The sequence below is a fragment of the Theropithecus gelada genome, chromosome 3 (genome assembly GCF_003255815.1).
Source record: "Theropithecus gelada isolate Dixy chromosome 3, Tgel_1.0, whole genome shotgun sequence".
Taxonomy (NCBI): Eukaryota; Metazoa; Chordata; class Mammalia; order Primates; family Cercopithecidae; genus Theropithecus; species Theropithecus gelada.
The window spans coordinates 23,269,135-23,409,212 of record NC_037670.1 but is presented as its reverse complement, the minus strand read 5'-3'; the positions used below and the strand labels follow the sequence as shown (position 1 = coordinate 23,409,212).

General features: G+C 44.0%; 1 protein-coding gene across 7 annotated transcripts; it reads left to right on the top strand.

The window, feature by feature from the left end:
* Positions 1–18,737: 18,737 nt before the first annotated feature.
* B3GALT5 (beta-1,3-galactosyltransferase 5) lies at positions 18,738–114,420 on the top strand. Of its 7 annotated transcripts, XM_025380168.1 has the most exons (5): positions 18,738–18,806; positions 62,300–62,431; positions 103,941–104,171; positions 111,296–111,455; positions 112,085–114,420. In XM_025380168.1, the coding sequence occupies exon 5, from the start codon at positions 112,085–112,087 to the stop codon at positions 113,018–113,020; it is 936 nt and encodes a 311-aa protein (XP_025235953.1). In that variant the 5' UTR covers positions 18,738–18,806; positions 62,300–62,431; positions 103,941–104,171; positions 111,296–111,455; the 3' UTR covers positions 113,021–114,420. The 7 variants fall into 7 exon arrangements, with proteins under 7 accessions (XP_025235953.1, XP_025235955.1, XP_025235952.1 ...); XM_025380170.1 differs by lacking the exons at positions 18,738–18,806; positions 62,300–62,431 and adding an exon at positions 70,154–70,281; XM_025380166.1 differs by lacking the exons at positions 18,738–18,806; positions 62,300–62,431 and adding an exon at positions 99,800–99,891.
* The last annotated feature ends 25,658 nt before the right edge of the window (positions 114,421–140,078 follow it).

Sequence of the window (140,078 nt, the reverse complement as noted above, 5' to 3'; positions counted from 1 at the left end):
AAAAAAAAAAAAAAAAAAAAAAAAAAAGGAGGCATTTTTATAGAAATAAAAGAAAAGAAAAACAAAGATTAATGGTTAGAGCAAACTATAAACTCAGTTTTTTGAGTCCAGAGAGCAGCCAGTTGAAAAGAATTGTAGGAGCAAGATGGCCGAATAGGAACAGCTCCAGTCTCCAACTCCCAGCGCGAGCGACACAGAAGACCGGTGATTTCTGCATTTTCAACTGAGGTACTGGGTTCATCTCACTGGGGAGTGCCGGACGATCGCCGCTGGTCAGCTGCTGCAGCCCGACCAGCGAGAGCTGAAGCAGGGCGAGGCATCGCCTCACCTGGGAAGCGCAAGGGGGAAGGGAATCCCTTTTCCTAGCCAGGGGAACTGAGACACACAACACCTGGAAAATCGGGTAACTCCCACCCCAATATTGCGCTTTAAGCAAACAGGCACACCAGGAGATCATATCCCACACCTGGCCGGGAGGGTCCCACGCCCACGGAGCCTCCCTCATTGCTAGCACAGCAGTCTGTGATTACCGGCAAGGCAGCAGCGAGGCTGGGGGAGGGGCGCCCGCCATTGCTGAGGCTTAAGTAGGTAAACAAAGCTGCTGGGAAGCTCGAACTGGGTGGAGCTCACAGCAGCTCAAGGAAACCTGCCTGTCTCTGTAGACTCCACCTCTGGGGACAGGGCACAGCTACACAACAACAACAACAACAACAACAACAAAAAAGCAGCAGAAACCTCTGCAGACGCAAACGACTCTGTCTGACAGCTTTGAAGAGAGCAGTGGATCTCCCAACACGGAGGTTGAGATCTGAGAAGGGACAGACTGCCTGCTCAAGCGGGTCCCTGACCCCTGAGTAGCCTAACTGGGAGACATCCCCCACTAGGGGCAGTCTGACACCCCACACCTCACAGGGTGGAGTACACCCCTGAGAGGAAGCTTCCAAAGCAAGAATCAGACAGGTACACTCGCTGTTCAGAAATATTCTATCTTCTGCAGCCTCTGCTGCTGATACCCAGGCAAACAGGGTCTGGAGTGGACCTCAAGCAATCTCCAACAGACCTACAGCTGAGGGTCCTGACAGTTAGAAGGAAAACTATCAAACAGGAAGGACACCTACACCAAAACCCCATCAGTACATCACCAACATCAAAGACCAGAGGCAGATAAAACCACAAAGATGGGGAAAAAGCAGGGCAGAAAAGCTGGAAATTCAAAAAATAAGAGCGCATCTCCCCCGGCAAAGGAGCGCAGCTCATCGCCAGCAACGGATCAAAGCTGGACGGAGAATGACTTTGACGAGATGAGAGAAGAAGGCTTCAGTCCATCAAATTTCGCAGAGCTAAAGGAGGAATTACGTACCCAGCGCAAAGAAACTAAAAATCTTGAAAAAAAAGTGGAAGAATTGATGGCTAGAGTAATTAATGCAGAGAAGATCATAAACGAAATGAAAGAGATGAAAACCATGACACGAGAAATACGTGACAAATGCACAAGCTTCAGTAACCGACTCGATCAACTGGAAGAAAGAGTATCAGCGATTGAGGATCAAATGAATGAAATGAAGCGAGAAGAGAAACCAAAAGAAAAAAGAAGAAAAAGAAATGAACAAAGCCTGCAAGAAGTATGGGATTGTGTAAAAAGACCAAATCTACATCTGATTGGGGTGCCTGAAAGTGAGGGGGAAAATGGAACCAAGTTGGAAAACACTCTTCAGGATATCATCCAGGAGAACTTCCCCAACCTGGTAGGGCAGGCCAACATTCAAATCCAGGAAATACAGAGAACGCCACAAAGATACTCCTCGAGAAGAGCAACTCCAAGACACATAATTGCCAGATTCACCAAAGTTGAAATGAAGGAAAAAATCTTAAGGGCAGCCAGAGAGAAAGGTCGGGTTACCCACAAAGGGAAGCCCATCAGACTCACAGCAGATCTCTCGGCAGAAACTCTCCAAGCCAGAAGAGAGTGGGGGCCAATATTCAACATTCTTAAAGAAAAGAATTTTAAACCCAGAATTTCATATCCAGCCAAACTAAGTTTCATAAGTGAAGGAGAAATAAAATCCTTTACAGATAAGCAAATGCTTAGAGATTTTGTCACCACTAGGCCTGCCTTACAAGAGACCCTGAAGGAAGCACTAAACATGGAAAGGAACAACCGGTACCAGCCATTGCAAAAACACGCCAAAATGTAAAGACCATCGAGGCTAGGAAGAAACTGCATCAACTAACGAGCAAAATAACCAGTTAATATCATAATGGCAGGATCAAGTTCACACATAACAATCTTAACCTTAAATGTAAATGGACTAAATGCTCCAATGAAAAGACACAGACTGGCAAACTGGATAAAGAGTCAAGACCCATCGGTCTGCTGTATTCAGGAGACCCATCTCACACGCAGAGACATACATAGGCTCAAAATAAAGGGATGGAGGAAGATTTACCAAGCAAATGGAGAACAAAAAAAAGCAGGGGTTGCAATCCTAGTCTCTGATAAAACAGACTTTAAACCATCAAAGATCAAAAGAGACAAAGAAGGCCATTACATAATGGTAAAGGGATCAATTCAACAGGAAGAGCTAACTATCCTAAATATATATGCACCCAATACAGGAGCACCCAGATTCATAAAGCAAGTCCTTAGAGACTTACAAAGAGACTTAGACTCCCATACAATAATAATGGGAGACTTCAACACTCCACTGTCAACATTAGACAGATCAACAAGACAGAAAGTTAACAAGGATATCCAGGAATTGAACTCATCTCTGCAGCAAGCAGACCTAATAGACATCTATAGAACTCTCCACCCCAAATCAACAGAATATACATTCTTCTCAGCACCACATCGTACTTACTCCAAAATTGACCATATAATTGGAAGTAAAGCACTCCTCAGCAAATGTACAAGAACAGAAATTATAACAAACTGTCTCTCAGACCACAGTGCAATCAAACTAGAACTCAGGACTAAGAAACTCAATCAAAACCGCTCCACTACATGGAAACTGAACAACCTGCTCCTGAATGACTACTGGGTACATAACGAAATGAAGGCAGAAATCAAGATGTTCTTTGAAACCAATGAGAACAAAGATACAACATACCAGAATCTCTGGGACACATTTAAAGCAGTGTGTAGAGGGAAATTTATAGCACTAAATGCCCACAAGAGAAAGCAGGAAAGATCAAAAATTGACACTCTAACATCGCAATTAAAAGAACTAGAGAAGCAAGAGCAAACACATTCGAAAGCTAGCAGAAGGCAAGAAATAACTAAGATCAGAGCAGAACTGAAGGAGATAGAGACACAAAAAACCCTCCAAAAAATCAATGAATCCAGGAGTTGGTTTTTTGAAAAGATCAACAAAATTGACAGACCACTAGCAAGACTAATAAAGAAGAAAAGAGAGAAGAATCAAATCGACGCAATTAAAAATGATAAAGGGGATATCACCACCGACCCCACAGAAATACAAACTACCATCAGAGAATACTATAAACACCTCTACGCAAATAAACTGGAAAACCTAGAAGAAATGGATAATTTCCTGGACACTTACACTCTTCCAAGACTAAACCAGGAAGAAGTTGAATCCCTGAATAGACCAATAGTAGGCTCTGAAATTGAGGCAATAATTAATAGCCTACCAACCAAAAAAAGTCCAGGACCAGATGGATTCACAGCTGAATTCTACCAGAGGTATAAGGAGGAGTTGGTACCATTCCTTCTGAAACTATTCCAATCAATAGAAAAAGAGGGAATCCTCCCTAACTCATTTTATGAGGCCAACATCATCCTGATACCAAAGCCTGGCAGAGACACAACAAAAAAAGAGAATTTTAGACCAATATCCCTGATGAACATCGATGCAAAAATCCTCAATAAAATACTGGCAAACCGGATTCAACAACACATCAAAAAGCTTATCCACCATGATCAAGTGGGCTTCATCCCTGGGATGCAAGGCTGGTTCAACATTCGCAAATCAATAAACATAATCCAGCATATAAACAGAACCAAAGACAAGAACCACATGATTATCTCAATAGATGCAGAAAAGGCTTTTGACAAAATTCAACAGCCCTTCATGCTAAAAACGCTCAATAAATTCGGTATTGATGGAACGTACCTCAAAATCATAAGAGCTATTTATGACAAACCCACAGCCAATATCATACTGAATGGGCAAAAACTGGAAAAATTCCCTTTGAAAACTGGCACAAGACAGGGATGCCCTCTCTCACCACTCCTATTCAACATAGTGTTGGAAGTTCTGGCTAGGGCAATTAGGCAAGAGAAAGAAATCAGGGGTATTCAGTTAGGAAAAGAAGAAGTCAAATTGTCCCTGTTTGCAGATGACATGATTGTATATTTAGAAAACCCCATTGTCTCAGCCCAAAATCTCCTTAAGCTGATAAGCAACTTCAGCAAAGTCTCAGGATACAAAATTAATGTGCAAAAATCACAAGCATTCTTATACACCAATAACAGACAAACAGAGAGCCAAATCATGAATGAACTTCCATTCACAATTGCTACAAAGAGAATAAAATACCTAGGAATCCAACTTACAAGGGATGTAAAGGACCTCTTCAAGGAGAACTACAAACCACTGCTCAGTGAAATAAAAGAGGACACAAACAAATGGAAGAACATACCATGCTCATGGATAGGAAGAATCAATATCGTGAAAATGGCCATACTGCCCAAGGTTATTTATAGATTCAATGCCATCCCCATCAAGCTACCAATGAGTTTCTTCACAGAATTGGAAAAAACTGCTTTAAAGTTCATATGGAACCAAAAAAGAGCCCGCATCTCCAAGACAATCCTAAGTCAAAAGAACAAAGCTGGAGGCATCACGCTACCTGACTTCAAACTATACTACAAGGCTACAGTAACCAAAACAGCATGGTACTGGTACCAAAACAGAGATATAGACCAATGGAACAGAACAGAGTCCTCAGAAATAATACCACACATCTACAGCCATCTGATCTTTGACAAACCTGAGAGAAACAAGAAATGGGGAAAGGAGTCCCTATTTAATAAATGGTGCTGGGAAAATTGGCTAGCCATAAGTAGAAAGCTGAAACTGGATCCTTTCCTTACTCCTTATACGAAAATTAATTCAAGATGGATTAGAGACTTAAATGTTAGACCTAATACCATAAAAATCCTAGAGGAAAACCTAGGTAGTACCATTCAGGACATAGGCATGGGCAAAGACTTCATGTCTAAAACACCAAAAGCAACGGCAGCAAAAGCTAAAATTGACAAATGGGATCTAATTAAACTAAAGAGCTTCTGCACAGCAAAAGAAACTACCATCAGAGTGAACAGGCAACCTACAGAATGGGAGAAAATTTTTGCAATCTACTCATCTGACAAAGGGCTAATATCCAGAACCTACAAAGAACTCCAACAAATTTACAAGAAAAAAACAAACAACCCCATCAAAAAGTGGGCAAAGGATATGAACAGACATTTCTCAAAAGAAGACATTCATACAGCCAACAGACATATGAAGAAATGCTCATCATCACTGGCCATCAGAGAAATGCAAATCAAAACCACAATGAGATACCATCTCACACCAGTTAGAATGGCGATCATTCAAAAGTCAGGAAACAACAGGTGCTGGAGAGGATGTGGAGAAATAGGAACACTTTTACACTGTTGGTGGGATTGTAAACTAGTTCAACCATTATGGAAAACAGTATGGCGATTCCTCAAGGATCTAGAACTAGATGTACCATATGACCCAGCCATCCCATTACTGGGGATATACCCAAAGGATTATAAATTATGCTGCTATAAAGACACATGCACACGTATGTTTATTGCAGCACTATTCACAATAGCAAAGACTTGGAATCAACCCAAGTGTCCATCAGTGACAGATTGGATTAAGAAAATGTGGCACATATACACCATGGAATACTATGCAGCCATAAAAAAGGATGAGTTTGCGTCCTTTGTAGGGACATGGATGCAGCTGGAAACCATCATTCTTAGCAAACTATCACAAGAACAGAAAACCAAACACCGCATGTTCTCACTCATAGGTGGGAACTGAACAATGAGATCACTTGGACTTAGGAAGGGGAACATCACACACCGGGGCCTATCATGGGGAGGGGGGAGGGGGGAGGGATTGCATTGGGAGTTATACCTGATGCAAATGACGAGTTGATGGGTGCAGCAGACCAACATGGCACAAGTATACATATGTAACAAACCTGCACGTTATGCACATGTACCCTACAACTTAAAGTGTAATAATAAAAAAAAAAAAAAAGAAAAAAGAAAAGAATTGTAGATGCTGGGCTCAAAGCTCCTGCAGATAAAGTGAGAACAGACAGTGAGAATCTGACAGTTTTCCTGGTTTGCAGTTTGCTTCAGGCATTCCAGTGAACTTTCTGAGTAATCTATACATCAACAGGCATGAAGGCTGTTTATCTATTAAGTTGTTGTAGTGCTTTATCCCAAAATTTACATCAAATTGTCTAGTTTCAGCTTGCAGGACTTTAAAAAAAGTGCAGTTTTAATTTCTAGTGATTCCAAGTCAGTAAAATGGGAGGAAAACTTGGAAGGAAATGTTAGTTTGGAGACTTGTTGTAAGGAAAGAATTCAGGATTCAGTCCGAATTGTAGGAAAATAGGCCAGGCATGGTGGCTTATGCCTGTAATCCCAGCACTTTGGAGGCTGAGGTGGGTGAATCACCTGAGGTCAGGAGTTCGAGACCAGCCTGGGCAACATGGTGAAACTGTCTCTACAAAAAATACAAAAATTAGCTGGGCGTGGTTGCAGAAGCCTGTAATCCCAGCTATTCAGGAGGTTGAGGCAGGAGAATCGCTTGAACCCAGGAGGTGGAAGTTGCAGTGGGTTGAGACTGCACCACTGCACTCCAGCCCAGGTGAGAGAGTGAGTCTTCATCTCAAAAAACAAAACAAAACAAAAAACCACCCCAATGGTCAGGGCTAAAATCTAATAACAGGTATACTATAGCTTTCTTCTGAAGCATAATTTTTCTCTCTCTAATCCCCCATTTCCACCAAAAATAAATCATAGTAGGACCAATTTATTTGCAAAATAAGTTTTAGTCTTATTATCCTTGGCCTAATTCTTTGCATGAAGTGCAGTAAGAATAGTGATTGGCGTATAAGCTCTTTGAAAATTTGCTTTGCTGGACCATTTTCATGAGGAATCTCAGATTAGACTTTCAAAAGTCTTTTGAGGGTAGGAAGCCAAACCAAGGATTCACCCTCTGATTGTGCTTGTAACACCTGTATGAATTGGGTGATTGCTGTCTTCTTAAGGTCCTCCAAATATCTTGAGGCTCCTAGGCCTGTCAGAAAGTGACATTCTTTACTTACCACAAGGTCAGAAATACTGTAAGGGAACTGTGTAGACAAGGTACCAGGCCAGTCTTTTTCCAAGGTTATTGGCTTATAAAGTCGACCTCAATCCCTCAAAGCAATCTGGTCACCTTTGAAAATATGATATTCTGGCCGGGTGCGGTGGCTCACGCCTATAATCCCAGCACTTTGGGAGGCTGAGGCAGGCAGATCACGAGGTCAGGAGATGGAGACCATCCTGGCTAACATGGTGAAACCCCGTCTCTACTGAAAATACAAAAAATTATCTGGGCGTAGTGGTGGGCGCCTGTAGTCCCAGCTACTCGGGAGGCTGAGGCAGGAGAATGGCGTGAACTTGGGAGGCGGAGCTTGCAGTGAGCCAAGATGGCACCACTGCACTCCAGCCTGGGCGACAGAGCGAGACTGCGTCTCAAAAAAAAAAAAAAAAAAAAAAAAAAAATGACATTCTGTCAAAGCCTTGATAAAATAACCAGTGTTTCCAATGTTTCCTGTTACAAAAAGAAAAGAGATTCTTATAAAACTTATACAAAAAAGCGTATTGCCATAAAATGAGAATACTAATGAATAGTTTTGAAATTTCGGAGAATTCAAGTAGACAGAAAATATTTCGATTTTGCTTACAAAAGTATACTTTACCAAATTGCTGTAAACCACAAATAGCTCCAAAAACGTTTTCTTGACTCTGGAAAGCAAAATATAAAAAGAATCAACAATGTTTCTGATATGGCTTGGCTATGTCCCCATTCAAATCTCAGCTTGAATTGTAGCTCCCAGAATTCCCACCTGTTGTGGGAGGGACCCAGGGGGAGGTAATTGAATCATAGGGGCTGATCTTTCTCGTGCTATTCTCCTGATAGTGAATAAGTCTCATGAGATCTGATGGGTTTATCAGGGGTTTCCGCTTTTACTTCTTCCTCATTTTCTCTTGTGCTGCCATGTAAGACGTGCCTTTCATCTCCCGCCATGATTCTGAGGTCTCCCCAGCCATGTGGAATTTAAGTCCAATTAAACCTCTTTTTCTTCCCAGTCTCGGGTATGTCTTTATCAGCAGCGTGAAAACAAACGAATACAGTTTCAAACAGAAAGTCATAAAAAATCGTTTCAGTCCTCTATCAGTTCAGTCCCATGTAATAATTCTTGTTCTGCTTGATGTTGGGTTAGCAATCTTCATGAACTCATCAGTTTTAAAATTAGAGTTCTGAAGGTTTTTACCTAGTCCAGTGGTGTGCTCTACAAAGTTATCAGAAACCTGGATTCAAGAGTATTTGTCAGCGTCCTGGGTCCTCTCCATAAATTTCCGTGAAGGCACAACACTTTAGGATTCGCAAAAAGCTTTTAGAGTAAAATCATCAGAATAAAGCAATTTACTGCATACACTAAGATCTGTCAGAGTTTAGGAATCTCATACAATGTTGGAACACATTTGAATAACATATCCATACAAATACAACTCAAAGAATGTTAACTCAAAATCATTTCTTCTTTGCCAATGTTTCTCGTGTGATTTTAACATACCAAAGTTGGGTTTCTTTACTTAATTTATGAGCACTCATTTATTTATAAATCCATTTGGTACCATGTAGTAAAACTTTAGTAAAAATGTAAAGTTTTACTGTAAAGGTTTTACTAGTAAAGTTTTACTAGTCTAGTAAAACTCACTAGTTTAGAAGGACAGTTGGATTAAATTGTACCTCTGTAAATGGAACAAGTTATGGCCAAAGGCTTTACCAAGTTTTAGATAAAATGGTTGCATATTTGCACCTCAAAGCACAGAGCAAGAATCTGAACGTTTAAAAAGGAGTTTGGGTGTTTTAGAGGGAGATTAGAAATGGATGCCAATGTAACACAAAATCATGGGAATTTGCTCTAGGATTTTATAAAGAGACCAATTTCACTTGGATAGGTAGCTTCTAATTTAATCTCCATTTTCCAACTAGACCACTGAGCTTGGGGTGAAGCCCACTAACAAATAGTGCCAACAAAACATTTGTAATTTGCAGGGAATAATGCTTATGTATGTGAAAAGCAGGTGCCGCTGGAAGGCAGAACACCTAGATCCCCCAAAATTAAGGATCTTAGTTTCACATTGAATTCCAGCTTCCAACAAAAGGGAAACACCACTGAACCAGGCTGTGCAACAGTTCCACAGCCCTTTTCTTAGTTCACAGATGGCTGGCTTCTAACTGTGTCCTCATGTTAGGGGTGGGAGGGGTGAGGGAGCTCTCTGGGATCTTTTATAAGGGCACTAATCCCATTCATGAGGGCTTCACCCTCATGACCTAATTATCTCCCAAAGGCCTCACCTCCCAATATCCTACATTGAGTATAGGTTTCAACCTATTTTGGGGGGACACAAGCATTCAGATGATAGTGACATAGAACATACGTGTATATACATGTATTTGTTATAGTTGCTTTCCTCATGGGGCAAGTGGCATAATTGTATTCATTAGATTGAAATAGTTTTTAAATAAAAAAGGAATGATTTAATGAGGCCAATAAAATTTTAAGCAATTTTAAAAATATGAGTTCATTTTGAAATAATTACAGGGCTAAATTTGGACTGGTCTGACTTTGAGTGTCATGTTTGGCTCACTATAGTGTATTTGTTGTCTCAATGAATGTGTATTTTTCATATTAAATAGAGTTGGTGGCAGAGCTGGGACTCCAATATGGATATTATGGCACTCAATGGTCACACTTAGGTGAGGGTGAATGCTCCATCCCATGTTGTGGAGAGAACTGGGAATTTTATCTGGTGCTGTTTCTCCAGTCTTGCCCATGTTCACTCCACTGCCATCAGACACATCAACCTTATCATGTCACTCCATTGCTTGAAATACTTTTGTCTCCTGCCTAGGGCTTTCAGCATAAAACACAGACTCCTTTATATGGCTAATATATTAGTTCGTTCTCATGCTGTTCTAAAGAAGTACCCGAGACTGGGTAATTTATAAAGAAAAGAGGTTTAACTGACTCACAGTTCTGCAGGCTGTACAGGAAGCATGCTGGGAAGCCTCAGGAAATTTACAATCATGGTGGGAGGTGAAGGGGAAGCAAGCACGGTCTTCCCATAGTGGAGCAGGAGAAAGCGAGGTTCGGGGAAGGTGCTATACACTTGTAAACAACCAGATCTCGTGAGAACTCTGTTAGGAGACACTACTAAGGGGATGGTACTAAACCACTGCAAACCACCCCATGATCCAATCACCTCCCTCCATGCCCCACTCCAACACTCAGGATCACAATTCAACATGACATTGTGGTGGGGACACAGAGCCAAACCACATCAGCCGAGAAGGCTCTACCCGCTGAGACCCTGCTTTCCAACACTACTTATCTCTCTCCATTTCTGCACTATACTCTATGCTGCTGTCATAGGTAATGGCTTTTTTGTTTTAAAATGTCCCATGTTCTGTCTTGCCTCTGAGCCTTTGTCCCTGCTGTGCACTCTCCTGGAATACTCTTACTCATCTTCAAAACCAGAAGTCCCCCATCCTTCATGTTGTAGCTGAGATATCAGTTCTGTGGTGAAGCCTTCCCTGACCTCTTCCAACTCCCTTCTGTACCCAGTTAGCTTCCCTTAGCAGTTCACACACTGTGTTTGTTTATAATTCTCATTGCCTTCTTAAACTGTAAACCTGAGGCCATCCTGGAAAAATGAAGGAGTTAGCCACAGCAATCAAGACTTCCAGGAGATGCAAATAGCCAAGCCTGTTTGCTCCCTTTTAGGTGATCCAGAGACTGTGGAAACACCACTGTTTTGGCCTATTGGTGCCTGTGATTGTGTAGCTTTTTCTGAATACTTTGTTAGAGCTGACAAATGGGCAGTAACAGAACTTGATGATGGGCATTTCTTAATCTGAGTATACATGCACAGAATAGCAGAAGCAGTTTACCTTCCTTTATCGGGCAGGGGCAGCAATGTACTATGCTACCCTGAACACAAAAATCACCTCTACAATTTAGTCTTTGTTATACAATCATTGTGCACTTCTATTATGTTTCTTCCTTATTAAAACATGTCTGGAGAGGGCAGAATCCTGGATGCAACTGAAATCCTGGATGAAATCAGAATCAATCAGTTATTAAAATTGTTATGAATAAATTGAGTTAAAAAGTTAAGTTCAGGAGGCTGGAATATGTAGCTCCATTTGCTCAAAAAACATGCTAACAGATTGCCATTTAAATGTGGTGTTTCCAAATCACATTTAGGTTAGCATTGTGGGCGGACATGTGGCATCTTCCTTTTTCCTGCTACTCTAGCCACTTTGCTGTTCCTCAGACAACCTGGGTACACTCTTGCCTCTGGATCTTGCTGTTCTCTGCCTGGCATGCTCTCCCTCCCTCCACACATAGGTTTTATTTAGATCATCTCCTTCGGGGGTCTGCTCAATGTCATCTGATCAACAAGGCCTCCCCTGACTGCTTGATTTAAAATGAAACTCTTCCTCAAAAAGGTAAACATGGATACAGTGAGCTGTGACTGCATCACTGTACTCTGGTCTAGGTGACACAGAGAGACTCTTTCTCTAAAAAAAACCCATGAAACAAGAAAACAAACAAAAAACACATGGAGTTACCTGTGACTCAATAATACCCTTGTATGTCTATGCCCAAGAAAAATGAAAACCTGTCCTCACAAAAGCTCATGCTGAATGTTCATGGCAGCTTTATTCATAACAGCCAAAAGGCAAAAACAGCATAAATGCTCATTAGATGAATGGATAAATAAAAGTTCGTACATAAAATGGAATATTATTCAGCCACAAAAAGAATAAAGTACCAAAGTACCAATACATGCTACAACATGGATGGATCCTGAAAACATTACGCTAACTGAAAAAGGATAGACATAAAAGGCCACATGTTGTATAATTCCATTTATATGAAATGTCCAGAATAGGCAAATCAATAAAGATATAAAGGAAATTATTAGTAGCCAGGGGCTGGGGAGAGGGGGTAATGAGGAGTGACTGCTAATGGGTGTATATATACGTATATATACACCCATACATGTACACCCATTACATATATATGTGTAATGTATATAATATACATTATTATGTATATATATGTATATGTACACATATATATGTATATTTATACACACTGGCTTGAACAGTTTAAAAGGACAAATTTTACGGTATCTGAAATATATCTCAACAAAGCTATTACGGAAAAGTTTGAACTCCCTGTCTTTCTGGAGCTCATTATTCTTCATTCCTGCTTTATTTCCTTGTTATTCCTACCTAACATAATATTATATAGTTTGCTGTATGCCTCACTGTACTCACAAACTCTGTGTGATCAGACATTTTTCCCTGTGTTGTTCACTGTTGTGTTCCTTTGCCCTAGAACAGTGCATACAGTAAATCAATAAATCTCTGTTGAATAACTGACTAAATAAATATGACTATATATACACTGAAGCTAGGGCAAGGATGTCATTTGAAAAAGATAAAAAGATAATTGCTCAGATAAGGAAAAGAAAATAAAAGCAGAGACACTTTCTTTTTTTTAAAATTGTATTTTAAGTTCTGGGATACATGTGCAGAAAGTGCAGGTTTTTACCTAGGTATACATGTGCCATGGTGATTTGCTGCACCCATCAACATGTCATCTGGGTTTTAAGCCCCGCATGCATTAGGTATTTGTCCTAATGCTCTCCCTCCCCTTGCCCCCTACCACCTGACAGGCCCCAGTGTGTGATGTTCCCCTCTCTGTGTCCATGTGTTTTCATTGTTCAGCTCCCACTTGCAAGTGAGAACATGTGATGTTTGGATTTCTGTGCCTGTGTTAGTTTGCTGAGAAGGATGGCTTTCAGCTTCATACATGTCCCTGCAAAGGACATGAACTTATTCTTTTTTATGGCTGCATAGTATTCCATGGTGTATATGTGTCAAATTTTCTTTATCCAGTCTATCATTGATGAGCATTTGGGTTGGTTCCAAGTCTTTGCTCTTGTAAATAGTGTTGCAATAAAGATATGTGTGGCTGTGTCTTTATAGCAGAATGATTTATAATCCTTTAGGTGTATACCCAGTAATGAGATTGCTGAGTCAAGTGGTATTTCTGGTTCCAGATCCTTGAGGAATTGCCACAGTGTCTTCCACAATGGTTGAACTAATTTACACTCCCATCCATAGTGTAAAAGTGTTCCTGTTTCTCCACAGCCTCGCCAGCATGTGTTGTTTGCTGACTTTTTAATAATCGCTATTCTAACTGGTGTGAGACGGTATCTCATTGTGGTTTTGATTTGCATTTCTCTAATGACCAGTGATGATGACCTTTTTTTCATATGATTGTTGGCCACATAAATGTCTTCTTTTGAGAAGTGCCTGTTCATATCCTTTGCCCACTTTTTGATAAGGTTTTTTTTTTTTTTCTTGTAAATTTGTTTAAGTTCCTTATAGATCCTAGATATTAGACCTTTGTCAGATGTGTAGCTTACAAAACTTTTCTCCCATTCTCTAGGTTGCCTGTTCACTCTGATGATAGTTTCTTTTGCTGTGCAGAAGCTCTTTAGTTTGATTAGATTCTATTTGTCAATTTTGGCTTTTGTTGCAATTGTTTTCGGTGTTTTAGTCAAGAAGTCTCTGTCCATGCCTATGTCCTGAATGGTGTTGCCTAGGTTTTCTTCTAGGGTTTTTATGGTTTTGAGTTTTACATAAAAACAGAGACACTTTCATATTAGATTAATATAGGAAAAACAACTCAGTGAAACTAGATTTTGATGGAAAATTTTAGCACAGATTATGACTTTGTAAGATGTAAGATTCTGTCAGTGAATAACTGAAGGCTCTTTTCTGGGATCACTTTGCTCACAATTGTGTAGGCCCAGAAACAAATGTTTGGCCCTTTACTCTTTGCTTCCTTCAAGAAAAATTTGCTTTCCTGCAGTATATTAACAGAAAATTTGAGGTCCACTAAGGCCAACAGATCAGATGGTGACTGCCATTGAAAAGATAGTTTGTTATTTGCAGGTCCCAACAGAAAGGACCATGTCACACCATGGGGACCACCTGGGGAAGCACCAGAGTTGGTCATCTGGCAGAGGGAGGGGGTATCTATGGGAATAAATGGATGATACAGGGCAGGAGGGGAGTCTGAGAGCCCAGAAAAGGAGGCGGTTGTGGGAATGGGTTATGAATTGGTTAGTTTACGTTTGAAAAGCTTGCTCTCAGGCAAGCTGTTTGCTACTGTTACCGAAACACCAGGGGTTTGGTCTGGGTCCTGCTGCTCATCACACGGAAAGCGATGACCAAGAAGATGATTGTTTCCAAGGAAAAAGGCTTTAATACGGTGCTGCAGCCCAGGAGATGGGAGCTTAGTCTCAAATCCATCTCCCTGACTGACTAAAACCAGGGGTTTATGTGGCAGGGAAGAAATGTAATAACGTGTAAGAAAACGTGAACTAGGGAGGGGCAAGGAAGTAATCATGATGAATAAGAGGTCTGGTATCTGGAGCAGTGATCCGGTGAGTTTTAGTTCTTTGATACTTTTTTGAGAGGGCTGAAAGTCCTTTCATAAGAAAAGAACTCAGATAAAACAAATACAAGTTTCAAGTTTTAAGATCCAGAAAGGTCAATTTCTATGTTTATCCAAAAGAACAGTCTATGGGACTATTGGGATGGTTTCACTATCTCTAGGAAATGGGTAACCCTGGAATGGGCAGGAGACCATTTATGAAGATGTTCCAAACTCTTGGAATGTCTAAGCATTGAGGAGTTGGATCTGAAAAGCAGTGAATATAGCAAGAAAGGACAAGCCAAGTCTGTAAGAAACTTGGGTCCATGAAGATATGGAATAGAAACTTAAAGATACTCATATGACTTGTGCCTATGGTGAAAATAGTGTCACAAGGAATTAAATGTTATTTGTTTAAAACATACTATAAAATGATTAAACTACACTACAAGTGCCTTGCCAACACCCAGATGTTATTACTCCAAAACTATAGATCTCTACTATATGCCAATTTTGTCCAACACCCAGATGTTATTACTCTATAACTTTAGATCTCTGCAGATTGTCATGCTGGAGGCTGTGAATGCATGAAATATTTTATTATTCGGGTCAAGGGGTATCTATTGAATAAACTATATGATCTGCATGAATAGCGAGAGTTGGTCTCTAGCAATCTGTAAATTGTACTTCAAATGCTTAGCTTACACACTCTCTCTCTCACACACACACACACACACACACGTTTGGACCTGCCTTTTCAAATTCCTAAAATGGCACAGCTACCCTGCTTATGCAGTCAGGAAAATAACCTTGGTTCCTAGTTGGAAATATTTTGGGGAATAGTCTCAGCAAAAGATTAAAAATATCAGGGCAGCATTGTTTCCCTAAGCCTTGTTTCTTTGGTAATCTTTACTCTCTGTCTCCCAGGCCCAGTGCTGCAGCCAACAAATGTTGGGAATGGCAGCCGATGACCTGAAGTATTTCCTGCAGCTTGAAGTGCAGCCAGTGCTTGATTTTATTGCGTTCTGTTGCTTGGTGACACTTGGAGGGGCCATCAATTATAAGGAGGATGGTTAAGTGGCCCTGAGAAATTCTGAACCTCAATGCAGCCTCAGAGGCCCTCTTCTGAGCTATGCTCTGGAGAATGGACTCTAGACTGAATGACTTTTTCTGCAGAGAAAAGAAGAAAAGGTGGGAAGGTGAGACAGAGTTTCCAAAGCCACCTCAAACTACAGTTTAGTTTGGTCTCCTACATAATATTCCTGTTTAAGTGGGAGGTGGCTGGTGTGGATTCTTTCCTTTATTGAAATTATAATAGAAAATGTAAATTTGGTCTGAAGAGAAGGCCAAGTGGTAAATTCTGGCACTCATGGAGATCTTTCAGAGGTCATGAATGTCTGGATGTTGGAGTCAGTATTAGAACCCAGGTCACTCCATATCCACAGCCCTGGAGTCATTTTCTCTATCACTGTACACAGCAGGCAATGATAAATATTGTGAATACTCTCCTGCTGGTCTTCCTCTTCCCCTCCTCCTCTTCCTTCTGCTCAGGGCTCCTGATTCTTCTCCTCCTGCCTTCCTCCCTCCATTTCCTCCTCCTCCTCCTTCCTCCTAGTCATTCTTCGCCCCCTCCTCCTCTCTTCCTCCTTCCTCTTCCTCTTCCTCCGTCCCTTCTTCCTTCTCCTCCACCGCCTTCTCTCTTCTCATCATCATTATAACCACCATGTAGGGCGTGTCTATATTGTCCCACTGTTGTGCCAAGCACTTGACCTGCAATAGCTCATTAAGTCATACAATCGGTATTAGTAATATCATCCCCATTTTACCACGAGGAAATGAACACCTGGAAACACTTGTGGCCCACCTAAGTACTCACAGTTAGCAAAGGGCTGACATTGACCCCAGAGTTTCCTGACTTCAAGCCAGTGCTCTTAACTCCTTGAGGTCTACTTATCTGTAAGTGAATCACGCAGAAGAAAGCACATGGTTTTCTCCCCGGGCGTGGGTTAGCTGTCCTCAGGCCTTGTGGGTTTTGCAAAATTCCAAGGTCAATAATAAGTGCTCTGGTATCACTTCATATGTATGTGGATTGAGTCGGCCTTACTTCTAAAATTGCAGGCAACGTTCTGGTTCCCACACTGAGCTGGTCATTCTTACTGCCAGCGTTGTACTCAGCACTGCCGGTGCAGGCGGCCAGGCTCTGCAGATTCTTGGAAGCTACTTCTTATGAAGCTGCTTAAGTGATGCCACTAGTGCCCAAGACATTTGCTTGCCCCGAGGGCCCAAGATGTGCTTCATCTAGAGTAATTCTGATTGCTGGAAAAGAATTGAGACCAGCGTGGGCAAAAGGGTGAAACTCTGTCTCTACAAAAAAAAAAAAAAAAAAAAAAAAATTATATATATATATACACACACACATTATATATGTGTGTGTGTGTGTGTGTGTGTGTGTGTATATATATAAGTTAGCCAGGCATGCTGGCACACACCTGAGGTTTTATGTCCATAAAACATAAATTAAGGCTTTTAATTTGAAACTATTATTTTTACTTCATTATATCAGTAAAACCTGCTTGAAAAAGATTTTTCTTTTTTTTGTTTTGAGACGGAGTCTTGCTCTGTCACCTAGGCTGGAGTGCAGTGGCGAGATCTTGGCTCACTGCAAGCTCCTCCTCCCGGGTCCACGCCATTCTCCTGCCTCAGCCTACCAAATAGCTGGGACTACTGGCACCTGTCACCACGCCTGGCTAATTTTTTTTTTTTTTTGTATTTTTTATTAGAGACGGGGTTTCACCATGTTAGCCAGGATGGTCTCGATCTCCTGACCTCATGATCCACCTGCCTTGGCCTCCCAAAGTGCTGGGATTACAGGTATGAGCCACCATGCCTGGCCTCTTTCTTTTTCTTTTCTTTTTGAGGCAGGATCTCACTCTGTTGCCCAGGCTGGGGTGCAATGGTGCAGTCATGGCACACTGCAGCCTCGACCTTCTGGGCTCAAGTGATCCTCCCATCCCAGCCTCCTGAGTAGCTGAGACCTCAGGTGTGTGTCAGCATGCCTGGCTAACTTTTATACACACACACACACACACACACACACACACACACACATATATATATTTTTTGTAGAGACAGAATTTCATCCTTTTGCCCAGGCTGGTCTCAAACTCCTGAGCTCAAATGATCCTCCCGCCTTAGCCTCCCGAAGTGTTGGGATTACAGGCATGAGCCACTACACCTGGCCAGATTTTTATTTTTCTTATTGAAGTAACTTGTCATAAAATTTCCTGGTGAGAAGTCCCATCAAGACGTGAAATAGACACATTGTAAAGACATTTATGGAAAAGCAAAAATTCCATTTCCCGAAGCCATGCTCTATGCGTGATGGTTGGGAGGCTCTGAAATACTGGGACTGAGATGAATTATTCTCTGATGTCTGACTGTCACAATGGTTTTAATCCAAGAATAAAACCAACACAAACAGTGTGGCTCTAAACAAAGAAAAAAGTCCATTTTAAAGCAATGTCTGTAAGCTTGGAAAGCACCTATTTTCTCTGGTGAGCTGTTAAAAATCCAAATAGTTGAGAAATTACAGATGGCTTTCCAAAGACCTGTTTTCTATTTTTTTCTCCTCCAAAATGATTTTTTAAATATTTAACATTAACAAGTAACAGTATTGGCTCATGTATTAGCCTACGGCTCAACTTTAAGTTTTATTTTCTTCCAAAGCTTTTGTGGTGAGGTGAAGAGGCAAACTGTGGAGGGTGAGCCTGGTAACTATGGCAACAGCATTGCCATCAATGAAGTGGCTCTGAGAGCCCAAGGCCCTCAGGCTGGGAGGCTAATTCCTACAACAAAGACTTTTCTGTGTTCAACTGGGCACAGGAAAGCTGCTGGTTGTGATGGTGGCAAAGACAAGCCTTCAGCCCGAAGACCCAGGAGGGAAAAATGTGAGTCTTACCCTTCATGCGTTAATTATTTTATGAACAGATGAATGCAATGTGCTAGCAAACCTGCTGAATGTAATTCAGGCCTGCTCTCCAAAACCGTACCGTTGCTTCATTTGACATGCTCCTGCAGAAACACATTTAATGCTCGTCGTGTAAATCATTTGAACATGGTCTTTAAACATTTCTCATTCTGTGACGGTACCAAAGCTGTCTCGAGCATCTAAAAGGGATTATGAAAGCCATCCTTTCTACAGAGTTTGTTTTAAAATAACCCAACTATTAGAATATTATACTTCCATTAGTTGCTGGCTTAGTGGGATTTCCCACTCAGGAATGAAGTGGGATTTAAACTGGCTTGTCGTTCATAAGGCATGATTTCTAAAGTTGTCTACTGTGGTCATATTAGGAAGGGTATTTATTGCCAACTGAAAAATAATCAGTGTGTTATAAATTCAAGAGAAAATATACTCCAAATTAATAAAATGGGACTAGAAGTATTTAACCTGAAAAAAGGTATAATTTTGAATTCTAGAAAAAGAGGAGTGTTTGATTTGCAAATTTTAGTGACAGTGAAAATGTGCCTGAATTCCAGTTCATTTTGATTTACAACAACATCTGCATTGGAGGTGACAGTGGTAGAATTCTAGGCTTTTCAGTTAGATCTTGGTTTTCTTATTTTCCAGATATGTAATTGATATGGTTTGGCTGTGTGTCCCCACCCAAATCTCATTTTAAATTGTGCTCCCATAATTCCCACGTGTTGTGGGAGGGACCCGGTGGGAGATAATTGAATCATGGGGGTGGTTTGCCCCATAATGTTCTCGTGGTAGTGAATAAGTCTCACGAGAGCTGATGGTTTTATAAGGGGTTCCCGCTTTCGCTTCTCTCTCATTTTCTCTTGCTGCTGCCATGTAAGATGTGCCTTTTGCCTTCCACCATGTTTGTGAGGCGTCCCCAGCCACGTGGAACTGTGAGTCCATTAAACCTCTTTCTTTAGTAAATTGCTCGGTCTTGGTATGTGTTAGCAGCGTGAAAATGGACTAATACAGTAATTCTGGTTGAAGGATTCAACCTCTTTTTGGGTGACTCTTCAGTTCTAAAATTGGGATAAAAATAGTACCTTAGAATGTTGTGAGAATTGGATGAGAAAATGTATGCAGTGTACTTAGCACTGTGACCAGTTAGGGTTCAACCCTGTTTTATATTCCTAGGTCTACCCTTGATGGCTCAACTATGGCTAAGCTAATCAGGCCGTGTGCCTATGTTTTGGAAAGTATTACTACAGTATAGAATGTGTCTATGGAAGTGTACAGTGAGAGTTAGCCTAACTCTTGACTTGGGTTTGAAGTTACTCAAGATGTTAGTTTAACTTCTGGACTGTAGCTGAAGCGGCTACGTTGTCTGGGGTATATACCCTGGGGTTCGTTGTCGTGTGCCAGGAAAATTTAGGACATAGACACACACGAGGAGTTTAGGAGCCAAGGTTTAACAGGCAGAAGAGAAGAGAAAGAGAAACAGCTCTCTCCATAGAAAAAGGGGTCTCCAAGCAGAAAGGACTGGCTGTTGGTGAATGCACCAGGTTTTATAGTCCAGTTTGAGGAGGCGGTGTCTGATTAATATAGGGCTCAGAGAATTGGTTCCATCACGTATGATGTTTACATAGCATGCGGGGATGGCTGGTTGCCCCACCCTCATCTTATGCAAATGAGCTTTCCAGGTGATTGGTGCCATCTTGTCTGCTCCTTACATTACATGTGGCTGACAAAGAGAAGGGAAGATGGAGCCGCCATCTTGAACATGATTGGCACAATGCAGGTATCTATGTCTGCAGCTTGATTTTACAGGATGCTCTTCGTTAGAAAGGAAAGTAATTCGGGGCTGCTTTTCATTAAAAAGAAAAACCTTACCAAGGCAGATACCCTTGCTATCTGCCTAAGTGATTTCTTCTTAACTCCTATTATCATAATGGTCACCATAGGACTCACTGTGGGTGGGATTGGCCAGCCATCCTGCTTCGTATAGAACCTCCTACTCTGGGGATGGACACTTATGCTTTTTCCTACAGCTGAGGATTAGGAATGCATGTGGAGGTGCTGTACTCTGGCAGTCCTTGCTGGAGGTGAGTAGTGTTCCTTAGCAGCTGCCTGCTGGGGGTCTGGGAAGGGAAAAGGGATAGGCAAGGCGAATCAGCCACAGGCAAAGAATTTCTTCCCCTCCTGGGCCCTGAAGCCTCTGGGATTCTTTGCCAGCAGGGCACCCTGAAGTTCCCCAAGTTAAGAATGAAAACGGTTGAAGGTCTCACTGCATCTTCTAGTGGATGGCTTGTCTTTTGTTTCCTGAAGTCACAAGGGTGAGACTGGCCAGGGCCTTGTGTGGTTTCATGCCTCAGGCTCCAGTGCACAGGAGAAAGGGCAGGGTTCACCTCCCAGCTCTTCTGCTTAATGGCTGCATTACCTTGGGCAAGACTTGGTGATATGGTTTGAGTCTGTGGCCCTGCCCAAATCTCATGTCAAATTGTAATCCCCAGTGTTGAAGGTGGGGCCTGGTGGGAGGTGATTGGATCATAGGGGCAGTCACTCATGAATGGTTTAGCACCATCCCCGTAGTGCTGTTTTCGGGATTTAGTTCTTATGAGATCTGGTTGTTTTAAAGTGTGTGGCACCTGCCCCCTTGCTCTCTCTTCCTCCTGCTCTGGCCATGTTAGAAGTGCCTTCTTCCCCCTTGCCTTCCACCATGATTGTAAGTTTCCTGAGGCCTCCCCAGAGGCTGAGCAGATGCAGCCGTGTTTCCTGTATGCTGCAGAATAGTAAGCCAATAAAACCTCCTTTCTTTATCAATTCCCTAATCTCAGGTGTTTCTTTATAGCAGTGTGAAAATGGACTAATACACTTGGTGTCATCAAGAGAGCTGTGGAGAATATTAGTACTGAACCCAAGGGGGTGATATGAGGATTCTATGAAGAGACACCCAAAGTGTCTCGCACAGCTTATGGTGCCTAGAAAGTCTTCAGTTCAAACTGGGTATAAGTGGTTCCTAGTGGGATTTGGGAGCCTCTAATTGCCTTAAGGCAAGTGCTGCCCCTACATCGCCCACTCCTGCCTGTAGCTCTGAATTACATGAGTTCCCTATGGGCTGGCATGGGTAGAGCTGTGAGATTCTAGGCTGTAGGCATCCTGTCCCCCATCCTAAAGGCCACATCAATTGAAGATTTGCCCTGGGCAACATGCTTGGGGAAAACAACCAGCTGTACTGAGGGTCATTAGGTTCCTGACGACTTCAGAGGTCCTAGTGATAGGACCGTGGCACCTGTACAAAGCTGGCTGGGGCTAGAGAGGCATCTGCCAATTCATTCTGCTCTGTCTCTCTTTTCCTGCCCTTCTCTGTGTCTCTGACTCTCTCTCTCTCTCAGTCATGCAGCAACAAAAGCTACAGGGCAGAAGCAAGTCACACCACACTCAGAAAACACCAGTTAACTGGAGACACATGTGACAACAAGCCAAACAAGGTTAAGAGCTTTGTTGAAGGGGTGAAGACCCCAAAGTGGGGCATGGACTATATTGGGATATCAATCAACAGGGACTTAAGGAACAACACCTGCATGTTTGCATCAAATGCCCCCTGACCTACCAGGTAAGGCCTCCCCACCCCAAACCCCTTTAATGTCAGCATCATCTTTTTAAAAAGTTATAAATGTAGTATTTGTTCATGGTAAAAAAAAAAAAAAAAATCTAAATGGCACAAACAATAAAAATCCCCTTTCTCCTCTCATTTTTTCCCCAGTCTTTAGAAGTAATAATTTAACACACCGTATGCATTTGCTAGATAATTGCCGATGTTTTCTTTATCTTGTATTATTCTTTTGCATTGACTGTTTGCTTTAGGTGATAAAGTGTTTCTATGATGGTTCAAATAAGGTTCCTGTCGCCAGGTTGTTTAATCCAACTGTATTAGTTTCCTAGGTAACAAACTACCATAAACTTGGTGACTTAAAACAGCGAAAATGTGTTCTCTCACAATTCTGGAGGGCAGAAATCTGCCACTGAGGTATTGGCAGAGCTGCAACTCACTGAAGGTTCTAGGGAGGATCCTCCCTGGCCTCTTCCAGCTTCTGTGACCCCAGTTACTCCTCAGCTTGTGGCAGCCTCACTCTAGCCTGTGCCTCCAGTCCCACACGGCCTTCTCCTCTGGTCTTTGTGTCTCCTCATCTCCTCTTACAAGGACACCAGCCATAGGGTTGGTGTCCACCAGCCCACCCTAAAACTTGGACATCTCATCTCAAGATCTTTAACTTAATTACATCTGCAGCGACCTTGTTTCCCCAGTAAGGTCACGTTCTGATTCCAGGTGGACTTGAATTTTGGGGAGACATTACTCAATCACTACAAAGTTCACTCTGTCTCCGGCTCTCTTTTCTTGCCCCTCTTGGCTAAGGGAAATGATCTTAAAACTTTAAGTAGATGTTGGCCGGGCGTGATGGCTCATGCCTGTAATCCCAGCACTTTGGGAGGCCAAGGCTGGCGGATCCCGAGGTCAGGAGATCAAGATCATCCTGGGTAACATGGTGAAATCCTGTCTCTACTAAAAATACAAAAAATTAGCTGGGCATGGTGGTGGGTGCCTGTAGTCTCAGCTACTCGGGAGGCTGAGGCAGGAGAATGGCATGAACCTGGGAGGCAGAGCTTGCAGTGAGTGGAGATTGCACCACTGCACTCCAGCCTGGGTAACAGAGTGAGACTCTGTCTCAAAAAAAAAAAGAAAGAAAGAAAGAAAAAAAAACCTTTAAGTAGATGTTGACTCATTTTCAATACTCTGACAATCTGAGAGCGGCCAGCAGCCAGTGCAGAGTCCCCATCATTGAGAATTAGTGCTATTTGAAATAGTGCTACAAACTCTTTGAGCCACTTTGAGAAGAAACTTACCACCAACAGAACGTCCCCCAAAATGATGATGCAAAATCAATAAAGATCTTGATCAAAGATTCTTGATAACTTCCCAAAGATAAGCAGATCCTTAACTGGCTGTGATATTTTAGCCAAAAGTCTCAAAGTCTTCATCTATAAAATGATAGTGGCAACGTCATCTATTATTGGTGTTGTGTGAATTAAATTAGGAAATGCCTTTGGAGTGTTTGGTGCAGTACTTGGAAAGTCAAGGATGACTTTGAAAATCTTAAGAACTGAGAACAGACTTCAGCACAGCATATATAATGAACATGACTGGGGATGTAAGTGGCTCTTTAAAAAGATGGCATGAAATAAGCCTGTATCAGGGCCCAGGAATAGAAGCAGATGTAATTGGATCTTATAATAATGACAGGGCACCAGAATCAGTGTCCCGGCAGGCAGGAAAAGCACACTCAAATTAGGGAAACCAAGAAAGGCTTAATAAAGGCACCAGGTACAAAGGTGTAGGGAAACCACCAGGGTTGTGTGGTAATAGGGAAAGGGAGGGTGGTGGAACAGCTGTTACCATCCCTAAAACCAAAGGGATGGGAGGGAGGAAGTGAGCAAAGGGACAGGGAAGGCGAGAGTCTCTAGAGAAGGTGCCTCAGTGGGGCAGTGACCACAGCCACCCTGCAGGAGATGGTCAAGGGAATAAGGCAGAGATTTTACTGTTCTGCCTCCCAGTCCCCTGCTGGGGCTCCCCTTTGCTGAGTTAATTTTGAAATCATAGAGCAAGGGATCCTCTGGATCCCTAGGGATATGAGTGTGGCCAACCCAGACCCCAAGAAAGCAAGCTTCCTAGGGCGGAAAACAAGGTGCAGATGCTGGGGGAGTCTTGGGGAGGAACCTGGAAAGATACTGCCTCCGGCTCTTTGTCATTTGAGTGTCAGATTGTGGAACATTCTCTTCTGTAGGTGGCACTGCTCTTGCAAGACAAGGAACCCGTGGCTCAGCACCACCTGCCATGACTGCACATTGGCACAGCTTCTAGCAATACCCACCAAGCTTCCACTGAGGAACTTACGGTATTTGCCAACTTTGGCAAGGGATAAGAGGATGTTGTGGAAATACCATACTCTGTGGCAGTTTTAGGTAGGTCTGCAGACACTGCCACATCCCGAGACAGATCGCCCTGAGCTCTTCCAATAAGGGACAACTGCTGGGCTACTGTCTGGTGAATAATCAAAATTGCCTGTTGCCAGGGCATGTGACCCATTGTGACGCTTCCTGGAGAGCAGCAATCAAGACTAAAGTATTAGTTCCTGAAGCTGCAGAGTGGTATCCTCTTCTCCACCCCCATTGAAGACCTCCTCCTCCCTCTCCACTTCCTCCCTCTCCCTCTTTACCTTCCCCTTTCCCTCCGTCCTTTTTCTCTTCCCTTCTTCTCTCTCCCTCTTTCTCTGCCTCCCTCTCTCCTTCCCTCTCCCTCCTTCCTTCTCTCCCTCTCCCTCCTTCCTCCTCCCTTCCTCCCTCTCTCCCTCCTCCCTCCCTCTCCCTCCTTCCTTCTCTCTCTCTTCTCCCTCTTTCCCCTCTCCCTCCTTCCTCCTCCCTTCCTCCCTCTCTCCCTCCTCCCTCCCTCTCCATCTCTCTCTCATTCCTGCTTGGACATCAGGTTCAGAGGGCTGAGCTGTTCACAGTGCTCGCTTCTTGGCACATTTTCAGTGTGGCTTCATGCAAGGACTCTCACTTGTTTGGTTCTTTAATTTCCTTTTATAACAGCAACAACAATGACCCAACCCTTCCAGTGTCGCTTTCAGACCAGATGCTGTTCTAAGGGCTTTCTGCACACTCACTGTTTGTTCCCCACTTACAAGTGTTGAGATGGATTCCACCGTGGCCTCCAGCTGGAGGAGCTTGCTGAGCTGCGTGTGGTGTCAGGGCCAAGCCCGGGCAGTCCGTCTCTTTGACCTGGGCTCTGCACTGTCCCCCTTCCCCTCCCCTTGGGTTTAATGGATAGCATTTTGTTATGTGTTCCTACAAACAGATATCATTGTTTTGTAGTCATTTAAAAAACACTCACGAAATTATTGTTGTGAATCTCTCTGTCTCTTATTTTCTCTAAGCCATCACTTCTCTTAGCGGCCGGGTACTTGGCGGTTCTGCCGGAGGAAATCATTTCACCCTCCTTTCTTCAAGTGGTGGATGCCGAGTGCTTCCAGCTCTCTGTCCTCCAAATAAAGCTGTGACAAGTATTCTCAAACATGTCTCCACAAGGGGCCATGTGGACATTTCTATGCCTGGAATCAGAAATGCCAGGCCCTGGGGTGCTGAGGCCTAATTGGTGAGCTGGGCCCGACTGTGCCCAGCCTCCCCTCCCACCAGTGGGCACAGTTCCAGTGTCCTTCCATCTCTGCCAGCGCTTGGCATCAGCTGCTGAGTTTGTGCCAGGCTAATAAGTGGAAAGTGATTTTCCAGGGTATTAATTTGCATTTCTCTACCTATTGATGACGGCCATCATCTCCCCCAGTGCAGGCGACCTTTCATCTGGCTGCATTTCAGTAAACTGCTGGTACTCATTTGACTATTAGAGCTGCTGGGATTTTCTTGTTGGTTTGTGGCATTTTTTGGTTCTACATTTCTGGTTTTTGTCTGGTAGATTTTATCTGTTGCAAAATCTTCTCCCTGTCTGTCCTGTATTTATTTTTGTCTCTGGGGTGACCATTTGGAACAAAACTCCTTCATTTTCGTACAAATTTATTAATATTTCTGTACATTGGAAGTTTTAGGAAGTCCTACCCTATCTGCAAATCATAAAGATATTCTCTTATATGTCTTTCTGTTATCCTCACCCTTTTACCTTCCTCAGGCAGGTGTTGCATTCATCTGCAGCGCACGATGATTTTTCTGTGTTAGGTAGAGATTCAGTCATGTTTTGATTGATACAGTCATGGTGTCTCCAGCACTATCTACTAACCATTGTCCTCTTTTCCTTATTGAGTTTTGTTTCCCTTTACTATACATTAAATCCTTTTCGGACACAGGTTTCCCTCGGTACTCTCTACTCTGTCTCCTGGATATAGTTTCTACTTTGTGCAGCTTGCATGCTGTCTTTTCATTACCATCACTTTGAGATGTGTTCTAATGCCTAGCAGAACAAGCCTGCTTTACTTTACTTTGCTTTTTTTTTTTCTTTTTCTTTTTGAGACAGGGCCTTGCTCTGTGTCCAAGATTGGAGCACAGTGGTCCCGGAGCTCAAGGGATCTTTCTCACCTCAGCCTCCCAAGTAGCTGGGACCACAGGTGTGCACCACCACGCCCAGCCAATTTTTGTATACGTGTGTGTGTGTGTGTGTGTGTATATATATATATATATATATTTTTTTTTTTTTTTTTTTTGAGACAGGGTTTCGCCATGTTGTCCAGGCTGGTCTCTAACTCCTGGGCTCAAGTCATCCATCAGGCTGGGCCTCCCAAAGTGCTGGGATTATAGACGTGAACCACCTGTGCCCAGTCTCACTTGGCTCTTGGCTTTTTAAAAGTTGACCTAGTTTTTTTTTGTTTTTTTTTTTTGAGACAGGATCTTGCTCTGTTGCCCAGGCTGGAGTGCAGTGGTATGATCTCAGCTCACTGCAGCCTCCACCTCCTGAGTTCAAGTGATTCTCCTGGCTCAGCCTCCTGAGTAGCTGGGATTACAGGCACACGCCACCATATTGGGCTGACTTTTATATTTTTAGTCGAGACAGTGTTTCACCATGTTGGCCAGGTTGGCCTTGAACTCCTGATCTCAGGTGATCTGCCTGCCTTGGCCTCCCAAAGTGCTGGGGTTACAGGCATGAGCCACCACACTCGGTCTAACCTAGCTCTTCATAGACCTTTCTTCTTCCATGGTAAAATTAAAATAAGTTTACTGAATTTCTCAAAACACTCGCCTGTAATTTTATTGCAACTGGATTGCATTTATATCTTAATGCAGGGAGAATGACATCTTTATTCTGGTTTTCACCCATCTAAGTGGCATCTTCCGTGGATTCATGACATCTTTGCACCTATTAACAAGGATCTAGAATATACCCTGAGTGCTTGAAGTAAAGCATTCCTATGCCTAGCGGGGAATGCACCTCTCCCGGTCTCCTACCCTCCACCAAGAAGGATTTCAGTGAGACTCTGGAGAGAGGCGTGGCAGCTGTGGGGAAGGCCTCCCTTGGCAGGCGTTTGAGGGAATCCAGATCCCCTCCTGGGTCCCAGCAACCAGTGTCAACACACGCACTAGCCCTGTGTCCATCACAGCTCGCCTCTGCGTGCCTCTCACTTACATGCGTGTCAGTCACCACGGATGCCATGGAATTCTAGGTGGTTCCTCATCGGCTCCTTCCAGATCCCCACAGTGTCTGAGTATCCGCAATATTCACTGCATTTCTCCTTCCTGCCCAAACCCTTGGGCCTTTCCACTGTTCCTTCTAGAATACACTCTGCTGGACCTGGAGGTGGGGCAGGGGTCCCTCCTGCTTCTTCTCATCCCTTCTGGACCTCTCTAAATGCCTCAGCTTTGTCTCATCTCATCAGATCGCATCCCTCTCTCCCCCTGGCTGCAGCCATCTGCTGACTGCTCACTTCTCAGTGATTGGGGCTCCTGGTTCCCTGTCACTCTCTCCATCACCATCCAGCCTTAGTTCTGCATGATTTTAGTCCATGTGGTTGATTCTTCCAACAAGGAACTTTCCAGTTCCCTGAATCTCTCTCTCCCAATGATTTTGTCCTATACACATCTTCTCCTGCCTGCAACCCAAGTGCCTCACTCTTACGGTTTATTATACCTTAGACCTGTGCTGTCCAATATGGTAGCCGCTAACCACTAGTGGCTATATACATTTAAATTAGTCACAATCAAGAATAAGTAAACATTTGATTTCTTAGTTGCATTAGCCACATTTCAAGTGTCTGTGGCTAGCAGCTGCCGTGTTGGCTAATGCAGATATTGGACACTTTCATCATCACAGATAGTTCTATTGGAACTTTCTAGCATTGCCCTGGGCTTTGTCATTACCGGTTAGTATAATGTCTCTGTAATCCTAGCTGGACATCTCCACTCCCTGTCCACCACCTCCTGGCCTTGCCACTCTGCTCTGTCTACTGCCTGAACTCTGCCAATCCACGGACCCTTCAGCAACCTGCACACAACTCATGGACCCCTTTCCCCTGTCCTTTCCCTGTGGGCCCTGCAGCCTGTCCTCATTCCTGCTCACTTAGTTGAATGTCCTGGTCACACACGATAGTCACTTGCTGCCACGTTTCCAGCTCCCTGTTGCTGCTCGCTTCATTGCACATGTTATTTTATTGCTCTTGCTTGCTCAGGTCGTGGTGCTGATGCACTGCAATTTGCCTACTGCAATTTGCCATGTCCACTCCTCGTTCATGCCGATTTAACAGAATGGGGCTAGAGAAAAACAAAACCGCACCCACTGGTCCCACTTACACGAATGACCGACATCATCAAGTGGGCACCCGCACTCCCCTGCAAGCCCGCAGTGCTGTGTATTCCCGACGCACTGGCTTTTTCCACTCTCCTAGGTGAAGATGCCAAGAGGTTCCCTTCTTCTCAGCTTCCCACCATCCTCTCCTTCTTCCCCTCTCAGCTGGTGATCTTGCTTCCTTCTTCACTAAAGACATGAAAGAGAACGTTTCCAAACTCCCACTGCACCTATCCACCCACCTGTGTCTGCATTTATATCCTCCACGTTCCCTTCTGCTGCCATAGAGATGAACTGCCCAAGCTCCTAGAGTGGGGAAGTTCTCCTGCTTGCGTCTAGGACCTGTCCCCCATTGCCTGTTGAAAGGTGTGCTGCTGCGTAAGCCTCCCCTCCCTCTCCTACATCATCATTTCTATCTCTTTCCTGGCTCATAAGTGCACAAACATGTTTTTATTTCTTCCACCTTAAAAAAAATCTTCTGTTGATCCCACTCTCCTCCTTAGCTATTGCCTATTTCTCTGCTCCCTTTTACAGAATACCTCTGAGAATTGTCCCTACTTCCTGTTCCTAGTTCCTCTCCTCTTGTTCTATTTTATTAAGGAAAATGTTTGTTTCAGAATAATCTTAGATTTATGGAAATGTTGCAAAGGTGATATTCTAGTTTGAAATTATTGTAGTCGGGTTTTCTCACCCCTCTCCCCAAACTGCTCTTGTCGCTGTCATCGATAAGCTCCCCTTCACCAAGCGGCAGCCATGGAACTTCAGCCTTCGGCTTCCCGGAGCCATCAGCAGCGCCTGGCGCGGCTCACTCTCCTTCCTCCGCCTGCTTCCCGGCCTTCTGTGGTCTCCCGCTCCAGGTTTGCCTCCTGCCTCTCCAGCTGCTTTCTGCTTTTTTTTTTTTCTCTCCTTTGCTCTCCTGCCTGGGTCCCTGTCCTGGGACCTCTTCTCTTCTCTGTCTACACCTGCTCCCTCTCTTCCAAGCTCATGGCTGTGGATACAAATTACACGCACATGACTCACACATTTGCATGTCCACTTCTCTTCCCGCCTGGACTCTGGACGCCTTGATCCAGCTTGCGGCCTGACCTCTCTGCTGGGATGGCTGGTACACAAACCGAACGCGTCCAGGACAGAACCTGTGGTCTCCCTCCAACCTGCTCTCTCCACTTCAGTGGGGGCTCTACTCCTGTAACCGCTCAGGCCAAAAACACTGAAAGTCCCCCGGACGCCTCTCTTTTTCTCACACCTCATAGCGAATCAATGAGGAAATGCTGTTGAGTGGCTCTCCAAAATACTTCCGAATCTGACTACCTCTTCCTGTCTTCCCTGCTGCTTCTGTGGTCCAAGCCTCTCTGCTTTTCCTAGATATTTTCAGTACCTTCTCATTGCTTTCCCATCTTCCCTTACACTCTATCTGGAATGATTTTTTTTTTTTTTTAGGTGGATCTCCCTCTTTTGCCCAGGCTGGAGTGCAATGGTGCGATTTTGGCTCACTGCAACCTCTGCCTCCCTGGTTCAAGCGATTCTCGTGCCTCAGCCTCCCAAGTAGGTGGGATTACAGGCTTGTGCCACTGTGCCCAGCTAATTTTTGTATTTTTAGTAGAGATAGGGGTTCACCATGTTGGCCAGACTGGTCTCGAACTCCTGGCCTCAAGTGATCTGCCCACCTTGGCCTCCCAAAGTGCTGGGATTACAAGTGTGAGCCACTGTGCCTGGGCCGGAATGATTTTTTTAAATGTCAGTCAGAATGCGTCATTCCTTTTTCCAGTGGCCCTGGAACACGTCTCCTACAGCTCCTGCTCATTCACCCTGCTCCACCCACACAGGCCTTCACTTTGGTCCTTGAATATGTCAGGCACATTTGCACCCCGGACCTCTTGCACTGGCTGCTTCCTCTGCCTAGAACACTCTTCCCCGATGTATCGCCATGCCTCACTCTGTTTCTTATTCAAGTCTTTGCTCAATTATCAACCTCTCTACGAGGCCTACTTTGGCAACCCCCTTCAATCTGAGATCCCCTCTCCAGCATCCCTAAACCCATTCTATTGCACCCAGGAAACTTACATTCTTATACTACCCTACAGAATGTATTTCTTATATTGACTTTTTATTTTCTCCCTTCCACTAGCATTTAAACTTCTGCTCATTCTAATAAGGAAGGAAAAAGCAATCAGAGATGTAAGAATTGGGAAGGAAGCGACAAATCTGTCATTTTCTGTACCTTTTAAGAAATACAGACAGAATCAAGGGACAAAACTCTTGAACTAGTGAGTGGGTTCAGAAAGAGTGCCAGAAACGAGCTTACCCAGGCCGGACTCAGTGGCTCACGTCTGTAATCCAAGCACTTGGGGAGGCCAAGGCAGGAGAATTGCTTATGCCCAGGGGTTCAAGACCAGCCTGGACAACATGGTGAAACCCTGTCTCTACTAAAAATACAAAAAATTAGCTGGGCATGGTGGCATGCATCTGTGGTCCCAGCTATACAGGAGACTGAGGTAGGAGGATCACCTGAGCCTGGGAGGTCGAGGCTGCAGTAAGCTCTGACCTTATACTACATTCTTATACTACCTTATATAATTTATTTCTTATATTTACTTTTTATTTTCTCTCTCCCACTAGCATTTGAACTTCATGAGAGCAGGTATTGGTTTGTTATTTTGCTCTACCTTTAGACTGCAGTACAGCGCATAGCACCAAGCAACCATTTTTGTTGCGTGAGCGAATGTGTCCTGTACAGAGTTTTAACTTTTTTTTTTTTTTTTCCCACAGAGAGTCTGTAAATTCTTGGCTATATTAATATCTTGATAGTTAGAGTTTTAGTTCTTCTTTAGCGGCATCTTATTTTCGACAACGTGTTCTAGTTGCAATGTCATCGCATTTTTGCAGGGTAAACTGATTTCTTTGTTGTTGTTGTTGTTGTTGTTGTTTTTGTTGAGACGGTCTCGCTTTGTTGCCCAGGCTGGAGTGCAGTGGCGTGATCATGGCTCGCTGCAGCCTCGATCTCCCAGGCTTAGGTGACCCTCCTACCTCAGTCTCCTGTGTAGCTGGGATCACAGATGCACGCCACCATACCTGGCCAATTTTTTGTATTTTTAGTAGAGACGGGGTTTCATCATGTTTTCCAGGCTGGTCTCAAACCCCTGGGCATAAGCAATTCTCCTGCCTTGGCCTCCCCAAGTGCTTGGATTGCAGATGTGAGCCACTGAGTCCAGCCTGGGTAAGCTCATTTCTGGCACTCTTTCTGAACCCACTCACTAGTTCAAGAGCTTTGTCCCCTGATTCTGTCTGTATTTCTTAGAAGGTACAGAAAATGACAGATTTGTCGCTTCCTTCCCAATTCTTACATCTCTGGTTGCTGTTTCCTTCCTTATTAGAATGAGCAGAAGTGGTATCACGGACATGCTTGTCTTATCCTAAGTTTAAAGTGCTTCTAGCATCTCTCCCTTGACATTTGCTGTAAGATTTTGGTATATAAGCTTTATGAAGTTTAAGAAACTGATTTTTATTGCAGAGACCTTTTTAATCATAAAATATACACTGAAACCTGTCAAATACTTTTTCATTCCTGATCGAAATGGTCATGGGATTGTACATACCTTTTGTCTATGAATGTTGTAAATTACATCGACAGATTTTTCTTTGCTTTCCTAGAATAAACTCTATTTGGTCACATTGAATTTTTTAAAAAATACATACAGTTAGATTTAGCTAGCTAATGTTTTATTTAGAATTTTTGCTGAACAAATGACTTAGTAAAATAAAGAACAAAATGAGTTTGCAAATATAGATATGTGTATGTGTGTGTGTGCGCGTGCACGTGTGTGTGTGTAATTTGCATTGTCGTTTTCTGGTTTTAGAATTAAGATTACATTGGTCTCTTAAAGTGAGTGTGTCCGATTTATTTTGCTCTTTTTAATATTTTGTGAACATTTTAGATTAAGATAACTTAGGAATTAATGGTTTCTTGAATGTTTGGGAGATCTAACAAAGGAAATTATCAGCGAATGAAGGTCTTTTGGTAGCAGAGATCTTTGACCACTACTTCAGTTTCTTTAACATTTACTCTCTATTTTAGTCTTTTTCTCCTGGTACCAGTTTTGGTATTTGAGTATCTTTCTCCCCTACTGCACCCCAAGTGAACCTTCCCCATCCTGGGCAGGCACAGCTCCCTACTGTACCCCAAGTGTCTTCAAAAACAATTGCAACAAATTGAAAATAGACATGTGGGACTTGATTATACTAAGGAGCTTCTGTAAAGCAAAATAAACTATCAGCAGAGTAAACAGCCAATTTTCCTAGAAATAGATCCTTTCTAACCTAGGTCCCAAGATTATTACGATATGGGTGTTCTTACACTATTTCAAATCTCATTTTGCCTATAGTTATGTCCCCTTTTTATTTTATATTATATTTATTTATATATTTTCTCTCTCACTCTCTTGGTCTTTCTCTTCTTCACTATTTTGATGATTCTTGCCAAAAATGTGTCTTCTGAATTTTTGTAGGTCTGGGAACCAGATTCTGAGCCTCTGAGATTTGCATGCTGGAGACATCTTGAAGAATATTTTCTTTTGAGGGGTGAGAGGAATATGATTGGATGGAGGGGGACGGTGAACTGTGATTGAGTTGCCCTTGGTTGAATGCAGGTCATCAGTGGATCCTGCTGGGAGCCCTGGAGTTAGGATGGCCCTTGAAAGCTGTCCCACTGAGGCAAGAGGGCTGAGCCTTTGTCCCCCGCCGCCCCCCTCATCAGATGCAGGTGATCCCAGCAAAACCTTAGGAAAGGCAGCTTCCTTTGCCAAGGGCAATTCCTGGACGACTCAGTGCTGAAAAGGGTAGGGTGGCAGACCTGGGAAGTATGCGACAGCATCTACTATCTCACATTCCTGGAGCATCTACTCCAGATCAACTCAGATCTACTCCCTTCACAGAGCAATGTGCTTTCAAAGGTGTGCTGAAACCAGCTTGTAACAGATTGTGACAGCAGATTGTTAGACTTTTCAGGAATTTTGCAGGACAGTTGTTAAGCCTTCGGTAGCTTGAAATAGGCTATGGAGGAAATTTTTACACCACGGTAATCGGCAAATGCTGCAAGTTAGTGTCTTTTTCCCCTTTTTTCTAACAGATGATGTAGCAGCGCATAATCATGCTTCATTAAACAGCTGCACCAGCATTCTGGCTGATCTCCTTTCCTGGGGAAACTCAGGAGAGCCCTGTAGTCCTGTAGTCTTTATTGCTCAAGCTCATCTCAAAGCCACAGCGGTTACTCATCTTCTCCCTCCACCCTTACACATTATGTATTCCCCTGCTCTTGGCTGAGTAGCACTTCTGGTCTAAGTGGCTGACCTCATGGGGGTGACCTGCACCCTCATCCTAAGGAGTCTGAACACCTGGCTACCATGTTGACATAGAACTACACTTGGACATTTGTTGTCAAGATTGGGCAGGGGTGTAATAAAAGACACGCAGTGGATCACACCTGGGTACCAGTGTGATCTTTCCTACCGCCACTCATGACAGTAGCCTTACCCACCCCAATGAGCAGGGTCAATGGCCCCTGCTGGGAGGGAAATACTTTTCTGTCTGGTTGGTCTCTTGGCACAAGAAGCTTAAAGAGAGTGGGCCAGAACCACAATAGGATTCTTACTGTGTGCCCTGGAAGAAGCATTCCCTCTCTGTCAACTAGGACCTTATATCCACAGCACCTGGAGTGTGGGCACGAGAAGCACAAATTTCCCAAGCAGATCACTGAGAGTAATGGGGAGCAGGGCCACTCCGTCGCCCCCTTTTGTTCTTGTGACCATTTATCGGAGACAAACCACCATATGAGGACCTTCTTGAAGGGTTTAGGCTGCCTCCTGGAGGATGGTGGTTCATCTTTGCAGGTTATCGCCTCCAAGCTGATGCCTCAGTTGCGTCTTCAAAAGATGATTCCAAGCCTTCACTAAATTAGCAGCTTCCGTGTGTTGTATTATATGATAGGACTAAGGGATTGCATGCTCTGGTATACACTGCTACACTTCTTTTCTTGTAAAGTGGGTCTCTTGACCCAGTGCAATGTTATATAGGCTGTTTAGTTGGTGGATAAAAAAGTATGTGTGCGTGTATATATACATATAGTTTTAAAAATTTTATCAGATTGTGCTGCCGGCTGAGCCTTCTAGGAAAGAAAGGCAAAACCATACCCAGAAAATGTGTTGGTTCCCATTGAGAGGCATTGCTGCATCAGAAAGGGGTCTGATGTAAGTAACTTGCAAAGACATGTCTTGCTAGTCTTCTCCAGGGATGATGGTGTCTTGGAGGCTCAGAGGTAGTCTCTGTCGCTTGCAAATTGGACATTGGGTCGTAGCAGTAGTGAGATCAGCTGGTGAATAGGAGCCCATGCTTTTGGACTCGTGCGTAACCTTCACCCTTGCCATTATGGCTTCTTCGTTCAGGAGCCTGCTAGTGTGGCTGGTGACAGAGGCTGGCTACAGTAACCTGGCCAGGTCATTCTGCCCACTTGCTTGTTTAGTGCCCTTTTCATGGTGAATTGTCTCCCTGGGGCATTGGCATGTGATTGGAAGATCTCTCTTATGTCCATTCAGTTGGTTCTTCCAAATTCTCTTTTCCAGGCCCTGAATCAAGCAGCTAAGATATTTGGTATTGAGTCAAGGTCTAGGTTTATTTTGGGTCATTCATCTCTGTCATTTGCTTGGAATGTAGTATTATTTTCAATTGATCTAAATATTAAAACATTGACCAAAAATCGTTTTAAAATTTAAAAAGAGTAAATGCAAATTTCTGCATTGAGTTTTCTTTCCCTGACTGCGTGTGCCATGCTTTTGAGAAAGAACTGGAGACTTAACTGACAATAAGTTAAAAATGGGACAAAACATAAGGCAATGGAAATGCTCAGGCCACATTCATAGAAAAACTGTGTCACATCATTTCCTTCGTTGCCTGTGGTGGGCTGACAGCATTTAGAGTGTGTATCCATTTATGGGGGTGACGTATTTTCTGAAGGGATGCCCAGATTAAACCAAGCCCAGGACTGGTTACAGGAATGAGAAACATTTAACTGAGGAGGAGAGAAATTTGGGGTGAACTTGTTGCCAGAATATAGTGATGCATCAGTGCTGGCCCATGAACCAACTGTATCCAAATCTGTGGAGGAAATTCTTAAAAGATCCCAATTTCTAGGATGAAACCTAAGATCGTGCCCCGCTCTAAGAATCTATTATAAGATAAGGGAGTTGTGTTTTTACAGGCTACCATGAAGAATCAGGTACCATCCCGGGGAGCATGTCGTAGTCCATTTGGGCTGCTATAACAAGAACAGAATACCATAACCGGATGGCTTGTACACAACAGACATTTATTTCTCACAGTTCTACAGGCTGAGAAATCCAAGATCAAGGCGCCAGCAGCCCTGGTGTCTGGTGTAGGCTTGCTTCCTGTTCATAAAGGGCACCTTCTCCCCTGTGTCCTCACATTGTGGAAGGAGCAAGGCAGCTTTCTGGGACCTCTTTAATAAGGACACTAATCTCATTCATGAGAGCTCCCTCCCCATGACCCTAATGACCTCCCAATGGTCCCACCTCCTAATACCATCACACTGGCAGTTAGGATTTCAACACATGAACTTTGGGGGAGGGACCTAAACATTCACACCATAGTGGAACATTACCAGGGAAGAATAAACTGGGACCCACATAGAACAGGTGTAGGTGTAGAGTGATTCAAGTGAAAAAACCCAAACCAAGCAAATAACCAGGTATAGCCATGAGTGGAACAGGCTTCCTCCTGCTGTGGAAAGCTCTGTGTCATTAGAAATATTTAGGCAAAGTTTGGGTTGTGGGGATTCTATCAAAAAGAATTCCAGCTTTGGGAGGGAAGTTAGTTTAGAAAAGCTCAAAGGTTCTTTCATTTATTCAACATATATTTGCTGAGCACAAACGATATGGCAAAGGTTCTAGGGCTGAAGAAGACAAGTCCCTGCCCTCTGGGAGCTCACATTCTGATAGAATGACTTCAACGAAGTCCAGATTTAAAAAGGGTCAAAATAGAAGAAGGAGAATCCTAAGGCCTGATTAGGGAAAAATTTGACTTAGAAATAAATGTATTCCTATGTTCCTAGCAAAGAGTTAACTGGAAAAAAAGAAATAGGAAAAATTGATTTTAAGTGTGAATTTAGGCATTGGAAAATTGGCAGTATATGAAGTGTTATCAAGTATTCTGAATACACACACACACACATATATATATATAATAAATTTAGCATTGTTATATTTAATAGAATGAAATCATGCTGCTTAATTAGCCCACAAATGGAAGAGAATAACAGTTTGGCAGGTTGGCAGTCCTAGAAGGGAAACACACGGGCGTATTTCCTCTTACTCACTGGCCTTGGTAAGGTGTTGGTGCAGGCAGTTAAGCTTTTGAGAAAAGGATGCTGACTCAGGAAGGTTTTTGAGCTTTCCTTGAGCTTTAGTAAGAGGAAATTTAAATCTGAACATTCCCTTTCTTCCATGATTAGCTTAGACGTCATAATAAGAATAATGTCATTGTATTAAAGGTATTCAAACTCTATGGTTTAGAAAAGTAGCTTAGGGTTCTAAAGAGTTCTTTGGTATTCTTTTTGAGTTTAATGTTAAATTTTAAAAACTTTAAAAATACACAGATTAGGACTTCTATTTTTATCAATGATGTAATCCACATATCCCAAAACTGTTGTTTTTTATAGCAAAACAATAGTTTTGTCATAGAAAACAAAACAAAACAACTAGAAATAACGGATAAAATACAACCAAGATTCTTCTAAATTCAAGGTTTCACTTGTAAGAAAGTGAGGGACACCTTTAGGCCACAACAGAGCAGAACCTAAGAAGCAGAGCAGTCAGAGAGGAATGATGCTGCTACTGCCTTGGGAGATTGGCTCATCTTCCTAACCAAGGGGTTTAGATTTTAATACCCATGCTGGGAAAGGAGCATCGTGTTGGGCCAACTTATGGTAGAAACCTGGAACTGAGAACATTTATATGAGGTCAGGACCTACAGACTGTTGCATCTTCTATAAAAGGGCAGATTAGAAGAATCATCTCCTCACCAGGGCAGGTGACAAGGAAGCATGTCTGCTGTGGCTCAGACTTTGGGTGGAAACAAAGGAATCTGTTCACCTGCCCTCAGGTAGGGGTGGGGCTTGCATTTGCTCTACCTGCAGAGTCTGACAGCCACCAACCCATCCAACTGAGCAACGAACCAAGGTGGTCTAGGCTGATAATTTCCCTGGGTGTCTAGCAGAAACAAACAGCTTGTGGGGCCACACTCTTAAATTAGACCATAATCTAGTTATTTTATCCATAATTACAGAGAGAGCTCCACTGAGATGAGCTCACAATTAGAAATGACAAAATCAACTCGCCATGCAGGAATGTCAGTAGGCACGTCAGCACAGGACAGGACCTTTAAGATCCTCAGGTGAAAGAATACTTGTTACACACTATGAAATACTTATTTAAAAATAATTAAGGACATTAGAAAGAACGAAAAAAGAAAAAAGACACAAAAAGACCAGAAGAATTGCAAAGGAATCAATAGAACTTCTATAAATGAAGAAAGCTATTGAAATTAAAACCTAAATGGGGCAAGGAGCTAAATAAATGAAATAAAAATCAGACATGAAGAAATTATCTAGAAGATGAGAGAGAGGGAGAGAATATAAAGGCAAGGTCAGTAGAATGGAAGATAGAATGAGAGATCCCAACAGTTGTGTAATAGAATTTCCAGAGAGAGAGAATAGAAGAAATAGAGGCAATATTCAAAGAAATAATGGCTGAGCATTTTCTAATTTCCATGAAGGAAATGAAACCTTAGATTCAGGAAGCACAATGAGACCTAAGCAGCATAAATTAAAAAAAAAAAAAAAGAAATCAGTATCTAGACACATAGCAATGAAACCACAAAACCCTGGAAACAAAGGTCCTACCTAAAAGTAACCAGGAGCAAAGTCAGGTTAAATGCAAGAGACACAGGACATTGGACACCATCAGACTTCCCAACAGAAGCAATAAAAGTCAGAAGACAATAAAATAATAATAAAAATAATAGCCAGCCTTATTTAGGGAATTGTTGTGTTCTAAGTGTTTTACATTTATTATCTCATTTAATTTTTGCAGTAACCCTATAAGATGTGAGCTGATATTATTCTTATGTTTCCAATGAGAAAACTGAGGCAGAGAGACTGAGTCATTTGCTAAGGTCAGATAGTTCCTAACTGGCAAAGTCAGGATGGGATCCCAGGGATTCTGAGGATGGAGCCTGTGTTTAATAACTATTATGCCAAACAAGAGCATTTTCAAATATCTGACAGAAATTACTATCAATCTAGAATTCTAGAGCCAGGTAGCAATCATTGAAGAGTGAATGCAACATAAATGGAAAGTAGTAAACTTTCAATGAAAAAGACTACTAAAAAACAAAAGCACAGATTATAGAAAATAAAAATAATGAAGACTAGTTTTGGGCTATAAATGAGGTAAGATGCAATGCAGGACAATGCCATGTAACCTGGGGAAGGGTGACTGGAGTCCACATTGTGATGTTTTTGCATTGCACAGGAGGATGAGAGAGATTGGACTAACTTTGGACTTTGTAAGTCACATATGCCTAGTCTAATTTTAAAGGTTACTAGCAAAGGGATATGTAGGAAACAAGTGCTCAGTGTAGGCAAAAGAAACCCGCACTTAGAACATTTCTCAGCAAGGTAACTTTACTTCTGCAGAAGGGTGCTGCTTGCGCCTGTTACAGTTGCAAAAGCACACTGAACAAAGGAGGAAAGGAGTTTTTAATCCTAATGCAGTTACTGTTTCTGTGTCCTTCTCCTATTGGCTGGGGTTGGACTGCACAATCCAAGCTAATCTCGCTTGGCTAAGACTTAAACTTTTTCCAAAAAGGGGAAACGCGCGATTTGCATTTGAAGAAGAAGGGGGCTAGGATTGATTTACAACTTCTACAACTTACGACCAGAAAGTTGAGTCTTTGAAGAGGAACTTAGTTGCCCCAACAGATAGAAAGGGAAAATAATTTCCAAACAAATCTAGGGAAAAGTAGGAATAGAGGAAAGTTGATTTATCTGATACTTATTTTGATATAAGTTTTCAGAGTTGTATTGATTTTCTTTTCCTGGGTTTTTATTTTTGGGTGTGAATTTACATGTGACCTTCATGTTGAGAGGAAGGACGCTAACTTTCATTGAGCACCTACTCTGTGCCTGGTGTTCTGCATATGTTATTGGAGTCAATCTTCACAGTAAACCTGTAAGGGAATTAGTATTATTCCCTGTTTACAGATAAAGAAACTAAGGCTCAGAGAGTTTACATAACCTGCTCACAATCATAGAGCTTTTGTGAGCCAGAACATAACTTCAAAGTCAACAGTCTGACTCAGAGTCCAGGATAGTTCTCCACTTTACTAGAATTTCCAGACCCCTGAGGAGCAGAGAGCTCTGAAAAGGGGCTCTGGAATCCCAGTGTGCCCTCAACCGTGGGAGTATCCTGGATAAAGAATCTCTGTGCAAAGATGTGGAAAGATCCTTGTGAAATAGAAGGTGCAAATGCATTTAAAATCTAGGTGGCCTTTTGTCAGTGTTTATCTTCTCAGGCAGCAGATGTTATTATGTGAAGGGATCCAGGACCTATTTTTTTAGGTAAAGAAAAAAAAAAAAAGCAAGTAGTCTTCTTACTAAATACATGAGCATCCCTGAACTTGGCTTTTCACCCAAGACCCACAAAAACCCCAGTGCATTTGCACTGTTGGGGTGCTTTCCGCATGGCTGTGACTCCACTGTCAGAAGGGCACGTCTCCACTTCCGCTGCCTTCCTAAAAGATGACAAATCCTCTATCTGATGTGGCTTGGATTTGTGTCCCCACCCCAATCTCATGTTCAGTTGTAATCCCCAGCGTTGGAGATGGGTCCTGATGGGAGGTGACTGGAACATGGGGGCATTTTGAAACTGCCTTTGCAAAATTATAACTGAGGAAATCATGACAGTGAAAGGGATCAGACCTAACTGACTCTACCTTGCTTCTAACCCTTAAGCTGTCCTTGTTCATTCCTGGGTATAGGCCGAACTAACTTTGGGACGGAATTCAATTCATCGTTTGACTCTAAAACAAAATTGATAACAGCCCTTTCCCTTTTTGCCTGGGAACCAGTCTGCCTTTGCAGGACTAACAAATTAGCTACAAGATTAGAAATTATAATTTAAGGGTTATGCAGCTTCTGGCTCCAAGAGTTTGCACCTCACCAAATTGCTCCTGGGGATCTCATCACTATTGTGAAACCTAAGCTCAGTGCTTGAGGATATTTTGCAGACCCTGCACTTGATGGGTCAGCTGACACCACCCAGACCAGTAATCTGGCCCAACCAGTTCTGCCATCACACCCAGGAACAGAAGACATTCAGAAAACCTAACTTCAGCCCCCTATGATTCCATCTCCAGCCTGACCAATCAGCACTCCCCACTTCCCAAGCCCCTACCTGCCAAATTGTCTTTAAAAACTCTGAACCCCCAATGCTCAGGGAGACAGATTTAAGTAATAATAAAACTCTGGTCTCCCACACAGCTGGCTCTGAGTGAATTACTCTTTGCCACTGCAATTCCCCTGTCTTGATAAATTGGCTCTTGTCTAGGCAGCGGGCAAGGTGAACCTATTGGGTGGTTAACACTTTTCTCATGAATGGTTTAGTGCCATCGCACTTGGTTGTGACAATGAGTGAGTTATTGTAAGGTCTGATTATTTAAAAGTGTGCAGTCGCTCTCCCTTCTCTCTCTTCCACCTGCTCTGCTCATGTAAAACGTGTGCCTGCTTCTCACTCTCCTTCTGCCATGACCGAAAGTTTCCTGAGGCCTCCCCAGAAGCCTGTCAAGCTTCCTGTACGGACAGGGAGCTGTGAGCCAATTAAACCTCTTTTCTTGAGCCAATTAAACCTCTTTTCTTTATAAATTACCCAGTCTCAGGATTTCTTTATAGCAACATGAGAAGGGACTAATACACTGCCCTTTTTGGTTTAACCCTATATGCCGTGACTGATCTTAAGATTTTAGTTACCAATTAGGTAGGATTCAAATAAATCTCTACATACGGCTTCCCTTCTTCCGCTCTGGATTTCAGCCTACCCTGCACGTATTCATTCAGCCATCACTTGTTGAGGGCCACTGTGTGTCAGGCCTGTTTCTCAGTGAACCCGCAGACAACCCTTTGGTCCAAGGCTGTTGGAGAGGCTCGCCCAAGGTTATGAGCTTGTAAACAGAAGGGCCTTATCTTTAGATTCATTGTGTAGGGCTCCTCCCACTTTACTAGTATTCACTATTATTATCTCCTCTCTGTCCTTGACAAATCTACATGTTCTCTAAATTGATATGGTGCAATACTTCCTGCATTTTATCAAGGGAGGGGTGCAGTTTGCTTTGCTGTAACTTTTTTTTTTTTTTTTTTCCCTTGAGGCGTTTGACCTGCGGTGTGTCTGGCCAAGCACTGCCATGGATTAAGTCAGTCCTGGGACCAAGCAGGTAGGATTCTCAGACATTGCTGAGGGGAAGGACAGCTCAGGCTGGTTTCTTGCCTTGTCAGGGCCATAGCTGTGGGGACATTGGTGAGGGTACAGACTCTGGAACTCGCTCTTGGGGGATCTGGAAGGACAGCAGGCTCAGCTGAGTGCAGCCTGAAGGCCCGTGTCCTAGGGAAGCAGGTTGGATGAATGGATTTGAGTCAAAACAGAGCCATGTCATCTTTAGACTTGAAGACTGTCCAGGGAGCGAGGCGATCTGAGCAGAAATAGGCTCTACTTGGCCTGGTTTTGCCAGTCCAGGCCTAGCTGCTGCCTGCTGCCTCTGTGTCCTGCCTCACTGAGTGTCTGTGCTTTCTTTAACACGGAGTTGATTTTGAAAGACGACTTAGCAATAAGCTGTTCCTTTTTTTTTTTCTGGTGATTTTTAAATGACAACATAAATGCAAGGTGGGTAGGTGGGCTAGGGACAGTTACCTACCTCTTGAGAGGAGGTGGCAGAGGTATTTGATGCTACTGCCCCTGCTGGCCACTTACTGTCCTGGCCAGTGCGGCAAGGTCTAGGCCAAGAGCGGTGAACAGATCCCTACACCACTAACAGGTGGGAGTCCCTGGAAATGGGGATATTGAGAGTTAAGTCTATGAGAAATGTGTGTGGGTAGATATGAGGCCGTCCTGCCAAGGGGCTTGTAGAGAGCAGTCAGGATGCCCTGGCTACTCTCGTTTTATTTATTATATGACATTGGCAACGCAGGTGGTAACCTTTGATATGGTCACTTAGTAAAGCCAAACTTCACAGAAATGGCAAATTCTCCATCTGTAGGTAACTTTCTAACTAATCGCAGGGCAGCTAAAAGTGTTCTGAAATGAGATGGTCTATCACATAAGTGTGCTAGCAAAATAATGGCCCTGCAAAGAGATCCACGTCTTCATCCCCGGAACCTGTGACTATGTTCAGTCACATGGAAAGGCAGATTGAAATTGCAGATGAAATTAGGTTTGGTAATCAACTAACGTGAAATTCGGGATGTTACCTTGGATTACCCAGGTAGGCCAACTAGAATCATGAGGGTTCTTAAAAGTGGAGGAGGGAGGCAGAAGGACCTGAAGGACGACAGTGTAGGGAGGACTCAACTGCCTGTTGCTGGCTTTGAAGATGGAGGACAGGGTCAAAAACCAAGGCATGAGGGTGGTCTCCAGAAGTCAGACACGGCAAGAAAATGAATTCTCCCCTAATGCGTCCAAAAAGGTAGGTAGCCCAGCTGCTGTCTTGATTTTAGCCCCATGAGATCATGAGAGACTTCTGCCCTCCAGAACTGTAGAATAAATTTGTGTTGTTTTAAGCCACTGAGTTTGTGGTTATTTGTTACCACAGCCACAGAACACTAATACATTAATACAGTAGACAAGAGCATGAGCGCAGAAATCAGACAAGCCTGGGTTTACATCTTGGTTTTGTCTTAACCACTGCTTATTCTTGGGTAAAAAAAAACAGAACCTCTCTCAAGTTCCAATGAACATAATATTTTCCCTATTTTACTACTTTTGTAACAGTTAAATGGGAAAATGTACATGTCAGAGAACAAATAATTACAAAAGTTACCATCATGTGCCACATTAACATTTCTGTCAATGACAGAATGTACGTACAATAGTGGACCCATCAAATTATAATATAGTTGTATGTGCCTTTTGTGAGTGATGACACGTTTAAATACCATTGCGTTACAACTGCATACAGTATTCAGTAGTGTAACATGCTGTACATGTTTGTGGCCCAGCTGTGTAGTCAGTTGTGTCATCGGGTAGCCTGTAGTGTGTCCGGAATTGGCTCCTTCTGGTGGGTTCTTGGTCTTGCTGACTTCAAGAATGAAACCGTGGACTCTGGCGGTGAGTGTTACAGTTCTTAAAGATGGTGTGTCCAGAATTTGTTCCTTCAGATGTTCAGACGTGTAGGGCGTTTCTTCCTTAGGGGGGGTGTTTGGTCTCACTTGACTTAAAGAATGAAGCCACAGACCTTCACAGTGAGTGTTACAGCTCTTAAAGGTGGCGTGTCCAGAGTTGTTTCTGCCTCCCAGTGGGTCGGTGGTCTTCCTGACTTCAGAAGTGAAGCTTTGGACCTTTGTGGTGTTAGTTACAGCTCTTAAAGATAGTGCGGACCCAAAGAGTTAGCAACAATAAGACTTACTGCAAAGAGTCAAACAACAAAACCTCCACACTCTGCAAGGGGACCCCAGCGGGTTACCAAGGTTAACCTGCATGGCCTGCTTTTATTCCCTTATTTGGCCCCACCCATATCCTGTTGATTGGTCCATTTTACAGAGAGCTGATTGGTCCATCTTACAGAGTGCTGATTGGTCCATTTTACAGAATGCTGATTGGTCTGTTTTGACAGAGTGCTGATTGGTGTGTTTACAAACCTTTGGCTAGATACAGAGTGCTGATTGGTGTATTTACAATCCTTTAGCTAGACAGAAAAGTTCTCCAAGTCCCCTACCCCATCCAGAAGCTCAGCCAGCTTCACCTCTCAATAGCAATAGGCTGTACCATCTACTCCAGGTGTGTAGTACCCTATGCAGTAGGCTATGTCGCTTATGATGTTCACACAATGATGAAATTGCCTAAGGATGCATTTCTCAGAATGTACCCCCTTTGGTAAGCGACGCATGACTGTATTTGCTAGTGGGAAACGTCAGGGTTTTTTAACTGCTAGAAATGAGGAGTTCATGGTGATTACGATAGTTAAGCCTTAAAAACTGCCCTCTAGACAGGATGGGATGAGTCCATAAACGTACCCATTCTGTCAAAAGAAGACTAGTTGTTCGCGGTCAGGAAACGACAAGCAGTTTTCATAATTCAAATGATGCTATAAATGGAAATTCAACTCTTTTCCAATCCCTCCTTTTGGGAAGGCAAATTATCACATTTTCAGGTTGGCACTATCATCTTGGTTTCAGTTTATCATGGAATTAGAATAATCAGTAAGAAATAGAAGCCTCATGACTAACCAATGGTAAGCAAATTAAATGTAAACCATATTACTATTTAGAGTTATTGTAATAATAAATAGTATCAGAATAAAGGAAATATCCTCCTTTAAGGTATAATATATGCAAATGTATAGGGATATCATAAATAATCACTTTGGAGTAGGAACTTATTATAGAAAGAGCATTGACAGACCTCCAGTGCTCTATTTTAAAACATAAAGTGAATTATAATTATCCTCAAAAAAGAAGGATACTTAAATGTAGAACAAAATATCTCTTACAACAAATGAATTGGTAGACTATTAACATACCAGCTTTTGTGCATGAACATATGTATCCTTCTTCTTAACCTGAAAAGTGTGTATTCACAAAGACATAGCTATGTTAACAATATATTGCTTCTAAATAATTAAGCTGGGAAGATTAAATTTCCTTTTTAATTAGTTAGGATTTTCTTTCTTTTTCTTTTTCTTTTTTTTTTGGAGACGGAGTCTTGCTCTGTCACCAGGCTGGAGTACAATGGCGAGATCTGAGCTCACCGCAACCTCCGCCTCCCAGGTTCAAGCCATTCTCCTGCTTCAGCCTCCTGAGTACCTGGGACTACAGACATGTGCCACCACTCCCAGCTAATTTTTTGTATTTTTAGTAGAGATGGGGTTTCACCATGTTGGCCAGGATAGTCTTGATCTCTTGACCTTGTGATCCACACACCTCGGCCTCCCAAAGTGCTGAGATTACAGGCGTGAGCCACCGCGCTCATCCAGGGTATTCTTATATCCTGAGTTTGATAAGCAGAAGAGCGCTCAAGATAGTTTTGCCTAATCAAAATCTGGAGAATGCCAAACAAACTCAATTATTTTTGTTATTTTCCCTTTTATACAGTGAAGTAGCCAATATTCACGTGTATTAGTAGCTACTCAGGAAACCCCAAAGACATTTTAGGTGTAAAAGACATCTTAGTTTATTATTCTAAATTTGGAGACTAAATTTGGGCAAAACAATATTAAAATGATTATTCAGGATAGATCGATTACAGAATAAGAAATAGTTGTTATATTGGTATCCACATTAGCAAGAGTGAAAATACACATTTAAAAATGAGCATGATGAAAGTTAACATAATAATAAGTAAGAATTATAATTCTTTCTAAAGATGAATCTGTATTGCCTCATCTAATATAACCGAAGACACCTACTTCTGGTGCTGGCCAATGTGAATTGAGCCCAGTATAGCTTATTTTTACCACAGATTACAACTAAAAACTCCAGTCAAACACAGAAGGCAAATACCTGATGCTAGCCAAAGCAATCTACAGATTCAATTCAATCACTGTCAATATACTAACGACATTCTTCACAGAAATAGAAAAAACAACCCTAAAATTTGTCTGGGACCACAAAAGACCCCAAATAGCTAAAGTAACATTGAGCCAAAGGAATAAAGCTGGAGGCATCACACTACCTGACTTCATAATATATTACAAAGCAGTAGTAATAAAAACAGCATGGTATTGGTATAAAAACAGACACATTGACCAATGGAACAGAATAGAGGACCCAGAAATAAATCCACGTGTCTATAGCCAACTGATTTTTGACAAAGACATCAAGAACATACGTTGGGGAAAGGACGTATTCTTCAATAAATGGTGCTGGGAAAGCTGAATAGCCATATGAAAAAGAATGAAACTAGACCCCTATCTCTCACCATATAAAAAACCAACTCAAAATAGATGAAAGATTTAAACATAAAACCAGAAATGATAAAACTACTAGAAGAAAACAGCAGAAATACTTCAGGACATTAGCATAGGTAATGATTTTATGGGTAAGACTTCAAAAGCACAGGCAACAAAACCAAAAATAGACAAATGGGACTATATCAAACCAAAAAGCTTCTGCACAGCAAAGAAAACAATCAATAGAGTGACAAGATGACCTGTTGAATGGGGGAAAATATTTGTAAACTATTCATCTGGCAAGGAACTAATTTCCAGAATATACAAGAAACTCAAACAACTCAACAGCAGAAAAACAAATAATCTGATTAAAAAATGGGCAAAAGATCTGAATAAGCATTTCTCAAAAGAAGATGTAGAAATGCCAACAAGATATGAAAACATGCTCAACATTAGTAATCATTAGGGAAATGCAAATAAAAATCATAATGAGCTATCATCTCACCCCAGTTAGAATAGCTGTCATCAAAAAGACAAAAAATAGTAGATGCTGGTAAGGGTCAGGAGAAAAGGGAACTCATATACTACTGGTGGGATGCAAATTAGTATAGTCACTATGGAAAACAGTATAAAGATATCCCAAAAAACTAGAAACAGAACTGCCGTATGATCCAGCAATCCTACTACTGGATATTTACCCAAAGGAAAAGGTATCAGTATATCAAAGGGATACCTCCATTTATTGCAATACTCTTTACAATAGCAAAGATATGAAATCAACCTAAGGCTCCACCAATGGAAGAATGGATAAAGGAAATTTGGTGTATATATATGGTATATGGTATATATATAAATATATATAGTGTGTATATATACATATACACACACACACTATTCCTCAACTAAAAAGAATGAAATCACATCATTTGCAGCAACATGGATGGAACTGGAGGTCATTATATGAAGTGAAATAAGCCAGGCACAGAAAGACAACCTTTGCATGTTCTCACTCATTTGTGGGAACTAGAAAAAATTGAGCTCATAAAAGCAGAGAGTAGAATTTTAGTTATTAGAGGATAAGAAGGGTAGGAGGGAAGGGATGATAGGGAGAGGCTGGCTAATGATATAAAGTTACAGCTACGTGGGAAGAATAAGTTCTAGTTTTCTGCAGCACTGTAGGATGAACATGGTTAACAGTAAGTTTTGTCCAAAAAGCTAGAAGCGAGGGTTTTGAATGTTCACAACACAAATACATGATAAATGTTTGAGGTGATTGATATGTAAATGATCCTGATTTGATCATTACACATTGCATACATGTATCAAAATATCACTCTATATCCTATAAATATGTACAATTACTACATGTCAACTACAAAGAAAAAGAAAAAAAAAAGCAATTACCTGATGACTCTGAAAAGTAAAAATAAAAGGCAAATTCAGGAGAGGAATCAAAGCCCGAAGAAGTGACCCATATGAGGTAAGCTCTCTATTGTCTTTCTTCTTTTCACCTTTTTTTTTTTTTTTTAAAGACAGAGTCTCACTCTGTCCCCCAGGCTAGAGTGCAGTGGCACGCTTGGCTCACTGCAACCTCTGCCTCCCGGGTTCAAGCGATTCTTCTGCCTCAGCCTACTGAGTAGGTGGGATTACAGGCACCTGCCACCATGCCCAGCTAATTTTTGTATTTTTAGTAGAGACGGAGTTTCACCATATTGGTCAGGCTGGTCTTGAACTCCTGATCTCGTGATCCGCCTGCCTTGGCTTCCCAAAGTGCTGGGATTACAGGCGTGAGCCACCGCGCCTGCCCTCTTTCACCTTTTATCTTTGACCTGTGGGTGGTCCTAGTCATGGAACTATGCTTTAGCTGTGGACAACAAGAATCTGATGAAAAACCCCATTTTTCTCGTCACTGTCTGCTATTGAGCCCATCCAGTAATTTCTCTTTCAATTTCAGATGAGGGTATTTTTCAGTCCTAAACTTTCTATTTGCTGATAATGTCTAACTTTCTACTCATTTCAGTAGTGTTTACCTTTACTTTATAGAGTATAATTATAATAGCTGCTTTAATGTATTTGTCTGATCATTCCAACATTTGGGTCATCTCAGGGTTGGCATCTGTTGATTGTGTTTTCCCTTGAGAATTGGCTACATTTTTCTGGTTCTTTGTATATTGAGTAGATATACATTGTATCCTGGATAGCTTGAATATTATGTTATAATATGATTCTGGGTCACAGTAAAATCTTCTGAAGAATGTTGATTTTTTTTTTTATTCTTATCATTGTTATTTAAGCACTCAGTCAACCTGGTTACATTCAGACCACAAGTTTTTTCTCACCTTCTCTGGCCGTAGTTTGAAGATCAGTTCAGTTTTCAGCGTCAGAATTATCTATACATTCCCAGCTCCCAAGAGGCCCCTTGTCTGTTCTTCTCTCCTGAAAAATAAATTTCTATCAGAGTTCTAGCTGCTGCCATTGCTGCCATACAGTTCCATGCAAATGGAGCTCTATTTAGGGTAAAGCAGTAAGAGAAAGGAGAAAGAAAAAATCCCTCTTTGGAACACAGAGGTCTCTTTCTCCAGTTTCTCCTCCCTGCCAGAAAGACAAAGCTGTCAATATTGTTTCCAGATTGTTCCACACTACAGCCACACCTTGGGACATGGTCAACAGAGAAAAATTGAAAGGGGAAACCATAAAGAGATTCATCCCCCACTCTTAGGCTTTTTAAAAATTTTTTTCGCCTGTAGAGATGGGGTCTTACTATATTGCCTAGGCTAGTCTCAAACTCCTGGGCTCAAGTGATGCTCCTGCTTTGGCCTCCCGAAGTATTAGGATTACAGTCATGAGTCGCCATACCTGGCCCAAATTCAATTTAGTTGAACACATTTTTGTAGTCTAAAAATGTATAAAAGCAACGTTAGTTTAAGACCAGGGGAAATTAATACAGGAAATTTAAGAAGTTCAGATTAACTAAGCTTTCTATGAGGAAGTAAATAAAGTAAATGTACATAAATTAGAATATTATACTACTATTGTTTTTATACTATTATTAAACCAAAGAGAAGGCAGATTATCAAAATGGTTTTTTTTTTTTTTTGAGACAGAGTCTTACTGTATTGCCCAGGCTGGAGTACAGTGGTGTGATCATTCCTCACTGCAGCCTGGCACTCCTGTGCTCGATGGATCCTCCTGTCTCAGCATCCCGTGTAACTGGGACTACAGGCACATGCACCTTGCCTGGCTAACTTTTTGCAGAGACAAGGTCTCACTATATTGCCCAATCTGGCCTTGAACTTGTGGCCTCAAGTGATCCTTCCTTCTTGGCCTCCCAAAGTTCTGGGATCACAGGTGTAAGCCACCATATCTGGCCTCAAAATGATCTAATTTTGAATGATTCATTTTGATTAAACATTGTTTACTTGTTTGAGAAATTTCTGTCTATATGGATATGAGTGTATAACTCTCTCTCTTTAAATTGTTAACAGTGGTGATTCAGCTGTGTCCCTTCTTATGAGCCAAATATGATTAGCCAAGGCTATTAAATCAACTCTAGCTAAACCTTTCTTTTTGCTTTCAGAACTGCAGTCTCAATAAGAATGTTTTGCTTAAAAGAACCAAAACATTTGAAGCATTAGGAGTTCATTTTTTTCCTTTTGGATTTATTCTATTTAAAATTTATTGAAGTGCTTACAAGTTTGTATAAAGCATTTATTACAGGAAACTTTGTAATCTGATGTGTTAATTTTCTTCTATTTAGTGTTAACTGTCTGAACTAGATAATTCTAGAGTTTGCAGATAATGGCCATCGCAGAATTGAAATAGTTTCTTAAGGAGTGGTGGGGGTGGCGTTAACCATTTCGAACTCAGCTGTCCTAGGCTGAGCACATCAGGGACATAGAAGCGTTTCCCTCTACAGCCTGAGTCCTGGGAAATGTGGCAATTTTTCATCTTCTGACATATTACAGACACACCAAAAAGAAGCTGAGACTGGAACCTCAGAGGACAAAACTCTAGAGTGGGTATAGTATATACTGCTCGGGTGATGGGTGCACCAAAATCTCACAAATCACCACTAAAGAATGTACTCATGTAACCGAACACCACCTGTTCCCCAATAATCAATGGAAATACAAAATTGAAAAAAAATAAAGTCTCACAGGAGACTACTGATCAGTTACAACACAAGGCCTGAGCTATGGTACTTGGACAGCTTAGCTTCAACACAGCAAATTGTAGTTTCAGTGAGAAGTCCAGGAGCACTCTGAGCTCAGTTGCCTCTGCAAGGCACCCAGGCTGCAGGAGAGTTGGAAAGCCTCAGCACTTGAGGACTCCAGGAGCTGTGCTTTTCTGCTTTATAAGTTCCGGCTGGACAATGTCAGTGGACTCACCAGACCGTCCAAGAATAAAACAAAGACCGCCAGTGCTAAATAATACAAAACCATCTTTATTATTTTGACAGGGAAAGGAACATATGCCAGTGAAGAAATTTACTGAGTGGTGTAATGATTAATTTTATGTGTCTACTTGCCTAGGCCACGGTGCCCTGTTCTTTGTTTCAACAATATAAAGATTTTTTTTTAGACGTCATTAACATTTAAGTCAACAGATTTTGAGTTAAGCAGAATCCATAATGTGGGTGGGCCTCCTCTAATCAGCTGAAGGCCTTAAGAGAAAAAGACTGACCTCCCCTGAGCAAGAAGAAATTCTGTTGCCAGATTGCTTTTATTTATTTATTTATTTATTTATTTTTGAGACAGGGTCTTGCTCTGTCACCTAGGCTGGAGTGCAGTGGTGTGATCATGGCTCACTGGAGCCTCAACCTTCTGGGCTAAAGCGATCCTCCAACCTCAGCCCCCTGAGCAGCTGGGACTACAGGCATGTGCCACCATGTCCAGCTAATTTTTAATTTTTTTTTGTAGAGATGGGGTCTTGCTGTGTTGCCCAGGCTGGTGTCAAATTCCTGAGCTCAAGTGTTCTTCCCAACTTAGCCTTCCAAAGTGCTGGAATTACAGGCATGAGCCACCATGCCCAGCCCAGACTGCCTTTCAATGCAACTCTTCCCTGGGTCTCTACTCTTGACGGCCAGCCCAGCAGATTTTGGACTTGCCAGCCCCTAAAATAGTGTGACTCAATCCTTAAAATCTGTCTCTCTCATTCTCTTCACATCCTATTATTTCTGTTTCTCTGGAGGACCTTGGATAATACAACTAGTGTGCTGAACAGAAAACTCTGGGGATTTTAACTGCTAGAATGGGGAAGTTCACAGTGATTATGCTAATTAAGCATTGACTTTTGTCTTCTAGACAGGATGAAATTATTCCATGGGTCTATATGCAGTCAGTCAAAATAATTCCCACTGCTCATTGATCAGGAAATTGTCTTCCGTGAAGTCCAATATGTTCTGACATCCCAGGTCCCAGATGCTCATACTGCAGCTGGTTGGAGCCAGCCGAGATAAAGCACAGCATTCATTTTGATAATGACTTGGCAAGTGCTGCTGTAAGTGGGAAGATTTTCTTTCCTCTAATTTCCTACCAAGATTTTCTTCTGACTAATGTATACTCAGCATACATGAGTTCTCAATAAAAATTGTGTTTTCTTTTTTCCTTTAAGATTCAATAGCCATAAATTGCCACACCAAGGAAATATGGCTAGAGCAAAAGGAAGGCAAGAAGTAAACATTAAAGAAATGAAATAAGATTTTTCCCTCTTTTCCATCAGTGCACTGAGGTATTTTAATGTCAACCATGGCCAGAGACCGTTGAGGCATGAAGGGTTAGAATATGAGTCTTGTTCATACTTCCTGAATCCTCCATCGAGAAACCTGAGTGTTAGGGACTGACTTGTGCCCTCTGTCCCAAATTCTTATGTTGAATCCCTAACCCCCAATGTGACTGTATTTGGAGGTAGGGCTTATCAGGGGGGTAATAAAAGATAAATGAGATCAGAAAGATGAGACTCTAATCTAATAGGATGGGTGTCCCTATAAGAAGAGGAAAAGGCATCAGAGACCTCTATCTCTTTCTGCTGTGTAAAAGGCCATGTGAAGACTCAGCAAGAAGGTGGCCGTCTGAAAGTCAGGAAGAGAGCCCTTGCTGGGAACCAAATTTGCCAGCACTTTGATCTTGGACTTTAGTTTTCAGAACTGTGAGAAAATAAATGCCTGTTGTTTAAGTCACCCAGCATGTGGAATTTTGCTATGGCAGCCCATGCAGACTAAGATGCTGAGATAGTCTCTCCTTTGGACCACTGATGGGGGGGAGTCAGCTTGCCTTCTCTGATCTAATAGTTTTGCTCAGTGGAAGGTGACACCAGACCAAAGACACATTGACTCCATCCTTTACTTGTGTTTTCTTGTAAAATGTAGAGTCTGCCATGCCCTGGCTTTAAGTCTTTTGGGGTTTTCTCAGTGGCTGCATGATCACATTCTAATTCTTCAGAAAGTCATTCACAAATCTTCACATTGTGTGGCCAGGCGTGGTGGCTCACACCTGTAATCCCAGCACTTTGGGAGGCTAAGGTGGCAGTATCCCTTGAGGCTTGGAGTTCAAGACTAGTCTGGCCAACATGATGAAACCCTGTCTCTACTAAAAATACAAAAATTAGCCAGTGTGGTGGTGCACGCCTGTAGTCCAAGCTATTTGGGAGGCCGAGGCATAAGAATTGCTTGAACCTGGGACATGGAGGTTGTGGTGAGCCAAGATCTCAGCACTGCACTCCAGCCTGGGTGGCAGAGTAAGACTCTGTCTCAATTAAAAAAAAAAAAAAAGGCCTTCACATTAAAGCCCCAAGCTCCTTCTCTTCCCACATCACTTTCCACTCTATGTCCTCTGTCTTCTAGTACATGGGCCCTGTATTAATCCATTTTCATGCTGCTATGAAGAAATACTCGAGGCTAGGTAATTTATAAAGGAAAGAGGTTTAATTGACTCAAAGTTCCACAGGGCTGGGGAGGCCTCAAGAAACTAACAATCATTGTGGAAGGGGAAGCAAACTTGTCCTTCTTCACTTGGCTGCAGGAAGGAGAGTCCTGAGCAAAAGGGTTTTGGAAAAGCTCCTTGTAAACGTTGAGATCTGGTGAGAACTCACTTATCACAAGAACAGCATGAGGGTAACCGCCCCCATGATTTAATTACCTCCCACAGGGTCCCTCCCGCAACACGTGTGAGTTAACAATTCGGATTACAATTCAAGATGAGATTTGGGTGGGGACACAGAGCCAGACCATATAAGGCCCTGTGTAGAATAATGATGCCCCAGGATACCTGCCTTCTGATCCCTAATACCTGTGAATATGGCACATTACATGGCAAAAGGGACTTTGCAGGTAGAATTAAGGTCGCAGACCTTAGAATGGGGAGGGTATCCTGGCTGATTCAGGTGGGTCCAATATACTCACATGCACTCTTAAAGATGAAAGAGGGAGGCAGACAAGCCATAGAGAGTGGAAGAGCCGGGAGAGAGTCACAGTGCAAGAGGGACTCTTTCCGCGGGTGCTGGCTGAGATGAGGATAAGGATAAGATGAGCCATGAGCCAGGGAGGGCAGGCGGCCTCCAGATGCTGAGGGCAACCCCTGTCCAATAGCCAGCAAGGAAACAAGGACTTCATGCCTACAACCTCACACAGCTGAATTCTGTCAGCAGCCCCAGTGAGCCTGGATGTGGATCCTCCCCCAGAACTCAGCCCCGATGATACCTTGGTTTTGGCTTTGAGAGACGAAGCACGGAAGCCAGCAGTGCCCGTGAGATTTCTGACCTCCCTTGGGAAGTGTAAGATAATACACTTGTATCGTTTTAAACTATGTTAGTCGCAGTTTATTCCAGAAGCCACAGGAAACATTGCCCCTGCACATGTCCTCATTTGCATGCTTTCTTGCGTGCTGCTGCTGGGAACACCTGTGCTTCAGCTCGCCACTAAGTTAAAATCTCACCTGTCCTGGAAGGCCCAGCTTCCACAGCCACCCTGAGCAGCACTGCCCTGCCCTTAATGACAGAGCAGAATGAATCACCTTCTTTGTGCTTGGAGAATTTTGCTTCTATCTCAACATAGTGCGTGCGGTGAGTGGTTAGCATCTACGCGATGGTTGCCTTTTGCTGCAGTCTGACCCTTGTCCCTAGCCCAGTGCCTGATAGTCTGCCTGTCAATCAAATATTTATTTATTCTATGTTGTGCCACACAGGTGTGTCGTAGGTACTAGGTATACAGGGATGCCTAAGTCAGACCCAGGGCCCTTCATTCTCTCATAGACCTTCTAGGCTACACATATTCAGGGCCTCATAAACATCGGCTAAGTTAATTGAACCAAGGCCTCCTAGAGACAAGCCACAATCACCAGGAAGCAGGACTGGCCTGGTCTCTCTGTCAGGGCAGCCTCATGTATATGCACACAGGAGTCTTCCTCCCACAACATAGACCATCTGCCACCTGCAGGAAGGTGTGGGGCACCAGGAATGCTCATCGCAGGTGGTATTCGCTTCCGCCATGATTTGCCTGGGGCACAATAGAGTGCCGCTTTCCTTCTTCTCCTCAAACTTCCTTTTTATAAGGTGACTGCAATAATATTTACACACATAGTTTCCAAAAGGCTTTTTTTCACATTTGCAATGACATTTAATTCTTAGGACAAACCTAGGGTACACACAGAAGTAAAGCAAAGAAAACATTTGATTGATTACAATTGTATAGCTGTTTTATTTAGTCTTTCCTGCTGAAAAGTCCCAGTTATATAACTACAGGTTAATCAGGGGCTGCTAATGGTTTAGCCTTTTTCTTTCATATAGGCATTTACAAGAAATAGCTGAAGCTAAGTTTTGCTTATGTTGGGAAATCAAGCAAGATCTGCATCTCTTACGAGGCTTAACTGGCTTAGTCTGTGTTAGCTCAGTAGTGTACCCGACCACTTCTGGCTTGGAGCTGTTTGGATCAGTGTTTTCACAAATAAACTCTAAACTTTTATGGTGCCTCAGTTTACCATTTAACAGAGGCCTCAGAAGAAATCCACTCTGCCGACCCCTCGATCACAGACTTCCAGCCTCCAGAACTGTGGGCGGATAAATGCCTGTTACTTAAGCTGCCCAGTCTGTGGGTCTTATGGCAGCCCAAGCACATGAATCCACTTACCTGTGGCCTTATTTAAGTTCCCTCCCATCCCTGGCCTCCCTGACCCGTACTGTCTACTTTAATCTCTGTGACCACGTCCCCATCTCCACCGTGCAAGTTGGGGGCCAGGCTGGCTCAGCAGGGCCTTGAGCTGGCCTGGGGTAACCCCAAGGCTGAAGATTCACCAGTGATAAACAGAGACACAGAGAGACACATGTCGGGCTGAGCTGGAAGCTGGATGGGAGAGTCAGGGGCTCAGTGCTAGAGAAGAGGCAGGAAGGGTCTCCTGTGTGGCAGGGGTCAAGGGATGGATAGAAGCCTTAGCATGTGGACAACAGACATGAATTGGAAGCTCCTGGAGCCTGCAGGGAAAGAAGCTGAGGTTTCTAGCTGCTTGTCCCGATGGTTATCTCTGTGTGCAGTTGACCTTGCTGGCCAGAGGTGAGGCAGCTGGGCTGGGAAAGCTGGGAGGAGACACCCCCAGCCTCAGGGACATCTTTCCTCGTGCTCTTCAGAGTCACGATTCACACATTTCTCCCCCTTCTTCTTCTGGGAGCCTTCTACAGGCGGGGAATGCTTCTTCCTTAAGGACCTCCAAGATGCACCCTTTGTTTGTGTCCCAGCGTCCACCACTGTGCCGGACACAGTAACTCCCCTGTAGACGCAGGTTGAACAAAAGGATCAATTGGGAAATCAGTTTGCAACTGCCACTTTCCTTTCAGTTTTACAGCTTTTATCTGCAAGGCACGATAGGCTTGGTGGAATGACTGGCCAAGATGGCAAAGCCAGGAGGAATTTGCAGCAGAGATTTTTACCCTCATTTTGGATTTGGTGGGGTCAGGTAACCTGAGGGTGATTCTGGAGGATGGCCGATAAAAACATTCTTGGTTCCAAAGTTTTCAAGAGCTCTGGAGGCAGGTCAGGCATGAAAACTGTGAAAATGATGGCTTGTCCTGTAGAACTCTATAAGGAAGAATGGGGCTGAGTCAATTATTGAATAGCAACTTTTTCTTTCCTTTCCTTTCCTTTTTTTTTAACCAGTGGGAAGCTGAACATCTCAGAACATCTATTATTATCACCAAAAACATAGATGTCATAAAATTTATAGTGCTCCATTTAGAGATTGGAAGATCTAGGCATTAAACACTTAAGCCATTTTCTAATGCTATAAAATAAGATAAATGATGTATCCTTTTTAATGATCCCTTTTCTAAGATTAAAATCTTTGATGTGGAAAATGTTCATTGCTGTTCCTATTTCGAGGCCTGGGTGAATTACCTTACCTTCTCTGACTGTGACAGACCCCTGTGCCCACCGCAAAGTTCTACCTTCCCATTTATTGGGTTTCCCAGGTTTTCTAAATTTATTGATTTAACTCTAGTGGTTCAATTTATTCCAGAAATGTATTCACTAACTGCATGGCACTGCACTTTCTTACAGAAGAGAGTTCGTCTATGGTTGACAGTGGAATTGTTGTCAGTCATCAATAGGAATACATGAGCATGTCCTGTTTAGAGTTCTGCAGGTAGAACTTGGGTAATATGAGGGATCGTGACTTGTTTGCATGAGGCTCTCAATGAGGATGTATTGTTGAAATTTTAATTGTAATTCAGTGGGTAAGCAAGAAATAATAGTTCAGAGCATCGTTCCCCAGAGTCCTTTCATTGTGACCAGGGTTTAAAGTAAGTGGCAAAGTAAACAAAAATGCTACCCCCCAAATATGGAGCAACCCTCCCCCTCCAAACTATCCCCACCCTGACTCTTGGAGCTTCACTGTGGCTGGAGGCTGCTGTCCCCGGCAGTGCTGCAGCCGTAGACACTGCCTGCTCACGGGACAGACCTGTCTTGTGTCTCAGCACACAGCCTAATGTGCTACTCCTTCTGCAACTGTCACTCTAGTTTCAGCATAGCTCTTCCATATTTTAGCCCGAATGGCTGACGCTGGTTGTATTCAGTGATGGGAGACAGAAACTAGAGAACAAAAAGGAGAGCTGCTGCTGCTTCCTCTTTTCTCCCTCCTCAGCCAAGCATGATGCAGAAGGTCAGCTCTTAGAGGAGGAGCAAGCAGGCCAGGACTGCTTCAGCATCCACTCGTGCGCAACTTAACACTCACATGGTAACACCATGCGAAGTTCGCGAACATAAAAACAAATGACATCGGGTCCTCTTCCCCAGATGAGATGAGTAGCATGCAGACCAAAGGACAGCAGCCCCCGCAGTGCAGCGTGCCGTGTACTGCTGCAGAAGGAGGGACAGACATGCCTGAGGATGAAGCCACTAACTGGGAGTGGGGGAGAGAGAGAAGGGGGCATGGGCTGTGGGTTTTGATGGCTGAACAGGAGTTTCCTAGGGACCTGGGGAAGGGAAGAGTGGACAGGACAGAAATAAATAATGCCAGAGTTCTGTGTCACAAACGGTGGACTGTCAGTACGGCTGGTGGGAGGGGCCGTGCAGCACCCAGTCAGCAGTAGGGCTGGGTGGGCAGCTCAGGGCCAGACTATGAATGAGCTTTCTAGTGTGTATGGCTCTGGCCAGGCACAGTCATGGTTTTCAAGCAAGGACTTGATTTAAATAGATCAGATTCTTCTAACATGGAGCTCAGGAGGGAGACGAGGCATAGGGTGGCTACCAAGCGCCTGCCAGAAATGGTGAGGCCTGGGCTGGGGAGGATGGAGAAGCTGGACCCAAAAGACATGCTTAGGGAGAAGCGACTGCGATTTGTGAGGGAGTGAGATGGGAGACCCGCAGCTTCTGACGGGAGTGTCGAGTGGACGGTGACACCATGCACCCAGAAAGGCAGTCATAGAAGGTCCAGCAGGTTGGTGGGGAAGCTGGTGGAAAGGCCCTCGAGGCATCTGCCTGCCTTCTCTGCTTTTCACCCCTTGCCCTGCCCTTGTCAGTCTTGTGAGCCTTGGTGAGCGTCGGGGAACTTCACTGGGAGAGGCAGAGCCACGGCCCAAGCTGTGCCCAGCTTGGAGGGGGTGCACAGGAGGAGTGTGGCCTGGAGAAGCCTGCCCTCGCCTCCTTCTGTGGGGGCCAGCGGTGGCTTGGGCTGGTGCTCCCACGCTTGTGCATTCTATTAGCCTGTGCTAGTCCACAGGCCAGCGGCTGGGTCTCATCCCAGCAAGGAAATTTGGAGCTTCCCGCTTTCCTCTTGCTTTTCTTTAGACAAGGTATATGGTGAACTCAGTCCTTCCCCAGCTGCTTCTGGGGGGTGTGGCAAAGCAGAAAGTGCTGAGATCTCCTGGTTCAGGGAGAGAGGGATCTAGTGCCTGAAAAACGTGACAAGAACACTTGGCTTTTCTGAAAACACTCATCATTCTTTCCTAGCATAGCAGTTATTTCCTGCCCCCGGGCTTTGGCGATAGTGTTGTCTGGTTCCACAGATGTCAAAAACTCAAGTTTATGCAAAGACTTTCACTTCTCAGGCTCCAAAGGCCTCCACAAGCTCCCCTCATCTGCGTTCATGGACTTGAATTTCATGTTGTCGAATGAGTGTCAGGTAGTGGCAGAAATAACGCATGTATCACACATTTATTGATTTATTTCGCTTGGATTTATTTTACTTTAGAACACCATTACCCAAAGCAGAACTCCGGAAATGCTAGTCCTACAACATCATCTTTGAAGAATGGGTTTCATTTTCAGATGCTTGGGAAAATATTGCGTTCCCTGTGCTGCTGTTGCACATCAATTCTCAACTCACAGTAAAGGCTCTGAGAAGGCCTGCATTGTAAAACTGTGCAGACAGGGTCTCCCCAAGTTGTCACACACGAGATCCTGGACTCTGCTTAGTGGTTTTCGTTTTTTTTCTAAATGCGTTTTGAACAGCCAGGGTACAGACTACCGTGAAGACCACCCTAGGATACACAAACCATGAAAGCCTTTCTAAGTCATGTTGTTGAGTCTGTAAAAGAGGAGGAAATTTGGGAAATGGGCAGCAGGCTTTTCCTGGCCCTCAAGAGAGGATCTCACTCCTTTTTGCATTGATCTCCCTTTTCCATTTTTACTTTGCCTCTGATTAAATTTTCTTATTGCTCTTCACCCCATTTCTTGGTGTTTTGCCTCAGATGAAAGTAGGGTAATTAGTTCCTTATCTCTGTTTTAAAGGAATTTCATCTGGCTTCCAGCTCAGTGGCTAATTATGGCTTTATGGATTTCCTTCTTTGAAATACATCTATGCTAAATACTGCCAGCTTCTCATTCACTTCAAGCTAAAGTGGGAAGCTCTGTAGGCCTAAATCTCTCCCTTCACTTTAGATTCATACTGTTAATGATAAAAAGGGGGAGAGGAGGCTGGGTGTGGTGGCTCATGCCTGTAATCCCTGCACTTCGGGAGGCCAAGGTGGGCAAATCACTTGAGGCCAGGCGTTCAAGACCAGCCTGGTCAATGTGGCAAAACCCCATTTCTACAGAAAACAGGCAAAAATTAGCCAGGTGTGGTGGCACACACCAGTAATCCCAGCTACTTGGGAGGCTGAGGTGGGAGGATTGCTTGAGCCCAGGAGGTGGAGGCTGTAGTCTGCTGAGATTGTGCCACTGCACTCCAGCTGGGGTGATGGAGTGAGACTCTGTCTCAAAACAAAAACAAAAACAAAAACCAACAAAGTCCTAAGTCAGTCCACAAAGTGGGAGAGGAATTAGGTGGACTAACAAAGTAATATGTACATGTTATAACTCCAGGCTATTTCTGTTTGTCAGGAGATTGCTTTTCCTGGGTCAATTATTTGGTTCCTCTGTGGCTCAGTTTTCTCATCAGTAAAATGGGAGAATAACAGCATGTAACTCACAAAATTGTAGCCAGAAAGAAATGTCAAGCATTTAGAATAATGATTGGCACAGAGCTTTAATAATAATAACAACAACAAGGCCGGGTGCAGTGGCTCATGCCAGCACTTCCCAGCACTTTGGAAGGCCGAGGCAGGTGGATCACGAGGTCAGGAGATCGAGACTATCCTGGCTAACATGGTGAAACTCCGTCTCTACTAAAAGAAAAAAAAAAAAAATTAGCCAGGCGTGGTGGCGGGCGCCTGTAGTCCTACTCGGGAGACTGAAGCAGGATAATGGCGTGAACCTGGAAGGCAGAGCTTGGCAGTGAGCCAAGATTGCGCCACTGCACTCCAGCCTGGGCGACAAAGCAAGACTCTGTCTCAAAAAACAACAACAACAACAAAAAAACAAAAACCAAAACAATACAATAATAATACATAATACTACTCTAAAGAGATACTTAAATGAGTTTTTCTAAATTTACATCTAATTCTTTTTCCCAGGCTTTACTCAATAAAATCAATCATGATAAATCCTGGAAAACAGAGCCTTAACATCACAGTGTTATTAATTCACCAAGCATTGCTAGCACTTTTTACTTTATTCTGGACATCAAAAAATGCTTCTGGTCTGGACACTCGAATAGCAGAGTGAGCGAGAGGTCCTGGGGGGAATTTGGAGGCCTGAGTCCTGGTTCCCAGTCCCCCACTTCCTAGTGATGGGCTCCTGGGTCACTACCAAATGACCAGCGCTGACATGCACTGAGGGCTTACCAGGTGCAGAGCAAAGTTCAAAGCACCTTTCCTGCATCTCCATTGTGGACATGGGACAGTGAGGTGACAAGAGGCGCTCAGTCACCAGCGAACCTCAATTTCATCTGTGAAATAATAACACCTCCCACTCATCCCTCCCGGTGGGATTATCAGAAGCTTGAATGACATTGAGTGTCTAGAAAGTACTTTGAAAGCTGCAGCGTTCTGGTGGATGAATGTAGGAGGTCCTCAAGTTTTCACTGAAAAGCTTCTGGTTGATGCGTGATTTCTCCCCTTTGCAGGAAGCCGACAAGAAGCATGTTGCCGAGTGATCTTGGGTTTCCATCCTCCATGCCCGTGCATCCACACGTGGGCCCAGCCAGCAAGGAGAAGTCTAACAGGCAGGAGGAGGGGAGACACAAAGAGCCTCCGCAGTAAGTCACAAGAAACCGCCTGCACTCTGACTTTCTTTAGCTTCCTCAGCATTTTGTACGGGACTCCCATGGACCGATGTGGGGGTTAGAACTGGAAGGAAAGGTCCCTCTCCTCCCATCTGGAGGTGTTGAAGTAGCACTGGGCAAAGCCCAGGGTGGTACCTCTGGGGCTACGGCAGAACAGGGGTGTTTAGTGGGTTGGAAGCCCCCGTCCCCAACAAAACATCTCTGACCTGGTTTAAGACATTGGAGGTCCACACACATTTCATTTGAAAAAGGAGTTTCTAACTCTTAAGATAGAAAATCACCAATGAAGTCCAACCCTTAGTGAGAATCAACTGACCTTTCCTCTGCACTCCATCACATTTTAATTTTTTTTAACTTTTTTTTTTGGAGACAGGGTCTTGCTCAGTTGTCCAGGCTGGAGGGCAGTGGCATGATCATAGCTGACTGCAGCCTTGATCTCCTGGGCTCAAGTGATCTCATCTCAGCCTCCCGAGTAGCTGGGACCACAGGTGTGTGCCACCAATTAGGTGTGCAGCTAATTTTACTATTTTTATTTTTTAATAGATATAAGGTCTTGTGTTGTTCAGGCTAGTCTCGAACTCCTGAGATCAAGGAATCTTCCCGCCTTGGCCTCTGAAAGCGCTAGGATTGCAGGGACAAGACATCTTTACATTTTGTGGAGGTTCTGTTTGCTTCTGCACCTTGGTCCGATCCTAGCATGGTCAGTTATCACCAAGTTGGTGTCTCTCATGCCACTGCATGTTCCTGAAGGAGAAATAGTTTATTTTTCCTTGTGCCCCACCTCAAAGGATGATCAACATATTAAGCCGACACTCCAGAATGTATAGGCTTCCGATCAATGCGCTGTCTTGCCAATGGTCCCAGAACTACCCTCTCTTCAATATGCCTCTTTTGACAGAGCTCAAGGTACAGGAAAATCTCAAATGCAGAAAAGTCTTTGAGTGTGAATTTAATTTTCAGTGCATCAAAAAATCATTTAGCACTAGGAAGATCGTCTCTCTGATGGGAACGGTGTGTGCCTCTAAAGAATGGGTTCCTTGAGAGGGTAGGAAATGATTCTGAAGGCTTCTTAACATGAAATGCTGCTATGCTGGTTGAAAAAAAAAAAAAATCAGTTCTGTTATTTCAGAATTCTACTTTCTGCTTCCTTCCCAATCATACAAGCTACATGACACTGAACTCTGTGTGCTAGGCAGTTCTGCAAAGGGACAGGCGGTCCTTGGGTCTGGGTTGAAAACAAGAGCTTAAGTCCAGTCTCTCCAAGCACTGGTTAGCTGCATGCAACATGGCATGTCCATAGATGCTGCATTCTGAAGAAGTCAGGATCACCAGCAACAGATAGAAAGAGACCCTGGGCGTGATGGCTCATGCCTGTAATCCCAGTACTTTGGGAGGGATTGCCCGAGTCGAAGAGTTCAAGACCAGCTTGGACAACACAGAAAGACCCCTGTCTATAAAAAAAAAAAAAAAAAAAAAAAATTAAAAAAGACCACGCTGGGAAACATACTGAGACTCTGTTTCTACAAAAGAGATCCTCCCCCCTTTTTTTTGGAGACACAGTCTCATTGTCACCCAGGCTGGAGTGCAGTGGCACAATCTTGGCTCACTGCAACTGACGCCTCCCAGATTCAAGTGATTCTCCTGCCTCAGCCTCCCAAGTAGCTGGGATTACAGGCATGCACCACCACACCCGGCTAATTTTTGTATTTTTAGTAGAGGCGAGGTTTCACCATGTTGGTCAGGCTGGTCTTGAACTCCTGGCCTCAAGTGATCCACCCGTCTCAGCCTCCCAAAGTGCTGGGATTATAGGGGCTAGCCACCAAACCTGGCCTTTTTTTTTTTTTTTTTTTTTTTAAGGGTCTGTGTCTCAATATTGTTGCCCAGGCTGCTCTGGAACTCTTGGTCTCAAGCGATTCTCCTGCCTCAGCCTCCCAAGCAGCTAGGATTACAGGCACACACCACCTAGCCTAGTTTATCCCAAATTTTTAAATAGAAATCTGTATTCCTGAAAGAAATATGAAAAGGACCAAAGCAAAGTGGTTTTCACTTGTTTGTTTGCATGTTGGAAGTGAGATTGCCTTTAGATTATCTTTCCCAATATTACTATAAATTAAACTAACTTTAAAGTGACGAACTTTCCTCCCAAGCTTACTGCACTGTCTAAAGGCCCTTGTGGTCTAAAAGCAAAAGATCATATGTTTTAAGGATGAATGGTGCCATTGTTACTATGTGAATGCTCACTATGTTTAGGCTCTGTGTTGAGTTTTACTCAGTCACTCATTTAAAAAATTTATTTATTAATGCATCACTTCGTTTATTCACTTAGCGCCTGTCTTGAATACCTGCTATATCTCACGAACTGTGATAGGCACTGGTGGAAACAGAAGTCAGTGAGATACATGAAGGAGGCCTGTAGTAAAGATAGAAATTAAGACAAACAAACACAAAAATGCCTGAGAATTGGCCAGGCCCGGTGGCTCATACTTGTAATCCCAACACTTTGGGAGGCCAAGGCGGGTGGATCATTTGAGGTCAGGAGTTTGAGACCAGCCTGGCCAACATGATAAAACCCCAACTCTACTAAAAATACAAAAATTAGCTGAGCGTGGTGGCAGATGCCTGTAATCCCAGCTACTCCAGAGGCTGAGGCAGGAGAATTGCTTGAACCCGGGAGGTGGAAGTTGCAGTGAGCCGAGATCGCGCCGCTGCACTCCAGCTTGGGTGACAGAGCGAGACTCAGTCTCAAAAAAAAAAAAAAAAAAAAAAAAAAAAGCCTGAGAATTGTTGTGTTACCAAAAAGAAAGCACAGAGTGCCACAGGAGTCCTCCAGTGTTTGGCTGCCCCATCTTTCCCTAAGCTTTACAACAACGCTGTTATGCCCACTATGCCGATGGGGAACTGAGGGGTGGAGCTTACTTATGGAGCAAGAGTTTGCAAAACCAAGTTGACGAAACTCTACATGTTCTTGCCGCTCCATCTCCTCCCTGGCTTGGAACTTCCATGCTGAAGAGTCCAGATGGACCTTAATTTTAGAGACCTTAGAATGAGTTTAGGCTTATATGCTCCAGAACTCACTGGAAATGTCAGGGAAGGGACAGCCGTGGGGAAGGGGGTGCATTGTGCTGAGAATTTTGTATAAGAAGCCAGCTCAACAGTGAAAGGTGGTGACCATTTTTCAAGTGTCCTTGGTTTTTCATGTGTCATAAAATTGTATTATTCAGGAAAAGTCCCTACAATCAAATAAAAAACTTCTATGAAAATATAAAAAGAAAAGCTTACTGATGCATGCTTATAAACTGGTTACAGTACTTTCTCTGTGGCCTCAGGGCTGGAGGGCTGTGTTTTTTCAGAGGTGACCAGGGACCATCCAAACACAGCCTCCTTCCATTAATGTGACCTTCTGTTAACCAGCATAGACTCTTCTGGTCCCATTCAGAGAGTGAATTCCTTCATTAGCTGGGAAGGCGTGGTCCCACCTACTTATAGGAATGAGGGGCCACCTTCATCCTACCCCATAGGGTGCAAACTGGCCACAGCCTTACCTATTCGTATAACGCACAATTGTCATGTAATAACCCCGTGGGCCACCCTGGCTTGGGCCATGTTTCCTCAGCTCCCTGGGAGTGCTGGTGGTTATAATCATGTTCTGCAGTCCCAATGAAGGCTCCCACCCAGTTGAGGAAAAGTCAGCCTGTTTGTTGCGGCAAGATCAGCCCACGTGGGCAGGGTATCCCTCAAGTGAGGCAGTGATGCAGCTCCCAGGGGCCCCAGGACAGGAGCCACACTGCCTGCCGGCACACACCTCAGTCTCCAGGCAGCAGCCGCTACCTCCAGGGTTCAGCTCCCAGTTCCCCGGCCCACTCTGTTCTCCCACGCTTCACCTTGCTCCAAGAGAAAGCTTTGTTTCATGCTTCAGAAAACTGCTGTGGGCCTGGAAAGCCTTTCAGGCAGAGGCATTCTAATTAGTATTGTGACTTCCCTGGGAAAATCATTTCCAGGCTTCAAAGAACCTCTGATGATTCTCTAACTTTTCCTGAGGGTCCCTGGGACATCTCAACCACGAAGCTCGTTCCACTTAGGTTTTTGAGTCAGAAATGCAGGAATTTTCCGCTGGTAGTGGCTGGAGCTTCCTTGAGATGAGTGAAGAGCAGGTGAGCTCTCCTGCCTCCCACCATCACCAGCCTGGATCAGGAGGGGAGAAGGAACTTGCTTGCACATTTTGCAACCAAACTCTATGGTAGAAAAAGGCCCTCGTAGTGGGTCTTAAGATAGATGAAAGGAAAAAAAAAAAGAGCCCTCACTTGCTCCATTTCCCCAGCCACTGCCCATGGATGCCATCGGCTGATCCCTCCACTTATTTATTCAAGTATTTCTCCAGCATCCCCTGTGTGCCAGGTGGAGGCCTCTGCTGGGGTGCAGTGGTGCACCCTGAAGTCCTGTTCTGGCAGGGGAGACAGAGCATGGACAAATGAGTAAGTGGACTCCGAAATGTCAGGTAGCAATGCTGAGCCAGAAGGATCAGAAGTGGGGGACTGAGGTGTGGGAGGACGTGTGCACTAAACAGGGCCTCAGGGAAGGGGAAGTGGTCTCTGAGCAGAGATCTGGTGGAGTCCAGGAGAGTCCCATGTATATCCAGGAGAGCCTTGGTCCAGGCACAGGGCAGGGAAGGAGCAGGTCCTGAAATGACATGGGCCTGGCCTGTGGAAGGAGCACCTGAAGGCTGGCACGGGGGGAGGGACTGGCCGCAGGGAAATTGGACCAGCGACTGCTTCATGCGGTGCAGGACTGGCAGCAGGGGACCTTGACCGGCAGCTCCATCATGGGGCACCATCTTCTGATCTCTAAGTGGCCCTTTCCATGGAGCTGTCATGGATAAATGTTTTCTGTAGCTATTGTGGAGCACTGGGTCCTGTTCCTTTCTACGAGAGCAGCCGTTCCCAACTGGGTGTGACTTTGCTCCCCACGGGACATCTGGCAAGTCTGGAGACGTTGTCACAGCTTGTGTGTGTGTGCAGGGGCGCACATCCAGTGGGTAGAGGCCAAGGGTCCTGCTAAGCATCCCACAGTGCACAGGACAATCTCACAACAAGGAATTATCCAACCCAAACTGTCAAGTGTGCTGAGGTTAAGAACCTTGAGACCAAACAGGAGCATCGGTGAGCATGGGGAAGGATGCACGTTTTGACTGACAGTCACTGGTACCAGGCTCTGGAGGGCCTTGTGGGGTGGTGGAAGGCATATGGGGAAGAGGTGCTTGGCTTCTGCAAATCCTTCTCCCATGGGAGAGAAGTCTGCATGGCTCACAGGTGACCCATCCCCACAGTGACCGGGACGGAGCAGACCACTGCCTGGGCCACTGCCTCGGCCTCTCGTATAGTTTAGCAAAGACCAATGTCAGAGCCTGAGACCATGAGCTCTGGCCTAGGATGGATGGATGGATGCTTTCACTTTCTTGACAGGTATCTCCAAGACCCAAGGCCATGGCTAGCTCATCTCACAGTGGTGCTCACTGGGCTAAGCAATTTACACACATTGACCTATGATCTGCCCTTTGCTACAGCCTATTTTCTACATGGTAGTGCTGAACAGTGAGCAGGTACATTCCTGGTGCAGGGTGTTTGCCTTTGCTGTGATCTGATCTGCCTGGTATGCTCCCTCCTCACTTCTCCTGCCCTTTCAGTATCCGGGTCTCAGCTGGAACACTTCCCCCATGCAGAGGCCTTTACCCCTCCAGTTCGTTTCCTTCATCCTTGTTTTCATACCACTTACTAGCCTAATTGAAAACAAGCTACTCGAACGAAGAAGTCATTGTAGTATAATTCAATTACTCTAGTCTTGGAAACAAAAAATGGAGGACCCTCCTCCCCAGGACAATTTCAGGGAAGAAGCTTCCGGCTCCACCACCAGCACCCTAAGCTGAAATTCTACTTAAATGATTCCCTGATTTTTATACTTGGAATGCAATAAATGTATTTTAACTGTTCTGTCGGTATTTACATATACCCAGGCTGGGCTTCTGCAGCCCCCGCTGAGACTGGCCCCCTGCCCCTCAGAGCACAGCCCTAAGTATCAGTCTCCCAGAGCCCTTTCTCTGGGTCCTGCACCTTCCTCCCCCAGCCCCCCGCCACCTTTATTAAAACAACACCTGCCCCATGTCATAGCCCCTCAGGTGCCGGCTCAACTGAGGTGTCCGTGGCTGGACAGAGGTCTGATGTGCTTCTTGGTGCAGGAGGTGCTGGGTGGGAAGGGAGGAAAGGGTGGGAAGGGAGTCGGGCCAACAGCAACCGGTGACTGGGAGGGAGAGGGCAGGGGACACCCTGGAGGGCAGGCAGGCTCACCTCCTGCCCCCTCTGGGGTGGTACCTGCCCCACTTGATGCTGCCTGAGGCGGCATCCTGTGTGGCCCTACTTGGCTGTGAGTGTGTCAGGCCCGTATGGTTACCCCAGGAAATGGGAGCTGCACAAAGCCACGTGCAGAATCGCGTGGGAGTTTAATAATCCCAGCTGGTGATTGCTGCCCCGCTGCTGCGTTCCTCCCCATCAGACCCCTCACAGGCTTCCCTCCAACCCGATGCTCCAGTTTCTGAGGTCTGTCCGTTCTCTGAAGCGATTCTACACCTTTTAGGCTCTGGACTCCATGTTCCTAATTTTTGTGTGTGGGGGGTCTCTCCCCACTTCCCCATTAGCTCACGTCATCTTTGCGCAAAAAGGATCACTTGTCAGCCGTGGGGAAGAAAGGGCTGGCACTGCTCTGAAGCTGCTTAAGTTATGACATTAGGGAAAATAAGCCGGCTTCATTGGGCCTGGGGTAGGCGCCTGAGCACTGGTAATTTTAAGAGCTTCCCAGGAGATTTTACTGCTGCCAGGGTTGAAGATCACTGAATTGAGTACGTTCTCAACTCTTTAAAAATGTGTATTTGTTTACGTAAATATATGTCTATTTTTCCTGCCAGAGAAAGGTGGGGTCCCACTGGCTTCAGTTCCTGCAGCCCCCTCCCCCTCCCGCCCCGCACTGTGGCTGTGACACATCAGTATTCAGTCACCTGGAGGCCGCCTGTGGCTGTGTGACCCAGGACAGGCCCTCTGACTTCTCTGTGCCGGAGTCGTCTCATCCATGAAATGGGAATCGTCAAGGCACCTACTTCATTGGGTCGTCACTGCGCAGCCCCATAGCGCCCCACGCCTTGCATGACTTTGGCTCATTCCTCACAATCAGGCCTTTTGCTGTGAAGGTAGCATCTCTTTTAAAAAAGATCTGGTGGTGGTGGTGGGGCGGGGGGGCGGTGTTCTCTCCGGGGGCATCTGGAGTTTGAGAAGCGCAGGACCCTGCAGGCTTCCCTCTCCTGTGAGTGTTTTCAAAGTTAACTTTGGGACGGTTCTCCCGGAGGGCCGGACAGAAACTCAAAGAACCGGCCTCAGGGGATCTGAGTAAATTCCACCTTCGTCAATTCCTGGTGCTCCGTGAAAGATGCTCTTTCCCTTGGGGCTTCGGAGCTGGAGCATTTGTAGACAGTTCCTGCCTCTTCCCCCGGCTGCCCGCGCGGGGGTCCAGCCGCCTCCCGGAGCCACCCCCCGCGTCCCCCAGCCCGCGCCGCCCTGCGCGGCCGGCTGGCCTCCTCACCTATCAGATTTCCTGTGCGCATCGCCGCGCGCTCCTCCCACCTCCTAAATGCGGAGCGGAGCGGGGCGGAAAACCATCCTCGGCCTGGACCCGGCGCCTCCGGGGACCGGCCGCGCGCCCCCTGCGTCCGCGGGCCGGGGTGCGGCTCTGAGCCCGCGGCGGCTTCCAGTCCGACTGGGCCTGCCGGGGCTGCCCCGCGCACGGTAAGGCCCGGGGCTGGGGCGCGGGGCGCGGGGAGCGCTGGCCGGGAGCGCTGGGCCGGGTCCTGCGGCGCGCGGGGGCGTGGGTGCCGGGCGCCGGGGACCGCGGCGCGGCCGCGCACTGCAGGCGTGCTCTTCTGTTTTCCTTCGTTCCTTTTAAATGAAGGGAAAGAAAATTCTTACAGACTAAATGTCATCAAACTTGGTGTGAAAACAGATTCATTTATGAAGTCTTATCGCTACTCACGCCACGCACCCAGGAAGTTGTGTTCCTGGGTGGGCACGGTGCGGACGCGAGACTTAGGGAATCAGTACTGGATGGAAACATCACGCAATTAGAAAGAATAGCGTAATCTTAAACAACAACAACAAAACAAACTCTGAAGCACCCTGCGGCAGGCAGCTTCTGCATCGTGGGGGTTGTGGAGGGGGCTGCTAGGCAGAATGGTGAGAAAGACAGCTTTGCATTAAGCGATGACACCAGGGGTTTTGACTTTGGGAGGACCAGAAGGGAGTCTGTAGGTCATTGCTAAATACAGTGAGGTACCTTAAGATTCAGTAATGAACATTATTTTAAAAACAATATCTGTACCAGGTGTGTGTGTGTGCGCCTATGTGTGTGCATGTGCAAGTGTGCTCTCACACATACCGCACTGTAGTTTTCCTTCGTGGTTTTGTTTCATTTTTTGTTTAGGTTTCTGACTTTTGAGGGATAAATACAGCTTCCAAATGATAGCAACTGAATCTGCAGTAATCAGATGTTGGAAAATTATTTTTCACTCGTCCTTTATGTTAGCATAACAAACTTAAGTCTTTGTTATGAGTGGCCACCTATTGTAAATGTTAACATTACTTCTCATCTCCGCATCTTCCTCATTTACTATTTTTGTCTTTTTCAAAGAGATGGAGATGGAGGAGGAGTAGAATTTAATGAAGACACAGATCTGGGGAAGTGTCATGTTTCGTTGGGTGCCTAGGGTGGGCAGTGGCTGCTGTTGAGAGTATTTTACAGATGTAGGAAGTCCTTAGAGGGGCATTTGTGGGTAAATGCATGCTGATTCTGCCCATCTTTACATGTACCTTTTGTGGTGTTTCCTCTTTAAAACAGGTGCGTGTAATATGCAAATTTGGTTTCAAAGAGAGAATTGTACATCTTTTAAGGAGTGATTGCATATGTGTTAAGTCTTGTTTCCTATCTCCTTTCATTTTTTTCTTCTCTTTTAAAGTCAGTTCGTCTTAAATAATTTCTTTGTTAGGCAAATTTAATAATAATAAAAATCTGACGTGTTCAGGAAGGAGCTCAGTGTGAGGCCCATGGACGTTACCTCCCGGAAATGCAAATCGGAAAGAGATGTTTCACTGTGCTGTTACCTCAGAGGACTGACAAGGACAAGGTGGTCTTTGCAAAGGTTCTTCCAGACAGGGGCATCCCTTCTTTTGTAGGATTTCTAAGTAGGTACCTTGAATGAACAAGGGCCACCTTTGATAGTCGGTTTTATGAAAATCTGCATACTTCGCCATGGCCAAACTTCTCCACATGGATGGTAACCTTCATCCATTCAGCAGAGGATACCAGGGTGTAGCCCTCCCTCCTCTGTCCCTGGACAGCTACAGATTGAGGCCAGTTCAGCCGGCTCCCAGAAGAGTTTCAGAGTCTCCATCTTCTCCTTCCTGGGCATGGAACTGAGCCCAGTACTGGCGTCCGAGGGGATGCTCCCCCATACATACTTGTCCATTGAACTGGGTGTCTGATCAGATTTCTGCTTGGTTTTCTGCCAGGCCTAGAGCCTGATCCTGAATCCTGGTTGAAAAGCTGCCTGGGCTTTATCAACCTCTCTCCCCAGGTGACCTGGATGCTGATGAGGATGGAGTCCCTCCTTGGACCTGACAGACGTCTACCTCCTTGACTATAACATCCTTGTTCCTGGGCCCCACCCAAGCTTCATGGCCCTGGGTAAACCCAGGTTTGCAGCCTGTGTTCATTTTTCTTCTGTTGACCCTTCTCCTTCTACTCCTTACCTTCCTCTGCCACCCCTTCCTGCTCCCAGGTAAGTCCTTGGACTTGGTGAGGGCTCCCCTATTCCTTGTTAATTCCAGTTTCTTCTCTTTTGCCTTGGCCTGAGGATAGGGTTCCGTCAAGCTTTGTGGCTGACCTCTTCTGAGTTTTGACAACACTGCTTTGCCTGTGGAAGGAGGGAGTTAACTGACCCTGTGTCAGGTGAAGGGGTGCGTAAGAAGATTTATAGAGATTTTGAGAACTAACATGGCCTTCAGTTGAAAACCAGAATTAGGAGCTCTGAGTATTGTGCAGGTGTAGTGAGATTCATTTGAAAAACAAATCAACCGGAATTTTTATCTCTAATTTTGAACATCATCCCCACATCCTCAATAGAAGACATCAGAGCCAGAAGTTGTTTGGGACCAAGTTGGGTAAATAAAGTGGCTAATCACTCATTCACCCTTTGAATAAATATTCTTGCAGAGATAAATAGCTCAGGCTCTGCAGCCAGATGCCTGGGTCCAAATTCCAGCTTTGACAGGTACTTGTTATATGACCTTGGGCAGATTACTTAATTTCCTTATGCCTCAGTGTCGTTAATTAAAATTGAAGAGAATAATAGTACTTATTTCATAGGGGTGGTTGTGAGGAGTACATGGTTCTGTATGTAATAAAGAACAATAGAACAGTGCCAGATATATACATGCTATGTAAGTTATAGCTATTGTTGTTATTATGACTTCCTATTGTGTGCCACGCACTTTACCATGCTGAGTAATAATTGTTTTGGATCAAGAATGAGGTATGGAAAGAAGGAAACAAAACTAGTTGTTTCTTATTGAATTTTTAAAAATAATATGATTTGAAAAGTTATTCCCAAAAAGTTGTGGAAAAAATATTATGAGCAACAGCAGAATTATTTTAATAAGATGACTAACAAACATCAGGGGAACAATATTTAGTTTGTTATTTAAATTTTGGTCCCTGTCTTTTTTTGTTTAAGCTGTAGATACAGGCGGGAGCATTGCTTGAGCCCAAAAGTTCGAGACCAGTCTGGACAATGTAACAAGACCCTGTCTCTGAAAATAAAAGAGCTCTGATTCTTTATAATTATTGGAAACCATTCCTCAGTGTTCCTATTCACATTTGCAATGCTCTGTCTTTTTTTCTTACTGTTTCTAATTTATTCATTTTTCCATAGAGGTGTTTTGGTGATCACTGTGCTTCCTAAACTCTGCAAGTTCCCTTTTTAATCTCATTCCATCTCTTTGTCATCGCTTGTGGCCCTGTTTTGTTGATTTCCTGTTCTTAGTTTCTTGTAGCAACAAATCATTTACTGTGAAAACTTGTAATCCACTGCTGGGAGTGTACTTTCTTCCAGATTCTGGCTTCTTCACTTGTCTTTTGCACATTTGCTTTTGTTTCATTTCCTCCTTCCTTTCTGTAGTATTTATGCCTATTTGCTCTGACATCTCTTTATTTGTCAAGCATATTTAACAAGGGCAGGTTGAGCTGAACCTTTAGATAACATTTTTTGATTGTCCTAGATTGCTTCTCTCCTATGCGAACATTGTTTCCTTCCCAGAGCTTCCTTTGGTGTCCTGGAGATGTGGTTTATCAGCTTTTCTGTGGCCTGAGGATATGAAGTCATAGAAGCAGTGGGAATGATGGATAATCATGATTGGTGGATTTAGTCTCTATTCATTTAGATTAAATTTATTAAAATTTATACTTTTATTAAAAGTTGCTCTCAGGATACACTCAGGTTTTGGATTGCCCCCAAATTCAGGGTGTAACTTGGAGGCATTACATTTTTTATTTTTCAAATTTTGAAGTATTTCAAACATACAGAAGTGAAATAATAATAGAAAAAGCATGTGTGAGTCCACATCCCAGCTCTATTGAGTCCTAACACTTGGCCATACTTGCTTAGATTTAGAAGACAATATGAAAGCATCATTGAAGCTCCCTCTGTCCCTTCCCTAGTTCTCTCCATCTCCTTTCATTCCTTCGCACTATCTTGAATTATTACTGTCTTTTCCATGTGTGTTTCCATATCACTTCTATGTATAAATCTGTGATTAATTATGGTATTGAGTTCAATATTTCAAGCTCTCTAAAATGGTTTCATACGGTCCTACTGCAGCTCTTTTTGATTCATTGTTTTCAACATTTATCCATGTTGAGACATAACTTGTATTAGTTCATTTTCACACTGCTATAAAGAACTTCCAGAGACTGGGTAATTTATAAAGGAAAGAGGTTTAATTGATTCACAGTTCTACATGGCTGGGGAGGCCTCAGGAAACTTACAATCATGGCGGAAGGGGAGGCAGGCACATCTTACGTGGCCTGAGAGAGCAAGTGAGAGAGCATGTGAGAGTGTGGGAAAAACTACCATTTATAAAACCATCAGATCTTGTGAGAATTCACTCACTGTCAGGAGAACAGCATGGGGGAACTTCCCTTTAATCCAATCACTTCCCTCCCTCGACACTTGAGGATTACAATTGGAGATGAGATTTGGGTGGGGACAGAGAGCTAAACCAAATCATAGCTGTAGTTCAAGCTTGTCCAACCTGCAGCCCAGACGGCTTTGAATGTGGCCCAACACAAATTCATAAAGTTTTAAAAAACATTGTGAGATTTCTTTTAAAGCTCATCAGCTATCGTTAGTGTTAGTGTAGTTTATGTGTGGCCCAAGACAATTCTTCTTCTAATGTGGCCCAGAGAAACCAGAAGATTGGGCACCTCTGCAGGTATAGTTCATTCATTTTCATTGCTATATACAATGTTAGGCTGAGGTGGGAGAATTTCTTGAGCCCAAGAGTTTGATACCAGCCTGGGCAACATAGCGAATCCTCATCTCTATAAAAAAAATGAAAAATAAAAAATTAGCCAAACGTGGTGGCGTGCACCTGTAGTCCTAGCTACTTGGGAGGCTGAGATGGGAGGATTGTTTGGGCCCAGGAGTTTGGGGATGCAGTGAGCCATGATCACTCCACTGCACTCCAGCATGGGCAACAGAGCAAGACCTTGTCTCTTAAAAAAAATTATGTTGTAGGATTGTATACAATTGGCTCAGCTATTGTTTTGTTAATGTATGTTTAGATGATTTTCATTTTTCATATAAAAATGCTATAATAAACATTCTTGTATGTATCTCCTTTTCATACATGTTAGAGTGTACTTTAGAGCACATACCTAGAAAAGACACATCAGGTGATAAAGCATCTTTCCTGGATACTGAAGAATGTTTTCCAAGGGATTTGTACCAATTTATGCTCCTACATACTGTAACTCTAACTCAGTTCCTGTTTCTCCACACCTTCCCCAACCCTTGGAATTATTGGATTTTAAAATTTTTGTTGTTGTCATGAGTATGAAATAGAATCTCAGTGTTTTAAGGCGCATTTTCCTGATTCTAGTAAAACTAATCATCCTTTCGTATATTATGTATCTCAGCCATTTGGAGTTCCTCTTCTGTGAATGGCCTGTTCATGTCTTTTGATCATTTTTCATCTGGAATGACTTTTTCTTATAGATCTATAGAAGTTCATTTAGAAATTCTAGATCCTTCATTTTAGTAATATACATTGCAAATATCTACTCCTAGTCTGTGGCTTGTATTTTTACATTTTATTGAACAATAGGTTTTCATTTTTAATTTGGTGAAATTTACCAAGTTTTTTTTTTTTATGGTTTGTGCTTTCTCTTAAGAGGAAGTTTTTCATCTTATGAAATTCTTCCCCACTCTAAGCCTTTATAAGATTGTCTCATATACTGTATTTTTTCCTAAAAGTCTTCAAGTTTTGCTTTTCACACTTAGGTTTTTAATCCTCCTTGGATTTATTTTTGATATGTTGTGAGTTAGGGATTCAAATTTGATTTTTTCAAATGAATAGTCAGTAGTCCTAGGTTGTTAACTCAATACTCCTTTTTCTGGTGATTTGTAATACCATTTCTGTCATACTTTTGTAGATCTATTTTGAGGCTATTTATTCTATTTTATGATCTGCTTGGGCTGCCATAATGAGATACCATAGACTGGATGGCTAAACAGCGTAAAATTATTTTCTCACAGTTCTGGAGGCTGGAATTCTGAGATCAAAGTGCCAACCTGACCAGGTTCTGATGAAGACCCTCTTCAGGAATGCAGGTACATCCTAAAAATTCTGTCTGTGCGGGCAGATCACGAGGTCAGGAGATCGAGACCATCCTGGCTGACACGGTGAAACCCCGTCTCTACTAAAAAATACAAAAAACTAGCCGGGCGAGGTGGCGGGCGCCTGTAGTCCCAGCTACTGGGGAGGCTGAGGCAGGAGAATGGCGTAAACCCGGGAGGCGGAGCTTGCAGTGAGCCGAGATCTGGCCACTGCACTCCCGCCTGGGCGGCAGAGTGAGACTCCGTCTCAAAAAAAAAAAAAAAAAAAAAAAAAAAAAAAATTCTGTCTGTGTCCTTACATGCGGAATGAGATTCCTTTCTTTTTCTTATGAGGCCACTGACCCTATTGAATTAGGATTCCACCCTATGACCTCATTTAACCTTAATTAATTCCTAAAAGCTTTGTCTCCAAATACAGTCACATTGGGGTTAGAGCTTGAACAGACAGGAACTTCGGGTGGACACAGTTCAGTCCATAGCATTGGTCTATACATCACAAGTATCTTATTGATGTAATAAGTTTTTATATATACTAGATCAAGTTAGGTCAAGTTTTCCCATCTTGTTTTACTTTTTAATGTATTTAGCTATTTTTGGCCTTTTAGTCTACGTACGAATCTTAGGTTCAGTTGTCAAGTGCGGTCCCAAAATTTGTAGGTTTATTTTTGAGATCTCTGTTCTGTTTTGTCATGATGTATTTTGTTTGTTTCTGCCAAAACACCACATGTTTTAATTGCTCTGACTTTATGTCTTGCTCTGGGAAGGTAAGTTACCACTTTGTTCTTTTCAGCCATTCTTTTTCTTTTTTTTTTCTTTCCTTCCTTCCTTCCTTCCTTCCTTCCTTCCTTCCTTCCTTCCTTCCTTCCTTCCTTCCTTCCTTCCTTCCTTCCTTTCTTTCTTTNCTTCCTTCCTTCCTTCCTTCCTTCCTTCCTTCCTTCCTTCCTTCCTTTCTTTCTTTCTTTCTTTCTTTCTCCTTCCTTCCTTCCTTCCTTCCTTCCTTCCTTCCTTCCTTCCTTCCTTCCTTCCTTCCTTCCTTCCTTTCTGTCTCTCTCTCTCTCTCTCTCTTTCTGACAGAGTCTTGCTCTGTCGCCCAGGCTGGAGTGCAGTGGTGTGATTTCAGCTCTCTGCAACCTCCACCTGCCAGGTTCAAGCAGTTCTCGTGCCTCAGCCTTCCAAGTAGCTGGGATTACAGGCGTGTGCCACCATGCCCAGCTAATTTTTGTATTTTTTGGTGGAGATGGGATTTCACTATGTTGGCCGGGCCGGTCTTGAACTCCTGACTTCAAGTGATCCTCCTCCTTCAGCCCTCCAGAGTACTGGGATTACAGGCGTGAGCCACCGTGCCCGGCCATAATATTCTTAATCTTCAGACCTTGTTTGAATTTTTCCAGTTTTCCTGTAATGTCCTTTTTCCGGTCCAGGATCCCAGCCAGAATCCCGTATTGCATTGGGTTTTCATGTCGCTTTATTCATGTTCAATCTGTAATAGTTCCTCAGTCTTCTCTTTTGTAAACTTGACATTTCAGAAGAGTTCAGAGTGGTTATTTGTAGAGTACTCCTCAATTTGGAGTTGCCTGGTATTTTCTTATATGCAGATTGAAGTTATGCATTTTTAGTAGTAATACCACGGAAATTTGATAAATGTGATATGTTCTCTATTGGTTCTGATAGTTTACATGTAGATTCTCTTGAATGTTTTCTGTAGATAATTGTATTAGATATTTTGGTTATTTGTGTCTTTCTAGCACATGGGAGGATGTTGGTTCTTCCACCTCTTGGAGTTAGGCACAACATGTGACTTTTCCTGGCCAATGAAAAGGGAGCTAAAGGGATGTGTGCTGAGACATTGGATTGCAGGTGCATGATTTCCCAGCTCTCTTTGCTCTGCTTGTGTAAGCACATATTGATATGAGCATGCCATTAGATCAAAATAGCATATAATAATAAACCAACCTTTATATTCTTGCCTTCAAGAGTAGCCTGAATCAGCAATGGATTTTGCTTATGTGAAAAAAAACTTGCAGTGTTAAGACCCCGAGATTTTGGGGTTGTTTGTGGTAGCATAACCTAGCCTATGTGGTCTGACATAATAATCAGATTGTCTATAAACAGGAATAGCTTAGTTTCTTCTCTTTCATTTCTTATATACATCTTTTCTGGTCTTATTCCAATTGCTGGGACCTCAAGGGCAAAGTTTAAGAAAGCAGTGACAGGTTAGGTACAATGGCTCATGCCTGTAGTCCCAACATTTTGGGAGACCAAAGCAGGAGGATTGCTTGAGGCCAGGAGTTCAAGACTAGCCTGGGCAACATAGTGAGACCCCTTCTCTAAGAAAAAAAAGTGATAATGGACATCCTTGTCTTGACCTTCACCTTAATGGGAATGCTTGTAAGTTTCACTATCAAGTGTGTTTATTTAGGTATTTGATGGATGCCCTTTGCCAGATTAAGAAAGGTCTCTTTTTTTATTATGAATTGGTGCTGAATTTTATTGATTCTTTTTTGATGTAGCTTTTGAAATAATCATGTACTTTTTCTTTAATTTACTGGTGTAGTTTATTAATACATTTCTTGTGCTTTATTTAGGAACTTTCCATTTGTATTCAAAAGAGATACTGTTCATAATTTTCTTTTCGTTTACTCTCCTTATCTGAAGTTGTGTATTTTTTCTGTGTCTCTTGGAAATGGCTTGTACAAAAAGGGATTTTTTTTTGTGGTTGTTTCTTTAAAATTTGGTAAAGCTCACCTCTAAATCTTTCCGGGTTGTTGCATTTTAGAGTGGAGGCAGTGGGCTTTTGATGACACATTCATTGTTTATTTAGGTTCTGTTTCCTTTTGCTTATTCAGGTTCTATTGCCTTTTCAGTGAACTGTGTTAATTCATTATTTGCTGAAAAATTATTTCAAAGTTTTGAAATTTATTGGCATAAAATTTTTCATAGTATTTTCTTATGATTTAAAATTTTAAAAATTTCTCTGTTGCAGACCTTTTTGACTTTAAATATGATTTATTTCTGTCCCTTTTTTTCTTGTTAAATCCTGGTAAAGTTTTAGTTACTTTATTAGTTTTTCTGAAAGAAACAGTTTTTGAGTATGTAGATAATTTCTTTGGTTGTTTTATTCTGTGTATCAATGACTTGATAGTTATATCCTCGTCTTTTTCTTTTTCTTACCTTTCAAATGTTTATTGTTATTTTTTTCCAGCTTCTTGAAGTATGTGCTTAATGTATTCTACATATTTTTTTTTTTTGACCTATAACTTTATTCCTAAATACTTTTTAGTTGCTGTCCACAGGACATATATTGGTCTTTCATTGTTATTTGGTTTAAAATATCTATTATGATTTCTTCTTTAAGCCATAAGTTTTTTTGAGGCTTACCTTTGAAAGTTTCAAAACATATATTTTTCTCCAGTATGTTTTTATTGTTGATTTTTAATTCCCCTAAGTGGTATGTGTGCAATTGAAAAGAATGTTTACTTTCTGTTTCTGTATGTGTTTAATAAATGAAGTTTATTAATTTTCATTGTCAAATCAGTATTACTAATTTTTGTTCTTTTGGTTACACATTTCTCAAAGAAATCCATAAAAATACAATTTATTCTTAGAATACTGTCAGTTTTTTGTTATATGTTTTGAGGCCATGTTGTTGAAGCTTACAAGTTTCTAAAGATCCATATTGTGCTATCTATATTATAATAATATGTGGTAAATTGCTATGTAGTGTTGATACTTTTGGCTTGAATTCTTTTTGCCTTACATAGCTCTACTAGGGTTGGTTTCTTTTTCTTCCCCTAACTAATTGCAAGTATCTTTCCGGCCTATCGTTGTACCTTTACTTTGGGTGTGTCATTTGAACTCACATATAGCTAGATTTTTTCCAACCTGATTATTGTGTTTCTAAACAAGTGAACTTAATCCATTTATAATATACATAATTTCTGAGGCCTTTGGCTTTAATTCTTTTATCTCATATGTATTTTATCTTTAATACCTTTTTTGTTTAGTTCTCTTTTCTTCATTTTTTTATCTCCTGTTGGATTGATACAGTTTTCTATATTCCCATTTTACTTCTTTTGCTGATTTGCAGACTGTAGACTGTATATATATTTTCAATGATTATATTTAATCTTGAATCATGTATTTTAACATTTTTGGTTATATATATAAACATTTTTGGTATTCCTGTTATTTTCTCTATCATGACAAGGACTTAAGCACAATTTAACTAACCACCTTGTTCCCTTATTTTGTAACTATTCCTTAGTTCGAACTTGTAAATTTCCTTTTCTTTTCTTTTCCTTTCCTTTCTTTTCTTTTCTTTCTTTCTCTCTCTCTCTCTCTCTCTCTGTCTTTTCCACCCATCCCTCCCCCCTTCCTCCTTTCCTCCCTTCCTTTCTCTCTTTCTCTTTTCTTGGGTGATTTCCTATATTTTTGGATTTTTAAAACATGAAAATGTAGTTATTTTTATGGGCATAAATTAGTTAAATTTAATGATATGTTTGATCAATTTCAGTGCTCATTTTTGTGTCCTGTGTCCCTTGACATACACCTGAGTTTATGCAACTTCTTGCTGAACTACATTCATGAATGATCCTATTATTGAGGCTACATTAGTGATAAGCTTTCTTACTATTTCTGTGTTTGAAAACATTTTAGTTATGGCTTTACTTTTGTGTATTAGTTTAACTGGGTATAAAATTTTAGATGGGCAGTTACTTCCAGCATTTTGATATCTTCTGGCTTACATATATTATTGGTCATGGAAAATGGCTATCAGCTTAATTGTGACTGTTTTGTTGATAATTTGCCTTTCTCCACATTAGCTTTTAGGACTTTCTCATTTTCGACGTTCTGTAGACCACTATGATGTGGAAGATAGGAGTTTCTCTTTATTTATCATGGTGAGTACCTCGAGTCCAGTTTTGATTTGAGGTCTCATAGTTTCAATTCTGGAAAATTCTCAGCTGATATGTCTTCACATGTTTTTTCCTCTGCTTTTCCTCCATTCCTTTCTTCAGGAACCCTTATCAGAGGAAGCCAACGCTCTTCCTGTATCTGCCACATCTCCTTTGTCTGTCCAGTAAGTCCTGGTTGTTACTGGAGACAGTCATCTCTGGGGAAGGAGCGTGATTCTGTCAGTCACAGCCTTCCTTCTGTCTGTGAAAAGTGGAATGGCAAGTCTGAAGGTTTTTTTCTCGTTTGTCTCCAGAGGATCATTTCTCTAAAGTCTCCTCTTCACCACCTCTGTTTACCTTTCTCCAATCTGGGAAGGGAAACTATTAGTGAAACTTTCATGAATTTCAGTTCCTCACCCCTTTTCTGCATTCGCTCCCCCATAAAAGATACATGTAAAATTCTGGTGTTTTCAGTGTTTTTTCCCTGGCCACCACTTTCAAGGACTATTCTAAAAGTTGTGTCCCTTTGTTTGGGTGCTGCTTTATATTTTTGGCCAATTTGAACTTACTTTTTTCGTGTCAGTGTGGGCAAAGTAGAGAAACAAATGCCTCTAGGCCCTACTACACATTTGAGCAGTAATAGTTGTGAATATTGTTCAACTCATCAGCAGTTGCTCAGAGTGGGTGTTCAATGACTCGGTTTTGTAGGGAGTCTGGCACAATGCCCAGGTGTCTGGAAGCTTTGAAGAGAAACAGGTGCCTATTATAATTGGACATAAATGAAGGAATTGAGGAATTTGAATGAGGCAGATGGTGGCGTGCTGGTTTCACCGAGGTGGAGGTGCTGGTGGAAGGATGGTGGTGGACATTCCACAGACACAGCCTGCCGTGAATGCTGCAACAGCGAACTCTCAAAGGTTTGCTGGAGAATCCATAAATAACTGAATTTGGAATTTTCAGAACTTGGCTTCTTCAAGGCTAAAAATGTGCAAATTACCTCTTTGCTAGTTGTTAGCTAATCAGTTTACCTAAAAAAAAAATGTGCGAAGAAAATGACCTCCTTCAAAGCCATAGTTTTTTGGTTTTTTTTTTTCTCTCCATCCTCACTCTCTTGAAAATCCCATTTGTGCTTCTACTCTGAGACTCAGTTTACTAACTGACTCCCTCCCAGGCAGAAAATCATTTGCATGAAGGATAAGTAAACTACATGGAAAATGAGGATTTTTCTCTGCGTTCTTCTTTGATGGCTGGCTCTCCACTCCACATTGCAGACTATGGTGTAACACTTATGTCCAGTATTACACGCACACCTTTTCAGTTTCCTGTTTTGGTGACTTTTAATACATGCCACTTACACATGACTAAAGGAAGCTCTTTCATTGATGTCTGTAGCCACCTACGGCACAAAAAGCCAGGTGGCTTGTGCATACTATTCATACATCAGGTAGAGGGAGGAGGTTTTCCAGGCTAATGAAACATGATGATGCCAAATGGTTAGTGAAGAGTGATGGAGTTAGAAAGCAGTTTTCGTGTGCGATCAGTCGTTCTGATTCACAGAGCCTGATGGCTCTACCCCGCCTGCTGACCACCTCGGTTGACCCGGCTGCAACCCCAGTCGGTCCTTTTATTTATCTGATTTCCTTATGAGTCCATGGGGTGTGTTCCTCACAAGCTTGACTTCTTTTCGCCTAACCGAGCTGCACTAGGCTTGCTCACTTTGCTTTGCCTTTACCCCCTCCCAACTACGTGCAGGCATTTGCAGCAACTTATTTGTTTCAAATAAATTTGGGTAATCTTGCCTGTGAGTCTCCTTTTTGAGATTTCATTCTGCATATTAATTTTGGAAGATTTCCAAAAAGTCCTCAGTAAAGAAATCTGTTTTCATTTGGTTTAACCCAGTGGCTTCCCAGTTTGCAGTCCTACCTTCCTCTCACCCCGGCGGGGACACACATAGGGACGCCTGATGTCTGAAGGAGCACGGTTAGGGAAACTCTGCCTCCACCTACGGAGAGAACGCCATGTTCCCTCTAGCCCTCGTCTTGGCTTCCCTTCAAGCCCTTGAATTTTTTCTTTCTTTTATTCATAGTTTTTTTTGGGTATAATCAATATTATACATGTCATTTGTGAAGTTTACAATTCAGTGAACCCCTAACTCTTTTAAAATTGTGGTAAAATAGACATAATTTAAATGTACCATTTTAATGACAGTTTTGTGGCATTTTGTCCATACACAGTATTGTGCGACCTTCACCACTGTCTAGCCCCAGGGTATTTCATTACCCCAGAGGAAACCTTGTACCCGTTATCAGTCATTTCTCCTCCCTACCCCCAGCCCCTGGGAACCCCCATTCTATTTCCTACTTCTATGGATTTTGCTAGTCTGGGTAGCTCATGTAAGTGAAACCATACAGTATTTGTCCTATTGTGTCTGATGTATTTCATGTAGCATGCCTTCAAGGTTCATCCATGTTGGAGCATGTGACAGAATTTCCTTGCTTTTTAGGTCAGAATAGTATTTCACCGTGTGTATATATGACGTTTTGTTTGTCTATTCATCTACCAATGAACACTTGGCTTGCTTTCACCTTTTGACAATTGTGAATAATGCCACTATAAATGTGGGTGTACAAATATTTGAGTCTCTGCTTTCACTTCCTTTTGGCATATGCATGGGAGTGGAATTGCTGGATTATAAAGTAATTCTGTTTTAAGTTTTTTTTTTAAGAACTGTGATATAATTTTCCACACTGGCTGCACCATTTTATATTCCTGCCTGCAGTGCACAGGGGTTCCAGATTTTCCAGATTTCCTTGCCAACATTTGTTATTATTATTATTTTTAATTGCTATCCTGGTAGGTGTGAAGTGCTGTCTCATTGTGACTAAGATTTGCATTTCCCGGTGGTTGGTGATGTTGAGCATCTTTTCATGTGCTTATTGGACATCTGTATATCTTCTTTGTAGAGATGTCTATTCAAGTCCTTTGCCCCTTTTTAAACTGGCATTTTTGTTTTTTGTTGTTGACAGACTCCTAATTCTTAACAGATATGATGCTCTCACTGTGATGAACTTGACTTCTGAGAAGATACTGGCTGCATTCATTTCTCTTCTGCTTTCCTAGGCCCATCATGATTCTCCAGCAGTCATCATTTCTTACATTCCTAGCTTGTCCTGTTCTCAGGCTGGACCTAAGAGTTCATTCCCCCCCATCTCTTCCCACGTTCCATATCATGGACTTTCTTCTTTTCAGCTGTTGGTACTGTGGAGGGGGGGATTTTATTGAAGTCAACTGCCATGATCACCTTCCTTTTCCTTCCTAAAGGAGTGTCATCTGCTTTCTGCTTTTAGCCACAGTAGCTTGGCTGAAGTTGCATTTTGGAAGTTCAAGGCTTCTGGCTCCCAGATTTCCTGTAGAATTGACACTGGTGACTGCCCTTCGTTCTTGAGGCTCCTTTGGTCTCTGGGACACTTCCCTGTGATGCCATAAAGGGGAACAAGCAGGAGGGTTTATGGTGCAGACTTTGGGGTGCATCACCTGGCTTCAGATGCTGTCTTTGCCCATGAACTCACTCTTGGTCCCAGGCTGGTAAAGTCACCTGTGGGATTTCTCCTTAGTGAAAGAGGACATTAGCACCTACTTTGCAGCTGGTGGTGAGGATTCGTTGGGAAATCACATGAAAAGTACTTAGAACAGTGACTGGCAAAGAGGAAGTGTTAACAAGGTTAGCCACTGTTGGGGCATTAAGCTGGTTTTGCCCGTGTGTTCAGTCGATCCCTTTTCACCTCCATTTCCCCTCAACCTTTTGTTTTCTAAATTCTGTTCTTTGCTCTTCATTGTTCTGTTCCTGGACAATATCCCAGTCTTGCCATTTTAATGTTCCTCTTTACACAGGAGATTCCTACCAACTCTCTACCTTTTATTTATTCATTTATTACTTATGTATGTTTGTTTATTTAAGATGTAAGAAAGCATAGGGTACAGAGGTGCTAGGATGTCTAAATGCTAGAAGATGATACATCTTCTTAGCGACTTGCAGGTGGTCTCTTGGACTTTAAATGGACTGTAAAATAAGTGACTTACAAGCACCACTTTGAAATACTAAACATTTTCATTTTAAACCAACATTACTGGTATTATAACTATATGTGCTTCTGCACATCAGTGTAATTGTACACAGATTTAAGAGGAAGTGATAGGCCATTTATACTAGTTACAAAACAATAAAACCAGGAATTAACACTAAGTTTAATAAAGATAATTTATAATTCTAACCACTTAGAAATAAGAAAATTAACTATGAGGTCAAAGGAGAAATTACATGTGCAATAACAGATTATTTATAAAACAAAACTAATGAGAACACTAGACATGATAGATGAAGACTTTAAAATCCTTATTATAAATACGTTAAGCAGACAAAGACTTTAAAATTGTTATTATAAAATACATTAAGTAAATTAGGGGAAATGATGAACCAAATGGGTGAAAAGATGGAGAAATGAACATAAACATGTAATCTCTTTTTAAAGTTCATATAAACTTATGGGTTACACATGCAATTTGGTTATATGCATAGATTGTGTAGTGGTCTGGTCAGGGCTCTTAGAGTGGGTATCCATCGCCCGAATAACACGTATCTTACCCGTTAATTTCTCATCCACCCCCTCACCCGTCCGAGTCTTTGTTGTCTCTCGTTTCACTCTCTACATCCATGTGCACATGTTTTAGCACCCACTTAGGGATGCTCTCTCAACATTTTAGTGGGAGGATTCTTGTAGCACAAAATGGTGCCTAAGGATGTATTTCCTGGGGGACGTTTCCACCCTTGTCACATCACTCCACATCAGCTGCCACTGGCTCATACACAACCATGTCAGAGATGGAAGAATTTCACCTTTCACCAGTTTCTGTGAAATACATTGCTTTGAAGATGAAATCACAAATGTCACCCTCTACAGGGGACCTAATGGGACCATGTCAAGGGATTACATCTTGAGCAGATGTAAGTCTTTAGAATGGTCTAAATTATGACCTGAGTGCTTACTAGTCCCTGGATTCTATGAAGTACTTGTCTGATTTTCACAAAATCTTCAGGAAGTAGTTAGTAGTATTCTTTCATTTTATTTTTTCATTCTTATTTTTAGAGAAAATCAAGTCTTAAGAGGTTAACTATGGCCAAAGTCTTGTAACTAAAAAGTGGTTGACTTGAGATTCCACCCAGTTCCCTTGGATTCCACATGTAGAACTCTTAACATCCTTTTTTCTTTTTCTTTTTTTTTTTTTTGAGACGGAGACTTACTCTGCTGCTCAGGTTGGAGTACAGTGGTATGTGATCTTGGCTCACTGCAACCTCCGCCTCCTGGGTTCAAGCGATTCTCCTGCTTCAGCCTCCCAAGTAGCTGGGTCTACAGGCCCCCGCCACCCCACCCGGCTAATTTTCGTATTTTTAGTAGAGATGAAGTTTTACCATGTTGGTCAGACTGGTCTCGAACTGCTGACCTCAAGTGATCCGGCTGCCTCGGCCTTCCAAAGTGCTGGAATTACAGGTGTGAGCCACCGCACCCAGCCTTAACATCTTGATTATATTCTATACGTGCCATTTCACATTGTCTATTTCTCATTTTTCTTGTTCTTTTTTCTTTTCTATACTGATTAGATACACTGGAGCTTAATCCATTTTAGAGTGTGAGTGCGTATTTATCAGTAATATTATGTTTTAATATTTGAATTAATTCAATCCTGCTTTTTAATTTTATTATTCCTGCTAGTTTCTTAAAACTTTTTATAACTTTCTGTAACTTTTTAGAATTTGTTTTCTAAATTCTTTGAGAGCTTAGTCTTTTTCTTTCTTTCATAATGAACATGCTTAAGTCTAAAGCTGCCTCTGAAAGCAACTTTGAATGCATTAAAGGAATCATGTCTAGTGTTCTCATTAGTTTTGTTTTCTAAATAATCTGTTATTGCACGTGTCATTTCTCCTTTGACCTCATAGTTAATTTTCTTTATTTTTAAGTGGTTGGAATTTTAAAATGATCTTTATAAAACTTACTGTTAATTCCTGGTTTTATTGTTTTGTGACTAGTATAAGTGGGCTATCATTTTTCTCTTAAGTCTGTGTACAGTTACACTGATGTACAGAAGCACATATAATACCAGTAATGCTGGTTTAAAATGAAAATGTTTAGTATTTGAAAGTGGTACTTATAAGTCACTTATTTTAGTATCAGCTTGAATTTTTTCCAACTGATTTTGAACATTTAAATAGAATATATATTCTCAATAAAAATTATAGAGCAAATGACTAGTTTTGGTTTTTGTGGGAAAACGGTCCCAGCGTATTCTGTAATAACCAACACTCAAAGCTAGATACCTGTGAAAAAACTGACGTGTTTTAAATGGAACAGGAGACCTCTCTGACAAACCCATCAATGTTAGCAATCTTAATTAACAGTCTTAATGAGCTTTAAAAAAGTGTCATATTTTAGCTGTGAATCACTTCACATTAAACTCTGTGATTTTCCTGCCAGAGTTATCTTTAGTAAACACTATGTATTGGCAGCCAGATTTGGAGTGAAGTGAATGTGAGTGAAGCTGGAAGCAGATTCTGCAGGAAACCCAAATGTTGGAGGGGGTTTTCTGAGCGTCGGAGTCTTAGGTCTCTCAATACCTCCTTTGACACTGCTGGCCACACTGTTCCACCACGCCCATTACAGCGACTCACTCGGAACTGCTTGGGAATCAGTGACTTGGGTGAGTGCAGTCTCTCTTTCACATATTGCTGGCTTCCTCCATCAACCCATATAGCATCTGTGCTGCGTTTATGCTTTCAAGTGAGAAACAGTGAAATACACAAGGGGATGGCTTGCACTTGACTCCAGGATGGTGTTTGCATGTCAGTGTTTTCTTTCATGTTAAATTGAGTGGGGCTAAACTCATTTGGTTTCAGCGAAGGTAGTTTCCGTGCATTCACTTCGAGCCGGGATTGCCGAGAGTGGTGACCAGAAGAGAGAAGGCCATGGGGAGGTAAGGTGAGGCAGGAATACTAGAGGGTGGGGCAGGGCTCAGCTCAGTGGCGATGTTTCCTCGGCAGCCTTCAGGCCTTTCATCCCATCATTTCTCTCCTCTGATAAGTGTCTCTGCTTTAAGAGTGTTTGCCAGACAGAAATAAAAATCGATTGGGGGAAAATTATATGCAAAAAACCATTTTCCTTTCAAAATATTCCTAGAGAAGAGAGGAAGCACACACGGACATAATGCCATCTAATGTTGCTATTACTGCATTTGCTGCTTAGCAAAGTACATAGAAGGCACATTGCAAATATTCAGGTATTAGCTGTGTTGAGAAATTGTTTTCATTTAGTAAATGTATTAGTTTGCCGGGGCTGGCATAGCAAAGTAGCACAAACTGAAAGCCTTAAATAACAAAAATTTACGGTCTCACAGTTCTGGAGGCTGAAGTCGGAAATGAAGGTCTCAGCAGGGTGAGTTCTTCTGAGGGCGCCGAAGGAGAATCTGTTAGGTGCGTCTCTCCTGGTTTCTGCTGGTTAATGGCAATATTTGATGTTCTGTGGCTTGTGGAAGCATCTCCCTCATCTCCACCTTCATCTTTACTTGGTGTTCTCTGTGTATGACTGTCTGTGTCCAAATTTCCCCTAATTGTAAGGACAGCAGGGATATTGTATTAGCGGCCCACCCTACTTCAGTATGACCCTCTCTTAATGAATTATCTCTGCGAAGATCCTGTTTCCAAATAAGGTCACATTCTGAGGTAATTGGGGTTAGGACTTCAGCACATGAATTTTAGGGGAACGTAAATCAACCCATAACAGTGAAGATTTATTAACTCACTTTAGGAAGCTGATATTTATTTAGGAAGTAAATGTTTATTGAGCATCCATGATGTGACATGCATGAGGTATTGAGATTTAAACAGATAGGCTTAAATATTTTCCTGTATCCAAGTCACTTTCAGTAAAGAAGTAGAGAGACATAACTTAATAACTAGAATACGACGGAGCTATATGAAGGCATTTATGAGGAATAGGGTTGGTACTGAGAAAGGGGATGCTGGTGAAGCCTGCTTTTTAGGGGAGATGTCAGGGAAATGTCACTGAGGGGCTACATTTGGGCTGCATATCAAAGCATTAAGAGGAGCTCCAGGGCAGTCTGGACAGAAAGCACGGCGTGGAGATCTGACATGAAAGGGTGTGTTCGCAGGACTTTAAGCCATCTTATACGGGAGAGTGGTGTCTACTGGGAGGTGATGGATTGTCACTGTGAAGTTTCAAGTGTTGGAGTGAAACTACTGGACTTGTGGTTTTGAGAAGTTCTACCTGACAGCCTGGTGGCTGGCATGGAGCTGGGCTGTCAGGTACCTCTTATTTTCCATGTCCATCCTGTTCTATTCTACTAGTAACTGTGTGTCTTTTCCAGCATTTCCCAAGTCTTCCCTTACCCTTCACAGTAATCTGCAAAAGGAACAAGCTGGTAAAAGCACTTTTGGGAGACTGGGGAAAGGAATATGAATATTCCTATGCTAACTATTTTCTGGCCCCAAGTAGGCTATTGGTGACCTTTGGTATGTTCAGATAAGCAGTGGGAGTGGAGGCCAGAGTACAGTGGGTTGAGGATTAATTACTTGGTGGACGAGGCGGTACGAGTGGTGAGTACAGGCTCTTTGTGGCAGAAGCTTGATTTGGAAGGGAAAGAAAATAAGAGGCTGACTAGGAGATGCCGGGTAATTGAGGTAAGGTCTGTTGAATGTTTTTTGGGGGTGAAATTTTGTTTTGTGTTAATAGAGTAGAAATTTACAAAGGAAATGGCCCTCATTTTAACAGAAAAATCAATACCATTTGCATCCCTCATTATTAATATGCATTGGAACTTCATCCATTGGACCTGGTGAAGAAGGCAGTCACCGTCTCACCAGGCTGGAAGCCTGGATGTTGGAATGTGGACATTTCCTACTAGAGTGGCTTGAAAGTCCCCTTCGACCATTCTGGTGGTAGGGATGGGGGTGTGAAAGTGGGTGCTCCTTGAGAGGAAGGAATGAGCCAAGAGGGATGGAGCCCGGGGATGCAGGGAGAAAGTGGCCTTTGTTTTATGGTTATGCAGTCTATCCAGCTTATACATTTCAGATGATTGATTCAACAAACCTTTGTATATCTCTTCCTACTTCTTTCCCACTGAGCTAGGTAGGTCCTGGGGTTCCTGTGAGTCCTGGGGCTGTAGTCAGGCAGTTGCAATATCTCATCATTCTCATGCTAAGTTTTTCCTGACCTGAACATTTCCACTGGAAAATGATGATTGCACTCTTCTAATAGAAGGCTAAGCGATTTAGATCTAGGAGCAAGGAAATAGTGGCTGTGGTTCCTCTAGAAGGGGAAGAGGATGTAGACAGGTTATTTTTTGTAATGACATTCATTTTCCTTGGTTCTTTGCTTATGTGACACCTGGATGTACAAGATGGTTAACAGAATATTGCTATGGAGGCACTTTTTGACAAGTTCTGAACTACCATCTGGGTGAGAGTATTTGTTACCGGCACAATACTTATACATGAATGGCCACTGTGAAATTGGTTTCTAAGGGGCGATGTTATAATTTGCTTTCTTAAGTGCATTGACTACAAAGACATCTCCTAAACTCTTTGTAAACTTACCAGAAGCCCTTGCATACCCATGGATGAAGCCAGAGCTTTTCAGTGGCTCAGGTTTCTCCTTCTAACAGTGCTTGAAATTCCTTCCCAGAGAATGAAGCTTTTAATTCTAGAACCAGTGTTCAGATTGTGCAAAGGCATGGATTTAAGGTAACAGCTATTAACATTGGCAAGGTTCTTTCTATTGTGCAAATTGCTTTCACATATATTTGGTATATTTTGCCCTCCAGACAGTCCTTGGCTTCATTATTGTGTAACTTGTTTTCTGTTTGAAGAAATGGAGGCTTAGCAGTTTAAGAAAGCTGATTAAAGTCAAATGGCAAGGATGGGATATGTGATGGAGCTCTAAGCACTGGGTGTCGGCCTCTGTAATATTTGTGCATGACTGACTACACAGCTCTCCTTCTGAGTCAGTGACTTTTAAGCTCTTTGGAACCACAGTAAATTCCTTTTACCTGATGACTCAGTACACACATATGACCCACCAAACAGTAGTTGCCTTGACCATTCCCCAGGCCTTCTAATATTTTATTCTACCCAATTCTGTTTTCTTTTCAATGTCTGATCTTATTAAATTGACTTGGTGATGCAGTAATGGGTCATGATGCAGAATTTGAAAAAAATTACACTCAATTCCTTCCCTAAGAAGTAGAGGAAGGTCAGAAACGGAGGATGGTGGGAAAGGAATGGGGTGTGTGTTTTTCCACTGTGGTGTGGGAGGGAAATGGCCTCTTGCAGTCCACTTGTGAGAACTGCTCCCATGTTCCGATCCGACTTCAGAGGTGGGAAAACGTTGGGAGCTGGTGAGGTGGGTGGGGAACATCACTGTCTGCCACACCTCTCGTTTCTTGCATTCAGTCCACTTTTGTGGCCATTGTTGTTGTGCTGGTTGGCTCTGCCCAATTCTTCCTTCTGGTTGCTAACTCTCTTCATATGTCTACTGTTTTACCGGGGGCTGCTCACATCTGTAAATGACGCTCTAGGTTGTACAGTCTTGGAGGTTCAAGTGGAGTCTTTTGGCAGCTGTGCAGGCCAGCGTTTGCATCCCTGCAGGGGCTGCAGGGGGCCTTAACCCTCCCCCGTCAGTGCCTGGTTCTCTGATCCTGGCCGAGCATCTTGGTCTCAAAGTGTTGCCCAAAGTCTAGACTTGGAAATCTGCTTCAGGCCAGGCCAGGTGATCTTGAACCTGAAAAACAGAAGTCATGACGTTTGCTCTGTATCTATCAGAAAAACAACTCGAAGCACATTCCCTGTTCATGTAGGGGCAGTAAAATCTTCCCATTTTCCCAGAGACGATGCGTTATGGCAGGCCAGAGGAAGCTCTGTAATCACCCTTGAGAGGAAAACGGCAGGCATAAGAAAGCATTCATCACCTCAAGGTAGAAATCACCCACTTTTTATAAGAATGTCCCACTGTGAAATCAGAATGTTCTACCATGCCATCTGCAACGAAACTGAAGGCTCCCCAAAGCCCACAGTCCAAAAGACATGATAGTGTAAGATAAATGGCAATGATTGCAATTAACAATGGCAGTCTCTCAAGAGTGGGCCTGCCTGCGGGACCTGTGTTGATATTTGGATTTGGATTTTTGCTTGTTTGTAGATTTTGGGGGTCATCTTTTGTTAGGGTTGGGAGGTAGCTGTGTGTGGTGAAATCCATGGATTTTTTCCCACAACTAGAGGAAATAGCAGGTTGAGGGCAAGATGTGCCACGGAGAGTGAAGATGTGTGAGTCAAGAGATGATCTTGTGGAGGGATGGCTGCTTCTGAGAATCTCTTCTGCCATATTAACAAATCACGGATGCATTTGAGTTTCCTGTGTGGACATCCCTGGTTTGTTATTGTGTCTGTACTACTTTCTGAATAGAGATCATCTTCCATGCTCTTTTTTTGTTTTTTTTTTTTGAGATGGAGTTTTGCTTTTGTTGTCTAGGCTGGAGTGCAATGGTACGATCTCCACTCACTGCAACTTCTGCCTCCTGGATTCAAGCAATCCTCCTGCCTCAGCCTCCCAAGTAGCTGGGATTACAAGCATGCGCCACCACGCCCAGCTAATTTTGTATTTTTTTAGTAGAGGCAGGGTTTCACCATGTTGGTCAGGCTGGTCTTGAACTCCTGACCTCAAGTGATCCACCCATCTCGGCCTCCCAAAGTGTTGGAATTACAGGTGTGAGCCACCGCACCCGGCCGCTTCCATGCTCTTAATCCTCACATACCTATCTCCTGAGACCAACGGGCTCAATGCTGGGATCTGTGTTTATTCACCTCCGACTGTCAGTTCTGTGCATGTGCTGTTTCCTTGTCCTCCTTCTCTGCATAGCTTTTTTATTCCCTTTGATACTCCAAGATTACAATCTTTGCTAGGGCCGGGACTATATCTTTTGCGTTCTCTTGTTCCCACAACTAGGATAGGACATTTTATGTTGTGGAACTGACAAGTTTCTGAAATTTCCATCCATGGACATGATCCACCATAAACCACAGAAGTTAAGTACTGGAATGTTTACTATTGGGCAATTTGCTCAATATCGCTAAGCCTCAGTTTCTTATCCTAAGAGCAGGGATGATAATAGCACATGGAATCATTGTGAAGTTAATTGAGAAAATGCATGTAAAGAATTTAATGCAGTGCTTGACACATAGAGACATCACTCCATTGTTGATATACTAACTTCCTCAAGAATTTAACAGAATGAACCAGGATAACAAGAGTGAGACCATGCTGTGGCCTGGAGAGAGGGCATGGAACTGTAGCTGTACTGGGAGGGGCTCTGAAGAAGGAGCTGAGCAGAGAAATGTGGCTGTAGCCAGGAGAAGCCAGGGGGAGGCATCCTGGGAAGAGAAACCCCAACCGCTTTCCTTGTTGTTGCTTCCCAATGACCAAATCCAAACCCCCTGTTGTTGCTTCCCCAGGACCAAATCCAGAGGACACTGGCCAACAAGGCAGCCCCAGATGATGGCATTCACAGGAGACAGGCTCCTGTGGCTTAGATAAGGACTGGCACATCTTCTCGAGGGGCTGTGCACACACCTTATTGTTGCCCACGAATTCCCTGTTTTCCACCAGAGTCCTTGGCCTGACCAGTCCTTCCTTCTGTATAGGATCGCAGGATCCTGGGACTGGAAAGGACCCTGTGATCACTCTCTTCACTCAGTCCCTTCATACAGAGGAAAGATCAAGGTTGTCTCCAGTGTGGTCTTGGTGGCGGTCAAATGGCGTTCTTTTTATTGGTGTTGCCAGAGTCTGCTGGGGAGCAGAGCACACAGAGCGTGCTCAGAACGTGGTGGTGGAAGGGACCCACTGTTTCTCATGATTTTTAGCCTTTACAGCGGCACCACATTTTTACAGTGAGCCACGTGTTGTCTTTCTCATTCATGGGACTGTTGCTTGCAAGTGTCTTCCTCTTAGTGTCTGTGTTTTTGGAGCGACCCTGCCCTCGAGAACAGGGGACCTGTGCTGTGCTCCTCTTGATCCCCTTGGACATTTACTATCAGGGCCGAGCACACGGGGCCAGCACATACTTTCTGAATTAAATTTCACAAGGGTTACCTGGAAAGCTGTAACTTTTTCCGAGTCCTAAAACCGAGGAGCACTGTTGGTTCCTCCCTTTTCCTTTCTAGGGTCATTGTGGCAGATGTCTGTTCCTGCACTTGCGGCTCCACGAGAGGAGAAAAGCCCCCTTCCTCCCAGCAGGGCCATTGCCACGCTGATGGGCATTACAGGGAATCCTAAAGATGGAGGGTCTGTGTGCATTCCCTCTTTGGAGGGTAGAGACCAGGCATTGCATGCAAAAGCCCATCAGGTACGAAGTAACCCTGGTCCAACCCTTGCTGGCATGAAACCACTGTGTAGACTCTTGTCACGTCAGCCAGCTGAGGCTTACGATGTTTTCAACTGAAAAATCTTCACTGCCTCCCTGTTGTATGCAGGAAACAGTTGCCTGGGTGTTTGTCAGTCCTGCCGTGTTCTGTGTGTCCCAGGCTCCCTGATGACTGCCCCGCCCAGGGCTTATTTCCTGGGAACACCTAGCAGCACTGCTCCCAGCTGTGGTTGCAAAGACAAAAGGAACAAAAGTCATTGATTCATTAACTTGCCACCAGGGAACCCACCTGCCTGGCTTTTCTTGCAGCAGGAATTAGAGGTGCTAGAGAGGACAATGGTTTTTCTAGAGTCAAAAGGGAATACTTGACAAGCTTCTCTTAAGGTGTCAGTTTTAGAAGCAGGAAGACTTAATTGGTCTTAGGGTACATTGAGCAGACCGTGGTTTGGCTGCAAGGGAGCAGGTGAGCCCTTTGGGGACATTTCGAAAGAGGAAGGATTATTTACTATTAGGGGAGGGGAGCAGGAAACTTTCTGTGGTTGGATGTTTCTGGAGCAAGTCAGGGTCAGGGTGTTGCCTTTTGGGTCCACCTGTCATCATGTCCTTGCCTCACTGGGTCATTTCTCACTTTTATGTCTGATACGGAAGAGAGGAAGAGAAGTGCTGGGAAGGGAAGGGTGCGGTCCCTTTAAATAATACTGAAGGGCGAAGGGCATGGTCCCTGGTTAGGGCTCCATCCCCAGGCCTGTGCCTACGGACCTAGGTGAGGACAGGCATTTTGTTTTCCTGCCCAAATGTTGCATTTCCCAAGACCACCCTGGCCTGCCACATCCCCACGCTGTGCCTGTAAAATCCCCAGGACCCTAGCAGGCAGACACATAGGTTGCTGGATGTGGAGAGGAGCACGTCAGCGGAGGAACACATGGGTGGCTGGACGTCAAGAGGGGCGCACAGACAGGCACCGACAGGCAGAAGGATGTGGAGTTGGGCGAGGGCAGTCAGGGGAGAGTCCAGGCCGTTCAGCGGCCTAACTCCAGGGGAAATCCATCTCCCTCCTGGCTCCCCCATCTGCTGAGAGCTTCTTCCATTCAATAAAACCTTGCACTCATTCTCCAAGCCCACATGTGATCCGATTCTTCGGACACACCAAGGCAAGAACCCAGAGATACAGAAAGCCCTCTGTCCTTGCGATAAGGCAGGGGTCTGATTGAGCTAACAGAAGCCTCCTACGGACGGCTAAACTAAAAGAACATCCTGGAACACATGCCCACTGGGGCCGCAGCAGTAAACATTCACCCCTAGACACTGCCTGCCCGTCTGCGTGCTCCCCTAGAGGTTTGAGCAGCGGGACATGGAAGAAGCGAGCTACTCCCGCATCACACTCCCTGAGAGGGGGACAAGGGAATTTCTCCCGTTTCATGTTGACACAGAGATGGGGTGTGTGACTAACAGAGGGATTTTGTTGGCGAGAAGTGAGCGATGGGTGGATTGCGTGCTGACCGAAGCCAGTTTCCCATGTACAGCTCTTCAGTCTTAGTAGTAGATAACAAAACTGCTGAGACATTGGGCTGGGTGGATCCCTTTCCCACAGCCTCACTCCGACATTACCACGAAAGGAAGGTCCACGTAAATTTCTGCCGTGTAGACGGAAGCCACCCATTAAACTAACAAAACAGGTCATACTCCATGGAGTTTGTAGGTGAGGTGCTACCTCTCTTCCTTTAGGTCGCCGGACTTTGCCTAGCATGAAAGGTAAGTTGTAACGTGTTCCAGAAGTGTGATTCTGTTTCCTTTGCAAGCAGCTTCAGGCATCTGGCATTTCCTTCCTTCTTTCCTTTTCCTTTTCCTTTTCCTTTTCCTTTTCCTTTTCCTTTCCTTTCCTTTCCTTTCCTTCCTTTCTGTCTCTCTCCCTCTCTCCCTCTCTCTCCTTCCCTTCCCTTCCCTTCCTTTCTTTCCTTTCTTTCTGTCTCTCTCCCTCTCTCTCCCTCCTCCTCTTCTGTTCCCCTTCCTTCCTTCCTTCCTTCCTTCCTTCCTTCCTTCCTTCCTTCCTTCCTTCCTTCCTTTTTCTTTCTTCTTTGTTGATGCAGTCTCACTCTGTCACCCAGGATGGAGTGCAGTGGCACGATCTTGGCTCACTGCAACCTCTGACTCCCGGGTTCAAGCAATTCTCCTGCCTCAGTCTCCCGAGTAGCTGGGATTACAGGCAGGTACCACCACGCCTGGCTAATTTTTGTATTTTTAGTAGAGATGGGGTTTCACTATATTGGTCAAGCTGGTCTTGAACGCTTGACCTCATGATCCACCTGTCTCGGCCTCCCAAAGTGCTGAGATTACAGGCGTCAGCCACCGCGCCCAGCTCAGCCCGCATCTGGCATTTTCTAAGTCAGTGGCCCCTGCATCCTGTAGCTCTCCTAGCGGCTAACGTGAAACTATGGGATGCAGGGCTTGTTAGAGTCTCCTCTCTTCATGCACATGAACAGAAGGTCTGTAAAGGGCTGAATAACAAGCTGTCAATCAGTAACTATAAAATGTAAATGATGTAACTGTAAAATGTAAATAAATAACTGTAAAATGTACCTGGAGGGCTCTTTAGCAAGCCTCTGGCATGGAGAAGGATACCTGAAGCTCCTCTAGTTGCTGCCATGGTAGAGGGTGGGGGTGGGCTTTACGGTGTAATTCCCATTTGACAGATGAGGAAAGCGGAGGTCTGAGAAGGTAAATAACTCACCTGAGCTCTCACTGTTAGTGACAGGCAGAAACAGCCTTGCAACCAGGCTGCCTGTGTTTGGTTCAGACCCTCTGTGATTCAGACCCTACAGTTAAACCACTGTTCATAACTGTAGGTGGTGGGCAGTGTCTTGTGGTTGATAAGCCGGGGGTCCCACCAGCCCTGCTCCTCCTGTCTTGGTTGGCTTGTCACCCTAGAGAGTGGCTGCCTAGGAGCCTAGTTGCATCCATCCCTGCTTCTGAGGCCCCTTTCTCCCTCATGCTCCCTGGCTCAGACCCTCTTCCCCGGGTCAACAGTTGCTCTCGCACCCTGGGTGAGAAGTCCAGCTCTTTTCAGGATCTATGTCTCTCAATACAGGAAAACGCCTTAAGAGTACGTGTAAGGCTGTCAGTATTTGGGCCTATCCTTAAAAATTCTCAAACACGTTTTGAAGGAATTAAACAATTATTTGCCCAGCTTGTACTGAACTATGAGGCCTTGCAAAGATGAATTATTTGATGACAAAGTGGATTCTATCAAGAAAGATGAAATCCATTCTATTTTTTTTTGAGACTGAAGACAGTTTTAATATTGCCTTTCCAATCTGGATGCTTTTTTTGTTTGCTTTTCAAGACAGAGTCTTGCTCTGTCACTCAGGTTGGAGTACAGTGGTGTGATCATGGCTCACTGTAGCCTTTATCTCCTGGGATCAAGCGATCCTCCTGCCTCAGCCCCCTGAGTAGCTGGAACAGTGGGTGCATGCCACCATGCCTGGCTATTTTTTCTGTTTTGTAGAGATAGAGTCCCACTATGTTGCCCAGGCTGGTCTTGTCTCGAACTCCTGAGCTTAAGCGATCTGACTGCCTCAGGCTCCGAGAGTGCTGGGATTACAGGTGTGAACCACTGCAGCCAGCTGCATTTTTGTTTCCTTTTCTTGCTGTGTTGAATGGTGAAGACTTCTAGTAAAATATAGTGGTGAGAACGGGTATTTCAAGGTTGGAAGATGCCAAAAAGTAGTTCGCCATTTGTAAAGAAAGTTTGGGATATTAGCTAGAGTTATGCACTACTACAAACATGATAAATCTCACATTATTAAAAACATGAAGTTAAAATCCACAGCAATTGTATTTTAGCTTCCAACACTACAGAACCGTGTTTATGCCTGGGATTTCCACGGTTAAACTGATTTTATAAAAATAAGTGTCAATGATGTCTCTTTAAAGCATTAAAGTAAATAAAAAAATTTAAAAAGCTGAAATGTGATATAAAATTGATGCCCTAAAGTCTTACTCTAACTTTGTGAACTAGAATATTAGCATTATGGAATTTAGATTAAAAAAAGTTCTTAAAATTAAGCTAGTCTTTTACAGTCCATTTAATACTTGAATTCCAAGTTTTTTTAACATCTTCATGGTACATTAATTAACTGTTTTCTGGAATAGCTCATTCCACCTTTAGATTTTACTAATTATTTGCATAACCATTGTTAAGTCTTCGATTGAATTTGATCTCAGTATTTTCTACCCACTGGTTCTTGTTCTAGTCTTTTCTTTCTCTGAGACATGGTTTCTAAATGTTAAACATTATACGTGACATTGAAAATTCTTCATATTCCATCATATAATTCTTCATATATTCTATCATGTAATATATGCTCTCTTTCTCCTGGTCTCTCTCTTCTGAACATAATTCAGGCTTTATAAATCGTAATTCAGGCTTTATAAATCCCTGGTAAAAGTGAGACGTATAGAACTGACTGTCCAGGAGTTTTTTTGATTTGTGTTCTAAACGCTGTGCTTTGATAGCCTGACTAAGAGGACTTTTGCTGTTTTGGTAGCAAATCCCACAACTTCAAGTAGAATTAATGATCCCCATTTTACATATGAAAAGTAAAGAGGCACTGGTTCTTCACAGTAGAATACCCATTTGACTTGTCTGTGTTCTGTAGTAGCTTTCTCTGTAAGTGTTACCTTCCATAGGAAAATCTTCCCTATACCAAGTTACATGCTTCCAGTTTAAATAATTAATTTCTCCTTTGGCTGGTTTCTCATCACATCCACTCATTCATCAAGTGTACATTGCACTTGGGTGTACTTGGCTCTGAGCTGGGCATGAGAATTATCAAATGAAGAAAGCAAAGGTCAGCTTCAGAGGCATTCATAAAATAGTGTCCTTTTTATTACAATATAATGATTGCTATAAAGAAGCATATATAAAGTTAGTAATAAATGGTAATAAATTATTTATCTCTGCTTTGAGGAAACCGAGAGGGTGGGACATTTCATGTGAAGAATGTAGGAATGGCCGACCTGAGAAGGCATGGAAGGGCATTCCAGGCCTAGGGACCTGCATAGACAAAGCAATTGAGGTACGGTAACTTGAGGAGTTACACACATTGAGGTTCCTCTTCTTACATACCTCCTATTTGAATTTTTACCTTTCTTTTTTTGTTTGTTTTTGGATATTTCTGTTTGCTGTGTCTCTTTCTTTGGAAAGTACTTGCAGGATCAGCTGTTTTTGAAGACGTTAGAAAATACAGACGAGAACATTTTCCTCATTTTTTAAAATGGATTAACATATGGAGGAAGTGGGATAATTTTGATTTTGTCTTAGTCAAAATAGCCTATTTTAAATATTTTGTTGGCTGGGCATGGTGGCTTACGCCTGTAATCCCAGCACATTGGGAGGCTGAGGCAGGATCATGGCTTGAAGCCAGGAGTTGCAGAATAGACCAGGCAACATAACGAGACTCCCATCTCCACCAAAAAAAAAAAAAAAAATTGCTGGGCATGGTGTGCGCCTTTGGTCCCAGGTACTTGGGAGGCTGAGGCAGGAGGATTGCTTGAGCCCGAGAGGTCAAGGCTGCAGTGAGCCAAGATCGTGCTACTGCATCCAGCCTGGGCGAAAGAGTGAGAACTTGTCTCCAAAAAAAAAAAAAAAAAAAAATTTTTTAAAAGTTTTTTACTAATGGGATAGACACAGTAGGGAGGGGTAGCTTGTGTCCATTACATGAATGCAACGAAATGAATATTAAACTGGACTCAATGGGGCCATTGGTGAGGGCCTTGTGGAGACGCTGATGGAGGTGGGCAGCGTCGCAGGATTGACAAAGCCTGTCAATGCAGTTTCATGTTGATGAAAATAAAAGCCTGGGCCAGGCACAGTGGTTCATGCCTATAATCCCAGCACTTTGCGAGGCTGAGGCAGGCAGATCACCTGCAGTCAGGAATTTGAGACCAGCCTGGCCAACATGACGAAACCCCCATCTCTACTAAAAATACAAAAATTAACTGGGCATGGTGGTGCACGCCTGTAATCCCAGCTACTTGGGAGGCAGGAGAATCGCTTGGACTCGGGAGGTGGAGGCTCAGTGAGCCGAGATTGCACCACTGCACTCCAGCCTGGTTGACAGAACGAGACTCTATCTCAAAAAAAAAAAAAAAAAAAAAAAAAAGAAAGAAAGAAAGAAAAGAAAAGCCTGCGTGAAAAGCCTTAGCATTAACACTCCTGGCAGCAACAGCTGCCTTGCCTGCCTCTGCTTTCGCAGCTGTTTTATGTAGGTGACAGGCGGATGGGAGAACAATTGAGCTTTTCTTCTGGTTGAATTTGAGTTTCCTCTTTCATTTGTGGGTTATTGTTTGAAAAGAAGTGTACCCACATTCTCTGCTCTGTCAGCATCTTCCTTCCCAAGTTTTGAAGCGTGCCACAGATTGCTAGGAGATAGCTGAAATTTTTAAAGCTTTTTATTATGTGTGCTTAAAGATGGGGTAGAGATGCTCCTTGATGAGGGAAAGGTGCTTTGGCGTTTGGCAAGAGGAGATCATGCCTGCTCCCCTGACCTTCCCGCATCTCCTCGAGGCTGGTATGCGGGGGAGTATGAGTTTTCCCTGCTCCTCTCTGTGGCTTATTTTGTAGAAAAATCATGCATTCTTGTGGAAGTGACTGACACTGACAGTTCTGTCAATCAAGGAAAATGACCAAGGCAAGTCTCAATCATTTCAGGACATTTATTTGCGAAAGTTAAGGATGGGCGCCCGGGAGACAGGTCTATGCCTTTCTCCTAAGATGATTTTGAGGTCTTCAGTATTTACAGGGGAAAGGGCAGGATATTAAGAAATAGGCAGTTTTCATGTGAGAGGTGGGTAAATAGTCATTCATGTCTTTGTCTGGCTCGGTGGATCTGCATTTTTACATTAGGTAATGTAGACAGCAGGGCAGAGGAAACAATCAGATATGCATTTGTTTCAGGCGGGCAAAGAGACGACTCTGAGTTCCGTCCTATGTCCCCCGCACCTGTGAAGATAAGCTATTAATTTACATTACCATGTTGAACTTTAATAGAAATGCTGTAGGGTAAAGAGCTTGGGGCTCACAGGAGTTTCCTTGTGGGCAAAATATGAGGGAGGTATGCAGCTTTTCATCTTTGTTGCCATCTTATTTAGGAACCCAAATGGGAGGCAGGCTTGCATGAGCCAGCTGCCAGCTTGACTCTTCCCTTTGGCTTAGTGAATCTGGGGTCCCAAGATTTATTTTCCTCTCACAGTTCCATTGCAAAAAGTGCAAAGTTCACAGTGATGGGGAGCATAGAGAAGGTACAGCTTCAGCGGCTTACGGAACCACTGTCTGACATTTGAAACGATGGCGTATATTCCTGGAGGGGGTGAAGGAATGTCTTGTGTTCTTGTGATGCACAAGGAGGGAAAGGGAGCTAGCATTTATTAAACTCCTACCGTGTGCCGTGAACGCTTTCATTTAATTCTCACAGCGACCTTCAGATTGGGCATTGTGACCTTTTAAAAATGAGAGCTTGGGTTGGGAGAGAAAAAATGATTTGCTAAGATTATGCAGGAGTGACTGGAAGACCCCAGCCCTGGCTTCCTCAGGGTCACAGGCTTCTACCTCCCCATCATGCTGCACTGACTGTCTTGGGGGGACGAATGTGTGTTGACTGGCTCACCCCCCTATCTTCTCACTGTTCTTATACTGCCAGGAGTGGGTTGTGTTGTCAGATGATTGGCCCAAATTATGATGCAGTCATAGTCAAGAGCGTGAGCCACAGGGAATAGAGGCGTCAGGCATGGCCTGGTTAGCAACGTGCTCCCTAAGTCATGGCTGGAAGACACCACGTATTTCTCTGCTGGCCTGTGTCTACTCACCGTGCTGCTGACAACTCTATTGTGTCCAAAATCACACTTTCCTGACCATTCCTGGAGTCGTTTTTGATAACCACAGGCAGCAGGAATAGAAAGGCACAGTTGCCCTCTTCCTACTATGCAGTTTGGTCCAGGAACAGAGACAACTTTCTCAACTGATGTTTTTGTTTTCTTTTCTCCTTTTCTGGGAATCACCCTCAGGTCTCGCCCTGCATATGCAAGCTTTTCTTTTCCTTTGGAGGGAAGCGGGAAATTCTCCTATCCTGATAGATTCAGCCAGAGATGGCTTCTTTTTCTTAAGTTCTTCCTTATCAGAATTTTCCCAGCAGGAGGTAGTGGTTCATGATGGATGCGTTGGTTTCCTCACATCTGGAAGATAACCAGTGGGGACTGCCCCAGCCGTGGTTTGGTGTGTGTGGAGCCTCTCTGTGGCTGCCACCACGTGGTGTCTCCCCATTTCACATCTGTGTGAGGTGGCTTGGACATATTGAGGTGCTGGAGACCAGCAGCACCTCCTGGACTAGCTCCTTCCAGAGTCTCTTCTGACTAAGAGGGAAACTGGGGGAGTCATGCTGGACTTGGAATAGAGACCTGTTGTCCCTGTTCCAGTTGGGACAAGCTTTGAGAAACACCCACACCCCAAGGGCAGGCAGTGGTCAAAAGGGGAGAATGATTCACTGTCAGCATCCCTATTAGCCAAACTGTCCCGACCCGGGGGTCGATCACTTGGTTAGTATAATAGTTTTTTACTCTGTTAAGCAAAGGTCCCCACATTAAAACATGTTCTCAGTGAAATCTTAGACTCGGACGCTGATCCCGCAGCCACCCTCTGCCTCCCAACATGGGCGGGATGATCTTGGATGCATTTATTCTTGCCCCTTGCACGGTTGGAGTAAAGTGCTTATGAAAACATCTCTTTTATTGATTCTGCGTGCTTTTTAAAATTCCATTTTCAAGAGTGAGAACAGAGAACGTGTGATGTGACCAAAGGTCTCCTGCTGGTGTGGAAAGGTAGCAGGCTGCCTCTGCAGCTTTGCCCAGAAGCTGGTGCCCTGGACTTCTGCTTCTCAACACTCCCGAGGAGCTCCCTTTGGCTGTAATCACCCACTGGCCTCCTCTGTATGAACAGCAGGGGTGAAACTCTTGATGTTACTTCTTCCTCCATTGAATAAGCCAGATTCTCTTTCTTCTGAGGAATAATTGAAGTCTTTTGCAGTGTATGTAAGCAAAATTACCTAACACTCTGAAATTTTTCGTACAACAGTTTCATCTGGAAAAGAGGCCATTGAAACCATGCATTTGTGTTCAAGTAAGAAAGTATATCCAAGTCACAAAGAAGCATCATTTGGCTTTTGGAGACATGGGCAGCTTCATTTCTCATTTGTTCATTCAGAACTCTCCGCTAGGCTTCTAAATGCCACATCCTGTCCAGAATGATGAAAGATACAGAAAATGGTGCCTGCTGACCTTCTGGAGTTATTGACTAGTGAGAAAGGTGAGTGGTATTCCAAGTTTTATATCAGGAATTAATAAAATACAATCCCAATAATTAAAGTGATACAGTACAATATGGGGTGCTGTGAGCAGTGATAAGGAAATGAGGATTAAAGGTAAGGAAGAGTTAGCTGAGCAGAGAGAGAAAGAAGAAAGCAAAACTGGGAAAGAGCAGGAGGGTCAAGAACTGAAAGGGGGTTGGGTGCAGTGGCTCATGGCTCTATTTCCAGCACTTTGGGAGATGGAGATAGGCAGATGCCTTGAACTCAGAAGTTCGAGACCAGCCTGGGTAACATAGCAAAACCTCATCTCTACAAAAAATACAAAAATTCACTAGGTGTGGTGGTGCATGCCTGTTGTCCCAGCTACTTGGGAGGCTGAAGCAGGAGGGTCACTTAACCCTGGGAGGTGGAGGTTGCAGTGAATCAAGACGGTGCCTCCGCACTCCGGCCTGGGTGACAGAGTGAGACCCTGTCTCAAAAAAGCAAAGCAAAACAAAACAAAAGCTCCACACAGCTGAAAGGGAACAAGGATATCCTGATGGCTGAGAGGCAGAGGAAGTCACTTGGAACAACAGGACCTTCCCAGCCAACTGAAGGAATCTTTGGTTCTCATCTTAAGGATTGCCAGACTTGTTTGTCAAGAACAAAATCTCACACCATGTAGAGTTAAGATGACTTCATGTAGCACAATTAAATCTGAGTGCTGGAAATTGCCTCCATTGCCTCTGGTTTAGGGTGCCTCATATAAATTGAAATCCAGCAGGCCAGTTTCTAGAATGATCATACTCCCTTGTTTTAATTAATTATTTAATTAATTAAATTTGGCCGGGCGCGGTGGCTCAAGCCTGTAATCCCAGCACTTTGGGAGGCCGAGACGGGCGGATCATGAGGTCAGGAGATCGAGACCATCCTGGCAAACACGGTGAAACTCCGTCTCTATTAAATACAAAAAAACTAGCCGGGCGAGGTGGCGGGCGCCTGTAGTCCCAGCTACTTGGGAGGCTGAGGCCGGAGAATGGCATGAACCCGGGAGGCGGAGCTTGCAGTGAGCTGAGATCCGGCCACTGCGCTCCAGCCTGGGTGACAGAGCGAGACTCCGTCTCAAAAAAAAAAAAAAAAGAAATTATCACGACCACTCCAGCCTTCAACAACCATGACCCTGATCGGTCAGGAGCCATCCACATTGAGGTGAGGCTCTCCACTAACACAAAGATTATGATTCTCTAAAGGATCAGAGGAACATTAGCATTTTTTTAGCAATAAAGTATTTTAAATTAAGATATGTATGCTATTTTTTAGGCATAATGCTATTACACATTTCATAGACTCCAGTATATTGTGAACATAACTTTTTTTTTATTATTATACTTTTAAGTTCTAGGGTACATGTGCACAACATGCAGATTTGTTACATATGTATACATGTGCCATGTTGGTGTGCTGCACTCATCAACTCGTCAGCACCCATCAACTCGTCATTTACATCAGGTATAACTCCCAGTGCCATCCCTCCCCCCTTCCCCCTCCCCACAATAGGCCCTGGTGTGTGATGTTCCCCTTCCTGTGTCCAAGTGATCTCATTGTTCAATTCCCACCTATGAGTGAGAACATGCGGTGTTTGGTTTTCTGTTCTTGTGATAGTTTGCTAAGAATGATGGTTTCCAGCTGCATCCATGTCCCTACAAAGGACATGAACTCATCCTTTTTTATGGCTGCATAGTATTCCATGGTGTCTATGTGCCACATTTTCTTAATCCAGTCTGTCACTGATGGACATTTGTCACTGATTCCAAGTCTTTGCTATTGTGAATAGTGCCGCAATAAACATACATGTGCATGTGTCTTTATAGCAGCATGATTTATAATCCTTTGGGTATATACCCAGTAATGGGATGGCTGGGTCAAATGGTATTTCTAGGTGAACATAACTTTTATATGCACTGGGAGATAAAAGTGTTTGCTCTATTATGATATTTGCTTTATTGCAGTAGTCTGGAATGGAAACTATAATATCTCTTGGGTACGCCTGTATACAGAAAGAAATTTATTATGAGGAAATGCTCATGCAATGATGGAGGCTGGAAAGTACCAAGATCTGCAGTCAGCAAGTTGGAGACCCAGGAGAGTCAATGGTGTGGCCCCAGCCTGTGTTTCAAGGCCTGAGAACCAGGAGAGCCAGGAGTCTAAGTTCTAGTTCAAAAGCTGGCAAGCTCCGGACCCAGGAAGAGCTGATGTTTCAGTTCAAGTCTGAAGGCAGGAAAAGACGGAAGGCCGAGCTCCAGGCAGTCAGGCAGGAGAACTTTCCTTTTACTCACGAGAGGGTCAGCATTTTGTTCTGTTCAGGCTGTCAACTGAGTGACCCAGAAAAGCTGGCACATAACATTCACCATCACGTTGCAAGAGCTGCAAACCCCTCTCTGCTTCTAACACTGACGCTCAGTCGTCCTCCAGTGGGCAGGGAGCTGGATGCTGGGAGGACCGTGTGGGCCTGGGCAGTTTCTGAGAATCTCCCTCCGCCCTGTGACTTCTTAATTACTTAGAGGGTCACCCTGGTTGCTCACTTCAGCTCACTTGGGAGATTCTCTCTGCTTGAGGCCGGGGTAGGCCTAGGTCTTACGGGGTCTGAAGCTTATACAATTGGGGTGGGGGGCATTCCTCTTTAAGAAAAAGAAAACAGTGGGGGTGAGTCGTCCTGCAGCTTAGCTCCACTAGTCTCATGGAAAATTTGCCTCCTAAAATGTCTTTCCTCTGAGAAAGCCCAGGCCTCCAAAGGCCCAGCCAGGCTGGTGTCAGTCTGGGGTCAGCTGCTGGGAGGCTGCAGGCCATGTATGACGCGGGAGTTCACCCTATCCCAGTTTCCGACGGAGAAGCATCATTCTTGTCCACCCCTGTCATGCTCTTTTCCACCTTCCCCAGGGGAAGGGATATTTTCAGTCTCTACAGCGAATCCACTGACACATGAAGGTGGGCACGGTGGTCTGGGGTCTTCTTGTTTATAACATGGTGCCTGTTACTGGTCGGCTCTGTACAGGCAGTTTCCACTGGCATTTTTCACCAGGCCAGCCTAGAGTGGAATGACCACATGTTAAAATATAGATTCCTGGGCGCCAGACCTGCTTTATCAGAATCTCTGTGAGACGGAACCTTTCAGCCTGGGTTTTAAACACGCCTCCCGGGCTGACATTCACTGGATTTGAGAACCGTGGGGTTGTTCACACAGCAGGGACATTGATGTTGTTCCTTCTGCATTCTTGGTGATGCTGTTCTGCTCTCCCAAGGCCTGTGCAGTGGTGAGAGTCTCCAAGGATACAAGACAGTGATCTGGAGCGAGTGTCCTGAAAGTGGACCCTAGCACTCAGGACTGCCAACACCCTCCCTGGGTTTCCTTGGTCTGGAATTCCCATCCCTTGGTTCCACCGGTTACATCGCACCTCCCCTTCAAGGAACAGTGCAGGTGCTGTGCCCTTCGCAGGGCTCAGGATGCTCACTAGCTCCCTCTCCACCGAGGGCCGCAGCCCCTGGAGACCCCTTGAGTTGAGTGCTTTGTCCTCGCGTACTCTTTCTGGTCTCATAGTGGGGCTCGGCCATTGTCCCTTCACTCCAGATCTCTCCTTTCAGATCCAGGAGGTGCATCTTGAACTTAACTTTCCAGACCCTCCCTTCAGTTTTCCAGTCCTTAGAGAGGTGGACTTCTGATTCCTTTGTCTCTGTGCCCTGTAGCCTTAGGTCAGGCTTAAGGCAAGGTCTCCTCACCTGGCCTGGCGAGAGTCCCAGGATGCTGCACGTGCCTGCGCGGGTAGGATGCGGTTACCCAGATTTCCCCTTAGAGAGCCTTTCCCTGTCCTGACGGCTCTAGCTTTGTGTGTTACTTACTTGTTCCACTTTAATTCAAAATGTACCCAGCAACCAGCTTATACACAGCTCTCTGGGGTTTCAGGAGGGGTGTAAGACATAACCTTTGTCCTTCAGGCACTATGGCCAGAAGTGGGGCGGTGACCTAGGCAGGGGGCAGGAGCCAGCAGATGGGATGTACTCAGAGGAGCCTGCAGCAGGCAGAGGCAGAGAAGGGAGGTCTACACGTTCTGAACTATATTTATCTCCTTCAGTTCCAAGGTTCTCTCCTGGCACCTATATTGCTCACAAGTTACAGAGCAAAGCCTGGTGTGATGGTTACTTTTAGGTATCAACTTGGCTGGATTAATAAATACCTAGAGAACTGGTAAAGCATTATTTCTGGGTGTGTTTGTGAAGGTGTTTCCAGAGGAGATTGGCTATGAGTCAGTGGGGCTGACTGGGGAGGATCTGCCCTCTATGTGGGCAGGCGCCATCCATTGACTGGGCCCAGCTAGAACAAGAAGGCAGAAGAAATGTGAATTCCTCTCTCTTTGCTAGAGCTGGGACATCCTTCTTCTCCTGCCGTTGGACATCAGAGCTGCAGGCTCTCTGGCCTTTGGACCCGAGGATTTATACCCAGCAGCTTTCTGGGTTCTCAGGCCTTTGGCCTTGGACTGATAGTTACACCATTGGCATCTCTGGTTCTGAGGCTCTTGGACTTGGACTGAGCCACACTTTTGGCATCCCTGGCTCTCCAGCTTGCACGGCCTTCACGGTATTTCCCAACCTCCATAATCATGCTAGCCAATTCTCCTAAGAAATTTCTTTTCATCTATCTGTCTATCTATCTATCTATCTATCTATCTATCTATCTATCTATCTATCTACCTACCTACCTACCTACCTACCTACCTACCTACCTATCGTTTGATTGATCTACTAACCTGTTGGTTCCATCTCTCTGGAGAACCCTGACTAATACACCTAGAGTGCAGAATCTGCTGGAGAAACTGCCATTCCATTATTGACTGGCTGGTCAGGCCACATAGCCTGGGGGTCTAGATGTGTTTGGAGGTAGGGCTTCTGTAGCACAGATAGTGCCTGTTCATGGCTCTGTCCCAGGTAAGGCAGAGCTAGTTTGTGCAAAGAGCTTCTGCTTTCCAGCTGGCCTGGGGTGGCTAGGATCTGGGGGCACAGGCTGCCCTTTCCAGGCTCTGTCTGCTGGTGCTGCAGGTACCCCTGACTCCTCCAGTGGAAGGCTGGCCCCCTGGTCCTCTTTAGGCACAATACAGACTCAACCAAAGATGCAGATGCCTCATGTATGAGGATTCCGAGCTGTGACTTCTGGTGGTGGTTTCTTGGTAACTCCACTTTAGGCAGGAAAAATGTTCAGTTGCCCATGAAAACAAGCAACCCTAGGGGCTTTGGCCAGTTGGGTTTGGCACCTGCTCTGCCTCCTGGGAAGCAGTTTGGCCAATGCACTGCATGAGGTGAGCGCCCATCCCTGGAATTTAGATCCCTGTGAAGGGTCCTGAGAAAAGGCACATCAGAGAGAATGAGAATTTAAGGTTTACTGTTAAAGCAACCCATAGAAAAAGAGCAGAATTATTCAAGCAAGGAAACAAAGTAGAAAAATATCTTCTTTCCCTTGCACTTGGTTTTTATGCTTCTCTGTAAAATGTATTGTCAGGGAGAAAGCAGGCCCCCAATCCCCTTGATCAGCTACACGTCCTAGCCATGCAAATAAATAATGACAGAAAGAAAGAAAGAGAGAAAGAAAGAAAAGAAAGAAAGAAAGAAAAGAAAGACAGAAAGAGAGAAAGAGAAGGAAAGAGAAGGAAAGAAAGAAAGAGAAAGAAAAGTAAAGAAAGGAAGGAAAGAAGGAAGGAAAGAAAGAAATGAAAGAAACTTTGCAGCGACCTGGAGCACCAGTTCAGACAAGTTCTGGTCTCCTCCTTGCCTTCTGCTGTGATTTCTCTGAAGTTTCTGGGGACAGGAACTGACCAGGAACTCCCCAGGGGTGCCAAGCAGAGCAGGTAGTTTGCCTCCAGTAAAGAAGTCTCTGGAGAGCGAGCTGGTTCTAGAAAGCTCCATTGTTATTTCATGTTGCTTTTGGTGAATATATTTAGAACAGAATTTTGACAGTGAAATTTTGAAATCAAAATCACCAGCTCTTGGCTGGGCACAGTGGCTTGCCCTTGTAATCCCAGTGCTTTGGGAGGCCGAGGCAGGGGACTGCGTGAGCCCAGGAGTTTGAGACTAGCCTGGGTAACATAGTGAGACCCCATGTCTACAAAAAATACAAAATTAGAAGAGTGTGGTGGCATGCGCCTATGGTCACAGCTACTTGGGAGGCTGAGGCAGGAGGATTGCTTGAGCCCAGGAGTTCAAGGCTGTAGTGAGCTATGATTGTGCTACTGTGCTCCAGCCTGGGAGACAGAGTGACATCTGGTCTCTGAAATAAAATTTAAAAGCCCAAACCAACTCCGCTTTTCACTCTTTCACTTTCATCTCTTGCTGTCCTTTCTGTCCTCTCACCCAGGATGACATTTTAAAAGTGCCGCTATTGTGTTAAGAAATGGATTTATTATCTGTGTTAAATTCTCTCAGCATTACCTACAGACTCTGTTATGTAAATAAGGTAAATTATCAGGATGAGAAGTGAGACTCTAATTTATGAGTTTACCGTGTCTCTTTAAAAAGCTGCTAGGGTGGCCGGGCGCGGTGGCTCAAGCCTGTAATCCCAGCACTTTGGGAGGCCGAGATGGGCGGATCACAAGGTCAGGAGATCGAGACCATCCTGGCTAACACGGTGAAACCCCGTCTCTACTAAAAATACAAAAAACTAGCCGGGCGAGGTGGCGGGCGCCTGTAGTCCCAGCTACTCGGGAGGCTGAGGCAGGAGAATGGCGTAAACCCGGGAGGCGGAGCTTGCAGTGAGCCGAGATCGTGCCCCTGCACTCCAGCCTGGGCGACAGAGCGAGACTCCGTCTCAAAAAAAAAAAATAAAAATAAAAAAATAAAAGAAAAAAAAAAGCTGCTAGGTCCTCTCTTAACTTTCTAGGCTTGAAGGATTCTAGGGGATTGGCATATTGTTACTGTTGTGGACTTTGTTTGCCTTGATCATACCCATGAGAAAAGTGAGGCTGGGATAGGGGCTCAAATGCGTGCTCAGAGTCACATAAGTAGGTTGGAAGGTGACACTACAGACACGGCAAATTGTGAAGGCCTGCTGGTAAGGCACGATTGATTTGAACGACACTCTTTTTTTTTTTTTTTTTGTTCCTAGTGATTCCTGACAGAATCATCATTTTTGGTAAACAAACCAAGCCCAGAACCTGATAATTGTGAAGCACTCTACACTGACAGTTCTTTGAAACAAATTTCCTCCTGGCATTTACACTGTGGCTTTAGCTTTCAAACCGGAGGGTCCTCTTACCTAGCAAAAAGTGAGTTATACGCTTTCTTAATGTTATAACATTACCACGGATGATCCTGAACTTGCCGAGGATAGCAGAGACGGGTGGGCAGAAGAGGAGAGAATCAGATCAGAGACTGTAAAAAGTAACGTAAAAAAAAATAATAATACTTCTGGCAGAGATGGAATTTGAAGGTACTTGTGCACATCAGCACACTGGACTTGCTTTTTTTGGGGAGCAGGAATGCTGCTTAATTAGATCAGAGAAGAATGCAAGCATGGTTTCCAGACCCGCAGCTTGTTTTGCTGCGCTTCATCATGGAGTCAGAGAACGGCAGAGCTGGGGGGGAGTGAGTGAGGGGCCTGGTCCCATATCCCTACAGACAGGCAATCGGTGACTCCCATAGGTTTAGGGCTGCAGAGCCGGGACCAATGCCCAGAATCTCTGAGCTTTTTATCTTACACCATGAAGTGACAGATGCTGGCAGATGTCAGACCTCTGTGCTTTACTGTTTAACCATGCAGCACCCGACTTCTGTATTCAGTGAGGTTCTAGAGTTTCCAAAACACGGGTCTCCTCTCCCACCTCAGCCTTCCAGCATGAAACTAGACACATCCTCATGCTTTTGAGGTCTAATCATTGGATTTTGTTCCTTTCAGATGGCTTGCCTGAAGATGAGATTGATGTATATTTGCCTTCTGGTTCTGGGGGCTCTTTGTTGGTATTTTAGCATGTACAATCTGAATCCTTTCAAAGAACAGTCCTTTACTTACAAGAAAGAGGACGGGCACTTCCTTAAGCTCCCAGATACAGACTGCAGTCAGACACCTCCCTTCCTTGTCCTGCTAGTGACCTCATCCCACAAACAGTTGGCTGAGCGCATGGCCATCCGGCAGACGTGGGGGAAAGGGGGAATGGTGAAGGGAAAGCAGCTGAAGACGTTCTTCCTCCTGGGGACCACCAGCAGTGCGGCAGAAACAAAAGAGGTGGACCAGGAGAGCCAGCGACACAAGGACATTATCCAGAAGGATTTCCTAGACGTCTATTACAATTTGACCCTGAAGACCATGATGGGCATGGAATGGGTCCATCGCTTTTGTCCTCAGGCAGCATTTGTGATGAAAACAGACTCAGACATGTTCATCAATGTTGACTATCTGACCGAACTGCTTCTGAAGAAAAACAGAACAACCAGGTTTTTCACTGGCTTCTTGAAACTCAATGAGTTTCCCATCAGGCAACCATTCAGTAAGTGGTTTGTCAGCAAATCTGAGTATCCGTGGGACAGGTACCCCCCATTCTGCTCTGGCACTGCCTATGTGTTTTCCGGCGACGTGGCGAGTCAGGTGTACAATGTCTCCAACAGCGTCCCGTACATTAAACTGGAAGACGTGTTTGTGGGGCTCTGCCTTGAAAGGCTGAACATCAGATTGGAGGAGCTCCACTCCCAGCAGACCTTTTTCCCAGAGGGCTTACACTTCTCTGTGTGCCGCTTCAGGAGGATCGTGGCCTGCCACTTCGTCAAGCCCCAGGCTCTCCTGGACTACTGGCAGGCTCTAGAGAATTCCCAGGAGAAAGATTGTCCGCCTGTCTGAGAGGAGCCCAGAGGCACATCCGGACAAGTTTCAGATAACCTGTGGGGATAGTGTTTACAAGATTTTGGAAGAGGGGGTGGGACAGAGGATGCCGTTCTTTAGTGCTGAACTCCACGCCAGAATGTCCATGAAGCCACTGATTAGTTCCCACTTAGTGCTCCAGGCAATAATAGGCACCCTGTCTCTTGGGCACGCACAGTCTCTATACTAAGTGTTCGACATACACCTGGATTTTCGCATTTCAGGGGTTAGTATCCTATGACACGGTGGGTGTTACCATCCCAATTTTACAGGTAAGGAAACAGCAGCTGCGAGAGGTACAGGAACTTGTCCCAAGGCTCACAGCCAGTAGACATAGGAGCAGGAATGAAAATCGGCACTTTCAGAATCTGGTGGGCAGCCCTTGACTTGAATCACTCCCGTGTGCTGCCTCCCTTAGGAGGGGACAGTGATGATGAGGTCTCCGAGCCGGCATCCTTCCGTCCCTATCCAGAGTCCCCTCCACCTCAGCTCCCAATCCTTGTGCTTTTTAGAGCTAAGCCTGGGATGACCAAATTCACCGCAGCTCCTTCATTCACGGGGCTGGACGTAGCTGGGACCGAGTCCATGTTACTGGCTCGGTACTCAACACAACCCAAGTTTCATCCCAGGAAATGTCCTCGCAGTGGATGCAGCTCACATGCTGAGGAACGCCCAGCTCTAGGCAGAGTTCTTATAAATGTATAAATTAGGCTCAGAAACCACTGCGGTCTGACCTGCTGTACAGGCTGCCCACACTGCTGACCTCACTGGTGAGCAGCATGTCACTTCTGAGCCATCTGCTGCTCTCTCGTTTCTTCACCCCAACTGTCCCTTGTTTTCGATCAGTGGGGACCAGCCGCTGCCCCAGGAGCACTTTAGGGCTCTCAGTTCAAACCAAAGGACAGTTGAACTTGGATGTGTTTCATGCGGGATTCTGGGAGCTTTCTGGGAATTCAGCTGGAGTCAAGTCAAGATGCTCTCAAGGACCTTTCGGACACAGAGCCCCAGAGTGGGCCCTGGTGAGGCAGGGGTGGTCCTGCGTCCACTTCCCAAGCCTGAGCCAAGCTCATCTTCACTGAATTTCTCATTTGGCCGAGTAACAACTGAACTTCGTGGTTTGGTGTTTAGCCTTCAGTTTATTCCGCTACCTCCCACCCAGAGGTTTGTGCGAGCCTGTTTTGCAGGGTTGTGTGAAACCAAGGCACTTCTTTGTAAGAGGTTTTGCCCATTCAGCCACGGTCATGTGACATGCAAAGTAATCTTGCTCCTAATTAGAGAAATGATTTTTTTTTTTTTTTTTTTACTTTACCAGACTTTACTTTGTACTCAGAGAAGAGGCCTCACATGGCTGTGTCACATATAAATGTTGGACTCAACTCCTACTTGAACTCAGGAAAAGTTACTTGCTGCAAAATGGTTTTGACCATGTTCAGTTGCAAAAGTCCGTCTGATATCCTATTTTGCATACCATTTCTTGTGTCTGGATTATGCTGCTGCTTTGTAGATGTGTTTCCTCATCCTGGCCGCTCTGAACACACTGGGTCATGTTCAGAAAAGCCTCCTTCTCAGGTGGAAAAAATCAGGGACTGAGCTTGTCTTTTGAAGACCAAATTTAAGAGCCACGCCCCTCGGTTCCATAGGATGGGCTGCCTCTCATTCTGAAGATGACTGCTTTGAGGGAGAAGTCGTCTGCCGAAGAAGACCAGGCAGTAGGCCTGGGTCTGTGTTTCATGGTCTGTCTTGTCAGGTGTGTGTCTGTGTGGCCACTGGTCTCAGTCGGCGAGGCCTGTCCAGCTGCTACCTCTGTGTGACTGGCTTTGGGTCTGGTCTTCACAGCATCGTCCCACAGCTCCAGGGACAAATGAGGACAGGTGTGGGCTCTCTCTACTGCTTCTGTGTGTTCTTAAAGGATTTTCTCTGAGATCCATTGTTTTCCCCATTGTTTCCCCTCCCCTCCTGTCCCCTCCCCTCTTCTTTTCTTTTCTTTTTTTCTGACAGGGTCTCACCCTGTCACCCAGGCTGGAGTGTAGTGGCCTGATCTCGCTGCAGCCTTGAACTCAACGAGCCTCAAACAAGCCTCCTGCCTCAGCCAGTGTGTAGTTGGGATTACAGGTGTGTATTTCTTTACACAATGACTAATTCTTTTTCTTGAGGAAGACATTATTACATGAATCTAGAACTTGAAGGAACCTTAGAGCTCATTCAGTCCTGCCTCCTCTTTTATGTGAGATGCAAACGAGGCCCAGAGAGACCTAACAACTTGCCGGGACCTTCCCAGCTAGTGTGTTGCAGAAGGCGGGTTCCAGCTCAGCATGGATTTCATGGTGCTGTCTGTCTGGATGTGAGAGTGAGAAACGACGTGAAAGCATGAATGAGGAGGCCAAGCGGTGCTTCCCCAGGAACACCCAGTGCTAGCTCCAGAATGGGACTGGAGAGGCCCAGGTTGGCCAGGCCGGGGCTTCACCGCAGGCACCCAGAGAGGAAGGATTCTGAGGGGCAGATGCTGAGCTAGGGGCTGCATAGGTATTGCCTCATCTACATGCTGTCAATGAGTTTTCCGGGGTCAGGGACCCCCAGTTGCTCAGGTTTACAGATTAGGAAACTGAGGCAGAGAGAGAGAGGGCGAAAAACTCATTCGAGGTTACATAGGTGAAAAGTGGTAGAAACGGGTTGACCCTAAGCTGCCCTGTGGCCTCCCCAGCCACCTGCTGACGAACTGCGGGAATTCATTTCATTGGCTGCTCCCACTGCCTCTCTGGGGCGCCTCCTCAGACTCCCCCAACCACACACACCTATCTCCCAGCCCCCAGACCCCTGTACTCTGCCTTCTCCTGTGACTGTGGCAGGAGCCACTTGGCCCCCCGTGGCGCCAGAACCCCTGCTATTGGACTGACTCCAGCTCTTCTTCCACAACTCCTGATGCAGCTCACTCTCGTCCTGCCACCTGCTGGATCATCCCAGAAGCGCACAGACACACTGCCATTTCCCACCCAACCAGAAACGACCACCACCTTCCCCAACCCCTTCCCTGACCCTCTTCCCCTCCCACTGCCCCATCCTGTTGCGTTTCTGGTGGAACCCCACACGAGAGTTTTACTTGTCTGTTGCCTCATCCTAATCCTTCTCTTCTTTCCCAAATGCCGTCTCATCAGACTTTTGCACCCTCACTCCACCCAGATGGCCCTTCTCAGGGCACCCATGACCTCCTGTGGCTGCGTCCTGTGGGCAGTTCTCATCCTCATCCTGCTTGACATGGCGAGTCCTCATCACCAGCTTCCAGGACGCCGGGTGCTCTTGGTCTCCCTCCTCCTTGCTGCTCGGCTTTTCCATCTCCTCTGCTTGCTCCTTCTCTTTGCTCTGACCATGCCGTGCTGGAGGTTCCTGGGCTCTGCCTGGGGCCCCCTTTCTTCCCTGGTTACACCCAGTCCTCCGAGGGGCCCACCCTGTCTCATGGCTTTAAATATGTTGATGATGTTTCCATTTATCTCCCGTGTAGAACTCTTTCTTGCTCTTCAATCCACTGCCTACCTGATTTCCCATAGTGAACAAATCCAACGCTGACCTTCTGATTAACTGCCCCACATCCACCCCATCTGCAGCCATTCCCGTCTCAGGTAATGGCCACTCCATCTTCCTGCAGCTCAAGTGGGAAGCCCTGGAGCCATTCTGACTCCTCTCCCATCTGGTGCATCAGGAAAGACTGTGGGAACTACTTTCAAATTATCTCCAGGAGCCAGCTGCCTCCCGCCCCTCCACTGTGACCACCCTTGTCCAAGCCTGCGTCGCCTCTCACCTGCATTCGTGCAGCCACCTCCAGACCCTCCCCAGGCTTCCATCGTTGCATCCTTCAGTCTCTTCCCAGCGGCATCCAGAGTGATCCTTTGAAAATCTCACTTCTCTGCTCAAAACTGTGGTTTCCCATCGCCAGGGATATTAAGGATAAAAGCCACATGCTTCATACCATTGTCTGCCTGTGATTCCCTAATCGCGTCCCTGTGCTCGCTCACTCTGGCCTGTTGTTTCTGAACAGCAGTCTGTTCCAGCCACAGCAGCCCCCTTACCCTTATCTGCCCATGCCCGTCGGCCTTGGCGCTGGCTGTCCTTTCTGCCGGAAGTGCCCTTTCTGCAGGTGCTCTCATGCCTTGCTCCTTTGCCTGGTTGACATCTGGTCAATGTCACCTCAGTGAGGCCTACCCTGACCTCCCTGTAGGAAAATGCAACTCACCTCACTGCCATGCCCCATACCTTACATTGTTTTCCTTGCACTTACCAATTTCTAACAAAGCGTATAATATCTATCTATTATAACATATCTATATTTTATGGTTTATGTTTCAACTGACTTGAATGTAACCTTTGTGTGGGCCGCGGGTCTTTCTGTGTTTTCTTCACTGACGCACCTTGGATTCTTAGCATGGTCCCAGCACATAGTAGATGCTCAATAAACATTTGTTGAGTGGAACTGAATGTATCGGTATGGTAGGTGGTTTTTAGAAGGGAATGAGTGAACCAGGACTGAAAAAAAATCAAATATTTTTCAAAGCCAGCCAACACGGTGGTTTCACGTGAGTCAGTAAGTAGGAAATGGGTGCGACTCTGTGACCTGAAAACCAAGAAGTGCTCCACAGCCATGCTCTTCACCCCTTTTCTTCCAAAATGGAATACCTCACACAGTGCAGGGTGGACAGAATCACACGGCACAGTCTGTGTGCCTGTCCTCCAGCCTGATACCTGGCCAGTCCTGTCTCATCTACACTCTCATGCAAACTCTTATTTTTTGTTTTGTTTTGTTTGTTTTTGAGACAGAGTCTTACTCTGTCACCCAGGCTGGAGTGCAGCGGTGCAATCTTGGCTCACTGCAACCTCTGCCTCCTGGGTTCTTGTGCCTCAGCCTCCCGAGTAGCTAGGATTATAGGCATGTGCCCCCAACCCAGCTAATTTTTGTATTGTTAGTAGAGACAGGGTTTCACCATGTTGGCCAGGCTGGTCTTGAACTCCTGACCTCGGGTGATCTACCTGCCTCAGCCTCCCAGAGTGCTGGGATTATAGGTGTGTGCCACCACACCCACCCCTGTTTCAAGAATTTGTGCTACAGCTCAGCATTTAGCGGCAGTGGGAAGGCCAGACCTGACTCTTCAGCCTGGTAGCATCCTCCATGCCTTTAAAAAAACCCAAAACCCTAACTGTATTTAACTCCTGCTCCTCTTCAAACACACCATTGTAACCACATAATACACTGTGTGAAAAGAGAGGAAAGAAAAATCCAAGTCAATAATAACTTGCCAGGCCTTCTGTCCTTGAGCCCCATATCTCGCATCCACCATGCTAACCTCGGCCAGGCCCCTGTCTGGATTCAGCCTGACTTGAGCCGCCGCCTCCTAACTGGTCCCACGGGCCTGGCCCTGCCACTTTCCAATCTGTCCTCCACTTGACATTTAGAGTAATTTTTAAAAACAGCAAATCTGATTAGGAAACTCAGAGGCCCAGGGAAGCCAGTGACTTGCCCTCTGGCACCCTGTCCTGAGGGTAGAGCTTCCTGGCATAGGGTCAGTGAGCCCCAAGGCTACCTCCCTGCAGGCTGCAGGAGGGTGAGCATGGTCAAGAGCAGCAATTTCTCATTGCTTCAACTGTTGTTGCCTATTTAATGAGCTTCGCAGTGCCCTCAATTTGCTAAGTTAACTTTGGCCATGCCGTCCGTGAGAGGTCTGACTGGTGATTTCCAGCTCCCGCTGGGCACCGGGTGCTGCACCAGTTATCCCGAAAGACTGGCACGGAGGGCCCAGATGGCCTTGGAAAGCAAAATTAATTAATTTTCATGCGAGTTTTTGATCCCCTTGAGTGTGGTTATTTTTGTGCAAAAAATTATCCCGATGTTTACTTTGGTTTCAAAAGCAATTTATTAAAATTCCTTCCTAATAAAGGGCTTCCTATGAGAAGGGCCCCTGGGAATGGTAAGAATCAGGAAGCATTGTGTGTGTGTGCACACCCCAAGGTTGTGCAGCTACAGTAGCTGGAAGTGCAGAATGTGGATTCCGTCCGCTCTCTTTACAGCTAGCCCTCTGCACCTGTAGAAACTGTACTGATGTACAGTCTTGCAGAACCTCCAGCTTCCATGGTGGCAGGAGCCATGGAAAATAGAGACCCACCAGGTAAGGAGGTAACTGGGACACCAGGTTACTGCCTACCTGGTGAGGAAGCTGGGGAAGAGGGCCCATGGGAGGATACTAATGGGGGAAGAGGAGACCTCACTTCCAGTGCTGGGCAACCCACTTAGGGAGGCCCCATTCCATTTACATCTCCACTGAAGCCTCCGCCTCCGGGTTTGAGCCCTGGCTCTGCAGTTTGCTAGCTGTGGACCCCAGGTGGTCGTTCGCTCTGCACCTCAGTCTCCGCACCTCTGTAAAATGGGATGATAGTAGTGTTCACCTCGGAAGGTTGTCAGAGGTGTGGAAATTAAGATAATTCCCACTGAGTTCTTGGCACGGCTGTGCGTAGTGCTGGGTGCAAGCTGAATGTGTGGGCTGCCATCGCGATGTTGTGTCTAATGGCCTGCAGTGGTTGCTTAGCAGCAACGGGTTTGCTTGGTTATTTCCTGATTTGGGGGAAATAGATCCAGAGACCAGTGTTATCCCCAGCACCGGGCTGACCCCAGGTACCAGAGAAGCCTCCACGGCCCCAGGCTGCAGAGGACCCAGGTTACAACTTGCTCAAGTAGACCCAGGGTCTAGGCTTATCCTAGTAAACTTTGGTACCAAGCCAGCCTTTGTGACCTGAGATTCCAACACCACCATTGCAGATCCAGGCTCTAAGCTAGCCTCTGCAAACTCAGGATATATATTCCACGTATCCCTGATCTGGGGGACTGGTCTGTGTGTGGTTTGCAGAGCAACGATATGAAGAAGGAGGTCTTGTTAAGACGGCGTGGTGTGGGGTGCCCAGGTGTGAAGTGGTTGTCTCAGTGAAAGTTGTAGCCTCCTCCTCCCCGTGACATCATCCTCACACGTGCTCAGTGTTAGGCATTTTTCCCCTCCTGCTCTGAATCAGTGTGAGTGAGGTATGCGGGAGGGACAAATGCGCATGGCGCCCAGCTGTGGTGCATTTAGAGCTCAGCCTCAGCCCTCCAGTGGGACCCTGGGCATACCCTTAACCCCCGGGCTCTGTTCGCTGGCGCGGGGCCTGCGCTCTGAAGTCTGGCTGCCTGGGTTTGAATTTTACCTTCCTCGCACAGTCCCGTGAGAGGCAAGTTACTTACCTTCTAATTGCCTTAGTTTTGTTATCTGAAGAATGGGACTTATAGTAGTTCCCGCCTCGTGGTATGATCATGTGGGTTAAATGAGAGGATGAGTATAAATTGCTCAACATCCCATGGTAGGTGCTCAGTCAGTGCAGGTGCCTATGATTATCGTCAACGTTTGGGCTGTGAATTTTGGTGGATTCTGTGGTGGTGTATACAGCACTCTCTATCAGTGTACCTGCTGGTGTCTGGTGATCTCTGTGCAAATCAAGACCTCTTCCAATTGTGTCTGTAGGGCTTTGTTTCAGCTCTTGTTCTTTTTCTTCATTTGAATCTTTCCTGGAACTCTTGGAGAAGTTCTTCTGTTCATGAGATGCTTCACAATCAGAGCACTGTGTTCTTGACTCTCTTAAATCAGAATATGTGAAAATCCGAATGAGGTACAAGAAATTGGAGCTGGAAGATGCCTTAGAAATTATGTACAGTTTGGCCGGGCGCGGTGGCTCAAGCCTGTAATCCCAGCACTTTGGGAGGCCGAGGCGGGTGGATCACGAGGTCAGGAGATCGAGACCATCCTGGCTAACATGGTGAAACCCCGTCTCTACTAAAAATACAAAAAACTAGCCGGGCGTGGTGGCGGGCGCCTGTAGTCCCAGCTACTCGGAGGCTGAGGCGGGAGAATGGCGTGAACCCGGGAGGCGGAGCTTGCAGTGAGCCGAGATGGCGCCACTGCACTCCAGCCTGGGCGACACAGCGAGACTCCGTCTCAAAAAAAAAAAAAAAAAGAAATTATGTACAGTTTTTTATTATTATTTTTTTAATTTTTAGAGAAAACCTTCCTTTTACAGATAGGAAAACCAAAGCTCAGAAAAATGGAGTGACTTTGCTAAGTCCTTCAGTGAGTGGCACATCCAGGATTAAAAGCTGGCATCAGAAATCCCATGTCAGACATTCATTCTTTTATTTATTCATTGGTTGGGTGCTCAGTGCTTTGACCGGACATCCTGAATGAGGATCAAGCTGAGGTTCGAGGCCGTGGGTTTCGCATACAGAGCTTTCACTGGGTAAATACACAATGCTGAGAAGACTATCGGGGCACCTGCTCCCTTGACAGCTGAATAAAGAAGCGTTCCAGTGCCTTCTCTGTGAGCATCATAAGCCGTGTCCATCCATACCTGCTGTTTCACTGAAACCCCACAGCAGTCTCTGGAGGGCACCATTCTTATAATTACGCCCCTGGATTTAAGAGGAGGAAACTGAGGGTCAGAGTGACTCAGTGACTTCCCTGGGGGCTCAGACGTGGTGGAGACACAGCCCCTTGGCCTCCAAATGCTGCCTCCCACGAGCAGCCTTGCCTTTCTCCACTTGGCACAGTGGCGAGTCCTCCGATGTATCTGCTTTCACAGGAAGCTTGGGACCAGCCCTGCCCAAGGAGTGTGCCATCTGGCCCCTTTTCCTGTCTGCTGCCACGTTTTTTCCAAGTGTTGACATGAGTCTCAGTCTGCCCCTTCCTGGGCCTGTTTGATTTCCTGGGATTTGGTGCTTAGTTATCTGTGTCTTTCCCAAGAACTTCCTGTTTAGCTGGATCCCCTGACCTGTCCTGTCCTGGCCAGCCCTCTCTTGAGGTCACTCAAGTTTCCAGGTGGCAGCCCAAACAAATGTCTGGCTTCAGAAAATAAACTCTTCAGTCCAGCCCACTTTGTCTGTCTCCCTATCTAATGCCCTTGCAAAACAAGCCTGGGGGCTCCACACTCAGACTGTGTGTGTGTGTATGTGTGTGTGTGTGTGTGTGTGTTTGTGTCTATGGGAGAGAGAGACAGACAGACAGATCCATGGCTCTAATTAGAGATACCATGCTCAGTGGAAGCTGGTTCTGAACAATGTTAACTGCCCTGCCCTTGTTCATGAAGGGCAGTGAAAGAGCAAGGGGCAGTTTAATTCTACCTGGGCTGTAAAACAGCAGGCACCCCCACTGCCTTCCTCAGCTGTTGGGGTAGCAGGGTGGAGTTGAGGGCCTCACTCGTTTTCAGCTTTGCACAATCAGTCACACGTTTGTTATATGACAGCTATGTGCCACACACCCATGTTCAGTAAGATGGAAGCCAGCTGCAGGCATGGTCCACAGTTCCAGACATCTCTGAAGGATGTGACACCAACTTTCAGGCAGAACATTTAGAAAGAGTGAAGGTGAAAGAGATCAACCAGCCCATTGAGTATCTATGTGTTTTTTACAAGCAAGAACTGGGGAGGCAATAGTATTTAGAATCCTTGATACACTTTTATTACACTTGATAATTCTTTTAGTTCCAAAAGAAAAAAAAAAGCCAGGCTTTGGTGACTCTCATGGGCCCTCCATGCCAAGAGTCTATGACTCTGTGATAGATTAAATAATTAACAAGCCTGATTTAATATAACAGCTGCCATGCACCCTCATTTTAAAAACAGTTGAGACAGTGTTTACATTTTCTCCATGTTCTCCATTTGGAAATGTCTTAGTTTGCTTTGTGTCGCTGTAGCAGAATACCACAGACTGGGCAATTTATAGACAATAGAAATTAATCTGGCTCATAGTTCTAGATGCCAGGAAGTCCAAGAGCTTGGCACTGGCCTCTGGTGAGGGCGTTCGTGCCGTGTCATGGTGGGCGGGAGGGCAAAAGAGCAAAACTTGCTTTGATAAAATCACTCTCGCAATAACTGACGTTCCTCTGATAATAACATTAATTCATTCATGACAGCAGAACCCTCCTGACCCAGCCACCTCATAAAAGGTTCCACCTTTCAACGCTGTTGCATTGGGGATTAAGTTTCCTTACTCAAGCACTTTGGGGGACACTTTCAAACCATAGCAGGAAGTATTTGCTTTCTCGTAACATTTTTTTAAATAATTAATTTTCAGCATTTGTTATATCAGAACGGACATTATAGCAATTTCCATAGCTGTGTCTCTCCTGGCAGATTTTTAAAGTTCTTCCAGCCTGATTCCTCTCTCTGTTTGGGTCTCTGGCATAGTGCCTGCTGGAGAGTAGATACTTGATAATTATCTATTGGGTTCTAAGGGGATCTCTCAAAGGTGGTATTCAGGTACCCACAAGGCAACTCCCATCACAAGAAAGAAGGGTGGCCTGGGAGTGAGCTGCAAGGTTCCTTCGAACACCAATTCCTGAAGCCTCTTTTATTCATTATTGTTGGGACTTGTTTTTATTTCTGTTTCGTTCTACATAACCCCAGAATCTATATGTGAATACTAGGAAACATTATCATGGACTGAGGTGTATTTGAAGTAAACTCTTAACTATGTCTCTGGGATATGAAAGGTGCTTACATTCTCTGTTGGGAATGTAGAGAGAAGGAGTTGCAGCGTGTGGCCCCTGGGAACGTAGAGGCATGAGCTTCTGTCTGTTTTCCTGCTGTTGAAATCTGAGTGCTAGGAATGGACCTCTTGCTCTTAGATTGGTCTTGAAGCTGAAGGGAACCTGTCCACCCTCCGCACAGGGCAAAGAGCCACGCCAAAAGGAGGAAGTTGGATTGCATCGTGGCACCTGCCAATCGGAAGACTGACAAACAAAAAAATAGTTTTTAGTTAATTTAAAAAATGATCTTCCTACTTATCAGACACAATCACTTTTAAATACGAGCAGAAAAATGAACTCCATAGCCAAATGCAACGTTTTGTGTCACACTGTTTCACATCATCTCTTCTACCTCCATTCACTGGTCAAAGAAACTCAGAGTTGAGTTGGCCAATGTGGCGTGGACACAGCCAGGCTCAGACCCTCCCACCAGTGAAACCAGCGTGAGGTCTGTTGGCTCAGGGGTCCAGTCCTTTGGTCCCCAAAGCGGTAAGCCAAAGACATAGTGATACTAGGTTGATTTCTGCTCCAGAAGGTATCAGATGGGAAATAGGTGACTTGTTTTACCTGATCAAATAAGACGTCAGTAAAATCTACCGTGACTGGAAATTACTTAATGCAACCGGAGGAGACTTTGTGGTCAAATTTTGCTTTTCCTAAAAAATACGAAATTAAATTTACATGTCACTGAATGATATCTGAAACTGTCATTTCCTTGTATGTTAGGGGGATCTGCTAGACTATTATGTCATCATATTTTGGAAATGGGTATATGTACTTGATATTGTTTCAAAATCATTTTTAACAAAAATTAAATTATGAAAATAATGCACTTAACTGGGTGAGTTTTAGGTTGTCGATTGATGTGATAATTCATTCTTACTGAAAATTTGGCAAGGTATGGTTTGAATCGGACAATCCTTTTGTTTTTACATTGATGTTTTCTATATTTATTTTGTACCTGGAAAAATATTTTTAAAAATTTATTTTGATTTTATATGTGTAGAAAAATATACTGAACAATGTTGAGATGCTTATTTTTGTAAGAGATGGGTACTTGTTGTTCCCCTTGGATTTTGGAAGCAAAGCAATGGGACCCTATGCTTCAGAGTCTTAATGGGGTGGGGCAGTGTCCATTGAGGTGTCCTGTTGGGAATGACAAGTCCAGGGCGGATTATGAGGCAGGCATCCTTTGGAGTTTTTCTTCTCTCAGGTATATTTTAACTAAAAGCTATCATTTAACTTGAAGAAATCAAGTCTTGTGAATTGATACGATTGTACCTCTAGAGTCTTTGATGATAACTTGTCTTTGCGGTACAGATTGGCTCCTCGATCTTTCAAAGTTTCATTTAAGTGGAAATAAAGGTCTGAAACCGATGTATGTTTCTGACTTCATCATGCATGGGTCACCGTTCCTGTAGTACTGCAGGCCTGGAAATCTGCCCCTGGACGCTTCTGGCAGGCTGCATCCAGGGCCCGCTCAGAAATGAATCTGGAGTTGGTGGCGGTAGGGAGGGAGTGGTGCAGCACTGTGTGTGGGGAAGTGGTGGATCCTGAAGGTGGGCGGGGGGTGGTGCAGCTTCAGAGGATGAGGGTACCTCCTGCTCCCTCCCCACCAGCTGGCCTTGCCATCCGCCTGTGGCAAGGTGGGGGCTGCCCCTGGCCCTGGGCCCTGGGTCCTTTCTCACTGGCTGCTCCCTCCTCCGGGACTCCATGCCCACCGTCATCTCCTTTCCCCCAATGGCCACTCCTCCCTTCTAGAACTTTCCTCAGCATACAAGCCTCCTCTCTCAAAGATGACTTGCTGGACTTTTCTCTTTTCTAGTAGTGCCTCTTTCTCTTTTTTCCCTTAAGGCTAAAGCTCCTCCCAAGAGTGGCCTTCCCCTCCACTGCCACTTCAGTCCCCCTCTCCTTTCCCCCACCATGGCCCTGAAATAGCTCTGGGGGCCCCACAGCGCTTGGGTTGGGTCAGCACCATGTCACCCTGGGTGCTTGCCTGGCCAGGCCTTGGCAGCACCTGGCACTGGAGCCTGCCCTGCTCCCTCCTGCACCCTCCTGGCTCCAGGACATCTCAACCTGCAGCCTTTCCTCCCCTCCCAGCAGCTCCCTTCACTCTTTTTGGCTCACTCTACCTCCTTGTCCCGCCCTCCCATGGTGGAGGCCCCCGGCTGAGACCCCAGGTCTCCCACTTGCCATAGCACTGCCTCCCAGTCAGAGCACCTGTCTCTGCATGTGTGTGTTTGTCTAAGGGCTGGGGAAACAGAACACAAGCCATCCAGCTGAAAAGAAACACAACAGGAGTTTCTCTTCCCGTAGTCCTGGAGGCCAAATGTCCAAAATCAAGGTGTCAGCAGGGCTGGCTCCTCCTGAGGCCTCTTCCCTTGGGGTGTGGGTGGTGCCTTCCTCCTGTCTCTGTACATGGCCTCTCCTTTGTGTGTTTCTGTCTCCGTTTCCTTTTATATTCTATAAGGACACCAGTCACATTGGATCTGGGCCCATCCTCTTGACCTCATTTTAACTCGATTACAATCTCTTTAGAGACCCTACTGGAGGTTGGGACATCAGCAGATGAATTTTTTTGACAGGGGTCACAATTCAACCTGTAACATCATGAGTTTCAATTCCATCTCTATGTGGATGGCTCCCAAATATGAGCCACGACCTCTGACCTTTCACTGAACCCCAAACCCAGATATCCCACTTCCTGTTCAGCAGCATCACTTTGATGTAAAATGGGCAAAGCTGAACTCTCACTTTTCCCCTTCAGACTGGCCTGTCTGCTATCTCCGTATTTCTGCTGCCAATGCCTCATGCTGAGGAGTTCGCCTTGCCTCCTGTCTTTCCTGCACATCCTGCAGCAGCAGATCCCGAGCCTCCTCCGGGGGAGAAGAGCCTAAATCGGGCCATTTTCACTGCCCCCAGCTCCCCACCCAGGCGGCCGTCATCCGTCACCTGCACTTCCGCAGGAGTCTCCCAGTGAGCCTCCCTGTGCGTTCTCTGACTCGTGTGTGGCCTGATCTGCACGGAGTGGTCTCTGAAACGCATGACTCAGATCATGGACCACTGCTGCTCATCATTCTAGAAGTTTTTATTTACCTTCAATGTGACCGTGAGGTCCTTACCGTGACTCGCAAGATTACCTCTGGCTCCTGAATGCCCCTGTAACTCCCCACTATACCCTGCCTTTCACCCCTGGGCCAGCACACAGCGGCCCTTATGCTTTCCTCCAGCCAGCCCAACCCCTCCAGCCCCGTCACTGTCGTGTGTTTCCCCAGGACCTTCCCGTGGGTGCCTCTCATGCCATAACAGGGCACCACAGACGAGGCGGCTTCAACAACAGACCTCAGTTCTCTCCCGGTCCTGGAGGCTGGAGTCCCAGATCAAGCTGTCACAGGGGTGGTTCCTCCTGAGACCCCTCTCCTGGGCTTGCAGATGGCATCTTCCCCCTGTGTCCTCATGGGGCCGTCCTTCTTGTCTGTGTCCTCATCTCCTCTCCTTACAAGGACACCTACCTGTCTTGATAGGGTCAAGGCCCAACCTGACGACCTCATTTTACCTTGATTACTACTTTAAATGCCATGTGTCCAAATACAGTCACATTCTGAGGTGCTGGGGTCAGGACTTCAACATATGGATCTTGGGGGAATGCAATTCCTCTCCTAACAGCCCCCCTTCTCTGTGAGTACTTCTTGTACCCCTCCTTGTTTGTTCCTTCAGTGTGCTCTATTTTCTTCATGTCACTCATCGCTGCCCACGTTTTACTGGACACTTACGCATCTCTTGTCTCTCCCTGTGGACTGTAAGCTCCATGAGTGCAAACACTGCCTTCCTGTCTACACTCCATGGCATCTACACAGCGTTTACAGCGGTGCCTCCCACCCAGCAATCTGTTTTTCTGAACAAGTGGATGAGCTTGTGGTTTGAAGGACTTGAGTCTGAGAGCGTTTGACTTTAGGAGCTGGAGGGTAGGTCTGTGACTGCACTGGCGAGGACTACCTGGTGGAGGGGCTGCTGAGTGGGCTCCAGCCAGGAAAGGGTTTGAGGAAAGGGAGCAGCGGTACCTGCCTCCTGTCACACAGTGTCTTGGAAGAATGAATGTGGGGACATATTCCATTTCATGCCATTTGAATAGCTACTGGAATTATCCCCACTTTACAACAGACACAAGTGGCCTGCATTCGATTATTAAGAAAGCCAAAGGAGAAATAAACCATGACATCAACCATTCTCTCTACATGGCCTAATGACTTTCTCTAGCCACACAAGCATAATGATTGAACAAAGAAATGCCCTCTCATTGTCATGAGGTCCTTATTTGATTGTGCTATCCTATGAGAACCATCAGGTAGATACAGGAAGGAATTGCTTTGGCAGAAAACCACGAGAACAATGCGCTTATGACCGTCTTTAGGATTCTAGGTAATTGCGGTTTACATGTTCAGACTTACGCCTCTGAACCATGACGAAACATTCTTTTCGCCAGGCATCCGTGGCCAGGAACATTGTCCCTGGCAGGCCTCTCCCAGCTCTCGGATCACAGATGTGTCTGTTTGTTCTCTGGTTGTTTGAATGTATTTATTCTATGGTTGTTTGAACAGTGCCGTGGCCCTGCAGGCTTTTTTCGGGCTCTGTTCTTTGTCAGTGCAGATGGAGACTGGAACGCAACAATTAGATTCCTTTCAGTGATGAGAACCTGGCAGTGCCTCCCTTAAGAGAATATTTCTATTAGTGCTTTTAGCAGCGGTGCTTTGGGTAATGCTTGCTCATCTCAGGAAAGAAAGAAGAGTGTCAGACAGGGGAGGGACCCTGGAGATCCCCTGGCCCAACCTTTCTATTGTACAGAGGACGAAAGGCACTCACAGCTGCCTTGTCCACAAGAAATGGCATCAGAAACAAGGCCTTCCTACTCATGCCTGTAATTTTAGCTGTTTCTGGATATTGAATGCCACAATAAATAATAGTGCATAAGATGTTACATTGAAAAACAAAACCTTGGCCAGGCACGGTGGCTCACGCCCGTAATCCCAGCACTTGGAAGGCTGAGGCGGGTGGATCACCTGAGGTCAGGAGTTCAAGACCAGCCTGGCCAACATGGTGAAACCTCATCTCTACTAAAAATACAAAAATTAGCTGGATATGGTGGTGCATGCCTGTGATCCCGGCTACTCAGGAGGCTGAGGCAGGAGAATCACTTGAACCTGGGAGGCGGAGGTTACAGTGAGCTGAGATTGCACCACTGCCCTCCAGCCTGGGCAACAGAGAGAGACTCTGTCTCAAAAAAACAAACAACAACAACAAAAATCCTTTCTGTGTTATTTGCTGATCCTGCCATATGTCAGAGAAGACTATAGTTAAGACTATATAAGAGTAGAGAAAACCATTCCATCCAGAGGCTCAGAAAGTTTACTTTTTTTGCCCAAGTCATACAGCTAGAAATTGACCCTGGAGTTTTAACTTCAACTTTACTGCATTAAAGCCTAGAATTCAAAAACAGACCCAAAGGTGTACACCTTAAAGGAGGCATGCTGTAATTCTATGCTCAGACTTCCAGTCGTGTACTGACTGGCACTTGCTAAGCATTCATCAGCATATTTTAGTTGGATGCTTATCATGCACCACAGTTCCTGGTGTCATGAACTTATTTTCTGTTTAAGAAAGAAACTTATTTTTCTGTTTGTAAACAGGACTTTACAATGCCACATGATATTGCCGGGTGCAAGTGGGTGTACACAGAGAGGGCTCCAACAATGTTTTTGTTGTTGTTGTTGTTGTTTTTTGAGACAGAATCTTGCCCTGTCCCCCAGGCTGGAGTGCAGTGGTGCGATCTTGGCTCACTTCAACATCCACTTCCCGGGTTCAAGCGTTTCTCCTGCCTCAGCCTCCTGAATAGCTGGGACTACAGGCATGTGCCACTGTGCCCGGCTAATTTTTGTATTTTTAGTGGAGACGGGGTTTCGCCATGTTGGCCAGGCTGGTCTCAAACTGACCTCAGGTGATCCACCCGCCTTGGCCTCCCAAAGTGCTGGGATTAAAGTTATGAGTCACCACACCTGGCCTCCAACAGTATTCTTGAGAGGCCAGGAAAGCTTTCCAAAGAAAGTGAAGTCTAACCTGAAACCTAAGTAAGATCTAGTCACATGGGAGGAGAAGGGGGCTCCATGGAGAGAGGCCAGCGTGTGTAAAGAAGCAAGGGGGTGAGGAGCTGAAGCAGGGGGCTGGGGAAGGGCATGAGGTTCAACACAGCAGGAGCACTGAGTCCAAAGTGGTAGGACGCAGAGATGAGGCCTGTTATGGTCTGAATATGCCCCTTGCAGATTCACATGTTGAAGCCCTAATCCCCAGTGTAATGATATTATGAGATGGGGCCTTTGGGAGGTAATTCAGTTATGGGGGTGGAGCCCTCATAAATGCAATAAGTGCCCTTATAAGAAGAAACACAAGAGAAATGACCTCTCTCCCTGCCATATGAGGACAGGACAAGAAGGCCAAGAAGGTGACCGTCTGCAAACCAGGAAAAGTGGGGACCATGGCGTGCTATAGAGAATACTAAGGACACAGGGCAAAAAAATCAGGTGGCAGAAATCCAGGCTGCAAACTGACTATTGGTTTTAGTCTTAGCCCTGGACCTTGAACTTTAACCAAGAGACTTAATCTCTCTGAGACTAGGCCTCTGCAAAAATTTTTTTTTTATCAGCAAAATAAAGATAACTATCCTTTCCTTACCTTCCACCCAGGGCCACTGTTGTCCCATAAGACCACCTGTGCATAAAAAAGAAAAGCATCCTTTTTTTCTGGCTCTTCAGCTGGGTGTCCTTGGGAAGGGGACGTCCTGCACGAGCTTCAGTGATGGCTGCATGAGTTAGCTGATGCTATGTAATGAATTACCACTCCAGCAACTTAAACCAACATTTATCATTGCAGAGTGTCTTTGAGACTCTAGGCATGGTTAGTGGGGTGTCTCTGGCACAGGGTTGTTCACAAGGCTGCAGACAAAGTGTTGGCTGGTGTCTCATCTGAAGATTTGACTGGGGATGGGTCCTCTTCCCAGCACACTTGGTGTTGTTGGCAGGACTTAGTTCTGTATTAGTTGGGACTCTATCAGAGAGAGACAGCACCAGCAGGAGATGTATTTCTATCCATATCTGTATTTGTAGCTCTACCTCGATGTCTTTATTGCAAGGAATTGGCTTGTGCAATTATAGTTATTGGCCTGACAGGTCTGAAACCCACAGGGCAGGCCATCAGGAAGGGCAGACAGGAATCCTTTCGATGCTGCAGTCTGCAGGTAGAATTTCTTATTTCTCAAAGGGGCTGCAATTTTGTTTTTTAAGAACTTCTGGTTGATTGGCTTAGGACCACCCACATTATCCAGGATAACCTCTCTTGTATAAAGTCAACTGATTGTAGATGTTAACCACATCTACAAAATAGCTTCACAGCAACACCTAGGCTAGGGTCATATCAAATCATGGGGACTGTAGCCTGGCCATAAGGACACACCAGCCTGATCATTACAAGTTTGTTCCTTTGGGGATGTGAGACTGAGGGTCTCAGTTCCTTACTGGCTGTCGACAGAGACCACCCTCGATTCCCTGTCAGGTAGCTCCCCACACTCAGCTCACAACACGGCAGGTGGTGAGTCCATGCAAGGCCCACATCACAATCTTCTTTAGCCTGACCATGTAAGATGCAATGACATCTTGTTTCTTTTGTTGCATTCTATTCATTAGAAGTAAATCTCCGGGTCCCATCCCTACTCAGGGGGAGAGGATTGCTTCAGGGCCATGAGTAGAAGTCTGCAATCACAGTGGCCCTACTCAGCATTTCTGGGAAAAGTATCTGAGATGATATGTGTGAAATAATTGTGTGAGCCTGTATGTAAATATTAGCTGGAACCACAGGAAATTATTTATTTTTCACCTACAAAAATGGCTCACCTATTGTAAATGATTATAATAAAATAGGGGACTGAGAGGGCCTAAAATGACTTTATAATTTTTGCGGGGACCAGGCAAGAATGAAATCTTGGCTAAATGGCAATTAAAATTAAAACAGACAGAACCTGGGGGTAAACAGGGGAGAGAGAAAGAGCGAGAGCGAGAGAGAGAGAGAGACAGGAAGAGAGAAGGAGGTGCTGCTGATTGTAGTAGGTTTACATTGGGCTGATTTTTCTTTCTATATATTGTCTCTCTCTCTATCTATCTATCTACATCATCATCATCTATGTGTCATCTATCTATCTAATCTGTCTTGTCATTTATCTTCTATGTATTAATCTATTATGTATTTTGTACTGGTCAGATGCTACACTTTATTTGAGCATACAGTCATGCACCATGTAACAATGTTTTGATCACGATGAACTGCCTATATGATGGTGGTTCCATAAGATTATAATGTAGTTGAAAAATTCCCATGGCCTAGTGATGCTATAGCCATTGTAACATTGTAACTCATTGAGTTTGTGGTGATGTTGGTGTGACCTCCTGGGCTGCTGGTTGTATAAAAGTCTAGCAAACATAATTATGTAAAATATATAATACTTGATAATAAACAACTGTATTACTTGTTTGTATATTTTCTACACTATGCTTTTGATCTCTTAGAGTGTACTCTTTTACTTATATTAAGAAAGGTAATGATAAAACAGCCTTAGGCAGGTCCTTCAGGAGGTGTCCAGAAGAAGGCATTGTTATCATCGGAGATAACAGCTCCACATGTGTTATTGACTCTGAAGACCTTCCAGTGGGACAAGATGTGCAGGTGGAAGACAGTGATATGGATGATTCTGACCTTGTGTAGGCCTAGGCTAATGTGTATGTTTCTGTCTTAGTTTTTAACAAAAAAATTTAAAAAGTGAAAAAGCAAAATTAAAACTTAAAAAATATGGGAGGCTGAGGCAGGCGGGTCACGAGACCAGGAGATCAAGACCATCCTGGGTAACACGGTGAAACCCTGTCTCTACTAAAAATACAAAAAATTAGCCGGGTGTGGTGGCGAGCGCCTGTAGTCCCAGCTACTCGGGAGACTGAAGTGGGAAAATCGCTTGAACCCGGGAGTCGGAGGTTTCAGTGAGCCAAGATTGTGCCATTGCACTCCAGCCTGGATGACAGAGTGAGACTCCATCTGAAAAAAAAAATTAAAAAATATAACAGGCTTATAGAATAAATATATAAAGAATATATTTATGCATTTCTGTATATGTTTTAAGCTAAGTGTTATTACAAATGATTCAAAAAGTTAAAAAATTAAAAAGCTTATATAGTGAAAATGTTATAGCAAGCAGGGGGTGAATTTATTATTGAAGAAAGAAAAATATTTTTATAAGTTTAGGGTAGGCTAAGTGTAAGTACACTCTATGATGTTCTCACAACAAAATTGCCTAAGAACACATTTCTTAGAATATGTCCCTATTATTATGCAACACGACTGTATTTAAAATGCAACACAAGGCCAGTGCTTTAGAAATGTTTTGTCTGTACCTTGAGAAATGAATTTGTTCTAAATTTATAGCACATGGCCTGTGAGATAATAGTGGTGACTGTGTAAGTCAAAAATGACTACCCATAGATGGTACAAAGGAATGAGTTGGATAGAAGAGTTAGGATCTAAACCTCACTGAGAACATCTTGTTTTGTAAATTTGACTTTGTAACAATATGAATATTTTTATGATTATACACCAAAATAAAAAAGTAGTTTTCAAAGTGTATTGAAAAAAGCAAAATAAAACAAATGAATTTCGCTGTGTATTGACTTTGCAGCATAGTAACACACGGTTTCACAGTATTTCAAGTGACTTTAACACATGGTACTTTGCCTACCCTTAGTAGGATAAACCCTAAAAATCAAAAGAACGGCAAAAAAATATTTAAAACTCTGTTCAGGGATCTTGTCTGTGGTGGTAGAGTTGATGTGGTCATTCCTAGACTATTGTATCTGTAATGTGAAATGAAGCAAGTGAGTAATTATGTTGAGAACTAGAATGTTCAGTGTTGCTGAGAGGAGATGGGAATGTAAGATCTATGAGGTTAAATAAACACATTGTTGCTCTGAACTTGATTTGGCAATATCAAGCTACACTCATGATGTAATTTCTTTCTGTCTTAAAAACATTTCCTTATTTTTGTCTAGGCTACAGGACTAGAGACAATGAATAATCTTTCAGCAATGAAGACTCTCACTGTCCATATTGTGCTAAACACACACACACACATACACACACACACACACACACACAAACAAAACACACAATCTAGAGATCCTTGAAGAAATGGCTGATTTCAGAATTGAGGTAGAAATTGTAGAAGATAAGCTTGAAATATGTTATCCTACCAGAAAGCAGGCAAGCTAGCAAACACACAGGATCATGTCAAAAAGACTCAGGAGCCTGTAGTCTATATAACAAGCCTGTAGTCTCATTACAATTAGTTGTAATAAGAATAATTAGGCTAGGTGTAGTGGCTCATGCCTGTAATCCCAACACTTTGGGAGGCCAAGGCAGGAGGTTCACTTGAGTCTTGGGGTTCAAGACTAGCCTGGGCAATGTCCTGAGACCCCCAATTCTACAAAAAAAAAAAAAAAAAAAAATTAGCCCAGGACAGTGGCATGCACCTGTGCTCCCAGCTACTTGAAAGGCTGAGACAGGAGGCTCACTTGAGCCTGAGAGGTCAAGGTTGCAGTAAGCCATGATCGGGCTGCTGCACTCTATGCTGGGCAGCAGAGTGAGACCCTGTCTCAAAAACAAATAAACCAACCAACAAACAAACATCGTTGTATTGGAATCCCATTAGTTGTCTAATGATACTAAAACACACACGCACACATCAGTCATATTTAGGAAATATCAAGGGACCAATTCACTCTTTTTGGAAGTGTAAACAAAGAGAAAGGGTATAACATGTACCCTGATTTTCCTATATAAAATAAACTGCATATTAGGGGTTGGAGAACCAGAGCTTGAGAGTCAAATTGGGCCTGCTGCTCTGTTTTTGTGAATAAAGTTTTATTGGAACACAGTAGGTTTGTCTGTGGCCTCTCTCACCCTATGGCAGTAGAGCTAAGTAGTTGCCACAAAGACCATATGGCCTACAGAGCCAAATATATGTACCATTGGGCCCTAACATAGGTTGAACCCTGCCTTAGGGTATCTATATATTTGACGAGGGGAGCTATCCTTTTTAAAACATAATTTTTATTTTTAATTTTTGTGGGTACATAGTAGGCATATATATTTATGGGGCACATGAGATATTTTGATATAAAGGGAACTATCTTTTAATAGCTGTATTGAAGATAATAAATAAAAAAGGAGTGATACAATACCACCAACTTGCAACTCTTAATACAAATAGGGGAACAAATTAATAATTATAAATGGTTGCAAATAGTATTGAAGAAAAACAACCAGATACTAAGGGCTTTCTGATAGAATTGCACGATACCACCTGTATTAGTCCGTTTTCATGCTGCTGATAAAGACATACCTGAAACTGGCAATTTATAAAAGAAAGGTTTAATTGGGCTTACAGTTCCACATGACTGGGGAAGCCTCACAATCATGGTGGAAGGCGAGGAGGAGCAAGTCATGTCTTACATGGATGGCAGCAGGCAAAGAGGAGGCCTGTGCAGGGAAACTCCCCCTTATAGAACCATCAAATCTCATGAGACTTATTCACTGTCACGAGAACAGCACAAGAAAGACCTGCCCCCATGATTCAATGACCTCCCACCAGATCCTTCCCACAGCACATGGGAATTCAAGATGAGATTTGGGCGGGGACACAGCCAAACGATGTCACCACTTATGAAATATTCTTGCAAAAACAACAACAAAAAAAGAAAAATCAAACCTAAATCAGGTCAGACTTCTATATCTAGCTACCAATCTACAGGAAATACAGGGGACAGAAGAATCTCTTGACTAGCAACACAGGCAATCAGCAAAGTCTTGGACGGTGGGAAACTATGGGACAAACAACTCAGTTTCTTCCACAAATATATTGTAAGGAAAAGAGAATGCAGTGGTGGGATGGGGAAGATCTTATGGATTAAGATAGAAAGAAAGCAACGTTGTGAGTAATTGCAATTTATGGCTGTTTCTTATCTTCTGATTACAACACAAATACTCTGATAAAACATTTGTAAGTGGGGAAATTAAACACATTCTAGATATTTGATAATATCACAGAATTATTGTTAAATTTTAGATGTGATAGTTATGGTTGTGTTTAAAAGCGTTCTTGTCTTTTACAGATGCATACTGGAATATTTATGAACAGTAAAATATCTGGTATTTGCTTCCAAATAATTTGACATAATTGGAAGGAAGTGGGTGGGTGTGTCAATGAAGCAAGATAAGTTCATAATATTGAAGTTGGCTAATAGTTACATGTAGGCTTGTCATACTATTTTCTCTACTTTTATATATGTATTAGTTTTCTGTGGGTGTTGTAAGAAATAATCACAAACTTAGTGACTTAAAACAAGGTTAAATTTATCTTACAGTTCTGTAGATCAGAAGTCCAACATGAGTCTCATGGGGCTAAAATCATGGTGTCAGTTGGTGTCTTAGTCTGTTCTGTGCTGCTATAACAATACCTGAGGCTGGGTACTGTATAATGAACAGAAACTTGTTACTCATAGTTTTAGAGACTGTAAAGTCTGAGATCAAGGGGCTGGCATCTGGTGAGGGTCTTCTTGCTGAGTTATCCCATAGCAGAAGTTAGAACAGCAAGAAAGGGTAAGAGAGGGCAAGAGATCAAACTCAAAGCCTCAAGCCCTTTTATAATCAACATTAATCCATTCATGAGGGTGGAGCCCTCATCACCTAAACACTTAAGGCCTACCTCTTAACACTGTTGCTTTGGGGATTAAGTTCCCAACACATGCCTTTTGGGGGACATAGTCTAGCCATAGCAGTGGGCAGGGCTGCATTCCTTTCTGGAAGCTCTGGGGAGAATGTTTCCCTGCCTTTTCCAGCTTTTAGAGGCTAAATATTCCTAAACTTGTGACCCTTTCCTTCACCTTCAAAGCCTCAAGGGCAGGTTGAGTCCTTCTCATGCTGCCATCTCTTTGGGTTCTCACCAGCCATGAAATATCCTCTGCTTTCAAAACCTCCTGTGGTTACAATGGGCTCAAAGGTTAGTCCAGGATAATCTCCCCATCTCAAGGTCAGGTGATTAGCAACCTTAATTCCTCTTTGCCATGTAATCTAACATATTCACAAAGTCCAGGAATTAGGATGTAGATATGTTTGGCAGATAGAATTATTCTGCCTACCACATTATATGTTAAACATTTTCCACAATAGAATGTAGAAAACAATAAACAAAAGTTACCTGAGGAAAAGCATACCCTTCATTTTTTTCTATAGACTGTATTTATTAATTGTCTGCACAGCCAATTAAGCTTAGAGCAAAAGTTGAACATTGTCCACGGTAATGAGGATATTAACTTTGCCCTGTTTAGGACACCAGGAGGAAAATGCAGATGTTGTAATCTCATCACTATGTAGATTGCATCTAAAGCACTGAACAGAAAGAGGAACCATTATAGGATGATGCTACAGGTAAAATTTAGTTTGCCTAATTTATTTTCTTGTTTTCAAAGCAAAACTGTAATGTGGTGGTGAGTTATATAGAAAGAAGCTAATTGGTAGGAAAAAATCAATTAAAAATAGCACTTTACCATTGTAAAACACTTGTACTCATTCTCATTCAACTTCACAACAACCTTTCTGTTGGGGAGGATATGTATACTTTTATCCTTTTGCAGTTGAAGAAGTTAATTGAGACTCTGGAAGTAACGACTCGTTTTAACTTTTCTCAGTTAACTGGCAAGATGATGAATGGGACCAAGCTCTTTTGATTCCACTGCACCAAATTGCCCTGGTAACCACCAGAGAAACGCTGGGATGTGTTCAGAATACTCTGTTTATTAAGAAAAAGATGCATGTAAATCCATATTACATTTTCCATAAACACTAGATACAACCAGGTATAAAATTTAAGGTATCCGTTTAATGGTTACTGACGTTGGGATTTCTCCCCAGCAGCCCTTCCTGCTCAGCTCTCACATCAGCCTATGAACTCTGTGAACTCCCAGCGCAGCTTTTTATTTTCCAATTAAAATAGAAACAGTGTCACTAAATCCCATAAGTTTCCTTTTCCTTATACAGCAGAAGATGGCATTTCCCAGCGATGCCTGCAATTAAGCTGAGGCCATGTGACTGGTTCTAACCAATAGGTTGCAAGCAGAGTGTCAGGCGTGGCTTCTGGACTGAAATATGGAAGAGCAAGTGTGAATTCTCCATGCTTTTTTTTTCACCCTTAGTGGTGATTTTTGAGGCCACTTGTTGACATGGTAGAGCCCCAGGTTGGAAGTGGCTTAGGTCTCAGTGAACCACTGAAGTACTATTTAACGCCAGTATCAGAGATGTTAACACCATACTAAGAGTTAACCAATTATGAAACAGTGTGTGTTTCCACTGCAAAATCTGAGACTCTCACAGTGAGCAGGGCTGTGTATTCAAGTTAATATTTCTTTGTTCTACAGTCTGACATCAATATATCTTATTTGCTTATTAAGGATTCTTATTGCCATTAAAGAAAAAAATGGCAAAGATGAAAATAAATAGAGGCTAAGCAATATTTGTATCTTGTGAGAATTATAAAGACAGGACAAAATAATAATATAACTGGCCTAGAAAGATAAGAGTGTGTGCTAGAGATTTGCCCAGTCATGGGCAATTATGCCTAAAGAAAGCACATTGTGCTTGTTGCAGCAAGATATGTGTCCGTGTGTACGCAGGGTTTAGCTCACACTTATACGTGAGAACACGTGGTATTTGGTTTTCTGTTCCTGTGTTAGTTTGCTGAGAATAATGACCTCCAGCTCCATCCACGTCACAGCAAAGGACATAATTCCATTATTTTTCAGGCTGCATAGTATTCCATGGTGTATATTACATGTACTACATTTTATTTATTCAGTCTACCATTCATGGTCATTTACATTGATTCCATGTCTTTGCTATTGTGAACAGTGCTTCAGTGATCGCACGTGTGCATGTATCTTTATGGTAGAATGATTTATATTCCTTTGGGTAGGTAGCCAGTATTGGCATTGCTGGGCTGAATGGTAATTCTGTTTTAAGTTCTTTCGGAAGTCACCACATTGCTTTCCACAATGGCTGAGCTAATTTACATTCCCAGCAGCAGTGTTTAATCATTGTTGGATTTAATTCCTACTTAAAAAGAATGCATGCTAAATGCTCTCCAGACTTAATTAGTGTTGCATTTTTGGTATTACTTGTCTTTCATCTACATTTTCAAATTAAAAAATGAAATATACATGAAACTTGTATATTCATTATAGTACAGTTTAATGAATCACTATAAGGCGAACGCAGGAAACCATAACCTGGTCAACCAGCACTTAAAGCTCATTTCATGCCTTGCCTGAAAACTCCGGATTCTTTTGATAATCCATTTCTTGCCTTTGTAGTTCTGCCTATGCATGTACTCCTAAACAATCCAGTTGTTTCCTTGTATTTAAAAAATTGTTTAGCTTTGTAGCTGTAGTTTACACATTACTGTAGGATGTTCCATTGCGTGAATGTAACCTAATTGACCCTCTCTACTGTTGATGGACATTTTCATTGTTTGCATCTATTGGCTGTTATGACTGATGTGCTTTGAACCATCTTGGTGATGTCCCCAGTGCCCAAATACACTAATTTCCTTAGCGCATACGTTCCTAGTGTGGCATTGCTGGGTGATGCATATTTTCAACTTTAATACAAAATACAAATGGATTTCCAGACTGATTATGCTAACTTAGCCCCACAAACAGTATATGGGCGGTCTCATTGCTTTAAATGCTTCATAGCCCTTGGTATTCCCAGTTCCGTAGCGTTTACCAGTATGGTGGGTGAGTAACAGTGTGTCCCTAAAGTTTTAATTTGAGTTTCCTCAATTAGTAAAGAGACTCAGAATATGCAGTGAATGCTTCTGTTGCACTGTGTTGTATCCCCTTGGCTCACCATCTGTTTCTTGGGTTTTCTTTGCTGTTCCTTTTCTTACTCCTTGAGATGGGTTCTCAGCCCATTCATTTCAGCCCTTCTTCCTTTCTATCTGTGTATTCAGGGCTATGTGGTTCTTCCTACACACAGCTTTGACTGCAACCCACAAGTTTTGACATGTAGTATTTCCACAAACTTTCAGTTAGGTAACGTTTATTATCTAACTGATGAGGATTTCTCAGACACGTACATTAGATTACATTTGTTTATTCATGGTATTTATTTTTACTATTTTTTTGTCTGCCTGTTCTATCAATTACTGACAGAAAAAATGTTAAAATTCTCCCATAAGTATTGTGGATTTTGCTTCATATAGTTTGAAGCCAAGTTACTGGATATATATTAATTTAAAAGAGTTATATCACCCTGG